At 42.9% G+C, this 144,179-nt stretch overlaps 5 protein-coding genes across 7 annotated transcripts in view; 4 read left to right on the plus strand and 1 right to left on the minus strand.

Annotated features, from left to right (window-relative positions):
- Positions 1-28,838: 28,838 nt before the first annotated feature.
- On the plus strand, positions 28,839-44,634 carry LOC134459988 (uncharacterized). 2 transcript variants are annotated; one of them, XM_063212484.1, is made up of 6 exons: positions 28,839-28,970; positions 29,692-29,739; positions 30,251-30,382; positions 30,549-30,632; positions 30,948-31,046; positions 44,011-44,634. In XM_063212484.1, the coding sequence occupies exons 1-6, from the start codon at positions 28,911-28,913 to the stop codon at positions 44,257-44,259; spliced, it is 672 nt and encodes a 223-aa protein (XP_063068554.1). In that variant the 5' UTR covers positions 28,839-28,910; the 3' UTR covers positions 44,260-44,634. The 2 variants fall into 2 exon arrangements, with proteins under 2 accessions (XP_063068554.1, XP_063068555.1); XM_063212485.1 differs by lacking the exon at positions 30,549-30,632.
- A 2,137-nt stretch (positions 44,635-46,771) lies between these two features.
- On the plus strand, positions 46,772-60,772 carry LOC134459216 (uncharacterized). 2 transcript variants are annotated; one of them, XM_063211516.1, is made up of 6 exons: positions 46,772-46,855; positions 52,109-52,155; positions 52,457-52,583; positions 53,084-53,158; positions 56,676-56,804; positions 59,459-60,772. In XM_063211516.1, exons 1-6 carry the CDS (start codon positions 46,796-46,798, stop codon positions 59,792-59,794), a joined length of 774 nt encoding a protein of 257 aa, XP_063067586.1. In that variant the 5' UTR covers positions 46,772-46,795; the 3' UTR covers positions 59,795-60,772. The 2 variants fall into 2 exon arrangements, with proteins under 2 accessions (XP_063067586.1, XP_063067587.1); XM_063211517.1 differs by lacking the exon at positions 56,676-56,804.
- A 16,116-nt stretch (positions 60,773-76,888) lies between these two features.
- On the plus strand, positions 76,889-104,798 carry LOC134459989 (aggrecan core protein-like). The gene is made up of 5 exons (XM_063212486.1): positions 76,889-76,902; positions 81,137-81,532; positions 103,178-103,501; positions 103,889-103,977; positions 104,579-104,798. Exons 2-5 carry the CDS (start codon positions 81,454-81,456, stop codon positions 104,657-104,659), a joined length of 573 nt encoding a protein of 190 aa, XP_063068556.1. The 5' UTR covers positions 76,889-76,902; positions 81,137-81,453; the 3' UTR covers positions 104,660-104,798.
- A 14,813-nt stretch (positions 104,799-119,611) lies between these two features.
- senp2 (SUMO specific peptidase 2) lies at positions 119,612-135,221 on the plus strand. Its single transcript, XM_063211518.1, has 17 exons — positions 119,612-119,931; positions 120,609-120,664; positions 120,864-120,976; positions 122,100-122,184; positions 122,647-122,734; positions 125,143-125,305; positions 127,124-127,230; positions 127,906-127,991; positions 128,352-128,400; positions 128,550-128,631; positions 128,786-128,935; positions 129,393-129,524; positions 130,216-130,458; positions 130,753-130,832; positions 131,251-131,335; positions 132,238-132,333; positions 132,909-135,221. Exons 1-17 carry the CDS (start codon positions 119,765-119,767, stop codon positions 132,969-132,971), a joined length of 1,845 nt encoding a protein of 614 aa, XP_063067588.1. The 5' UTR covers positions 119,612-119,764; the 3' UTR covers positions 132,972-135,221.
- Positions 135,222-140,744: 5,523 nt separating this feature from the next.
- pjvk (pejvakin) overlaps positions 140,745-144,179 on the minus strand; it is a 12,510-nt gene continuing 9,075 nt past the window's right edge. Inside the window, exons 3-6 of the mRNA XM_063212487.1 lie at positions 143,724-143,865; positions 143,165-143,282; positions 141,667-141,810; positions 140,745-141,058 (exon numbers count right to left, since the gene is read on the minus strand). Coding sequence (XP_063068557.1) covers positions 140,745-141,058; positions 141,667-141,810; positions 143,165-143,282; positions 143,724-143,865 — 718 coding nt within the window. The remainder of the gene's footprint in view (positions 141,059-141,666; positions 141,811-143,164; positions 143,283-143,723; positions 143,866-144,179) is intronic.

The following is a 144,179-nucleotide window of genomic DNA, read 5'->3' on the forward strand; positions in this document are numbered from 1 at the left end:
AGCACCGACTGTCTCCAAGTCGCAGGGCAAGAGGACGCGCAACACCCGGCTCCTGTAACGCTGCAATAACAGCAATAATGAGCGCGCATGCAATATAATAGGCTTAAGGTTGCGATGTAGGAAACAGAGAGAGATAGGCTACATACCCAAATATGAAGTGAACTAAATGTGGTCGCGCTTACAGCAAAGTCGCACCCCCGTCATAGACCAAACTCCACGAAATTGACCAGCTCTCGTGAAGTGAGGCTCTACACGGGCCCGACTCCCCAGCTGCACCACCAACGAAGGCAAAACCTGCCCCAGGCACACAAACAATCTGCCACTTCCCTCAGTGAAGATTGTGCCAACCTTTTAAAGGCGTGCCAATTTGTGCCTACTGATCACATGGCGCACTAACGCGCGACAGACTTAATGATGCGGCTTAAAGGCACACATCCCATCATGTTACATTTAAAATACAAAAAATGGCTTGATAGATCTCCAAACTTCGCTTGTGATGTCATCAAAATCCTTACATATGAACAGTCACAAACGTTAACAACTTCGTTCGTATTCACGAGTTTCCTTTAAAGAGGATTTTGTCAGCACATTACTCGCATTGCCTTCCGTGTTATTGTTGTCTAGGTAAGGGCCAACGTCAAAATCGGTATTTAAGTAATTTACAAAACCAATATTCACAACAATGGTCAAGTAAGTTAATGTACAGGGACCTTGGTGATACTTGCAGCAAAGTTTCATGTTGTGTCGAGATTTGGTAGTTTAAAATTAGCGGCTTTGATGTGCTCAGCAGTGCATTCAAAACATCATTGACAGTAGAATTAGGATTACACTGGATGAGAGTTTATGTAAATCGCAGGGGAAAATGATCATAACATTAGCGCGCCAGCAATAATAACTTTATAATACCCAGGGCAAAGATTTCACATGATTTGACTAGTTTAAGTTATGGCAGTATCTTCAAACTAAATTAATTTCTAAAGCTGCGTCTGGATAGAGTTTACAAGCATGGTATAATGCATCATGACTATTTCTTAAAAAGTAATAGTTAACAAAAGTCAAAGGGAAAAAATGGCATTTACCTCACACAACACGGACAAATCTGTCGCTTTCCAGTTCTTCTATCTGACCTTTATTCCAGAAAGCGGATTTTTGTATCCATTAACATCCCAAATCTTCCGCTTTTGTCACGGGTCAAACGATGTATTTTTTTCTCCTGACCCGGTCCTGCATTACAGCCATACACACAACCAGTGTTGCCAAAAGAAAATCAGCCAAAGTCGCTAGAAGACGTCATGACGTTGCGTATGACGTCACAATGTCACGCACGGTGCGCTGATCTACAGAAAACGTGCCCACATGCCTTTGTCCACAGTACAAATGGGCGGTGCTAGCTACTTTTTGGAGATCATAGCTAATCTGCAGCCCTGTTTAACCGTGGGAAACGCTTCTGACGGCGGCGCAGAGTCAGCATTATTTGGAAAAACTGAATTTGTCACTGAAAATGCACGTTTTTAAAAAGTCGCCAGATGCATCAAAAGTCGCTAAATGAGTTTTTTGTCGCCATGTGCCCGAGATTCAGTGCGGCCAGCCTGCTAGTGCTCATTTAAATTTGTCATATGCATGTCCCAAGGAGCCGTTGTGGTAGCTTTTGTGATACGCACCGGATTCTCATGCCCCCTGTATCTGCTTGTAGGGTAGACCGAGTAAAGTTAAGTACAGGGTACAGTTTAGGTAAATCAAATATACCTGTGTAACAACAATACTCTGATCTAATTCCAAAGTGTAGGCATAACTTAAATGACAGTCCCAAAACATTTGGTAACCGTATCGAAGATTGTGTAATCTGGTTTGTTGACATTTGGTTCCTGCCATATCTTTGTCCCATCTCGCTTGCCGTAGCCTCATACAAGCAGATGTACATGTGCATGAGAATTCCTGTGCGTATCACAAAAGCTGCCACACCGTAGTGCATCATGTGTCACGTCTGTCTCTACCCGCCACTGAAAATGCATTGTGTGGTGTCGTGGGGAGGGAGACTGATTTGCCTCTCACTAGACAACCGAAATAGTCGCTAGATTTGGCCAGATTGAGCCTGAAAAGTCGCTAGATGATTTGGGCCTGAGGTGGCCAAAAGTCGCTAAATTGGTAACACTGCGCACAACAGTTTGACATAATAATAATGTAATAATAATATAGTGAAGTGTTAAAGAAACACTATGCAACTTTTTCATTGTCATGAAATGGCTTGGAACTCAAGGTTTTGCTTGACTGACCCTTTACGGCGAAAATGGCAATATTTCCATCTCCGTCTAGTGGTTCTGCTTCAAAACAGAACTTGTAGTTTTTGTTAAAATGTAAGCCTTTTTATCGTAATGTCCCCAGGTTACACGATCTGTAAATAGTATTGCTGTGTTCTTTTAGCAACACAAGAGGGCACAAGAGAACGCAAGATGATTTAACACGTGAATGTTCATCCTATGTATTTTGTCACAATGGACTACCCGTAGATGGACATTTGTGTGATTGTGAAATTCCATTCAGTGTGTGTTCGCGCTCAACCCAACAGGCAGTTAGTCATGTTTTATTGTTCAGTTAAATAAATGTCATAACGAAAGACGTCGTCAGCCTCCTTCATCCGCATCGCTCAGCAGCACCACTCAGGTTATGGGACCAGGAGACGTTTGGAGGAGAAGATAGTCGACGAAAGCCAAGACAGTTGCAACGGATCGCGTGCTGAGGAAACTGCTAACCTAAACTGCCAACCAAGGGCAAGTAGCAGAGGGCTACATCATCGACTGCTATTCGACAGTGACGAGGCAAAGTATGAAGTTTGGGAAACTAAATTGTTGGGACATTTTCATTTATTGGGGTTGAAGGACACCAGGTTGAACAAGCCAGTAACCGAAGCTGAAAAAGCAGCAGATCCCAAGAAAAACGCCGATGCGTATGCCGAGTTCATCCTACTGCTAGATGACAAAAGTCTGTGTCTGGTAATGAGAGATGGGAAAGATGATGGCAGAAAAGCGTTGAAAATCTTGAAAGACTATTATGCAGGGAAGGGGAAGCTTCGCATAATTATTTTGTACACCACGCTGACACCACTTCAGAAGTCCAACGACAAAAGTGTAATGGACTATATCCTTAGGGCAGAGACCGCCATAACTGCCCTCAGAAGCGCGGGAAAAACGTGGGCCGACGGTCTGCTAATGGCTATGGCGCTGAAGGGATTGCCATTCGCGATTCATGCGGCGCACACCTACGACAACATCACGTTTGCTGACTCCAAGACCAAATTGCGGAGTTTCGAGGAAACCGAAAACATCAGAGCAACCGGGTCGAACGACGACAGCGTGATGAAGACCCAGGGGCGAACCGGATGGCGACCTCCCAAGGCTAGCAGTGTGCATGGACTGACGAAAGACGACAGCGAGATGGTGTGCTTCAAGTGCGGGACCAAAGGGCATCTGAGGGCACAGTAAAAGTCAGCCTCCCATGGTTGCAGAGCAAGAAAGAAGTGCCTGACAGTGGTGGGCATCCCATCACGGGGTGATCAGAGCATTACGCTCTGTATGATCGCTTCCATGAGCGGAATACAAAAGACCCCCGTGACTCGCTCAGGAAAGTGGAGCTGGTGCCAGTGTTCTGTCGAAATGGGCTGCTTCGTCGAGATGAGCTACCAGTAGCTCAATTCGACAGATGCATCTATCGATTTATGCTGCCTCGTCGAAATGACATACCTTATTTTCCGTGGACGTTTCAAGGAGGATTCATATCGTGCCTTATTTTAGCCTATTTATTGATCGGGGTGTGTAACCCAAGGAGGTCTATATAGGCTAATATCAGTGTAACTTATCTCCTTCGTGCCTTTTGATGTTTTGTGCCATTTGACATGGGGACGTCTTTAAAATAGCCAATGAATAACTTTTGTTTTCTTTTTTTCCAATAAGAACGATGAAATAGCTAGTGAATTGAGACTGAGTTGAGGCCGCCAGGACTCGGACAAAACCCAAAAAACAGATGGCTAGTTAAATAACAGATAGCGTACCTTTTCGTGATTTCCCCCCGTTATGGAGAAGTTTTTAAGCAATGTAGCCTAATGCATTCCTGATGGTTTGAGAGTGATGTGGGCCTGTGTCGCAAGGCAATAATAGGTAGCCTACACTTGCCATGTGAAATTGACAAGCGGAAGTTGGTTGCTTGTTTATAAGGGGTCGGTTTGAAACACAAAACACACACACCACCATTGTTCTATTCAGCTCGCTCACCCCCTTGTGGCAAGCCGCGCACCTGGCACCACTTGGGAAAACCTGTTTTGATGTTCTAATATAGCCTACTAGTTACCGTCACTGTAACTTTAATAGTAATCTTCCAATATCTGGGCTACTTGGCTTACAATGGACATGCTACTAATAAAACGAGATAGGAGCAGTATCCTAAGATAGGGTGAATAGCTGCATACCGGTATTAACATCCCCAACAGTAAAGTTGTACCAAACGAACATGAAATAAAAGGCCCTCTTACTTGACCCATGTCTATGCAATTTCCTTGATGAATTAAGCCATATTGCTACAAGTGCCAATGCATGGAAGACACAAACTCTGAAAAGTTATTTTTATTCAGAAATAAATACATAAATAAATAAATATCAGTAAAGTTGTACCAAACGAACATAAAATAACAGGCCCTCTTACTTTACCCATGTCTATGCAATTTCCTTGATGATTTAAGCCATATTGCTGCAAGTGCCAATGCACAACAGGAAGACACTTACTCAACAAAAAGCTACATTTATTCCGAATGACTGAATGAATGAATAGGCCTAAATAAATACATTTATAAAAGTTAGTACTACAGTACTATAAGACCCCACCCACAATAACTTCTCACACAACAAAAGAATCACACAAAAAAATGAAAGTGAATGATGAACGATAAAACAAATTAAAACACTTCACCAATAAAAAACAACAATTAAAAGGGCCGCCAAAGGGTATAGTTGAAAAGCGGGAGTTCCTCAAGAGGGCGAAAACAATGAGTCCCTGCCTGTCACGGCATTCTTGTAGGAAGGACTCCATGTCTTCTTGTTTGTCAAAGACAAATGAGAGAAGGTCCCTTGCCTCTTGGTCCTCTTCCTCCAGGCCATTCAAGACTTCTTTTTGCTGCTCTGCGTCCAGGGTTGGAAAGGCTGGTTCGGCCACCTTTGCCTTGAAAATGGTGGGGGTTGCTGCGGACCCACTGAACAGTCAGGCGAAGGTCTGTTGCAATTGGAGGCTCCTCCTACAACAAGAATTTACCGCGAGTTACCACTTATGTAGGGGTCGCCAATTGAGTTTGGATCCCATGTAGCAAGCACAGATTTTGGCTGAATGTCGGCACTGTCGTCTGAGTGTCAGCTCGGCTGGAACACTGGATACCGTGACTCAGCCAACACTTCATGGAATACTGAAAACAACTGTCACTTCATGCAGTAACTGAGCCAACATTCAGCCGACACTGAAAATAACTGTCAGTCTCAAGCAGTAACTGAGCCAACACTGAAAATAACTGTCGGCATACAGTAATAGGGCCATTATTGGGCCGCGGACAAAGCCAGAATTGGGCCAACTGTCAGCACTCGTGAAAAAGAACTGGGCCAACAGTGGGCCAGATAAAATTTGCTACCTGGGGAGGCGGGCCATATTTTTTCTGACAATGGCATCACGGGCACCCTGGTAGCAAAGTTTGTCTGGCCCACTGTCAGCCCTATTGATTTTTACCGGAGTAAAACAGTCGGCCCGATTCTGGCCAATAATGGTGTATCCCCGACAGTTATTTTAAGTGTAGGCCCAATGACTGCAGTCTGACAGTTATTTATAGTGTTGGCCCAGTGACTGCAATCTGACAGTTATCTTTAGTGTTGGTCCAGTGTTGGCCCAATGACTGCAATCTGACTGTTATTTTTAGTGTTGGCCCAATGACTGCAATCCAGGGTGGAAAATAACTAATTACATTTACTCAAGTATTATACTTGAGTAGCTTTTATGAGTACTTTGTACTGTTTAAGTAGTTATTAAAATGAATGCTTTTATTTGTACTTCAGTACATTTTGACCCTAGTACTTTACTCAATTACACGGGAACCTGGCCTGAGTACTGACCGCAATCTGACAATTATTTGAAAATGTTGGCCCAGATGCCTGAATATGATAGATGAGTGTTGACCCAGTGCCATAGTAGGCCGGAAGGTGACCCTCGAAAAGTGCTTCAGAAACCTAACTTCGCTCCACAGCCTCCGAACAAACAGACATTCAGTTCATAAAAAAGAAAGACTTATATAGAGGATTTAAAACCTCCGTTCTGATTAGTCCGCACTGGAAGGCTATTCAAATTCGCAACGTGTAATGAAGAAGTACTGTCTCCGAGGCGTATGTAGATATTCGGCCGGCGTAATAATACTTTTCCCCTCGAGAGGTGCCACGGTTGAGGCGTCATCAGAAGGAACGAATCAGCTAACTGCTATGTCAGCTGAGATGAGGAGTAAACAGAAGTAGCATGGCTACCGAAGGAGCTGGTCGATCATCTAGTAGTACCGAGGAAGACGAAATCTCGACCGAAAATGTACAAAAAAGACATCTTCGAAACGCAAGTTGTGTTACATGCATATATCTTCGGTCAAGCATGAAGAAACACAGAATTTCACCAACATACGGTGGAATACATATCGAAATTGTCTTCGGCAGTGGCTAGAATTGAAGGGTGAGTGCAGAGACGTAGCAGAACATTTTAAACAATGTATTGAGTTGGAATTTGACGAAATTACCGAGGATGCGGCTTTCCATCCCACATGCTACCGGAGGTTTATTGACAAGCGGGAAATTGAACGAGTCACACGGCGTGTCTTGCGAGAGGCAGAGAGGGGAGATGGCCAATAAGACCCCCAAACTAGCCAGGCTACCTCCGCTTCATCGGCTGTCACCACCACTCCGACCAGGAAACTGCGATCCAGATCAAGCTTGGCCATCACGAGCTCTGGCCCCGTTCTTCCTGCCGTCTGCATGATTTGCAAGAAAGACAGCAAATTTATCGTCGCGAGTGGCAGACGTCAAAAATAACCTTTGACGAAAACACAGACTTTAACAGCAGGTAAGACTACTCTCACCCCCACCACACAGTCTATGCGAATGCATCCCATCCCCCAAACCACACACACACACACACACACACACACACACACAGATGTTAGTAGAAGTTGACTGACTATCTAGCCCACACTGCTGCACGATCATTGTTTTTTTTGTCTAATTCTAATATGAATGCACATGTGAATTGGCATAATTAGAGATGGGATTTATGGCTCTTTTTCGGGATCCGGATCTTAGTGGCTCGTTCCTTTCAAAGAGCCGTTAAAAAAACTGGCTCTTTTGGCTCTTTTTTAAATTATTTATTCAGTGTTAAAATTGTAATATTTTGACTCCTCCTCAAGGTAATGTTGTCCAAACAACAACTGATTATTCTCCTGCTTCTAAAGACCGTTTTTGCCTCTATTTGAGGCAAACAATTGTGTTTTTTCCCAAATGTAATTACTCTGGTCGAGGTCACGTGCTTAAAATGAACGAAATAACGGTCGAGTGGCTCCCCCAGCTGTGACCCGGTTCCCATCGTTCACTTCAGAGAGCCGTTCAAAAGAACCGGCTCGTTCATTAACGACACACCTCTAGGCATAATGTGCTAATCAATGTGTTTGAATTTTACTGTATAGGAATTTGGCAGGGCAGGGTGATAATGTGTAGGGTAGCCTAAACTGCATGTTACCAAGAGGTCTGCATAAATGATGGCATGTCTACACTAGGCTACATCACAAAGCATGGCAGTATAACAAAGCTACACATTTATGCTGTCTATTATTTGTGCATGATTCCAGACAAATTTCAATTCTGCACTGGAGGTAGTAGTGCTGCATTTGTGTTGTAACTGGGGAGGGACAGAGAGTTGGGAGAAATGCTGTGCTGAAGAGCTTTTGAATTTAATAACATGCATATGCTCTGGTCTGTAAAGTAATACTTCATCACTTGGCATGAAAACATATCCATGTAAATAAAAAATAGTTTTATAATGTATTGCTTATGATTCTGTTAGATGACAGCCATTTTTGACTGGAAACAGTACCCAGATAGCAAGCTTACATTGAATCGATGTAGAATCAGCATTCCATTGCCGACGCTAAACCATTGAAACAACATCAGATGTCGATGTTGATTTAGCATCAGTTTGCACCCTCGACTAACATTGAAACTATGTTGATTTTGTAACTATGGATCCACGCAACTTCAACTGTATTTCGATACGTGCCTATATTGAAACAACATTGAAATTTCGACGTAACTAAAAATCAACGAGCTTTCAATGTTATTTCAATAGAAAGGCTACCAGAATTATCTGGCTCATATATCCTGCTTTATCTACAGCCAGGATCCACATTTTAATAATATAAAATAATAAATATGAAACACAAGATGTTTATTAAGAAAGATGTTTATTATTTGAATTATTTTAATTACTGTCACCGCGACTGGCACCTCCAGTTCTGTCCGGCGCATAGCCATTTCTGCACAGCTTGTGTAAAAACAAGATCATCCATCCGATTCCCACCAGGCTGTTGAGCGAGGGCATCTGAAACACACAAAATATAGGCCTAGTTTTAATTAAAATGAATCCTAACAACACACATCGGTCCATAAAACTTTTCAAAATATATTGAAAATCCCATGCTATTTCTGAAATATTGTAATGGGTGTTATCACAACAGGTGTAGGCTACTCGTGTTGCGATATAGAGTAGGCCTACATCTGTTGTGATAACATCCATTACAATACTTACACATCTGAAGGAATACAGCAGGAAATATGGTATTGTGGGATGAATGTAGCCTACCGTATCCTTACAGTTAGCAGGGGGTTCTGTGTGTGAGTCTTCCTAATCAAGGTCCCCGACCTCTGCTGCGTCTGTCTCCCTCCTCCTCCATCTCTGGCCATCGGTCCTACTGGGCTTTTAGGTCGTTATGATTGTGATGGGCCAGGAAAGTCAGAGCTGGAGCTCTCGTCATGGTCGTGGAAGGTCTAAAGCACATACACACAAGTTAAGTTTATTACGTTGTAAGTGTGTGTTCCAGCAACTGACACCAGTACACGTACTGCTAGCTGCAGTTCACAGAATGGCTGCAGTAAAGCTCGCTAGCCGGCTAGCCTGTTTCATTCAGCTTGTGTTGCCGATCGTAGGTGATCGGAGGAAATCGGCCGTGACCGCTCCAGGCGCTCTCGGAAAACTGGCCGTTTATGGATCGCGGACCGGGGACACTTAAGCCGGGCAGACACTGTGCGATATTTTCGCTCGTGGGTATTAAGCTCCTGCTCACACTGCACGATGGCATTTCACTATTTAAAAGTTCACATCTCACGACTCACGCCCTCACACTATACGAGCCGACAGTCGGATGCGAGCCAAATGCTTCCACTGCGCGACGGGACAGGCATGTTTCCCCGGTATGCAGAGGAGGGAACATGCGCACCTGAGGTGGAGATGAGGTCGCGCTCAACAGCAAATCGCACAGCCCTATTCATTTGTGCATGTGAAGTGTCAAATCGGGTCGTAGCACTGCTTTAACTGTGCGATTTACGCATGAGCCACGACCTGGATATCAAACAGTTTTGTGACCCCGAGATTGCACTATCGTGAGGCGAAATCGCTTGTCGTTACCCCATGTACACTGCACGATGCGAGACTCACGATTGACCTGCGATTGAGCAAGAAATCGGCCCGACTCCCAAAAAGTCGCGCGAGTGCCAAATCGGTGCAAAATCGGGGCAAAAGTCGCACAGTGTAAGCCCAGCTTTACTGTGTAAAAGTATGAAAGTCTGCTTACCTTTTGTTCCTGGATCCGAGCGTGCGCCACTCTTTGTCTTGTCCCGTTCAGCAACGACCGATAACTTCAATCTTTCCCGGTAAACTATATATCGATGGCCTTTCGATCATACGTGATTACCAAATATCAATGATACATCAATCATAATAAGGACGACCATGAATCAATGTTGTTTCAATATCATTGCTGTCAACTTTATTTTAGGTCGGGTTACATCGTTTTAACAATGGTGATTCAACATCTATTTTGCATCAATATTTCAATGTCGACCATTCTGATGATTCAGATGGAAAATCAATATCTATTCAATGTCAGCTTGCTATCTGGGTACATGGAAACTAGGGCAGCTGCAAATTGCATGTGTTGAATTTCACACGTTGTAATTTAACTCACTGCACCAGTCTAACTTAACAGTACTTGTCCACCTAAGCAGTTATGCCATCTGTATGCAGGTGGGTGTTTGAGTAGTGAGTAACAGCCACTAATAGTTGTAGAGAACAACATTGCTTAGCCTAGTTCGCTAACTAGCATGCTAACTAGCGATTTCTCAGACCAGAGACAAAGCTATTTATCTTCCTAACTATTTGGCTTTCCATAATCACAGACGGTTGCTAAGTAAAGCACATAGTTTCAAAACGCCCTCAGCACCATGCAATGGCTGGTTTAGTGGTTGAATTCCTCATGTAAATCCACCATTTGGATAACAGCAACTCTCCTCCAGTGCCCTGTGCTGTCTGTGCACGAGTGACACGGAAATTTCTCTCTCCTGTCTGGCAAAACGCTGCAGCCCGCCCCCCTCAGCGCTGTCTGCTCATTGGTTCACAGACTTTTTTCTCCAGTTCACAACTACATTACTATTGGCTGAAAGGCTTGGCTGTCGTCACTGTCTGAATGAGTCCTGTCATAGCGCTTTTGTTGATTTCAGCGTCTTGATAAAGCTGGGCTTACACTGTGCGACTTTTGCCCCGATTTGTCACTCGCACGACTTTTTGAGAGTCGGGCCGATTTCTTGCTCAATCGCAGGTCAATCGTGAGTCTCGCATCGTGCAGTGTACATGGGGTAACGACAAGCGATTTCGCCTCACGATTGTGCAATCGCAGGGTCGTAAGAAAATCAAAACGGTTTGAAATTCTGGTCGTGGCTCGTGCGTAAATCGCACAGTTAAAGCAGTGCTACGACCCGATTTGACACTTCACACGCACAAATGAATAGGGCCGTGCGATTCGCTGTTGAGCGCGACCTCATCTCCACCTCAGGTGCGCATGTTCCCTCCTCTGCAGCCCGGGGAAACATGCCTGTCGCGTCGTACGGTGGAAGCATTTCGCTCGCATCCGACTGCAGTGTGAGGACGTGAGTCCTGAGTTGTGAACTTTTAAACAGTGAAATTCCATCGTGCAGTGTGAGCAGAAGCTTAAGACCCACGAGTGAAAATATCGCACAGTGTATGCCCGGCTTAAAAATATCTCGATATTGCAAAATTACTCATCGTCAAAACAACATATACGATAACTTCGCAGACGGTATATATCGCCCACCCTTAGTCCAGGGTAGTGTGAGCATTACAACTGCATGTTGAAATTGACTGAAATTATTCTCTAACACTCTGCTTGTCATCTGCACATACTGTACTTGTAATATTTTGAAATAAGGAGGATGGCAGTATTCTTGATAGTGTGATGTGTGTTACAGTATGTGCTTCCCTTTGGAATACTTGGTATTATATCTGTTGCATAGCAAGTAAACTCCACCAATATTATTTATTCACTCTCTGAGTTAATTTGTGAGGGTGGCTATTGCATATCAGCGACAACATGAAGCCCCACTATGCTTGTACTGATATGCCTCTTTTTTTTTGTTGATTTGTGTTACAGACAGGATATATTGAAGAAGAGGCTCAGTCGTGATTTTCCTCAGCTAGTGTTCCACACCCCCGCCAAACGCAACACATCTGAACTGGTTTTTGCTGAGAACTTGTCGACGAATGCAGTCTTGGACTTGTTACCATCAGGTGCGGAGACGACTCAGTCCAGCGAAATGAGCCAGACAGACAGCGACACGGAAAGGAGGAAGTCAAAGCAACCAACCACAACAGAGGAGACACGGACACTTTACACAACAGCTTCGTTTTTAAAGAGGCTGCTTAGTCACAGTCCTGGCATGTCATGGCCCCCAACTGCAGTAAACTTCAATCTCACTGAAGTCATTTGCTATGGCATGCGCAAAAGATGTGTACCTGGATGCTTTCACAGATCTGGGAAGTGACTTTAACCTGGCTCAATCTACATTTGCCCTACTATGCAAATATGTCTGTCATCTCTATGATCAGTCCACCACAGAAAACATCAACGAGGCAAGGTACAAAGCTTTCTGCATGGCATCTTCAGCCTTGCCAGAACTGTCCATCCCCCCGACAAGCAATGCCCTCCACCAGCACTGCAAAAGGGCAAATTATCAGGCTAAGATAATGAGGTCATGTGTGAAGCACTGAGCATGGCTGGCATCTGGAAGATGGACAACTTCACGTGACATGGATGACAACAAATCCAGCCCCTGACTCTGTTTTACATGTCATACACTGTGGTTGCAGAGGGAGTGCCTGTGAGACAAACAGATGCTCCTGTTTCTCTGCAGGACTCTGTTGTACAGACCTGTGCAGGTGTTCCAACTGCTCAAACTCAAAGGAAAAGGAGGATAAAGAAGATGAAACCTGCCCTGACACTGACAGTGAGGAGTAGTGTGTGTGTGTGTGTGTGCGCGCACGCGCGCGTCCGCCATTCTATTCCATTTGTATCATTATTATTCCTTTTATTATGGTTATGTATATATGTATATATGTACATAAGTTAATGCCAGTTCATGAAAATGCCGGTTCATGTGTATGCCACTTGTTTTGATTTTTTTGTTAGTTGTATAGTTATTAGTGAATAAATGAATACATGAATACCTGAATGGTCCTTATCATTGATCATTAGATTATTTCCATTTATTAATGTGAATATGAAAAGGTAACCTTATCATCCACTTGCATAATAGTTGTTGGTGCTATAAACAAAGCACTGTTACAATCACTTAGAGGGTTATCAATAGCCTGGGTTATCTATAGCCTACTTATTGTAATTGTTTCCATTAATTGCTCAAAACCACAGTATGAAATGTCAATTGCAAAATTGTGCCTTGTGCTGTAAATAAAGCACTGTTTATAATTTATTTAGAACTTATCCCAATCCAGAGATATATGCATGAGTATTATTTTTGATAATTGTTATTATATGTGAACATGAGAAGGTAACCTTATCATCCACTTGCACAATGGTTGTTGGTGCTATAAACAAAGCACTGTTTGGAGTTACAATCACTTAGAGCAGGGGTGGCCAACCAGTCGGAGACCAAGAGCCACATTTTGTAATGTGTCACAGCAAAGAGCCACATCGGCACACAAACATCACGCGGGCAAACAAGCGCACACCCACCAACATGGGCATCACCCATCCTTCTCGCACCACAGATCAGCAACAACATACACACAGCAAAAAGACAAACAACAACACGGGCATGAACATCAACCATCTCTTCCTTACACACACACACACACACACACACACACACACACACACACACACACACACTGTCAGATTGATGTTACACTCCAACTTAATGGCCTGACTAAAAGACAATCCTGAATATAAGATGACCACCACCCCTTTTTTTGCTGCTTCAATTTTTTGGGGGAAAAGGTTTTTTCAAGATAAAAAAAATGTTGTTTGACATAAGAAGACACCACTGGTCAAAATTCTGTTCATAAATTCTTTCACATTTTAATAAAACACGTTTCACAGCATAATTTCCATAAGCACTCGTTATAACAGCACAAATATAGTTAAGCGGCATAAAGATTCCCCGCCTCTCTTCATTCGGGGGTTAGACGCACACAGGCACATCTTTCTTGCGCACAGATGACCATTGGATGTCTGGCGACGACACCATCCAAAACTTAACAAGGTGGTTCGTCAAATCGCCGTTCATTTTCCATAATGTTTCAGCGGGTGCTGACAATGGGCCGGGGGAAAAAACAAAGTTTTCCTTTTGAAACTAAACTGAGCGGGGAGAAGCGACAAGTCGAGTCGATCGGTTTCCCACCTTCACGCTGTCTGCCCGCACGGCTTTGACAATGACTGAGACTATAACGGCCGACATTCATAGCGAAAACCAGGATAAAACATTACTTTTGGCGCTATTTTGTCTATAGCCCGCGAAAATTAGACGATTTTAAACCTAAAACATCCTTTCACATTCGGGTCAATAGCCATGTGCACTCCTTCTAACAGAGTGCAGAGATGGCTACGCAGCACAGATATTCTCGGCATCTCTGCTCCAGACAGACGCCTCTCTCTTGAGCAGATAATCATTTGCACATTTATTACCGCCATATTCGAGCGATAGAATTAAAGAATATGGACAGTACATTTTCTTGACCTTATTGAGAGTTGTATTGCCTTGAGGAGTGATGGCCAAATCTTTCAGGTTAAAATGTTGCCGCTATTTTGTCTAGTAAGCGAAAGACGCGGTCACTTTTTAAAGCGCTATTTTTAGAACGCTTAAATCACGTCTTGTATTTGGGCCAATGCAGTAACAAATTTCACACACCAACGTGATCATTCAGGGCACTTTAGGCAAGGCCTACTACACCTACCAAGACCACAGGGCACTTATTTGTCACAGTTCTAATCAACTTTGTGTGCGCAATTCCAATGCATATTGCCTATGGGACATTAACACAAACTTGGACATGAACGCAAGAGCCGCAAGACACCAGGCAAAGAGCCGCATGCGGCTCGAGAGCCGCGGGTTAGCCACCTATGACTTAGAGGGTTATCAATAGCCTGGGTTATCTATAGCCTACTTATTGCAATTGTTTCCATTAATTGCTCAAAACCACAGTATGAAATGTCAATTGCATAATTATTATTTATTTAGAATGTATCCCAATCCAGAAATGTAGTACGAGTAGCACGAGTATTATTTTTGATAATTGTTATTATATACCCTCTTTAAAAGGGTATTTTGGGAGATTCTTATAGGTAGGTCAGACTTAACAACAACAGACGGCTTGTCATTATTTTCAGTTTTTCAGACGGCTTGCCACTTTTCCCCCGTAAATCGGCTACGTGATTGGTTTAAAACGGTCACATGGTGTCCAGTGACGTAAAAATTGCCATTCCCTACAGAGGATAAGATTTCTTACTAAAATGTCACCGTAAGTTGAACATAGCTTTGGTCGTTTCATCATCTCATGGACCTGCTGTTCGGAAGCTGTGGAACGAGGCTGAACGAAAAGGGCTGTCACCCTACGACCTATAGGCTACATTTCATATCTTTGTGCTGGCTGGTCCTCTGGCCTGTACTGGCCCAAGGCTCATTTTTCAGTTTGCCTAATGCAGTGGTTCTCAAACTTTTTCCATCATTCCCCCCTTCAGAGGCTCTGAATGCTTCCGAGTTACTGGGGAACCTCTTTGTGTGTGTGTGTGTGTGTGATTGTCTAATACACATACCTGTACTTTACTGTGACATTGTGAGAAATTTCCACCCCTATCATACTCTGTACACTGCCTACTTCTACACTATACTATATCTTAGATGTATCTGTCAACACTTGTTCCAGGTCATGTTAAGACCGTCTACCTTAACTGATAGAGCATGTTTTTCTGCACATGGTCTATCCTAAGTCACAGAATGTCTTTTTGCACAATTACCTTTTTACATTTTTTACATATTACATTTTCACATTCTTTATCTTACTATTTCTATTTTCATTTTCCCCTCCCTGACTATTCCAGAGTTATTTGTGTCTTGAAATGTCCATGTGGGCATTTGTTTATTTGTGTATTTATGTAAGCTACTGGACACCTGAATGTCCCCCTGGGGATTAATAAAGTTACTCTACTCTACTCTATAATGTTGGTGAGGGCTTTAAACGTATTGACTTATTGGCGAGACAGGAAATCATTTCCTTGGGGGGAAAAAGTCAAAAATCAGATGTCACACGCCCCCCTTGAGATGCCTCCGCGCCCCACTTTGAGAAACACTGGCCTAATGCTAGTCCAGAATCATTAACTACAGCAATGGCAGAGATTTGAACTTTATTTATAAAAAGAATAACAAAATACACACACACAATAACATTCAGTTACATTTTAAAATTAACATTCAATTTCATTTTTTTTACATACACACACAGACACATGACCAGCACCACAAACCACACATATGCTCACAGACACATGCACACACGACCAGCAACACAAACCACAAACCACGCACACTACTGCCTCTCCGACCTGGCAAATCTCCTCCTCCTCCCCCCCTCTCGGTCTGACGCCAGCTGCAACCACCGCTTCACCACCGTCTCTATCTCCTACCAGCTTTAGTAGAAAAGGAGGGATGGAAAGAAACATGGACAATGAATAAATTCATACTCTAATGTCATAATTTCTCCATAATATAATAATCAAAAATGACATTTTTGTATCCCATCAAGAAAAACACTTACAAGTGATCACACGGCGGAGCCTGAACTTGCCGAGGGGCAACTTGCCGTTCGCCCCCCGCCAGTTCAGGCTCTGGGCAAGGTCATTTGTCATGGCCCTCTGTAGGACGCGCCACACACAGTCTTTTATGGTGAGTCCCCCCACCAGACGTAAATATGAAACCTAAAGAAGTAGAGAAGTAATTAGTTACAATAATCCCACTATTTAGAGACTAGATGATCGCTTGCACTCTCTTGCTTTATTCAACAATTGTAGTCTCTATTTACTAATGCCTATAGGCAGAAACACGTCCTTTCTGACCTGGCCATGGTGCATTACACTTTTCAGGAAAGAGAACAAGCAACTTTTTCTATTCCATCTGAAGACTTTTATTGACAATATCAATAACAATCCCAGAATTTGAGGGATATAGATTTAAAAATGTAAACTTCAATTTATTTATTTTAGAGCTAATAATATTGATGTATTTAGTGTAATGTTTTGTGTATCGTAACATATTTTATTCCTAAAAAAGTTAACTGAGGAAATGGCCAGTGGCTGTGGCAGCTAGTGTCTTTTCCTCCTGTTGTGTATGCCTTAGGGACCGCTGCCTTGGTAACCACTGCCTTAAAGGGATACTGTCCCATTTTTGGAAATAAGTTTATTTCACACCTCCCCTTGAGTTACATAATAGTGTTTTACCGTTCTCCTGTACTTTCAATCGTTCTTTGGGCATGGCAGTGCAGATTTTACCTCCATGCAGTTTTGAGTCCTATGAGATCATCTGGCGGCTAACTGGTCTCATAGGACTCAATATTAACTGCTAGCTTGGCGGTAAAATTTGCAGTGCCATACCCAGAGAATGGTTGAAAGTACAGGAGAAGGGTAAAACCCAATTATTTAACTCAAGGGTAGGTGTAAAATAAGTGTATTTCCAAAAATTAGAAAGTATCACTTTAAGGTTATATGTTAACCTTGGTCACATGCACAAACGGTATAGTAACGTTTATGGAGATAGTTTGTATAATTATGAGCAGTATAACGAACCAGTTATGTGGTAATGTTTGTCCGAGCTGGGTTTGTGTGTTTTGGGGGTGGAGTGGGGCATCTTCCCCATGATGACTGCATGATAAGTTGTTTTTTTTATGATATGTATGTTAGATATCTGCTATTGGATTTATACATTTGTAAATACCTTCCATGTCTATGGAGAGGTTAGTTCACTATCACTGACTTGGCATTGCTAGCATTACGTTGATTGGTCAGTTAAAGATTTTAGGGTGTAGCTACGGAAAGGTCCATTAAAAGTACTCACCACTCTCTCCTCCTCTTGAGGGTCCAGGAGCCTCGCCTCCAGGAGCATGAGGTCGTCTTTGGAGGTTAGGGGGAGCCCCTCCACTGCTGCCGGTGGTGCTGCGCCTGCAGTATAGAAATTTGCTGCAGCACCATCTCCTTCATATAGGCTACAAGAAGACAGAGATAAAGTGACAAAGTGGCCAAAGTATTTTCTTTACTTAAGGGAAGGTACAGATACTCCTTGTCAAATATTGCTCCACAAGTGGAGGCATTAGAAAAAAAATACTTGAGTTTAAGTTTGAAATACTTCAGGATTATGAAGCGTATTAAGCAATTCATATCCTTCAAATCAAGTATGAATAAATTATTTAAAATGTTGAAAGTACACATTTTTGTGTTGATGTTGCTTTTCGGGTTATTGTTGTTCCTGGAACGACATCGCAAAGATGACCCTGGATCAACATCTGGTTTATCTTACGTATGTAGGCCTATTATATGCCTGATTCCAAAAATTAACGGGCATGCTAAATGCCGTCACTGTGGTTATGGTATACGGCTCTGGTTATGGCTACAGTGGCTACTACGATGTGGAACTGTGCCAAAACGAATTCCTAAACATAACCTGTCAGTAAAAATGTCTGTACACCAACCCAAAAACATGCCAAACCAAAACATATTCCTAAACTAAACCTGTCAGTGAATAATGTATTTTGTAACAGCATGCCACTTCTGCATGTAACTGATCTTATTCCATACTGCAGAAGACTTACTAGCGCAAAATCTGACATTGATGACCACTCAAACCAGATGTTGATCCAGGGCCAGGAACAACAGTAAACCGAGGAAACTGTGGTCACCTGTACATTGCGGTCATGGCGCTGGTAGGGAGGGTTGTGGAGACGAATTGTAAATATTGTCATCTATTTGTATCAGTTTCCAGAACAGCAATGGCTCGTCTCCACGGGCCAGAGGGACCTCAGCAAGGTACGCCTCCAGTTCGGCAGTGCAGGATACGGTGCCTGGGGAGGTTGCTCCTGCCCGCTCGCCGGCTATTTCGTTGTAAATCTCATCTAGACAACTGCTGCCCTGGGCCGTCCGTGCAGCTTTTGCGGGGGTGGCTCATCATCCTCATCAACATCATTTTCGGAGGCGTTAATGTCCAGGGCTCTTTTTTGCTCGACCAATGAATTAATCATATACAGCGTACTGTTCCACCGCGTTGAAACGTCTGGTTGTAAGCGTTTGGTTGGCTGGTTGATGGTCAGCTGAACGTCTTCCAGCTTGGAGTAGGCCAGTGGTGATTTTTTTGTAATGGCCAACAATTTTGCGCCCCACAGCAACTGCATCATTGATACTGCGCTGTGACAGCAGACCCTCGTTTATCACCAGCTGTAGGGTATTGGCCGCGCAACAGAGGCTCGGGAGTTCGGCATCGCTCATCCCTCTCACCATATTCCTCGCATTGTTGTGAACGACGACGTGCACTCTTATCTTTAGGGATCCCCCAGACCAGCAGCATGTCATTGAAAACATCGGTAATGGCCAAACTGGTGTGATGACCTCTGAATGGCCGTGTGTGCAACATCACCTGATGAGGCGTGAACTCTTCGTCGATTCACTGAGCTGTCAAACTCAACAGTGACATCGGGCACACGCTGCTGCTCCAGATCTCTGTTGTGAAACTGACGAATTCAATGTCAGCGACCAACTCCTACACATGGCTTTTAACGCGGTCAAACAACTTCGGCAGCATTGCCTCTGTGATATGGCGGCGGCTGGGTAGTTCATACTTTGGCTCAAGGACCTCCATCAGTCGGGAGAACCCGATATCCTCCACCACCGAGAATGGCTGATCATCAAGAGCAATGAACTCCATTAGATTTTTTTTGCCCTTTGCTGTCTTTGGGCATCTTTTCTTTCCTCCTTAACACTTCACTCAGAGTAGGTTGCTAATTGCGGCTAGCATTGATGAACTCGCCATGCTGCACAGGATGGCGTATTCTCACGTGTTTTATCAAATTGCTGGTGTTGAATGAAGTGCTCTTTTTCCCACCTCGTGATATTTCCTTATTGCACAATTTGCATTTGGCTTGACATCTGTCCTTCTCTACAATGTCAAAGTAGCGCCACACGGCCGAACCGGACAACATGATCGACGTTGTTTTAACACCGTGCTGGCGGTGTCTTCTTCTCTGACTCACTCTTGTTTCTAACCCGTTGTCTCCCTCTGCTGGCTGCAGTGTTAATTCAACACTGTTCTGTGCATAGGGTCCCACTCGATTTTTAAACTGTTTGGGTGTTGATGACGGAGCATTTCCAATAAATAATCTTCAACACAGTAAATATTGTGGTGTTAATCCAGACTAGTGTTGGATTAACACTACTGCATTTACTGCATCGAAGATTTATGCAGGCTTCATTATGTAAGATCTAAGATGATAGTTAACAGGGTGGATACAAGACACATTTGAGCTGCAGGTGCAGCGCTCTCTAATGAGCAGCTGTTTGTTCATCTTTTATTACGCTATAGAACAGGGCACTGTCGTGTTTTGTTTGGAACTTGTAGATTTTTTTGTCGCCTTCCTTGACTTAGAACGTTGAACATTCTAATCCAATTAATTTTTTGCAACAATGTTGCAGAAGGCACGCACTGTCAGAGAAACTGGGCCTACTGACCATCTCTGGTGCTGTGAAATGAGGGGCAGCTACCGTAAATCCTCTAATTGTGGCCTGTATTCCATTACTGGCCGGGATTCTAATATTGGCCGGTCTCGCGGTCGGCGGAGGTAAATTGGGGCCGGTCTCTTGTACAGGCCGGGTCTAAAAATAGAATCAATGATTTTTCCCTTTACTGGATAGGCATATCTCACGTTGTTCTCAAAATCCACAACTGTAATCATTTAGCTGGTTAACATTAGACATTGTTCCTCACTCCGAAAAAGGACTCATTTGCTACTATAAAACAAACGGTGCACACGCCAAAGACTAGTTATTACATGTGAGCAGTGTGTTAATATCAGCTGAGCGACCGCTTCGCAGCTTCTCTCTCTCTAGCTTTCCTGCAGACGCGTGGGTAACCTATAGCAACAACACGAGCCCAGAATACAGCCAGAGGCAGAGGGAGCGCGACCATTCAGAAAGAGATTTTGCCTTGGTTGCAAAGTTGTGAGAGCCCTCGTCATAAATGCATTTGGCGGTTAAACTTTTACTATGCGTTGCCAGTGGAGGAAAAATAGGCACGCTACAGTATTAGACAATAATATGGCTACTTCGCTTAACCTTCATATTTCAGTAACGTGCGCTTCACACATAGAGATTGCTTCAGGCCACGGACCGGAGACAGACATTGTGGGCTATATTTCCCCGACATTTGGCTGCAGCAAGAAACAGTTTGCCTTGCGAAGTCTGGGGGTAAAATAGGGAGTGAAACAGCCGCAGATATTGGAATACGACCGTCAATGTCAATGTTGTTGCCGCATCTCGTGTCCATAAACTCAAGGCGAGAATGGGATTAAGGACAAACAGGAGGAAGGGAGGAAGGGACACGCCTCGTGAGTAAAAAAATGGACCGACGATGGTCTCCTAGTCATTCGCAAAATACCGTAACTGGTATGGTAACTGTAGCCTACTTTTTCAATAAATGAACCAAGTATTTTACTGGTTCAAAATACGGTAGACACATGGTTTTATTCATTCCACTGGTAGTCTGTTTTGCTTAAATAGGAATATTGGCCTGTCTCTAATTCTGGCCTCCTTCCAATTATGGCCTGGTCCAAGATGCACTTGAGTAAATACAGGCCCCGGCCAATAATAGAGGATTTACGGTACACACTGGCAACGTAGGTCCTAAAGGTCTAGCGCTTCTAACGCTAATAAGTACAAAATAAGCAACACAGCTGCTGTCCAAATCTTCATTTTCAACAGGGTTGTACTAATTGGTTTGTCTCCTCTTCCTACCCCACTCTCAGTCAGTTGCCAAGTACAGCCACCTCTTTATCAGCTTTTCTACCTCCTGGTTGGTGGCCTGGCAGCACCTTGAATTCCTACGAACTGCGTCTTTAAAAAAATAAAGATACAAAAAAAGATAACAGTTAAAAACATGCCAATGGCTTGACCCCAAATATATTTGTTCAAGATATAACATTGAATCAACACATTTAAAGGATCATTTCACCTGTGACGACATTCTTTAATTCAAGCCCCTGGAACAGCACCTTGCCATTGAGGCCTGTCCAATTGACGCTACACGATAGGTCATTACTTAGGAGTGTCCTCATAACCCTCCACACAGTGTCTGGGGCTGTCAAGATTACAAATTTTGCTGGATGATAAATTGGACAAGAAATTATTATGGTGATCAATGCTAATATTTTTGTAGGAGTTTGAAAGACTTTTTTTCCGTTGCGGGATAGGGTGAATTTTGACATTACAGTTTCTAACCCCTCAAAAAGGAAACAAAGTTATTGTAGGTAATTAATTAATGAACTGTTCTTGACAGATTGTTGAAACCAGTTGTTGTACATCAGATTGACTTACCACGCAGCAACTGGTGGTGAGCCTGGGGTGAGCCTACAACATAGTATACAGTCAGTCAGTTGATCAAAATGCATCTACATAATGATGTTGGTTTTTTTTTTTTTTTAGCTTAAAAAGGATATGTATAGTTACCTTGTTCAATCAACGGCTGGCTGTTGAGCATGCCTGGCTGGGTTGCTAAAAAAGATTTGGGGGGGAAAAGTGAATGTATTGTCATGCGAGACAACTTCTAGGTCTTTCAATAGAACAAATGAGGAAATTGTACAGATATTCACCTTGACTGAGGGAAGGGAATTGCCACTCACTTTCCAGCTGGGTGGCATCGAAATCTATTGCTGGTGGCCTCTACTTCCTCCCGTTGCTGGGTCCACCTCCATTGGTTGCCTCACATATGAGCCTTTTCGTAGGCCTTTGAATTAAACAGAGAGACCTCACTGAAGCAGCTCAAATGAACGTTATTTGTTTAAGTAGTGATTAAAAAAAAAAAAAAAAAACAATTACCGTATCCTCCTTCGGCTGCTGGCCTCCTCCTCCGACTCCTGATCCGCCGTAAGGCATCCAGCTTCCACGGACCGGTCAAGGACCACCTTGGCCTTTGCATAGGTGGCTGAAAAGGAAGGCAGTCTCTATGAAATCTGCAGTATTGAAGTATTGTCATTGGTTTAATGTAGCAGATATGCAGCTTTACTTGCCATGTGTTGTCAGGACCCTCACCCCTCGATGTAAGTGCCGGCCTGGTGGCATTTGTCGCACCCTGAATACCCATTGTGACATTTTATGTGCTTAACATATGCCCGTGCTGGGGCATCACAAATGAATGATGATATGGTTACTTTCCAGATTCTACCGCTGTATTCTACCCCTCGGTTAAGCAGGTCTGAAATTTCACTGACAAACTGTTGTAGATATTCGTTAATGTTGGGTGGTTTCCCAGGGCCACAAAATATGCCCACAACAAATGGCGTTTTGGTGTAGTCAAATTCCATCAGTGATAAAATGGGCCAAAACTGAACTTTTGAGCTTTTAAAAATTGGGAGACCATCAATATTAAATTGAAGTCTTATTGTATCAATGAACTCTGGTAGGCGGATGGTGGTTAATTTGGACAGTATGCCTTTTTCCGATCCAAAATGGTAGTATTCTCCATTGCCTAGTTTCTGAAGTCGCACTGTAGGCTTGGTGCACAACAAGGTTCTGACGTCCTTAAGCGGCGTACACACACAAAGCTAGCTTTTCGCTTGCTCGCCTACTCGCCACTCTTTCATGGAACGTTCGCTGAAAGTTCCCGCGGCTTTAACTGCCAATGGACAGCCGAGAAGTACCGAACTCTGCATTCCAATTGGTTACTCGCTTACTCGCCTCGCTCGAAGATAAAATATTTTCAACTCGGAATCCGCCCACATCGCATCGCTTGTACAGTACTCGCCTACTCTCCTGCGAGTCTCGCTGGGACACATTGACATTCTATTGAGTTCATTCGCTGAGCGAGTAACTAGCAGCGACGTGTGTGTACGGCCCTTTAGGCAGTTCTGGGTGACAGGGCCTTAGAATGGCCAACAGAGCAGTTAATGCTATCAAAGACACAGAGAAAGTTGCAGCTCAGTGTCTCAATTTTTGTTGCAGCCTTGTCTCGGCAAAGGAGTCACTGTCAGTATTACTGTCACACTCTGAAGACGTGCTGCCGTTGTTAGACTCTGCATCACTGAACCCTCCCCAAGCAACAGAATCTCTGCCATCCTCATCTACGAGTACACCCATTACAGGTGTAGGTGATCCAATAGAAAGAGGGACTTGAGCAGCAGGAGTACCCAGAGAGGACTCAAAATCAGACACAATCTGCCTTTCTGACATTCCAGTAGCTCTAACAACACGTCTCCTTTTTGACCAATAAGACCCCATATTTCAACAGTACCTTCTTAGGGGGTGACGAGGTAGTGGTCTTCAGGTTCCAGTGAAGTAAACATGAAGGGGAAGAAAAAAGTGTCAGTATTGCAATTGAAAAAAACACTGTTCTAACTGTTCTATACCAAATGTCGGTTCTAACCAAAGAGGCTTGAGACAAGAGGGCTTACTCACGTCATAACAGCGTAGTACGAAATGATGGCGAGGGGAGTACGGAAATGTTATTCACTGTGGAACAGGTCATAGGACAGCGTGAATGTCTGTCAGCTGTCCTTAATTACCCCCAACAATTACTGCTGACCAACAGCTTCCGTTAATTGGCCACAAATTATCCATCATGGTGTCGCCCCCACTGACCATGTGCAAGGGAATACGAAAATTGTATCCATCGCACCCACTGACCAATGACCATGCGCAAGGGAGTACATTTTCCATCCACTCGTGTCCTCAGGCAAAGCCCCCGTATTACACCGTGGCCAATGCATTTCCCCCCGAGAGATTGTTCTTCTGTTGAGTTTCTTTGGTTCTAACTATTCTGTTTTTATGCATTGTAGTTCAAGGTGAGCAGGTTAGCACACTCATTTTTCTCAGAGTAAAGCAGACATCAGGTTTCTGCCATCATCAGCAGTGTTGCCAATTTAGCGACTTTTTGTCGCTAGATTCAGCGATTTTTGCCCACCTCTGGCGACAAAAAAAATCATCTAGCGACTTAGCGACTTCTCAGGCTCAATCTGGCCGAATCTGCGACTATTTCGCTTGTCTTGTGAGAGGCAAATCAGTCCCTCCCCACGACACCACACAATGCATTTTCTGTGGTGGGTAGAGACAGATGTGACACATGATGCACTACGGTGTGGCAGGTTTTGTGATACGCACTGGAATTCTTATACACATGTGCATCTGCTTGTATGAGGCTACGGCAAGCGATATGGGACAAAGGTATGACAGGAACCAAATGTCAACATAAACCGAGATTACACAATCTTCGATATGGTCACCAAATGTTTTGGGACTGTCATTTATGTTATGCCTACACTTTGGAATTAGATCAGTCTTGTTGTTACACAGGTATATTTGATTTACCTCAACTGTACCCTGCACTTAACTTTACTGCGTATCACAAAAGCTACCACAACGGCTCCTTGGGATATGCATACCGGTATGACAAATTTAAATGAGCACTAGCAGGCTGGCCGCACCGACCGCAGTGAATCCCGGGCACTGGCGACAAAAAACTCATCTAGCGCCTTTAGCGACTTTTTGGTGCATCTGGCGACTTGCATTTTTGGGGACAAATTCATTGTTTTCCCACATAATTCTGACTCTGCGCCGCCGTCAGAAGCGTTTCCCACGGCTAAGCAGGGCTGCAGATTAGCTCTGATCTCCAAAAAGTAGCACCGCCCATTTGTACTGTGGACGAAGGCATGTGGGCACGTTTTCTGTAGATCAGCGCGCCGTGCGTGACATTGTGACGTCATACGTAACGTTATGACATCATCTAGCGACTTCTAGCGACTTTTCAGCAAGCCCATAGCGACTTTGGCTGATTTGGCAACACTGATCATCAGTGCTCTGTGCTCACAGTGGGCCCAACTACAGCAGATGGGCTCACTGTGAGCACAGAGCACTGTTGATGGTAGAAACCTGAAACTGCCATTGATCTGTACTATGAATAAAAAAAATAACTTGTCACCCATCTTGACTTTAACACTTGCCAGAGCACAAATAAAGACATCTTTTATTCAAATGTATGATGCACAAAATGTATGTTATTTTTTTATATCACAGTTCAAAAGGTTAACCTGGAATTCTTTTGACAATAATTGATAACTTTTTTTGATCCATGCAAACTAGAAAGGGGAATGCCGTGTAATGCAGCAATTAAAAATGTATTTGATTTGACTGGTTAACATGCCAACACCTGAAGTCTTTTGTCAACTGTGTGGTGATTGGTCTAAACAGAGTTATTACTGTCTCTGGTCCAAGGCCTGTGACTTATCTTCCAGCCCAAAAGTTGTTAATAACATGGATCACTACTACTACTACTACTAGACCAACTAGTGATGGGCAGTACACAGACCTGTATTAACCTAGACTGGCAATGCCCCTCGAAATTTTCGGATTTTTCAGAGTCTCAGAATCGTACCCTGGTAGCAAAGTTTGTCTTGCCCACTGTCGGCCCTATTGATTTTTGTCGGAGTAAAACAGGCGGCCCGATTCTGGCTTTGTCCGCGGCCCAATAATGGTCCGCTTACTGTATACCGACAGTTATTTTAAGTGTCGGCCCAATGACTGCAGTCTGACAGTTATTTATAGTGTTGGCCCAGTGTTGGCCCAATGACTGCAATCTGACTGTTATTTTCAGTGTTGGTCCAGTGTTGGCCCAATGACTGCAATCTGACTGTTATTTTCAGTGTTGGCCCAGTGTTGGCCCAATGACTGCAATCTGACAGTTATTTTTAGTGTTGGCCCAATGACTGCAATCCAGGGTGGAAAATAACTAATTACATTTACTCAAGTATCACTTGAGTAGCTTTTATGAGTACTTTGTACTGTTTAAGTAATTATTAAAAATAATGCTTTTATTTGTACTTCAGTACATTTTGACCCTAGTACTTTACTCAATTACACGGGAACCTGGACTGAGTACTGACCGCAATCTGACAATTATTTTCAATGACAATTATTTTCAGTGCTAGTCCAGAATCATTAACTACAGCAATGGCAGAGATTTGAACTTAATTAAAATGTATATATAAAAAGATTTATAAAAAGAATAACAAAATACACACACACACACACACACACACACACAATAACATTCAATTACATTTTAAAATTAACATTCAATTTCATTTTTTTTTTTAACATACACACACAGACACATGACCAGCACCATAAACCACACATATGCTCACACACACATGAACACACGACCAGCAACACAAACCACAAACCACACAGACATGCACACGCACACACACACGCACACACACACACACACTACTGCCTCTCGGCCCTTTCAAATCTCCTCCTCCTCCCCCCCTCTCGATCTGACGCCAGCTGCAACCACCGTCTCTATCTCTTTATCCGTCGCAGATGCCGTGAGGGGGTTCTTACGTACTGCAGCTTTAGTAAAAAAGGAGGGATGGAAAGAAACATGGACAATGAATAAATACATACTCTAATGTCATAATTTCTCCATCTGTCCTCCAATAGTTGAAAATATGATAATCAAAAATATATAATATAATAATCAAAAATGACATTTTTGTATCCCATCAAGAAAAACACTTACAAGTTATCACACGGCGGAGCCTGAACTTGCTGAGGTGCAACTTGCCGTTCGCCCCCCGCCAGGCTCTGGGCAAGGTCGTTAGTCATGGCCCTCTGGAGGATGCGCCACACGCAATCCTTTACGGTGAGTCCCCCCACCAGACCTAAATATGAAATCTAAAGAAGTAGAGAAGTAATTAGTTACAATAATCCCACTATTTAGAGACTAGATGATCGCTTGCATTCTCTTGCTTTATTCAACAATTGTAGTCTCTAATGGCTATAGGCAGAAACACGTCCTTTGTGACCTGGCCATGGTGCATTACACTTTTCAGGAAAGAGAACAAGCAACTGTTTCTATTCTATTCTATTCCATCTGAAGGCTTTTATTGACAATATCAATAACAATCCCAGAATTTGAGGGATATAGATTTAAACATTTAAACTTCAATTTATCTATTTTAGAGCTAATAATATTGATGTATTTAGTGTAAACAGAAGGACCTCAGCCTTCTGATGAAATAGAGCCTGCTTTGGCTCTTCCTGTAGACTGCATCTGAGTTTGTGGACCAGTCCAATTTATTGTCAAGGTGCACTCCTAAGTACTTTGAAGTGCTGACAGTCTCCATATTCTCTCCCCCAATAGAGACAGGCACCAAGGGCCGTGTGGATTTCCTGAAGTCAACCACCATTTCCTTGGTTTTGGTGATGTTTAGGTGCAGCTGATTGGTTTGGCACCATCCATCAAAGTCGTCTCAAAACTAGCCTGTCTGTATTTAACCACTGACTGAACCACTGGACTGTCCAACGGTGGATTTATGGCTTTTTAAAAAATGAATATATCCAACATCATTGGCCTCTGAATACTGTCAGCCCACCGGAAAAATGCCCTGTATGCCAAATTATCAGTTCAGGTCTGCGTAAAATATACAACCTCCAACCTAGTCCTGACACACCCCTACAATCCCCTTCCTGTTACATAACAAAAGAGTACTCTGGATTCCTGGGGGAAAAAATCCAAGCAATCAGTTGAGGGACTAAGAGCAGTGTTTCCAGATTGGTCAGTTTCCCGTCCAATTCGGGCAGTTTAGCAAGACGGGTTTAAAAAAGGTATTGGGTGGGTTTTTCCTGTAGCTTTATGGCCATAGAAATCAACAGATGTTCAAATTGGGCATGATCTGCATCCATGTGGTTGCTGGGCAATTTTTTGGGATGGAAATCATCAGTCATATCTGGCGACCCTGCATGACAGGGGAATAAGGTCAGAAAGAAGGCCAAAAATAACAAAACAATAGAAAAGGAAGCAGCAGTTATATAACCAGGTTGTCTGATTTCTCTGGGTACCACCCCATTGACTATATCTACAGATGCCGGTACATCTGGTCATTACATCCACAAGATCAGGCAGGGTGCTTGCTTGGTCTGCTTCTAATTATTTCTTATTTAGTTGGATGTTGCCAGGTCAGACAGGTCTAACATGGCTGGGCTAAACAGAAATCTGAGAGCTGCTTTCATCACAGTGAATGTCCTACTTATCGTAAGTTGCGCATAGGTGTTCAACACCTGTATATGGTGTATTGATATTGCTTTTCTATGCTACTGCAATGTAAAGTTGCGAAGCAGTTCACACCACATGTGTCGCAGCATGCAGCAGATGTATCGCATGAATCTGTGTGTGTTCGTGTGAGACTCATTGCGTTTATTCTCAAAATGAATAAATTAATTAACAATTTTCTGTGAAAAAGGTATTAGACTAAGAGCACTTTTCGAAAATGCAAATGTCAGATAAGATTAAGCTGAGGCCTGATTTTATTTATGAAAGCTTTATGACAATTGCTCTTGATTAGATCAATATTTAGTTGTCTTCATTGCATTGTGTTGCAGTGAAGGAAAGACAATGAAGCAAAATTATTATCAATATTAGCAATTGTTATCCATTTGTTTTTTAAACATAGTCTGTATTCTGATTACTACCTATTGAAATGATACCTATGCTGTATGGTTTCTCATAATTTTTACTCCGAATGCTGCAACCATGTACAGAAGGCATCCTGTGTGTGTGGGTGTGTGCATGCATGCCTGTGTGTGTGTGTGTGTGTGTGTGTGTGTGTGTGTGTGTGTGTGTGTGTGTGTGTGTGTGTGTGTGTGTGTGTGTGTGTGTGTTTACAATATCTGTTGTATTGTATGTGCAGAGTATCACTTGTAAGCTATCAGGAAATGGCATCACTGTTATTACCTGTTTTCTTATTCCTTTTCAGATTGTGTTTGTCATGTTAGTGACCTCTGTGCATGTGCTGACCAACAGGGTGAGTACTTCCACTCATATTTTCTACACAAGTTCATACAGATCAAAATAACCCAAGTGGTATACTACTACTACTACTACTACTAATAATAATAATAATAATAATAATAATAATTTATTATAACTTATTGTGATTATTTGTTTTGTGATTTATTATTATCCCGTTAAGACACGCCGTTATAAATGTGCTCTTACCAGAATGGCAATGACCAAGTCATAGTGCATTACTAAAGGCCCTGTGTTATGTCATAGTAGTGTAGTACATTACGAGTTAACTTTTCAATAGCTACAGCGTGCCACAGGAGGTTCGTCGTGCATTATGGGGCTACTATTACTGGTGTTATTATTATTGTTATTATTATTATCATCCCTATTATTATCATTATTGTTATGATTATTACTATTATTAGGCCTATTAATGGCTACTGTTATTATTATTATTATTAGTGTTACTACTATTATTACTATTATTATTATTACTATTATAATTATTATGATTATAATTATTTCAGGAAGACGTAAGGATTGATGGCGAAAAATATGATATCCATAAAACACTCTGGGGTGTAGTTGGAGGAATCCTGATGGTATCTCTGCTTGGCTTATTGGGTGTTCTAAAGGAGAAGAGGTGGGCCCTCATATTGGTAAGGCAACATTGACATGTACTATTGTAATGTAGGCCTTTCATAGTAAGCTATATAGTGTAGGCCTATATAGCCTAGGTACAATATGTAGGCTATATTATTATGATTATTATGATTATTTTGTTCATTATTCTATAATTAATAATTGTTCTGTTCTTCCGCACAGTACATTATAGTAAGCGTAATCGGTGTGCTGATATTCCTATTTTTTGGTGTACCAGCGGCTTTAAATGCTGTGGACGCGTCAAAGGTGTGTGTGTGTTCTACTACTTTACTTTATTTCATGCGGTTTACTCAATATTGAGTGGAATCAACTCAAATGTTAATGTTCAAATGTTACACTGACAAAATAGTAAAATTAACCTTTTTGGAGGGGGACCAACTGTTGAACAGAATGTATGAAACAGAGTTCATTTTAACTCTTTAAGAGCTATATTAGCACTGGTTGTGTTACTGTGTACTGTCTTTATTGTTAGGGTATTTCTTGCAATTTCTCGGGCACATGTCCACATCTGACGTACCAACTGATGTGCTGAAGTGTCTGACCTAACAACTACATTCACAGATTGTAAGCTTGATACACGTGTTGGGCATGCCTACTCCTGGAGTTGTGAGGCTTATGAATGTGTTGGTGGCCACCTACCTTGTGCCTGCTGTATTTGGGGTAAGTGCAGCAAACTGGAGTGTTAATTCAACACTTTGAGAATCAATTTAACATCTTTTATGTTGCATTTTGTCCCAGAGTACACTCTAAGTGGGTGACTAGTGTCAAAATAAGTTCTGTCTATAAGTTACTGCTCTTCACAGTTTTTTCCCCCCAGAAGAGCACTTATCACAAATCTTCTTAACAAAGAAGCATTGGTCCAGGGCACGCAGTATAGTGCTAAGACTGATCTCACTGTATGGCACCATTGTTCCATACTGACAAGAAAACTGTATCGAGGCAACTTCAGACACACAGTCAATTTTTCTTTCATCCACTAGGTGTCACTGTAGAATGCAGATATTCAGTGCCGTATATAGAGAGAGTCTGGCCAACTATGGATTCGAACGTTCGAGCCATCCCGCTATTTTGATTGGTTCTGGGCTGGTCACATGTTTTATGGACGCCATTTTCGTTCCCCACGCTCCCATTAATGAGCATGATCAGATATAAAAAATAACGCTTCACTATAATATTATAACATTATTATTATGACAAACTGTTGTGCATATGGCTATAGTGCAGGGCCGGGTCAGGAGAAACAAACAGCATCATTTAACTCGTGACATAAACGGAGGATTTGGGACATGCATGGATATAAACTTCCTTTTATGGAATATAAAGGTCAGAATTAATAACCGGAAAGCAGCAGATTTCTCTGTGTTGTGAGTGAGGTAGGCTAAATGTATCCCCCCCCTTTCGACTTTTGTTAACAATTACTTTTGAAGTTAAGTTTCTGTCTTGAAATTAGCTTGTCAAATCTTAATTGCCACCTGTAACTATGTTATAGGCCTACTGTGAAAACTTTGCCCACCAAGTTATTATTTCTGTCGCGCTAATAAGGTCCTTTCCCCCTGCGATTCACGTCCAGTTTCATACTATGAATAGGCTATCCGACACAACCTACGAGCATCCAGACTCATCCTACAGTTCTACTGTCTGCAATCGCGATTATGCGGCTCAGAGCCGTATATAGAGAGAGTCTGGCCATCGTTATTTTTAAACTACTAAATCTCGACACAACGTGAAACTTTGGCGCAAGTATCACCAGGGTCCCTGTACATGAACTTGACCATTGTCAAGTTGTTTCTGGTTTTGTTTGGTTTGGTTTTAACTGGTGCAATTTTCCCCAACTTGAATAAAGGAATGTGACATCTGGTGGAGGTTTGAGGTACTGGAATTCACTCAAGGAGTTGACACGACAACAGTTTCCTTTCTTGCTTTTCCTCTTTTTTTTTTCTTTTTATTAAAGTTCAAGGCACAAGTCCATAAGTTTTCAATGATGGGTGGTTCAAACAATCAAGGAAAGTTTTTGCAGTTGCAGTCTTATTCCCCTAAGGTAAAAAACCTAAGGTGAAAGTAGAAAATACAAAAAGACACAGCAGTTAATTAACAGTTAATACTTGTGAAAAAATGCAATTGCGGATCCTGTGCAAATAAGCAATGTAAATGTACAAACACGCTTGCAATAAATATTCATCAAAAATAAACTCTGCAATATTGAGTTACTACACTAAAACCCCAAATGTAAACAGCCATCTTAAATTAAGACATTGTAAAAAAGAATGGGAGTATGCACATTTAAATTACCTGAAACTTAATTTTACCATAACCTACTGCACTATAAACCATTAAAGCTCATGCCCAGTCTGCAGACGTGAATTTAAAATAACCCACAGCCATCGCGCTGCAACCACAGACAGATTGCACGCTATGGAACAATTCAATGAGACTAGACCATTTGAATTTACACTAACAGTTTCAATTCACAAGCATGAACTACAACAAGATATTCAAGTAGCGCAAACACTGAAAATTCCAATGGCAAACAACTGAGTTGAACGCAATTAGGTGCTATAAATCTGCTCGCTACACATTTCAAGTCAGATCACACAAGCGCTTACCGGCTGCCGCTCCAGTTTTCAGATGTCACCTTTGCACAGTATTAAATCATTCTTAAGAGTAGCACAGCATTTTAAACTTGCGTGCAACTCTGACCAGAGATTCCCTCGACTGAGCTGGGAAGCCTAATTAAACACCTGGGCTTGAGTTTGCTGCTCAACCCGAATCAGCTAAACTACGGACAGCTGATGCTGATCAGCTGACTTGCGCTTCTCACCAATTACCTTCCAATTCACACAGTTCAAACATCACCCTTTTTCCCCCTATTTTTCCCCCGTGCATTTTCTTGTTGTTGAGTGAACTAAAACCCAAAAAGATGTAAACCCCAAGTTTGACTTCACACCTCCCACTCGACCCTAACAGTAGATCTACTGATAGGGTTGCTACTTAAAAGTCAAACACAAACCAGGTCCAATTAGTGACCCTCATTTTCTTCAACAGGTACCAGGATGACCTGCTGCCTGACACCTCTGAAGGGCGCCAGCTTGGATGAGTGCTAGAGGACTTGGCGCCCTCTTGTGCCGCAAGGGAAAAGTTCACCAGCACTGGAAGGGTGCCACTTGATGGAGCCTCCTCCCACTTTGCTCTGTTGAGGGTTCGACTTGGTCCACAGAACCCCTCTGCTGCCCTTCAGACACAGGCACTGATTGTTGAGTTTTGGACGGCTTTGTAGTTGTGGCTTTGAATTGTAGTCATTCTTGACTGATGTCCAGCTGGTCTTTGGACTTTTGTCTGGTGCTTGCTTTGCTTTCCGAGGTGGTGTGGGCTGAACTGTTTGTTCTCCCAGGCCAGAGAGTGCGGTGTGCCATACATCTTTCATGGGAGGACCGTTGCCTTTTGCTTCTTGGTCCGCTTTGCACACCGGAATGGTTTGCTCTGGCTTTACAGGAACAGAGTTAGCAACAATTGCAGGTTTGGATCTTGCTCTGCTCTCCAGTCCTTCCTGAGATACCTGCCTCCCACTTTGCTCAGAGAGGACCTGGGGTTTGGGCCTGACCTTGGGCATGCGCTTGGTGGCGGGGGTCTTCAGGGGCCTGCTGTAATTCTCAGAGGTAAGGTTGTACTGCATTACAAAGTGTTCTGGTTCAAGGTTCATGATCTGGGGATGATTTGAGGGCTCTTGGATGTCACGGTGAGACGGGATGGTTTTGGGCAACGGCTCTGAAATCTTAACTGGGAGCTCCGCAGGCTTCATGGTGGCGATGCTCATCGACCTGGCAAAGTGCGTGCCCGATGCGTGGGTTGACATGGCAACGTCTTCGAACAGGTCTGGATGGGTGCCTCCAATGGTCTTTCCCAATGGCCCGTCCCAGAGGACCAGGTCTTCGACCACTCTGACCCGCTGTGGTGCCAGTTTGCCCTCTCTGTGACTTATCAGCAGGTCGATGCTTTTGGGTCTTGTGAGCTCTTTCAAGGGTATGTCAGGGAAGAATTTCTGCAGTTCTCCCGCTGTTACCTCCTGATGGATGTCTGCTATATTCTCAAGTCCATAGCAGACCAGTTGGTGGGATTGCTGGCCACCATTTGCGGTCTTCACTTGAATTTTCAACAGGTATCTCCTAGTCTTAAGATGGACCTTCATTCCTCCAACACCGTGAACGATGAGGGTCATCTCCTCGCTGCGGAGGTTTAGTCGTCTTGCTGCCTCGTGTGTGATGTAATTTGTGTCAGACGCTAGGTCAATCAGAGTGCCAATCTGTTGCCCAGCGTTTACAGTCACATGAAGCAGCATCATTAAGACTGGAAGCTCCTCCAGACCATGTTGCATAAGGAGGCTCGAAGGTCCACTTGCTGTGTTGAGCGTCCTTGAGGCAGTATTGGAAAACACATCTCGGCATTGTCTTGCCAGTTCTGCAGGGAGCTTGCTGATGAATTCCTCCTGGTCGCAAGTGTACCCTCTCCCCTCGGCCTTGGGATGATCACTCCTGATGGCAGCAGTTGTTCTTTCAGGAGCGTTGAAGCAAAGGTAGTAGTGATGATCAGGCTGACGTCCATCCATGCAGTCAGGGTGCTTGCAGAGGAAATTTGGCTTGCAGAACTCTTGGCCATCATGAAGTTCAAGACATCTCACACATGCCCCCAACTTCTTGACAGCAGCCCTCTTCTCCGCTGGACTGAGACCCCGGAGCTGCCTGCAGAAGTAAAGCTTGCGCCGATGCTTTCCATCACCACAGACAACGCACCCATCAAGTGCATCATCAGACTTAGTGGTTCTGGTTCTTGCATGCTTCCACTCAGACCTCACTTCCTTCTGTGGCGCCTCCTCCCTCAGGTGCTCAAGTTGCTCGTAGATTGCTTCTTGCTTCTTGAGGAAGGCCAGCAGGCTGTCAAATCTGTTTGTAGGAGACACTGCATTCTTATGATCTGCTGCATGCATAAGCCACTCCTTCTGCAGTGTTTCAGGAAGCTTGCCTTCAATGGCCTTGGTGACCAAAGGGTTCTTAATTGCGCCGGTGTCTCCCAGGTCAGTTAGGTCCTGCAGTGCCTTCTCGACGGTTTGGATAAGTTCCACTATTCTGCGTGGTTGATGGCTCCTGACAGCTGGCATTCTCTGCACTTCCTCCACGATCTCAATGGCAATGGCAGTTTTGTTGCCAAAACGATTCTCCAGGACACGGAAGATGTCATCCGCCTCTCGGTAACTTGAGAGTCTCAGGTCCCAAGTGATCCTCTCCTCCAAGCTATCCAGTAGCTGAAACTTCTTTACCTCTTTAGAGCCTGAGGGCTCGCCTTGCTTTTGCAGAGCTTCCCAGTCCTTCCTCCATCGGTAAAAATCACGTTTGTTGCCGGAGAATTTCGGAAGTGCGGTTGGCCTCAGGCGGATAGCAGGCACGAGTGGGACTTGGGAGACAGTGGTGACTTGTCGCTGCTCGTGTTTCAGCTTCTGGCACATGAAGTCTGCTTTTCTTGACACAAGGACAGGAATTTTCTGACTGAGGTCTCTCAACCGCCCCTGGATCTCTTGCCTCTGTTCAGCGGGGGCCCATTTCTTCCAGCGCTCAAAGGACTCTTTTGCTGTTGATGTGAGCTGCTGGAGATGTGAGAGCAGGAATTCATAAGCCTGCTATCCACGTCTACTGCAGTTGTGCGCTTGGCCTCGGCTTCTGCAACTTGGAGTGCAGCGAACACTTCAGCATCTGCAACATTTGACCACAGCACATCTTGGAGCAGATCTCTGATTTCGTCCATCTTCTCTTTGCACTCACCAGCAGTCTTTTCCAAGTCAGCTTTTTGAGCCTCAGATAACACTTCTTCATTTTCAGTGCCTTGTTCCTCCAGGTCATCATTTGCTTCCCAGACTCTTTCTGCTGCTTTGGTTAGGGCGTTGAACGAATCCTCTAGGTCAGCTGCCGACTTTTCTTTGTAGGTCCTCTGCAACGAGTTAGCTATGCGGGTGAATGCCCTCTTCGCCACGGTCCGGGCCTTCTTCAGCTCGTCCATGGTCTTTGACATCTCTTCCCTTCGCAGGTTCCACGTGGATGGTAAGGTAAGAGTTTTCTCTGTGCTTCTTTTTCCTGTCTTATGTTTTCCTTTTTTTCCCGGCATCCACAGTCAGGCTCCTGAATTCCCCTCCAGCACCTGGTTCGGCGTCCTTGGTTGCTGGGTCTTTGGTGGTCAGGGCTCTGCGCTGCGCCGTCTGGATGATTTCTTCTCCGGTTCCAGTTCCTGGACTCGCGGTTTTTTACTGTCAAGTTGTTTCTGGTTTGGTTTGGTTTGGTTTTAACTGGTGCAATTTTCCCCAACTTGAATAAAGGAATGTGACATCTGGTGGAGGTTTGAGGTACTGGAATTCACTCAAGGAGTTGACATGACAACAGTTTCCTTTCTTGCTTTTCCTCTTTTTTTTTTCTTTTTATTAAAGTTCAAGGCACAAGTCCATAAGTTTTCAATGATGGGTGGTTCAAACAATCAAGGAAAGTTTTTGCAGTTGCAGTCTTATTCCCCTAAGGTAAAAAACCTAAGGTGAAAGTAGAAAATACAAAAAGACACAGCAGTTAATTAACAGTTAATACTTGTGAAAAAATGCAATTGCGGATCCTGTGCAAATAAGCAATGTAATGTACAAACACGCTTGCAATAAATATTCATCAAAAATAAACTCTGCAATATTGAGTTACTACACTAAAACCCAAAATATAAACAGCCATCTTAAATTAAGACATTGTACAAAAGAATGGGAGTATGCACATTTAAATTACCTGAAACTTAATTTTACCATAACCTACTGCACTATAAACCATTAAAGCTCATGCCCAGTCTGCAGACGTGAATTTAAAATAACCCACAGCCATCGCGCTGCAACCACAGACAGATTGCACGCTATGGAACAATTCAATGAGACTAGACCAGGGGTGCCCAACCTTTTTTTAACCGAGATCTACTTTTGAAGTTGATGGTCTGCCGTGATCTACCAAGTCAAATTTAAGGATGTCAGTATGAAAATTTAAGACCACCATTTATTAATCACCATTATTATGAACAAAATGTTTTTAGTAGGCTACTATGGCCGTATCTTTTCAGTGTGTTTTTAAAGTGTGTTGAATAGCCTATCTTTACAAAGCAATGCAGCACTATAGTATGCAGAGATAATTTCAGTCATACACAAGTCATAAACAACTGAAACAATTTCAAAATGATAAACATTTGGTATATGAAAGGCATATGTAGGCACATAGGCCCTATTTCTAAAATATGATGAAGCATTATCATGCCTTCAATGGTAGGCTACAAATTAAAAAGGGCTCAGAAATTCACCATTTGTTATGGGTAATAGTAGGCTAGTTAAGTTCACTTTACTATGAGAGAGAGAGAGAGAGAGAGAGAGAGAGAGAGAGAGAGAGCTCATTGGATTGGTAAACACATCTGTTAAGAGTGACTTCTTCTATGAAGGTTTTTTTCAGCTCTCTGGGACAGTAGCACAGCAAAGGCTTTCTATTGTGAGTTTGGCCAATCGTTTTGTCCACAACTGAAGTAAGAAACAGCACAAATTGAAGTGAATTCCATACATGTCAATAACTAGGCCTAACATTTCCCTTACACGCGGCACGCGATGTAAACGCAGTTAGTGATGATGCATGCGACTAGCGATTTGAAAGAAGATCCTCGCATATCGCCGCGTCATAACGCATCGTTGCGCACATGTTCTGTTACTCACCCGATGTTACATGTGTGCACACATGAATCAACTGTAATACCCTTACGGTCACTTCCTAATGCTTTCCCCTCATTCTGTGTTACAGTGGGACTAATTATCTAACCAATACAGTACCAGCAACTTGCTACATAGCCTACTTTTGAAAGACAGTATTTTCCCCGTCACACGTCTCGCGATCGACTGCCACTCCCCTCGAGATCGACTGGTAGCTCGCGATCGACTGGTTGGGCACCCCTGGACTAGACCATTTGAATTTACACTAACAGTTTCAATTCACAAGCATGAACTACAACAAGATATTCAAGTAGTGCAAACACTGAAAATTCCAATGGCAAACAACTGAGTTGAACTAGGTGCTATAAATCTGCTCGCTACACATTTCAAGTCAGATCACACAAGCGCTTACCGGCTGCCGCTCCAGTTTTCAGATGTCACCTTTGCACAGTATTAAATCATTCTTAAGAGTAGCACAGCATTTTAAACTTGCGTGCAACTCTGACCAGAGATTCCCTCGACTGAGCTGGGAAGCCTAATTAAACACCTGGGCTTGAGTTTGCTGCTCAACCCGAATCAGCTAAACTACGGACAGCTGATCAGCCGACTTGCGCTTCTCACCAATTACCTTCCAATTCACACAGTTCAAACATCACCCTTTCTCCCCTATTTTTCCCCCCGTGCATTTTCTTGTTGTTGAGTGAACTAAAACCCAAAAAGATGTAAACCCCAAGTTTGACTTCACAACCATCGTTGTGAATATTATTTCTGCAGATTACTTAAATATCGACTTTGACGTTGGCTGTACCTAGGCAACAACAACTCGGAAGTAAGGCTTGAATGCACTGCTGAGCACATCAAAACTCTGCCGACAAAACCCTCTTTTACGCAAACCCCTTCTATACGAACAAACTTGTTAACGTTTGTTTTCATATGTTGGGATCTTGATAATACTACAACCCAAGTTTGATGGTCTATGAAGCCTTATTTGTATTTTAGATCCAGCGATTTTGACGGTATGCTTCCCATAGGGTTACACTGTAGAATCCTCGCCGTGGGGAACGAAAATGGCGTCCATGATTCGAGTTGGCCAGACTCTCTCTATAAACGGCTCTGCAGATATTATCAATCTGCTCTAAGATTATTCCAGACCAAACATACGTAGGTACAGTTAAGGATAATTTATGCTGAAAAGCCAAATTTCTTGCTAAATGTCGCAGACATTTTGCTCTCAAGGAGTAAACTTGCAATCTACAACATTTAAGTTTGTACTTTACTTGTGATAGTTGGAACAGTGTCTCCAAACATTCCACTTTGTGTGAATTGGTCCTCTCGACAATGAGCATCTTCCTTGTTGAATGTAAACCACTAGGGTGGGTGCTTGTGAGAGGGGAGAAGCACGTCAATATTTGTTAAATTACCATTGCATTGCCTTCGAGTCTGATTAAATAAATGAAGTGAATGAAGTAATGACTTCACTATCAAGCTACTACGCCAAAGTTCTACGCTCGTGGCACACTAAGATTCATCTTAAACTGTGTGGCACAGTTTTACTATACTGTAGTGACAAGCAAACTGTCACAAGCCAACTTCAAGCACACATAGACCAGTATCTCCAAGTTCAGATCAATCTGCTCTAAGATTATTCCAGACAATGTGTAGAGGTAGCCCATTCATACTAATGGGATCGCCGGCATTTCCATTCGCTAAAAGCGCAACAACATCACATAACATGATTGCTATGATATTACAGAGTCTAAAATAACAGACCAGTGGCCTTAACCATTTTGGTGATAATGAGGCTACAGTAACTGACGGTCAGCAAGAGAGGGTTGAAAGGGATCTCACCTAAAGGCATTGCCAGTCGTGAAAAGCATTCTAGGGTTACATTTTGGATGTTTGGGAGTAAAAATTATCAGTTGACATCAAAATCACATCAATACATTTAAGTGTGTTTTTCTGCACCTTTATGTCATACATCCTGTAGGGTATTTTCGTAATTCTAAACTAAAATCTTCGAAGGTTGGAGCTTTGTGGCTGACGCGTGTTCCAGGATCCAAAAGAAATGAAGTCTTTCACCAAAGTCACGTTAATTATTTTTATTTTAAAACAAAAAAGACAACACAAACGAATACGAAAGTAAATATGCCTCCTAAACTTTCCAAAGTCTAAATTAAAACTTATGAGGCTCCACATGCCACGAGCACAACGGCACGGTCAGAAAACTGTGAGGCACCAACCTTCCTCCAGCCGTGTCAATCTAAGAATGCCTACTGTGCTGGGCACCTCGCGCACAATTCCACAGTCATTAAAGCCCAACTAAGTGACGTCCTGAAATTATTAATATTTAATCAGTATCAAATATCTTCTCAAGATGAAATTATAATATGAAATACGAATATGAAATATACAAAATATGGGGCAAATTCAAAATAAGCATAAAATAACCATCTGGCGCCTACACATCCTATATAGCATATGTACTATGTACTCCCAATCATGCAAAAGTTAATCTACATTTTACGCTGGATAATCCATTTAAGTGATTTTAGGGACTTCAGAGCTAAAGATTGTTGTTTTGTTGGAGTAAGTGATTCACAAATAAGTAGGGTTAATAATGTTATTGTGCAGGGATTAAAGTTTTTCCGTCGCTACGACGGATTTCCGTCAAATGGATTTTCGTTTGGACGGATTTCCGTCCGTATAATTTATGTCAATTAATTTACTACAATTTTTACTTTCCAACTGAACACAAATCGAGAGCACTCCTGGTCATGAGAAGGTGACGAGAGGTGTGTTTGGTGTACGGATTTAGTTATACACTCCACCACTGGTGTGATAGGCCTACAACAGATTCACTCATCAATAGTTTTGAGCCATCCCCGTTCTTCCAAAAAAAAAGAAAAAAAGAAGTACAGCATGAGCAGTCAACAATTCGGTGGCGGTGCAGCGCGAGAGACTAAAACAATAAATAAATAGCCAACATTGTTGCTGATGGCAGAAAAGCAAATAAGTGTAATACTATGTCTTTAAAGTGCAATAACAATCGTTAAACGAGTTGGACTGAGATTCCAATATGGGCTAATAATGCATATGCATGGAATGCATAGCTGGAAGAAGGTAGGACACGTTTCCATTATCGTTGCACCTGCCGGGGCAGATTGTTAGAAAAAAAGAATAGTTTACTTCGACTGCGCATGATGTCTTTTTCATGAAGGGTTTGCCTTTTAAGCATTGTGGCTTTGCCTAACATTATTCATAGCCCCAATGGGACGGCTATCATTGGCAGCTAGCTAGGATACCACGCGTTTCATCCTCAAAGTTTAGCGCGTTTGACTGGCTGCGTAAAAGGGCTATGATAGAACTAGCTCTAGTTGTCTTTCTGACAACGGATACTTTACTGTCTCATCTGTAATCATAGCAGATTAACTTTGTTGTTGCCGATATATATTCAAGAAATAAGTTAAAAATGGGTTGCATTTTACAGGAGTCACTGTTGCTATTCCAGGCAGAGCCAATATTGTATGCCACGTCTTGTTCTGGGAATCAGTGTTCTGATGGGTGCTCATATGGTCGATAAATGCCGTTTCGATGTTTGTTTCACTTTCAAGGCTTGGTGTAGGCTATTGTGTGATGCTATTTTTGCTAACTGGAATAGTGTGCAGCAACAGTTGTGTGTGTGTGTGCTTGTTTTTGAGTGGCTCAACGTCTGTGCCCATCTTCTCGGACTATGCGTTTCGTTTGAGTTCAGTTATTTGCGCACTGCGCACTCAGGGCTGATGGGTGGGCGATTTGCCTTGATTCGAGTGGAAAGTTGCGCGACAAGCTTGGGAAAGTGTGTTACTTTTGTTAAACGATAGACGTCTGATGTGACAGTGTCGTGTCTGCGTGCGTCGTGTCAGCTTGTATGAGAGAACACGTGTGCGTGCAGGAATCGGGGACGTTTTTTTATATGGTAAGCGTGTGCCTGGCACCGCACATCGAGAGGCAAAAGTAGCCATAGGTTTTCAAAACGGTAGAACACAGAGGCAGACTACCGCACCCTGTTTGTAAACGTCAACAAGTTGTTTGTAACAGGATGAATAGTGAAAAAGGGTGAAAAACATACAAATAACCAACAACTAGTTTTCTCCCTCTGATTGCTATGACCAGACAGTGCATTGTTTTTAAATGTCAGAAATACAACTGCAAGCAATGCGCACCAGTGCTTTCACCAGAACACTGTTTGCCCTTTCTGATGTGAAAGACAATATACCGGTAGCCTGCTACTACTACAACAACAAAAACCATAATGGGATCACTAACGCATTGCAATTCCAAGTCAATCATTCTGTGAGATCAGCTACCATTTTAAAGCAACACTCATTGTGAATCCATTCTGCATAATGTTGTGAACAATTCATAAATAATGGGTAGAAATAAGAGGAAATAACCAAAACATGCCCCAAATTGCAGTTCAGTGTTTGCAGTCTGATATAGTATCCATCATTCCTCCATTCTCGGCCAGTTCTAGTCAATCTGGTGGCCTAGGCCTGCCCCCTTTCCCTCTTTCCCTTTTTTTGTATTTAGAAATTGGCATCTGTAAACATAGCATTGTAGGCCTGCATCTGATTGAGCACATCTGATCTAGTACCTACAGGTACATTCATATTGAGTGTATACAGACCTACTTAGTGTATAATGAATATTCATTGTTAATGTTAATGTGAAGTGTAAAGTTTTATGTTGGTTGAAGTTCTGATTTTGTGGCAGTTTTTGGTATTACTGGCACCCTCAAGACATAGGCCTATTCTGCTCTAGGCGACTGCCCTGTCTGCCTATGTCTAGCGCTGGCTCTGACACTGCGTAAAACCAGTGTATGTTTTGTTACGAGGGCAGAGCCTGGCTACATTGGTTTTCGTAGGGTTACGGACTGATACTCGATCGGGTACCTAACCGGTAAAAAAGTTCAGTCAGATGACTTTTTTTTGCTTTAATCCCTGTATTGTGTCTACTGTATAGTCATATATTGAATTGGAATATACGTATTGTATTCAGCATTGATTGCTGTTTATGTGTGATTCCCAGGTAATTGGTGTTTACTGTAGTAGGATGCGGGGCCGGATTAATGTACAAGCTAGATATGGCTGCAGCCTAGGGGCCCCCACCTGCCAGGGGGGGCCGATTGGCCAAAAGTGAAAAACTGCAAAATTGTGAAGAGATGCAATATTGAAAATGGCATGTCGTGTTGAGTAGAGTTGGTAGACATGTTATTCCTAGCTCGTAATTATGACACTTAAAGGGACAGTTTGGTCAATTTCAACATGCAGTTGTAATGCTCACACTACCCTGGACTTGTCAGTGCCTGAGTTTTTTTTTCTTCTTCTTCTTCAGCCGTTTCCGAGATCCTGGTCATTGTAATGGGGGCAGCTCTTTGTTTACATTTCAAAAAAACATTTTTATTTATTCCCAAAAACATCCAAAAGGTTATAAAACATCAGCAGACAACTAGCAAACAGCAGTACCTTTTGGGAAAATATTTGGAGTTGGCCTATGTTTCACTTTTTAAAAATGTAAACAAATGCTGCCCCCATTAGAATTGCTCATATCTCGGAAAGGGCTGAGCCGAAAAATGTGGCATCACCAGATACTGACAAGTCAAGGGTAGCGTGAGCAATACAACTGCATGTTGAAATTGACCAAACTGTCCCTTTAAATGTGTCGTGACGTTTGCCTTCCACAGAGGCCCATAGTCCATCTTAATCCGGCCCTGATAGTATGCTATGTATTGCTCATATTTTGTGCGTGTGTCTTGATTCCCAGGCCACTTGGGTTTCGCTGTAGTACTGTATTTATTACTCATATATTGCTTATTTCATTGTGGTTGATTTCCAGTTCATTGAGGTGGTCCTGGCATCCGTGCTGTCATGTCAGCTGCGCAAACTTCAGGCGACCAGGCAACAAGGGCAGGAGCTCAGATCAATCGACCAGACCAATGCACACCACCCCTCCGCCTCTCCTCAATACTACCCTGTCAGCCAGACCAATTCAACCTCCCCCTCCATCTATCCCCAACTCAACCCAAGCAGCCAGGATATGACCGCCCCAGTCTACTATCCTCCTAGCCAGGCCGTGCCCTCTTAGTAACGCAACAGCTTCAGCGTTGCTACCAGTCAGGTCAAGAGCAATGCAAGTACTTTCTGAGTTCCTGGGAACTCCTCCCACTTTGTTGGGAAGCAAACAAGTGAGGCCATTTGGGAAATGTTAATTGTTATGCTCTTGGTCAGACAAAGTCTCGAAGATATTTGAAAGTCAATGATAATCAGGCTACTATCCTCCATCTCCTGTAGCTCCTACACAGTAAACAAAAATATATGCTAATGTTGCTAATCTTCTAATGGTGCTAATGTTCTGAAGTGTGACTTGAGTCACAGGCCCATAGGGGGGCCACATACAGTCCAATTTATGAAGATATACTGTATGGCTGGGAGGGTCCATTGGAGCTGATTTACATAGGGCCCAAAGAGAAGGGGCCAATAGAAGTCAGTGTAAAGTGTTGCAGATGGCGAGAGTAATTCAGCTCTACAGCATGACAATTACCAGCCCACTCTGCTCCACAGTGGGGTTTTTTTTCTGTGTTTTTTTACATTCTAGTGTTGATACGTATGTACAAAATATTCAGTAGAATTAACTTTGAAAATGTTACACTGAACAAATAATACAATTAACACTATTTTTGAAAGGGAGAAAATGTTATCTTCTACCAGTAGCCATACAAAGCAGGGTCATCTCAAGTTCAAGTTCAAGTTTTATTTTAGCCATATCAACAGTATAAAATACAGTTAGGAATGTTAGTTGGTGTGCTCACACATACAGCAATACAACTAAAGACAAAAAACCTGTGTGTGTGGGGGGGGGGGGGGTGAGCAGAGAGCATGTCAGTCCTGTGTATGTCTATATCTATGTCTTTGCATGGGATAGAGAGAAACATAAACTTCCTTGTATGACCTGTGCATATGCAGAAACTGACTATAACTGACTTGACTTGGCTTAAATGGACATTTTTTAAACTTTCAAAATGTATTATTATTATTTCTTAATCCACATACCTTGTAAATGGGAACAATATATGTATGTAGATGGATGAAAACCAGTTTTAAAAAGTCTCTGCATGTGTGTACAAGGCCTTCAAGCATTAATAAACATTGACTTGAAATTCAGAACAAAGTTTACTGAAGTGCCATCCTTGACCTGACAATCGAACACCAACTAGTGCAAGTGTATTGAATGGAAAAGCTGTTGCTGTTGGCTGAGTATCCCAAACAGCTGTAAGTCATTGAACTAGACCAATGATACTGCTCTGGAAATTAGGTATTAAGAGAAAGCTACTGTGTATGCATGCGTGCATGTGCGTGTGTGTGTTGAATTAAAGTTGCTCATACCTGCTGTTGGTAATTTTATAGTGTACATTGAGAACAGCACTGGTTTAGCCTGTATGTCTGTGTAGATTGTCATTGATTCCCACTGATTTACAACACACACACACACACACACACACACAAAGTGCACACACACACCTCTGTCTGGGAGACGGTCATACATGATTAAGTGTGAATGGCATCCGTCTTCTAACCTGGTTCTCACGCAGATGGTTGTTACCATGAAGTTGAAGTGAAAGTGAAAAGTGAAGTGAAAGCCCACTGGGAAACTCCAACTCCCATTGTCATTGAGACACAGCACTCCACAGCATACTGCACACAACACAATTGCATTTATGCCTCACCCATGCAGGGCCTCAAGGGAGGAGTGCGGCGGGACATACCATGTTCAGGGTACCTCCGTTTTAAGAGATATTTTTCAAATGCACTATTGGTCAAAAGTTTTAGAACACGTTTCTTCCTACCTTACATGTATTGACAATTTATCTTATTCTGTTTCAGTTTAAGTTCAAGTATAAAATCAGTTTACTGCATTGCTCGAACACATACTGCAAACGAACACATACAACAAGTAAGAATTAACTGCTGGAAAACGCAGCCATGCAATGAATTTATTGGCCATACATGACAATAAATTACATTTAGCATTATTCAGAGCTATGGACAGCATAGACCAGGGGTTTTCACCTTTTCTGACTGGGGCCCTCTTTAAATTTTTACAAATTTTTCAGGGCCTTACTCTGACCAAATTAACAATAAAACTTAACAGCAACAGACGCACAAATACTATTTTGATTTTTACAAAATGATGTCAAGGCCTACTTGGAATACCTTCAAGGCCCAAAGGGCAGGCCTCGGCCTGCAGTAAGAGAATCACTGGCACAGACCAAAACGTATTGCAGGGCTCAGATTTCTCTGAAGGCACCACCCCCTTAACTGACTGCAGCCAGGGTTGCCAGACTGGTTACTTTCCCTCCCAATTGTGCTGCTAAGGACGACCATCTGCGGGTAAACCGAAATGTATTGGGTGAGTTTTTCTTCAGATATATGGAATTGGGTGGTCATTTAGGTCCTCCAGGTGGGATTGGAGCATTTATTGGGCTGGATACTATCGGCCACATCTGTCAACCCTGTTTTGGTGACGCCAGTCTTCCTTATTTTCTGCACACCATCAGACAGGTATAGCGCTCTACATGTATCTGCTTCTTTTTTCATAAGTTGTGATGTAGCAGATATCTAACATGGCTGAGGTGAGCAAAGGTCTGAAGACTGCATTCTACAGAGTGAACCACAAACTTCAAGTAAGTTGAATAATGTGTTCTACAACAGATGCATTGTTTGTATGTGAGTTTAATTAGAGCTGGTGTGTGAATGTGGGGATTTGTATGTGTGTATGTTTATGTATATTTTGAAAGCGCTTTGAGTCAACTTCCTAGTTGTGGTACTGTGCTATCTCAAGATATATTCTTATTCCTGTGAAATAGGTTTATTCTATTTTATTGGTATGTCACTGTCAGGATTTTGTATACAATTACCAATAAACAGACACATGCAAGAGAAGTATGATTTTCCCCTTTGGCCAAAGGGAGAGGAAGAGCGGGGTGCTTTTCAGAGAATGTGCTCTGTCTCATAACAAACCAATCTTGACCCTCACTTCGCCCAGCAAAATTAAGTGTTTTTATTCTATAATTGACATCAAAGTTGAGAGTTACTAAACACAACACTTCCTATTTCTGACATTTGCCGTCTGGTTTCAAGATCCTCAAATCATTTATTTTTCAGTTCAGCATTCTGAAAGGTTTTCCTCTGAACTATTGAACATTATACAGAACTGCACAAGAGATATTTTTTACTGATGATATAAAAGCATGGATTTATAATTATTGTCCCTGGGTCAATTGTAAGCTGTTTAATCACCCAAATGTTTTTTTTTTTTTTTAAATCATTCACAAATTCTGTTTGTATCCCATTGCTCAGATTGTATGACATTCAGTCGATATTTGTGCTCTCTGTGATTTATTTGCAGTTTTGTTGAATTTTTAACTAGTTGCTTTTGTCAATTCTTCAGAGACATTTGCAAAATTCTGAACACAATACAGTCATCCAGTTGACACATTTCATGCTGTTTCCACACAATTAGCAGTCAATGAATGCTTTACGGACAGGTTAACCAGGGTTACAAAATCATGTATCTTTTATGGGTTATTTTCAAAGTCTTACACACGGTATTACATGGGAATACAACATCCAAAACCTTACAGTAAAGATGCCTTCGTATGACATTAGCAGGAGTAAACAGATTGATAAAAATAGAAAAAATACTGATACTGATACTGTTGTTACGGAAAAATGTGAAAAATTTAAATTGTGTTGAAATTGATAACACATTGAAATGTACATGATTCTGTAACATCTGGAAAGAACTGTTCACTTACCAGAAGAATGTCTTGGTCTAACAAAACAATCACTGGTATACTTTAAATTACTGTGTCAACAAAGGATATGGTGTATCAATAAATTGCAGTAAATACAGAACGGAGTCAATGTTGTCCATGAAGTAACTTAATGTATATGGAAATACATGAAAATGAATGCAGTTTCATCAATGCCTGTGACTTAAGGTATTACAGTATTCAAAATTAAGTAATTTTGTGCTTTCATTAGTTTCATGATATTTTGTGCTTTTATTAGTTTCATAATATTTTGGTCACTGTACGTAATATTGCTAAACTTTTCATTTCCTAGTATTTTCAACAGTATAAAAATATTCGCTTCCTACTTCTATCCTCTTGAATGTCAGCAACAGGAGGACGCTGTCCCTACAAAGACGCATGATTGGCATGCAAATAAGGCTACCTGGAAAACTGACACATAAAAGTCAATGCCTTGTAATGTTGACACTATCCGGTATTTTGAAACCTGGTGCATTTTGTTTTGACTCCATGTACCTTGTTGAGTGAAAACAAGTGTGATTCTTTTACAAAAGTATTTCATTTTGAGCCAGATGTTTTTTTCTGGTAAAGTTAGTGTGTGGCCTGCAGAAAAAGATGCATTGTATATTGAAGGGTCATGGTCAGGGTCGGGGGCATCTTGAACAACTGATAAAAAATCAAGTTGAAAGAATTATGGTTCAAGTCATGAGACATCCTTTATGTAAACAGTGGATTTGCCTGTCTGTGAATATTCACAGCATAAACATCTTAAAAATGTGCCGTTCCAGATGGACAGATGGTTTCCTTCGCTCTCCTCTCACTGCCTCTTCAGAGTCTAAATGAGTGTGCTTAGGCTTTACAGTAAGATTATTTAAACTGCTGAGTCCTGTCCTGATCATATCGATCATATTGTTCTTGTGTGTTGCCATAGTCAGTGGTTGTTCACCATGCTCATTGTTCGCACCAGTCTGTGTCTGAACAAGTTGGCTGGTTGGCTGGAATGCTGTTTTTGGATCTTAGTTTCTGAGATAAGCCGGACAAATAGGGGACCAGCATGTGCTTTTATTGCTCCCAGTTCAAGTTTTTTTCTGACTTGTTTTTCTTGAAGAGGTGCCAAAATTGGCCTGGAGCCAGTGCTCAGCTTCAATGCATTTGTGTCAGCTGAACAAAACGTACAGAAATATGCATGGGCGTAATTTCGGCATGGATATAAGGGACGCGTCCCCACCAATATCCAGCGATTATCGTTTTGTCCGCACCAATTTGATCACTAGGCTGGGGGGGGGGAACGGTCTCCCGTCTCATTCGCATTGCGGCGAAGAAAGGGTTAACCTAAAGTCCTTTAAAGTCCTTTGCCAAAGGCTGACGACCAATCTGATTGGCTGTGCCTTCCCCTTCTTTCACGTGAGACTCTAGGTTGTGTATGGTTGCTAGGAGGCAGGAGCGCCAAAAAAAAAAAGAAGAAGCTGAGGTCTTTTCGGTAGGTTCTATCACTGCGCTTATCAGTGGTGTTACCACACGGTGCGTTATTAAATTACTCTGGCAGTCTAACGTTCCAGAATCTTTGGTGCAACGTGGGTGACACGGGCACATGACTGCCAAGTGAGATGGCAGGCAAAAGAAAAAAAGTGGACATACGGAGCTACTTTTCAAAGAAATCTGTAAGTCACACTATCACTCGCTAATGAAATGACGTTTGGAACACAGCCCGTTAGCAGGGCAAACTCGTTATCTATGAATCAAGTTGTCTACGATGACACAACTAACTGCAGAGACTGTTGTGCAGTTGAATATCTAATGGCTGTCAATATGTTAATGTTGCATTATGTCCTGCAAATGATAGAATGTTTGTGACAGTGACACAATAACTCCTCGTCAACATAACACGAGACAGATTTATCACGAGGGCGCCTTTGTAAAACGTCGGCGGGCACCTTAGCATAATGACAAACAAAAAAAAGGCAGAATTCAGAAGGGGATAGGTCTGGAGGTCTGAGTACCCGCGCCTCCCATTTTGCCTCTCGTCCCTCCCTGTCTTTTCTTTCAATTTCGGTTGCGCGTGCATCACTGCATCCAAAGGGTTGGTGCTGCCCACCCTCTCTCTCTCTTTCTCTCGCTCCACATGAATTTCACCAACCTCTAACCTATTCAGTGTCTCGTTCTCCGTTTCCCCAATAATCAACGTCTTTGAAAGCGTGACATGAAATCGGCATTGCGCGTCATACATTTTTGAAACAAATAGGCTATGGAGACAGCACCGCTCGTGCTTATAAATCGACGTGGATCAATGACCATATTCATAGACCATGCTCTCCACATTAATTTCACCTAGGCCTACCTCTAACCTATTCCGTGTCTCGTTCTCCATTCTCAATAATCAACGTCTTTGAAAGCGTGACATTAAATCGGCATAGCGCGTCATACACGTTTGAAACAAATAGGCTATGGGGACAGCACCGCTCGTGCTTATAAATCGACGTGGATCAATGACCATATTCATAGACCGTGCCCTACATCTGCATGACATGAACCTATGATTGATAATGCAAAAAAGCTTCTGGAATCTTTGTCTTGGAGCACTTTTGTGTCCCCACCAATGTCAAAATCAAAGTTTCGCCCTTGGAAATATGACACAGAAGAGAATGATCACCTTTTTATCAAATCATAATAAATTACTCTTTCCATTTACAGTTTTTCTTGATTGCTTTGACCCATTTTTTTACCCAAGTATTTTTGGGGACTTTTCAAGCCTTTATTTGTTTTGTTTATACAAGATAGGACAGTGAAGGTAGTTGGAAGGGAGTTGGGAGAGAGAGACGGAGAAGGGGCAAAGTGCCCAGGTAGGGATCAAACCCAGGTTGGCCGCGTAGTAGATGAGTGCCCTACCGTTTGACCACTTTTTTAAGTGAGACTTAAAATAAATAAAATAAAATAATAATAATAATAAAAAAATAATTCTTTTTATCACAATTTCTATTGCTTGTGGTGTTCACCAAACGCCCAAAATTTTAAAAACCGCACAAGTTTTGCAGTATCGTTTGTGTGACCATAACCTGCACGTCCCTAGGGGCGTGGCCATTTTCACTTTGTCCTAACCAGTTTCAGGTGCGCAGATTGTTGGCATCTGTACCTGTGCTCCTGTCGCCCCTGAGTGAGAATGCAGTGCAGGTGGACTGGAGCCGTATAAAAGCCAGCCTGCGCCTACACTGAGGGGAGAGCCGTGAGCACGGAGGCCATTGTCCTTTCTGTGTCATTCACTCAGCTGCGTGCCTCGGTTGAGGACTTCAAAGTTGGCAGGCTCCCGCGACCTTCTTTCGTTCATTTGTGTTTTTGCTATTTCTGTTGTATCCTGCTGGAATTGAACTGTGAGTCACTTTTGCTCAAAGCGCCAGCTGTAATGTAAAAAGGGGGCAAATCAGGAACAAGCAAATCCACTGAAGAGTTAGGGGGAAATTTTAGAGCAAATTGGTGCCCTTAATCCTGTTACAAACTACTGATTTTGGACACATTAGTGTTAGCGAGAGGCTTTACATTACATTAAAGGGACACTGTGCAGGAAATGGTCAAAAAAGGTACTGCAACTATGCTGCTCATTGAAACTGTGCTGCCTATTGCCAAATTTGATCGTTACATGAAAGTTTACTAAGTAATATACAAATATTTTCTAGTACGGTCCAAGTACAATTATTTGTGCAGCTAAAAATGGCTATTTTTGGAAATTCAAAATGGCGGACCATGGAGAAGATCCCCCTTTCCCCGTATGAAAAGTGCAATTTTTCCAGTCATAATGAATACTTAGAATTTGATGCTGGTGGTAAGTATTCATGAAAAAGGTCACATTAGTGAATGGGCAGCATGAATTCTGGAAATAAACTACTAAAAATCTCACACAGTGTCCCTTTAAGCTTAGCTGCCGCTTTTATCCAAAGTGACTTACAGTTGCCATGTGGGGTTAGGTGCCTTGCTATCACCTGGTCTCTCTAATTTTGTGAATGCCTTATCACCTGATCTCTTCTGTCTTAATTGTAAATAATGAATGCATTGTATAACCCGGTCTCTCTTAAGTCTTAGATAGGTACTGTAATGCCTTGTATAACCCGGTCTCTCTTCTGTCTGTTGTAGAATATGACCAACGTGGTATTTCTCATATTGTGTGTGGTGATATTCATGGATATTTAGTAAAAGTAATAATACATTTTATTTGTGCACCTTTCAGAATACCCAAGGCTACCTTAGCAACAAAAAAAACCCTAAAAAAAATAAAAAAAATACGGCTGTCAATATCAATGTGTTAATTAAGATTAGATTATTCTTTTTAAATCACTATTCATATTGTTTAAATTAGCCTTAGAGGGCATATACTAATCTGAAATACAAACAAGAGGACTGAAATCAAAGTGCTTTCCTGTACTTATATAATCACCCATGTGAATATTTTGTAACAAATGTGTAATGTAATTGAATGTTTCAGGCTGGGCTTGAGCTGGTCGGTCTGAATCATCGATCTCTCTTACTCAAGTCAGCAGGAATCTTCATTGTTTCTACATTTAGCAAATATGATCAAGCTAAGGAACTGAAGACTCGGCCTCTCGTGGGGGTAAGGCTGTTGTCATGAAGGTTCTCATTCATCCAGGTCATGTGATCGGAAAAGTTTAGCTGTACGTGAGCAACTGGACTACTTTGAGCTTGAAGATGCTTTGCTTCTCATTCCAAGGATCATCATCCTTTCTGGTTGATGTAAGGGAATGCCGAAACTGCTGTACTTCTCCACACCCTTCTAACCACTACTTGGTAAAGGAGTCAAATGTCAAGATGTGGAGTCATTAATGTCCCATCTCCTCAAAAACTGCCAAGATGTGTGAAGAATCATTCAAAGTCCAAAAGCTGTGCGAAATATTTTCATGCTCAAAGGAAAAGTCCAGTTGCTTACAAACTTACTTTGGCCCATTAGACCCAGTGTGTGTTTGACTGGTAGGATCAACATCTAACCATTTTGCCTGTTTTTTTGTTTTTTTTGTTTTTTTTTAATTTAGAGCCCTGATATAATATGACCCACACATTGGTGAATATATAACAATACTCCATTTTTCCTTACAGTACATCACAGCAACTGTAATTGGTGTGGCGTTGTTTCTAACAGATGGGATACTGGTGACAATGGCCTTTGCAAAGGTACAATATATTCTGTATGTCTCCTGCTACTTAAAGGTGTGCTGCATGCAACTTCATTTCTCAACCTTTACTCAGCTGGTTCCAGTGGGAACGTTAAAGGGGCATTCCACCGGTGGAGACATGAATATGTATTGAAAGTGGGTCATATATGTAGTAGAATAGTAGCATACATTTCTAATTTGGTGCCTTCTTGGCTGAGAAAAGGCAGAAAATGACTTTTTAGTGCTTCTGGGTTTGTGACAACAATCCCCATAATGCATTGCAATGCTCAAGTTCCACAGGCCACACCCAGGCAGCTCTGCCAGTGACTTACTAGGTGAATTCGACATGTGTCAACGCATGCATGCGCATTTAGACAGCAATGCACCCTGGATGGAAAATGCTGCATGACGGTTAGATTTCCTGTCAAACTTCGAAATTTCGTCGACGTTGCGTTGACGAGGTGATATGTCACATGGTGTAAAACTATCGCGGGATGAATGCGGCTGCAGTCAGATCTTGCAACCTCTGCAGTTGCTTATCCCCTTCAACGCTCGTCGGCGGACTGCCTCCGAGGTCACGCGCCCATGAACTGGTTGGTCAACAACTCACTCACGTGTGTATATGGGTCTTGTCTCACACCTCTACACAAGTTTGCGCAGGTCCCCACTTCAGCTCCTCCTCTGCCTGTCCCCCCACTCCTCACACGTGGTGTGTTAGTAGAGCAAACCGGTGCGAGCTCATCGTCTCGTTCATATTTGTGGCCGACTTTAAATGCGCTGTATTTAATAACACCCACATCGTGACAACAAGTTCTCGCTCACGTGCTTCCGTCAACGTTGGTCGACAGCAACAAAGTCGTATGGGCTTACTAAGTGCATTCTAGTAGTCGTCAACGCATGCATGCGCATTTAGACAGCAATGCACTTCGGCGGACCGCCTCCGAGGTCACGCACCTATGAACTGGTTGGTCAACAACTCACTCACGTGTGTATATGAGTCTTCTCTCACACCTCTACACAAGTTTGCGCAGGTCCCCACTTCAGCTACTCTTCGCTGCCTGTTCCCCAACTCCTCACACGTGGTGTGTTCAGAGCCGGCGCGCCCAATACGCTCACTACGCTCTCAGCGTAAGGCCTCGCGCGACCCGTTACGTTACTCATGTTGACAGTTAAAAAAAAAAAAAAGCCGCGAACTTATTTCATTGTTTATTATTGATTCCGTCACACAAAACGTGAAACGTCCAACATGAAACGACATTTTCCCTGCGGAAACGACAAAAAGAAAAAGAAAATTCATGACAATGAGCGACGAGAGCAGTCAGGTAGGCAACGTAACTCGGGGTAGGGTAGGGTAGGCAACCATCAATGTAGGCAACGTAACTCCCTCAGGTAGACAGCGTATGCTTCCACTCATTGTGATCCTTCTTCTGTGGCTAATTTCGTATGGAGCAGAAGTGTCAATGGGCCTTTGTATTGCACAACAATGCCGTGTTCAAAAGTGCCCAGGTCTTCGATACAGTCACATGTTGTAAAAATGGGCATTCACGTTTTAGTTGTTTTAAAAGGTAGAAGTTGTTGAGAACCACAAGCTGAGTAGCGTTTCGTTCAGCCTTTGCAATTAGTTCAACTGAATCAACACAGGTAGCCTAGGCTAGAGAGAATGTGAGAGGAAAGGGTGGTGTTGTCAACGTTTTACTGTTGTTTCGAAAGGTGTACTAGTTGAATCATAATCTGACGAGCCGTTCGTTTAGCCCATGAAACGTCAGTGCAGTCGAAGCAACGAAGGAGGGAGTGTGAGAGAAGCGGTGCCCTTTCTGTGTGTGTGTGGTGTGTGTGTGAGTTTGAGCGCGCGCTGTTGTATGCGTGGCTGCCTCTTGATTGTTTAGAAACAAATATCTACATACACAGACATTGATTTTGGTTATGACAGGCGCTTAAGATTTTTGACAAGACGTCCGTGCAGTCTAAGCAATGGAGGAGGAGGGAGTGAGGGAGAGGGAGAAGGAGTGCCGTGCGTGACTGTGTGTGTGTGTGTGTGTGTGCGTGTGGGGGTGATAACTATAGCAAGGGGGCGCGGCTTGCTTGGATAGACCTTTGGCGAATGACTGAAACTTGTGACGAAGGTGAATCCCAATAAATAGTGAACACAACATTATTCACAATAATGTGTGATAACATTCATAATAACACATGTTATATAGCTAAATAATTTATTTTACATATGAGTTTCTTATCATAGGCCTATTCATTTATTTTTTAAAAACGTTTTAGACCAGATTACTAAAGGCAAGCTACTAGGGGGCAGGCTATAAAATATGGTAATTTTAAATTCAAACAATTTGATGGAGCTAAATTAATTGAAGCCTTAGTTATATTTTACAGGCGCTATGCTTAAGTTTCTGACCAGCTCAGACTCCAGTCAGTCAGCCAGTGGAGGGCCAGCACAATGTTCAGGTAGTAGGCCTACACAGATGAGCCAGGTACACCTGCAGCTGATGAGGTAGTCGCATGTTCAGTACAGTCACCGTTGTCTACATGTTCACAATCTGTTATGACATTATTGATGTTTTTGTCTCAAGAGCGCAGAAAGGGAGACTTTTTAATTAAGCTTGATTTGAGTAAAATTTTGTGTCTGTGGTTCGCGTTTTGCGGTGGGGGGGGGGGGGGGTTGCGCACTTTATGAGGGCCTCTTGGCATATTTTTGCCTAGGGCCCCATGGAGGTCAGAACCGGCTCTGGGTGTGTTAGTAGAGCAAACTGGTGCGAGCTCATCGTCTCGTTCATATTTGTGATCAACTTTAAATGCGCTGTTTTAATAACACCCACATCGTGACAACAAGTTCTCGCTCACGTGTTTTCTGTCCATCGATCGACAAAATTCGAAATCGATCGCACCTACTGGAACCTCAATGCCAGTGTTTTCAAAAGCACTGGCCCACTGATCTGTGATAGGTCTGATAGTGCATTAGGTCCAACCCCCTATGGGCGGGGTTGAAAGGGTGGGAAAAAGGCTTGTGGTCTCAACAGAAATCCACCTCTCTTACACTTCCTCCTATACAATGATGCAAAATGACGAATTTTACATCATTGTATGAGTAAGTGTTAAGATGTGAATACGGATTTCTCCTGTTTCACAGGGAATTGAGAAGAGTGTTGCACAGCCATTCAAAAGTATGACTGGATGTCTAGCAATGGAAATCCTATGCAAAACCTCTTGTAGTGTCTCACAAAGACACACAGACAGCATGCTGTTGATATAGTGTCATATACTCACTTACAAATGACTCTCCAACATACTTGTAAAAATGATTAAATAACTATAAAGTTGAAGTTGTGTCGTGCTCCTTTAACTTCATGGGTTTGTTCATTGCGTCAACTTCTGAGTCAGATGAATATGGGACTTGAAATGATGATTGGTCTGTACATTTAATGTGAGAGTATTGTAATGGAATTTGTTCTTTCCCATACGTCTTCCATGATAATTTCATGTAATTTCTCTGGCAAGCACACACAACCCATCTCTTTCCAATTCAACAGGCACTTTCTAAGCTTTCCAGCCTTACCACTGATGTGGGAACAAGCACCATTCTGACATTTTCAATGGTTTTGAGTGGAATCATGGCGGTTGTCTTGTGGTTCATCCACTTTGCACCTGCTATATTTGGGGTAAGTACCAATGCAGTCTCATACTCCTGGCGTAATTTTTCGACTCCATTTGACCAGGCAGCAATATAGGACATGGCACATCGGCCTATGCTGTACTTCGACTCACATGTCATGTTGATTCGGTGGTCACCTAGACCTAGATTCTTCCCTAAAGCTAAAATCAGTCAAGACATATTGAGTGGTTTCCAGAATGTGGTTTGAGTTTAGCTTAAGACAGTTTTAGACGCAAAAAAAATATTGTCTCCTGGTCAATGAGTCAAAAAGTGACACATCAGAATAATATTATTTACAAATACAGAAAACTAGGCACACATTGACAAATTTGCACCAATAGTTATGTCTATTGTTAGGAGAGGGCCAGTTAGTACACTGCATGGAGGTAGCATAAGACCTGGAGACAGTGAAGAAATCCCACCTCCATTCATTTCAATAGGAAATGCTAGGCTAGTGAATTCAGCCATAATTGAACAAATTTTTCAGCTTCCAAAATGTTTCATGGAGCTCATTTCCGATACAAGCTTACCCAGCCAATTACATTCCACGTTACTGACTAACATAAGGTTGACCAGAAAGCTATATGGAAGACGGGCATTATATACATGGAGGTATTATAAGGTGCCCAACTAAAGACCTATATAGGTCTGTGTGCCTAACACTAACCTGTCAACTTAGAGCTCCCAAAATTTGGGAAAATTCCCATATTTTAAGCAAATTCGGGCCAAATTCTGACAGTCAACGAAATGACAGAGACGGATCGGACGGTGCGTTCTACTCTGCTTTTCACAACAGTGCGCGTGTAAAGACGGTCCTGTCTAAAATCCCTCAGCACACGTTTTACAGTGTGGAAAAACAATGAAATGAAAACAAAACAATGAAATGAGCGCAATGAGTTTCTTCATTTTTGTTTTGTCATATAAGTTCTCTGTTCGTGCAAAACTTTGTGCTGGTACAGGTTGTGATTAATCGCATGATTCGCTGTTCCGAGGCTGTTTTATGCGTTGCATGAACTCACGGTTTCTGAGGAAAAGACAGAGAGGCGACTCAAAGTTCTTCCTGTATAAGTTACGTCACTAGGCCGCCATGTTGTTGACGCCTTCGGGGTGCTATCTCGCAATTAGTGAGACCAGATCTGAGAGTCAATGGGAAAAATGAATGGGGAAACTGAATACAGGATGGGAGGGAACCCAGCGGTTGTGAAAAGCATATGGTTGAAACCACCGTGAAATATTGATCAATGTAGACTGATTGGTTGTGTCATATGAATCAAAATAAAGCTTTTAAAGCCACTTTTCTCACATTTTTTTTGACAGAGCGCAGGCGCAGTAGTTCCATAACGGCACGAGAGCAATGTCTTTTCACAACTGAGCATGCGCAACATTTCGGGTGCGCCGATGCAGCCAAATGATTAGATCAATGGTAACGCAGCTCAGCAGGCAGTTGGCTCTTGTTACCAGAAAGGCGAGAGATGTGCGGGTAGACGCCATATTTGCGTTACGAATCTTCATCATTAATTTCTATAGACGTTTACAGGACTGACTATTCTCCTCTTCCTTAAAAATTCTCTGGCCGACTCTTGCGTGCTGAGCTGTCTGGGCTAGCATTGGAGCGAGCTTGCTGAGGAGGTTAAAAAGACTGAACAGAGGCTGGTGAACTGTCCCACGCCGTGTGCAGTCTATTGACTGTTTGGGATTTTGTGTACTTTCTGTGGGTTTTTTTCCCCCACGAACCCTGAACGCTGGAGAGGAGCAAGCTGAAGAGAGCTCGGGCAGAGCTGACTGTCTCTGGGAGAACCTGTCGCCCGAGCTGGCCCTAGTCCAGGGTTAAGCATTTCTTCTGACATTTCATGCCAACATTAGTTTTGTTCGTTCCTACGGACACATGTGCACACATAGCATTAGCAAGTAGACAGGGTTATGATACTTCCTAATACTGCTGCTCTTAGGTTCACTAGAGTTTACAAGCAGAAATATTTCACACTCTATAAAACTAATTAAAATTGTGCATAATTTAGAATATTTCGAATTAGAATGACTGTATTGACAATTCCCTCAGATGTTATAGAGGCTATAGGCGACGGTATAAAGTTTCAAGTAGAGGGTCATATATGTAGAGCAGTCATGGGTAAGTGGTTAGGGCATCAAACTTGTATCCCAAAGGTTGCTGGTTTGACACCCGATCAGCCATTTTGAAGGAATTTGTTGGCAGCAAGGACGGACGAATTGCATGAAGCCATGGCTTTTGAAAACAAATCCGATGCGCCCTCTCCCAGACCTAGTGGAGCTTGCGAGACTGTGCAGAACCGTGGAGAGTCACACTAGTTGATTCCCAAATCATTGGGCCATATTATTGGATTAATTCATTACTCATGTGAGCCTACAATATTTGTTGTTGGGGTTGATGATTCTCAGATCATTGGGTTTTTATAACTGTTTTGTTACTTGTACATTATTTTTGTCGTGGGTGATTCTGGGTGGCCATTGGGTGTTTATAGCTGTTTTGTATCTATTACTCACATTGCTTATGCAATTATTTATTAAAAATGTGTTATTTAAATTTTTCATTGTGGGTGATTTCCAGATCCTTTTTCAGTCAAACATATTGTAAGCTTATTTATTACGCATTTATTGTTTGTTGTCGTTGTGGGTAATTCCCAGATCATTGGGGTGATCCAGGCAGCTCGGCTGATACACCAGCTACACAGACGTGAGGTTACCAGGCAAGAAGGGGAGCAGCAGCCGCCTGATCACCCAGAAGTGGGCAGAGGAGCTCTACACGCCATCTCCCCGCCTCTCCTGAATACTCCGAGCTCAAACCAATCACCCAGAATTGAGCAGAGCTCTAGGAGTGACACACACGTTCTCTCCTCCTCTCCTAAAGACTGCGAGCTTCATCCAATCAGCCAGACCAATACATACAATCTCTCCACCTCTCCTGAATACAAACCCATCCTCCAGACCAATACACACCACCTCTCTTCCCCTGCTGAATAGCCCTAGCTCAGTTGATTTAACATCTTCTAGTGTATCTGGTTACTCTGTAAGTGTTGAATTATGGCTGCATGTTTTTTTTACTAAGTGTGAATAGCTCCATCCCTGTATCCACCCATATTTCCATATCTCCACCCCTATCCCTCCAATTCTACACTCTCCTCTATCTCTCTCTAGCCCTCCAATTCCATACCTCCATATCGCCACCCTAATAGCCAATGAACCAGAAGAGAACAGAGCTCCATTTCTCAATTTCTCTCTCTCTTTCTCTCTACCTCCATCTCTCTACCATTTGACAATACCGCCCCAGACGTCAACAGAGCTGAACAGAAGATGCTACCAAATACCTGTCTAGACAACCAGGCACACAGAATGCTACTAAATAGCCAGGGCTCTCAAGTTTTTAAGTTTGGTCGGAGTGAGGGTGGTTTTTTTTTTGACTGGGGATGGGGGGTGTAGACCCATCGACCGACCAACCCTCTAGCTTTCCCTTCAACCCAGTTAGGATTAAAAATGATTTCATTAGATGAAATTCACTATTTGTTCAATAGCTAGGTCTAACCGTTAATTAATAACTATCATTAACTACTACTTTCTGTTCTGTATTGTGCATACGTTTCTTCAGAAGCATGAACAACCCCTAACCCTAACCTATCAGTAGGCCTACAGAAATGCTTTTGAGAAATACCTTTTCCACTAGGTTGATAGGCTACCAAATTCTTGTGCTAAACGGGGGCGTTAGGGAGCCATATGTGGCCGTTGAGAAGGATATGTTTGACCGTGTGTGTGTGTGTGTGTTTGTACCACTGACTGTAAAATGCCTTTTCTTGAAAACTGTATTTCTCACACTATACTGTATATCCTATGTATGTACAGAAAAAAATGCAATTTAATCCCTTTAATGCTTCTGAAATGTATATGCCAAATAAAGTGATAAAAAAACATTGTTCACATACATTATTTTCCGTAAATTAAAGACATGACAGGCAAAACCTAAGCATATTTTGGCTGCTAAAGGTCAATCATTTAGGTCGTGTATTTTGCTTATGATCAATAACTCAGTTTGTGTCTTTTTTTTTTCAACTTATCAACTTTTGGAATATAGGTTTCTGCTGAGTGTCTGGTACCAGTCATCTATTAGGAGCTTAGGGTTGCCATCATGTGGTCAGAGGAGGAATTGCCAGGCCACTTGTGCTGAGGCCTGTTGACACATCACATGTCAATCAAATCATGAACACACATGCACACACACACACACACACACACACACACACACACACAGTTTATGGAAAATTAAAGTGTCCTGTTTCCCTCTTGCAATTTTTCAATACATAAAAACATAACCATTTCCTAGTAGTAAAGCATGGCTGGATGCTTTTGAAAGAAAAAAAACTTGGCTCGGGTCTTAACTAATTGTCGACGCCCTGGCCAAATGGTAAAGGAAGTGGTCTTACAAAAGAGCAGAGGATTACTGTGAGTGCATCTTAATATGCGACCTTGCCTCCTCCACTTGCTTCTCGTCATGATGACATCACTGACAACAGCATTATATTTCAATATCTTGCAAAAGCTCAATTGTAGAGTCTTTTTCTCATTTGCAATTGGGATGGTAAATGAAAAACAGTCCCTCAAAAGTTGTTGTGGCTAGGCTGACAGCTGGGAAACTATCGTTTTCTCCACGGAGGAGGGGTCAGACCAGTGGTTTTCAAAGTGGGGGCCGGGGCCTCCTGGGGGGCTGCAACAAGTTGGAAGGAAAACTATAGCAAAACAAAAAAACTAATAATTTAATAAATTAATAACTATTGTACATCAAAACAGACCAAAATAAGCTTAAACGTCATATCTCTAAACATCATATTATCATCGTAATGTGGGGACACTTACTAGCAAACCTAGATTATTTTGTGAAAAGGGGTACAGTGCACAGAAAAAGATAGTGTGAAATGATCCATGTAATTAGGGGGGCATGGTTGGAATCTACCGGTATAAGGGTGAGGCCTTGTTGTGGTAAAGTTTGGGAACCCCTGGCCTAGGCCTACACGTACATTCACTGTAAGTATCTTAAATCATTCTGCACACATCAATTTTAACAACGGGTATCACTATCAACCAAGAAGGGCTAATAGAACATGGCAGAATCAAAATAAAATGGATGAACAAATCAAAAATAAATGAAATTAAATATGAGACTGTGTCAGCGTAAGGACTCCCCCTTTTCAAGAATTTAAAGACACAGTGTAAACAAACACAGAGAAACTTTCAAATTCAAATGGTCGCCTTGAGATGAACAAAGGAAAATGAACAGCTTAGTCTGCCACTGGAGGTCTGAAAAGGTGATCTCCTGATATTCCTGGCTGACGTGGCTTAGGGTTCCCTGACAGGGAGTGGTGGGGGACCAGGGACAGTGACGTTCATCGTTCGTTTGACAAGGTGCCTTGTCGGTGGGATTGGTTGGCACTGATGTAGTGGTGGACATATTTTGTCAGTGGAGCTGGGTGGCACCGCGGCAGATTCGTTCATCAAGGGGCCTCAAAGCAGATGTCTGCACAGTAATTAAGAGCAGGGGTATTATCAGGGTCAAGCAGGACTTGGTTACCATTTCATTCAGCTCAGGTCATTGCAGCGACTGGCTAATCAGAGCTGCAACAATTGCAAAAGAAACACAGAAATCAGTCGCACTTAGGGTTCTAGGTTATATCACAGATTGAAGTCACAGCTCTTCAAGGTCACTCCAATTCAGTCTTTATATACAATAAATCAGAGTACACATATAAATAATATTATAATGCATCACTTCAATGTCATCTGTGGCTATGTCGCAGTGCCTTACACCTGCAAATGTAAACAAGTGCAGTTGCAAAGAGGGGTTAGTTAGTTTAAAAAATAATAACAATAAAGAGTACACACACAACACACACACACAAACATATACACACACACAAACTGAACTAAACTAAACTAAACTAAACATCATGTCAAGAGTCTGCCCTGGGGCTAGGCCAGCTCAAGCATTACTTTAGTAGATACTCTCGAAAAAGGAAGGTCTTTACTTGTTTCTTAAAGGTTGCCAGAGATGTGCTTATTCTTGCTGCCTCTGGGAGACCGTTCCACCACTTGGGTACAACAACGGAGAACAGTCTTGACTGGGAGTACCTAGAGCGACTGGATGGCAGAGCCAGACGGCTTGTGCTGGATGAGCGCAGTTCTCGTCCAGCAACATAAGGCGTTAGTAGGTCTGGGGCCGTTACTGCGATAGTTTTGTAGGCAAGGGTCAATGCCTTGTGCTTGATCTGGGCAGCAATCGGTAGCCAGTGCAACTCAATAAAATAAAATGTAAAATGGGTCCTTTTGGGTTGATTGAATATCAAGCTTGCCGCCGCATTCTGGATCATCTGCAGAAGAAACACTAACCTAAACAGTGCCCACCACACATACAGTAGCTAAGTAACAGTGCACTACACACACACACACACACACACACACACACACACACACACACAGGTTACGTAGCACAACTGTTGGTCCCACACAAGTCAACAAACAACATGTAGAGTCACTATAGAGTTCTTCAGCGTTGACGTCAACTTGTATGCGGCGTTTGGACTTCCGGTTCTATGGCGATTTTTTACATTGCAATTCGCCATAGAGATTCAGGTTTGGCAAAAATATAAGTTGCACGCCAACAACGAACATTAGCGTGTCCCCGCATCCCTTTCTCATTAGTGGAACGGATCGTATCATCATGTTGGTGTATTCACATGTTAAATCATGACGATTATAATTCAATATTGCTAACCCCTTTCTGATCATTAAAACTTCCGAACTACATGCTTTCCTTTGGTTGCCATGGGTACAACCCTCCGCACGTACATGACGTTAGATACAGGCGCCGCTTCTGTAGTCGCCAAAAGTTTCCGGGTTTAGCATATGGACGCAACATCGTATTTATGTCGAAGTTTGACACAAAATGATCAACCATGTCATACCTACAGCCTATTTTTAACACCCTCGACAGTTTGCGGGGGTTCGCTAAGCGCGTGCTTACACTCGGAGCTTATTTGAAACTGGCCCCTATTCATTCCCAATGGAGGCCGGAAGCAGATACGAACCAGGAAGTCCTTAAATGCTAACATGAAAGACTACAATCTACTACATGCTTCCGCGTTACTGAAGAACTCTATTAACCAAGGAGAGATATATACTGTAGATAGGAGTGCTTACTCACGTCATAACAGCGTAGTACGAAATGATGGCAAGGGGAGTACGGAAATTGTATTCTTCTTCTACGGTCAGTATTGGAAGCATCAGGGAAGCATGCAATGCCACTTCCGTGAGGGTCGGAGTGTGGAACAGGTCATAGGACAGCGCTAATGTTTGTCAGCTGTCCTTAATTACCCCCACCAATTACTGCTGACCAACAGCTGCAGTTAATTTGGCCACAAATTATCCATCATGGTGTCGCCCCCACTGACCATGCGCAAGAGAGTACGGAAATTGTATCCATCGCACCCACTGACCAATGACCATGCACAAGGGAGTTAATTTTCCATCCACTCGTGTCCTTAGGCAATGCCCCCGTACTACACCATGGCCAATGTATTTCCCCCCTACAGATTGTGCTTCTCTGTCAAATTTCTTTGCTATTAACCCAACACACTCTTTGCACTGTTTCCTATTGACAGTTGTTCTTGCCACTATTGTGCCCCTGGGGAGATGGAATCACTATCTAACGCCCAGTACCGACTGGGGAAACTGCCAGGCGGGATCCGCGACGCGCAATATCGCGCTGGGGGTGTGGTCACGGATACTCCCATTAGATTCTCCCCGGGGCTAACTACGCTGCTCACCCGACTTTCGAGCCTCGCGGCGCGGGCTGTGTCTCGCAGCTGGCACCGGGTAGACCGAGCGAGATAACAAACGGCGAACGGTCGTTTGCACACATTACTCACTCAATATCACAACACAGTGTGTACATGGCTTAAATACGATTGTGTTTTGGTCCTAGATAACATCTAAGCCCCGTTATATCATTATAGAAGTACAGAAGTAGTCTAATATAAGCTTGTAGCTGCCTGGTTCTGGTAAAATGCTAACGTTAGCTTACCCAGTTAGCTCAAAACATCGAGTGATCAAATGGCAATGTGGAGTAACCTTTTTGTGTTACATAAGTTCGTGGTGCATTTTTACATCAATCCGTGGTAGTCGTGACATTTATAAGCATTTAGGGTCTTTATATTAAGCAAAAACGTGGTGTTGGAAATCACAGAAATCGCCGCCATGTTTTTCAAATTTTTTTGGTAACTCCTGCCCTTGCTACCCATACGCCCATCTGATTTGTTATTGGACCATCAAATTTGCATGATATAGAGAACTTGTCTATATCAAATCGCGTCCCGCTGCGATATCGCTTCACCTCCGCGCTGTCAAGCGCGATATCGCCCCCATTCAAAGTCAATGAGAGCGGAGCGGAATTACTCTGTGTGGGTACGGGCCGTAAAGTGTGGCTGTCTAAGGATTGTGCACAGGTGCATGACCAAAATGGGTTTTCACCTGCCACATCCTTGTTCCTTGACAGAAGCTACTTGACCATGACCAATAGCTGGCTTGCCACAACCCTGGTAAGAACTGAACTTAATAATAATAATATAATAATAATGGAACTCAGCCCACCTGGATAATTTAACTGTAAATAAACAAAATATAACAGAACAGGTGTGACATTGCAATTTACAAGTAAAGACAATATGCAGACTATTTTTATATTTAGGTAAATAGTGTAGGTTTTAGAATTTGAACAATAAATACTTAACCTCATCACGCCATTCGGCGCATAGGGCAGCAACAAAGTCTCTCCACTTCGATTTGTTGGTAGCCAACTTCTCGATGGTCCCCCAGCTTTGATGGTACTGCTGGAGCTCCTTCTCGATGGTCCGTCGCCATGTCATTTTTGGCCTCCCTTTCTTCCTTTTGCCTTCTGGGGTCCAGTGTAGTGCGACTCTTGAATTGCGTTGGGTTCCATTCTGATTACATGGCCGATCCAGGTCCATCTGCGCTTCTTGAAGATGTATTGCATATTTTCTTGTTGGGTGATGTTGAGGAGGTTATTGTTGGAGATGGCTTTGGGCCAGTAGATGCGTAGGATTTTCCGCAGGGATGATGTATGAAAGGTGGAGAGTTTGTGCAGGTCGCCTTCAGTTGTTTTCCAGCATTCTCCCTTTGGATTTTTATCACAGCTAGAGCAAGGTCCAGCTGTATTTTTACTTTTCTATTTATTATTCAACTGGTCAGTTGGTTTTCCAGTTGAACAATAAATAGACAAGTAACTTAAAAATCAAACTGGACCTTGCTCTAGCTGTGATAAAAATCCAGATGGCACAATGATTGGTAATAATAATTTTGGTGTGCATCTGTTGAACTTTTATTAATTTTTGTACGGCACCAGAGCAACATTCTTCATCATGTGGAGCTACTTGAAATGCCCCAATTTATTGTTTTGGTTTCATGGGTTTGTTTTGTTTAACTGTACCATTACCAAACTAAGAAGAAAGAAAAGAAATGTGGAAACTGGCATTTAAAATATACTTGTTTGCCTTATTTATTTTTCCCTTTGTACCATAATCGATTGCTGATCATTATATCAGATATGGTGCATTCTGAGCCATTATAATGATTTTGGCTTTACCCAGCATGGACCGATCATCTTTCACATTACAGTAGCCTAGTGTTTAAAGATATCTGAACCCTTTGTTAAGGCAGGAATGCCCCGGGTCGACGTCCCCTCTCATATGATGGAATGAAGGAAGTAGCATTAAGGGCGTTCATGACAGCGTCTTTCCTGCGAGGTTGAAAATTTGCTAGGCAGCGAGCATGCTCAGTGTGTCCGCGTGAAGCATCCTGGTTAGAATTTGCCGTTCACGATGCAGTTGAAGGGAGTGACCTCTGCGCGGCAGTCGTGTCACATGGCGTTGAACCATCGCGGGAACAAAAGTTTTGTCAAGCAGCTACGCAGTAGCAGAAACCAACTGCCGGGCAAGAAGACCTCCTCCATGATGTGAGGAATCTGCCGTGATTGGTGTTCATAGCTCATGTGATTCATGTGTGTGTAGTTGAACGTGCTTCATTTTCTACATGCTCAAATGCATTTCATGCTCAAATGCAGCATACTCAGAGTGGTATCATCCATATGTATGGTCGCACAACCCACTTACAACAGTAAAAAAGAGAAACAAACCACCCTGTCGTCAGATGCTCCATCTTCGCCACGTTAGATGTGTATGCCCTTGGTTACAAATTGAGTACTATTGCGCGGGCTGCCTGCCCGACGGTTAGAGTAGTGGTTGCGCGCCTGACTTCCAATCGTGAGGTCCCCGGTTCGAAACTGCATCGAAACACAGGAAGTCTTTACTTGCTGATGGTTAATGTGGAAACAGACCCGTTGCGAGAGACTTATCTTGTCTTTGATGTATGAAAGTGCACGAAACAGAGTGGCCTTTGTGGTTGGCGCGCCATGGTAAAGCTACATATTGAACACCTGGGTTCATTCCTCGCAGGATGGGTTGGCGCTGTTAAGTAATTTTAAAACGGTCCTATCCTATCTGAATGACGACTTTGGTCCCAAAACACAAAATGAATAGCCTAAAGTGAGTACTAATTAACTGAATTATTACATGGAAGTGAAGCCAAATCATCACAAATTTAACTAAGACTTGTACTATGATTCACTGAGTGGTAACCTGTATCTCTACCACAAGACCACCCGATTTCTCTCTGATACGCAGCGAGAGTCTCGCATTTCACAAGCATGTGCCGACGATGGTATGCGAGTCATGGAATTAGCGCCATGATTATTTAATTCCACGAGAGGGCGCCCTGGTACACCCGCTGTCAAAATAGGTAGATCCACCCACAGACCTATAGATCCACCTTCTTTGCCGCTGTTGAAATCTCGTCGTCCTGATGTGTCCAGCTTGGTTGCGACGCAGTTATCCCCTCCTTTTTATGACCAAGCAAATCACGTTTTGATCAAATCTTTTGCTGCGTGGTTGCAAACGAGCCTATTATAATGACATGGTGTCTCCACATAACAATGGGGCACCCAAGTCACGCCCTTCTACTTCCGATCTATGGGGCTGGAGCTCTCAAAATTTTGAATTGGAGTTAACGGAGCGAGTCAAGCTAAATCCTCATCCCGTTTGGCATGTGCTCCGGATTTCACATATGATGACAGTGAATTTGAAAGGTTTGGATTTGCATCGTAAGACCACTCATTTTCGACACGCAAGAAACGTTATTTTAGCTTTTGTGCAAAACTGTGTTAGAGACTACACGTGCGCCTCGCATATCTGACGTGAACCGAGGCACAGCCAACCCTACCGCTGCACTGCGGCTTAAGTGGCTGCACGTCGGACATGTGACGTCTGTTGTGTAGTCCAAATAATTGTATATTTTTGCACGCACACAACTCAAAAATCGCTTGCCAAGTGAAGTCAACAGGCACACCATTGGTTGTTATTAATTCTGAGGCACAGCATATGTGTGATCGACGGGGAAATGCGAGGTGGATCGGAAAATAGCTTTGATCAGTCCATTACAGCCCAGTCAAAAGTTTTTACGTTGCCAGCCCCATAAGCCGCCCGGAAGGGGTGGAGACTTAGGTGCCCCATACACGGTTGTCATTTCAGCTCTTTTTCTGCTGCATCCACAGATATAATCTCTACGGAATCATGTTCCTCATTCTTCTTCTCTCAGGTTAGTGTCACGCATGATGTCTTAACTTTCTAGATGTAGTTCCCGTGTCCTTGATTGCACTGATAGAAAAAAAAAAAAATTAAACTTTAACAATGAATTTCAAATTATACAGATTATTACAGATTTTAGTGCACAGAAATGACACTGATATGGATCGACATGAATTGACATGCTGACATACTGAGATTTCTATATAAACATGGCTTAAAACATTTACACACAAAAATCTGCAAGTGGGTGAGCTGCAATTATCTGGCCTTGCCAATCATGTTCCTCGTTCTTCTCTCAGGTTAGTGACGCATGATGTCTTAACTTTAGATGTAGTTCCCGTTTCCTTGATTGCACTGATAGAAACATTTAAAAAACCCAAATTTTTTAAAACTTTAATAATGAATTTCAAATTATACAGATTATTACAGATTTTAGTGTACACAAATGACACTGATATGGATCGACATGAATTGACATGCTGACATACTGACATGCTATCCTGGTGAACCAGTAGCCGGGCGTCAACACATAGCTTCTGGTTCACCAGGAAACTGACATGCTGAGATTTCTATATAAACATGGCTTAAAATGTTTACACACAAAAATCTGCAAGTGGGTGTGCTGCCATTATCTGGCCTTGCCATGTAAGCTCCAGTCAATATGTTTCCTTCCACATTACACCTGAGCGGATGTTCCAGGAGGGCTTTCGTCTTGTTACCACCAATCAGCGAATGAGTAATTGTTTTTTTTTCTCAATGTCATGACCAAATGTTAGTGATTGGGTAAAATAAGTGGTAGTGGATTGGGTAAAATAAGACTAGTTCTTCTCTCCCTCCAGTAAATGCTTCTCATTTCAGCCATTCTACACCAAACCTGTCTCTTGCCAGATGAACATGGTTCCACCTTGCTTGCGAAGCTGAGCGGAAGCATGTAGATCTGACGAGAGCCAGGTTATTCCAGACCCTTTGAGGCCCCTTAACCCATTGATGCTGGATGCGGCATACAGAGGTGGACTTTCCATTTGGCCAACCTAGGCAATTGCCTTGGGCCTCGATCAAACCTGTCCTGCTTAGGGGCCCCAACTATCACACTGTCACCACAACAGTTGTGGTAAACACTGAAAAAGTAGGCAAAGTAATCAAAGATACATATGAGACGACACTAGGGTGACCACCTGCTAATAAGTCCAAGGTGGGACAAGGGGTATGCTTCGGAGGGACAATGTGGGACAGACCCTGACGTGCGCGCGCACTTACCCCCCCTCCTCCCACACACACACACACACACACATTTGCCTTTCATACCACCTTATATATATTTTTATTATTATTATTATTATTATTTATTTTATTTTTTCATAGTGATGTATCTCCCTAAATCTTGGGCCTTATATGCCACAAGGCCTATTAACCTAAACATTGCGGATATGGTCATTATGATATCATGCAACCAATGTTCAGTTTTTCCTTTCTAAATAGGCCTACTGCAAATATAAAGTAGACTATAGATCAATTTCAGTGTCAATGTCAGTGCTTAACCCCCATAGCCCTAATAAATATTTGAATCAATAAATAAATGGGCAACATTTACACAATTTAGACATTGTCAGCAGACGTCTCCTTTGAAACAATAAGTGAACATAATTTCAATCTTTTGAAAATAGGCTACCGGCTACACCTTGTGCATCTGTGCAGTTTTGCCAAATTGGTAGCTCATGAGGACCCATAGGGTACTTTGTAGGCCTACACCTTTTACAATAATAGCCTCATTTAGCAAGCTACATCATCACAGCATTTGGGGAAACACTTCAACATTTGGATAGAGTAGAGAGTAGTAGAGTAGAGTGCTTTATTGTCACTATATAAATACAGTGAGATTACTTAGCTGGCAATTTCTGCTCTTATCTACTGTATATTAGGCTACTTTACAAATGTCAGGAGGGTTCATAATGGATGCAGGGTGGCACCTAGTTGAAATATCTAGTCCTTTACCTTCGCCAAGGAGGTTATGTTTTCGGTCGCGTTGTCTGTCTGTTTGTTTGTGTGACAACATGGTGCGACGTACCATGTAATAGTCAGGTGGACAAGTTTGTGTGCTATGGTTAGTATTCAATCAAATCGACCAAAAAATAAAGTAGAACAGAATAAAATGGCAGAAAAGTGGGCGAAAATTATTGAACATACATTAGACTGCTCAGGTGATCTTCAAACACAGTCACCACAGAAAATGGCAACAGTAAAATAAACAGTAAAGGAGGGGATGGTAGCCTGGCGATGCCATCCTCCGTACTTCCACCCAAAAAAATTGGCTCCGTAGTCTGGCCCAACCCTCCTAGTTCGGTTCTCTCATGGTTCTGCCAATCAGCAAACAGTTGAAAGTGGCGACGCAGAACTCACCTGCAGAGTCTGTTACTGATTGGTTAAGGTAACACTATTCACACTTTTGTCTTGTTATTTGTATGCTTTGGCAACCCTGTGTCATAACAGTCATGCTTGTAGGGGTGGGGTGGGGGGGGGGGGATTTCAAAGGGGTTAGGCCCATGGAGCTAGGGAGGGGTGGAGGTAGAGTTATGTCCTTATTACATTAAAGACTCGTGTATTGGTGGGGGGTGGAGGAGGGTGGGGGGGTGGGTGAATATGCCTTTCAGATGATTTTGTCCTGGGCCCGGCAAAAGCTGTCAGCGGGCCTGGGGACATAGTAAATTAACGCATCCAACCAATCAAGAGACAGTTTTTGAAAATTGAAGGTAAAAAACTAACAGAATGTTCTCTGCTTCATGTCACAGGACCAGGTGACACCTACAGTACATGCTGGTCAACACAGCAAAGACCTGGACTGAGGCCCAAGCCTTCTGCAGGGCCACTTACGCAGACCTGGCAACGGCACAGAGCGCCGCCCCAAAACTAAAAAGTGTTCATGGCGGTGAATGGAGAGGTCGTGCACATCTACAGGGCCAGGACATGGTCGGACGGAAGTGATTCCTCTTTCAGACACAGGATCTCAGGCCAGCCAGATGGGATCGAGCACTGCGCTGCTCTGCCCTTCAGCGACTCTGCCCAGTAGATAGACAACTCGTGATCAAACACCAAGCTCTAATTCTGCTATGCAGGTAAGCACCATTCCATGTTAATCTCTCTACGTGGGCCTGAATGTCTGATTTCACCTATTGATGCCTTGTGTTTTGTGCTGCATGCATGTCCATTCACAAATTTGAGCTTTTGATGAACATTTACTAAGTTAAAGGGACAGTTTGGTCAATTTCAACATGCAGTTGTATTGCTCACGCTACCCTTGACTTGTCAGTACCTGGTGATGCCACATTTTTCGGCTCAGCCCTTTCCGAGATATGAGCAATTCTAATGGGGGCAGCGTTTGTTTACATTTTTAAGAAATGAAACATAGGCCAACTCCAAATATTTTCCCAAAAGGTACTGCTGTTTGCTAGTTGTCTGCTGATGTTTTATAACCTTTTGGATGTTTTTGGGAATAAATAAAAATGTTTTTTTGAAATGTAAACAAAGAGCTGCCCCCATTACAATGACCAGGATCTCGGAAACGGCTGAAGAAGAAGAAAAAAAATCTCAGGCACTGACAAGTCCAGGGTAGTGTGAGCATTACAACTGCATGTTGAAATTGACCAAACTGTCCCTTTAATACCTTATTTACTGGTGTGACGTAAGTACGGTACATTTTGGAGCCAAAACTATCTGTGTCTGTAAAATCTACCTATTTATAAATGGACATTATCCAAGTCATGATGGGTACTTAGAAACTGATGGTGGAATGGTGTGAATGTCAATGAAAAATATAGCACTTTTCAACACCCATTTTTCAACTGTGTTAGATTCACACAAATTTCACACAAATGTCACATTGTCATTTACCAAGCTCAGTATACGTATACAAATACAACACAGTTCATGTGTACATTGTGCACAATTTGTCAAATAATCTAGGGAAAACATCTATAAACTCTTCACACATTCAAATGCAGTGGTGGACGAAGTACACCAGTTATGTACTTGAGTAAAAGTACAGTTACCTTGCATTGAAAACTACTCAAGTAAAAGTGAAAGTATTCACCTCACTTTTTTACTTGAGTAGAAGTACAAAAGTATCTGCCGTCAAAAATACTTAAGTACTAAAAGTAAAAAGTAAAAACTAAAAAAATGAAGTCTTTGGTGCAATTTTAATATTTAAGTGTTGTAGGCCTAGTTTGGTCATATCTAATTAAATATCCTCTGATTTGCATAGCCTATACCAACATGTTAGAACTAGGCCATAACAGAAACACTGTGGAGAAAGTCCATGGATGTTATAGCATCAGAAGTTCATTTTCACCTCTCTAACCATTTACTACTGACCCTAACATGCCCAAAATAACACATGAAAGGGTCTTTAATATTAAGAATGATTAGGCTGAAATTGATTATATGCCTATTAGAACAACTACTACAATACCCCCACCCCAGCCGTAGGCCTACAGTCCAGTATAGGCCTACTTATTTGTGACAGCAAGGAGTTAGAGTAGTAGCCAATAAAGTGCTTTATGTTTAATTTTTGTTATAATTATGGTTTTGGTAGACCTCTTCTTCTTCTTCTTCTTCTTCTTCTTATTATTATTATTATTATTATTATTATTATTATTATTATTATTATGTAGTGTTTGGTTATGTTAAGGTTGGCTTAGGCCTATGTATGGACAAACAGACTTCTTGCGATTCTAAGCTACCTTTAAAGATAGGAACATCTTCATATACTTGTAATGGTCTCTATTTGCTAGATGCCAATGATTTGCAATAGCCTACTTGATACAACTTAGTTGGAACACTTATCTGTCTGATCATGAAAAAGCCTTTTGTGCTTATGCACATCACTAGGCCAATATTTAGCCAAAGTCCACTTTTTTTTCTCTTTTTTTAAAAAACTTTCTTACTCTTGTTTTTTACAACCTCACTTTGGTGGTATTGCCAGTGCTTTTCATATCCACTGTAGCCTACTGACCTGACTTAAGGGAAAGGATACATGTTGCAAGGACACATGTTGCATGTAGCCTCACTTTGCAACATATGGTGGGCCTGGCAATCCTCATGTAAAGATACAAACCCTTTACACAAGCCTCTTTTCCATAAAGTTGAAGCAAATCATTTTTTTGGTGACAGGGGAGTCTATTAGACAAGTAATTGATATCCCAAACTACTTCAGAAAATACTGCAATGTATTGAGGGGAAAGAATGCTATCACGGAGTTGTGCGCCTGGACCTGCATGGTTTGGAATAAGCAGCATGTTTAGGCATCCTGTGTAGCCTACTTGACTCAAGAAATCAACACGGCAACGCGGCAATTATGTGACTCTATTGTAAGACATAACACAGATATAGCACAGTAAGTCAAATAAGCAGTAGGGCCAACATTAAGTATCAATTCGCTGATTATTCAGTTCAAACGCGAAACCTATCTGACACATTTCGTCTTTGTCGGGCGAGTGCAGCCTACGAGCTAAACCTCTCCCCCCTCACACAACGAATACGACGCTACACTCTAACAACGTTATTGTCGCCTGCTTTATTGTTTTGCTGTGCTTTCCGCGTGTTACTACAAAGTAGGCCTACCGTTTCTTCTTATTTCAATTCGTCTCGCAAGGCGCAACAGTGGACACATCAGTGGTCTTGCTCTGCTCGCTTTCCTTCTGAAACTAATTCTGTAGGCCTACAGTAGAGCTTGTTGTCACGTGACACATTACAACCAATCACAATGGTGAATCTCTGAGTCTGCCAATCGGATTCAGTTTCACTTTCTTCACACAAGCGTGAAATCTCAGATTTCATTTGACCAGGGCATTAAAAATGAATTAATTCACCTGCCGTGTATCGCCTTTAAAAAAAAAAAGGAACGAGTAAGGAACGAGTGTTTCTGTAAATGTAACGGAGTGAAAGTACTAAATTTCGCTTTGAAATGTAGTGAAGTAAAAGTATAAAGTCTTACCAAATAAAAATACTTGAGTAAAGTATGAAAGTATGGAAATGTTACTTAAGTACAGTAACGAATTACATTTACTTCGTTACTGTCCACCACGGTTCAAATGTAGAACAATTTCTCCATTCTGAGCCCCTGAATTCAAAAACTTGCCATCCACAGCTACTGGGGAGCCCTAGGGGGGGCATTCAGAAGGACACAACTGAGTGTGGGCGGGGCTTAGTCACCATAGGGGGGCATTAGTCTATTTTATTTTTCAATACTAAGGGGGCATTGGCAGGCTTAAGCCGGGCATACACTGTGCGATATTTTCACTCGTGGGTCTTACGCCTAGTACCGACTAGGAAACTGCCAGGCGGGATCCGCGACGCGCAATATCGCGCTGGGGGTGTGGTCACGGATACTCCCATTAGATTCTCCCCGGGGCTAACTACGCTGCTCACCCGACTTTCGAGCCTCGCGGCGCGGGGTGTGTCTCGCAGCTGACACCGGGTAGACCGAGCGAGAAAACAAACGGCAAACGGTCGTTTGCACACATTACTCACTCAATATCACAACACAGTGTGTACATGGCTTAAATATGATTGTGTTTTGGTCCTAGGTAACATTTAAGCCCCGTTATATCATTCTAGAAGTACAGAAGTAGTCTAATATAAGCTTGTAGCTGCCTGGTTCTGGTGAAATGCTAACGTTAGCTTACCCGGTTAGCTCAAAACATTGAGTGATCAAATGGCAATGTGGAGTAACCTATTTGTGTTACATAAGTTCGTGGTGCATTTTTACATCAATCCGTGGTAGTCGTGACATTTATAAGCATTTAGGGTCTTTATATTAAGCCAAAACGTGATGTTGGAAATCACAGAAATCGCTGCCATGTTTTTCAATTTTTTTGTAACTCCCTCCCTTGCTACCCATACGCCTATCTGATTGGTTATTGGACCATCAAACATGCGCACCTGAGGAGGAGATGAGGTCGCGCTCAACAGCGAGTCGCACGGCCCTATTCATTTGTGCATGTGAAGTGTAAAATCAGGTTGTAGCACTGCTTTAACTGTGCGATTTACGCACGAGCCATGACCAGAATGGGGCACCTAAGTCACGCCCTTCTACTTCCGATACATGGGGCAGGAGCTCGCAAAATTTTGAATGCGAGTCAATGGAGCGAGTCAAGCTAAATCCTCATCCCGTTTGGCATGTGCTCCGGATTTCACATATGATGACAGTGAATTTGAAAGGTTTGGATTTGTGTCGTAAGACCACTCATTTTCGGCACGCAAGAAACGTTATTTTAGCTTTTGTGCAAAACTGTGTTGGAGACTACACTTGCGCCTCGCATATCTGACGTGAACCGAGGCACAGCCAACCCTACCGCTGCAGCGTGGCTTAAGTGGCTGCACGTCGGACATGCGACGTCTGTTGTGTAGTCCAAATAATTACATATTTTTGCACACTCACAACTCAAAAATCGCTTGCCAAGTGAAGTCAACAAGCACACCATTGGTTGTTATTAATTCTGAGGCACAGCATATGTGTGATCGACGGGGAAATGCGAGGTGGGTCGGAAAATAGCTTTGATCAGTCCATTACAGCCCAGTCAAAAGTTTTTCCGTTGCCAGCCCCAGAAGCCGCCCGGAAGGGGTGGAGACTTAGGTGCCCCATTTCAAACCGTTTTGATTTTCTTGCGACCCTGCGATTGCACGATCGTGAGGCGAAATCGCTTGTCGTTACCCCATGTACACTGCACAATGCGAGACTCACGATTGAGCAAGAAATCGGCCAGACTCTGAAAAAGTCGTGCGAGTGCCAAATCGGTGCAAAAGTCGCACAGTGTAAGCCCAGCTTTATGATGAGGCCAGGGGGCGTTGGGAGGCTTATGAGGAGGTCAAGGTGGCGTTTGTTCAAAAAAGGTTGAGAACCATTAGCATTAGCGCTTGTACTAAGCTATTCGGGATCACTCTGTAACTCGGCCAATGTTTGTCCAAGGTAGAAAAAACTTCGGCTGGGCTACTTGATTTTTGGCACGGTTCAAATGGCCCTAGGGTGAATCTACTCCGAACCATCACTTTAAGCATCTCCAAGAAAAGAATGTTCAAATAGACCTATCTACACCTGTCATCACTTGCATAGCTCTTTGCTTGATAGTGATATGCCTTAGTTTATCTGTTGACACAGGTATGTTCCATGAGGGTCAGGTTCATAGGGAAGCGACTTGTCATCTTCCTTGTCCTCTGGTTACACCAGTGATGAGGCCTTTGGTGTCCTCATTTCAATAAAGCAGCAAAGCAGGTAGGTTCTGAGTTTTCTTTTAAAGACACCAAGTCAGTGTTTCACATCTGCTTAATCTCTAAACATACTTTTTTTCTGGAATTAGTACCACAGGCCTGGCGACAAGTTTGGTGAGAAAAATACTGTATTTGTAATGTCCACTGTATTTTCTTTTTGTTATCGAATCAGTGGGTATGATTTGTTGTGTTGTATCATTTGGTGCTGATCTTTGGGTCATTGGCTAATATGACACAAAAATATGTTAGGGGTACTACCTGTTTCATGTTAACTATTTAGAATAGGGTAATTTCACGTGAAATCAGACACTTTGGGACCCGACCGACACAGATTTCAATCATACTTGCTGTGCCTGTTTAGTAACAAGGTAGCACACCTAGAATTTTAGTGAATCTGACACAAATGTTAAGGGAGAAACAGACTAGCAAAGGTTTACATGTGAGGGTAGGACACTATAGCCTGGTTCCAGCCAGACCTCTGTGTGTGCTCTGGAGCCCCCTGGTGGCACTCCAAACACACACATCGGTCTGGGAGAATGTGACAATTCAATTTCTGGACGCAAAAAATAATGCAGAGCATTTATTGCATCAATATCAATGGCTGCTCGCATTGAGGAGTCACAGGACATATCATAGACTATATTAATGCTTTAGAGATCAACAGAAAACGTTTTTGAAGGAATTTGCTGATATTGAAGCAATAAATGCTGCGATTATTTTTTTGACTGGAGAAATGGAATCCTGCTACACGCTCCCAGACCTAGTAGTGGAGCTCACGAAGCTGTGCGGAACTACAGGTCGGGCAAGAGCCAGGCAAAGGACACTATGCAACCAGCCTTGATTATATCAGTCAGTGTAAGTCACAAAAGGATGTCTGAGGTATTGTTTGAAAGCTCTTTTCTGCCTCTACAAATTGCTCAACAGAATGGAATACAACAACCTTCAGAATATAAATTATGATACATTGAAAAATTAAAAATTGAATATAAAAAACTGTATATTTTAAAATGGCTGGTTTCTTTTCTAAACATAGCCTGTAAGGTCATAATTAACAACACCTGAAAATGGGGTGTTTGGTTCTTTAGTCATTTCAGAGATAATGGGACATAAAGGTTGAAATGAGTTGTAATGAAGTAGTAATAGAGTAGTGTCAGGGACAGGGCTGGACTGGCCATCTGGCATAACAGGCATTTTCCCGGTGGGCCCTGCACCCATGTCGGTCCGTATTCCAGGTACTCAAAAACTACACGGCTTCTGCCCATTGTCAATGGACACAGTGGAAGCTAGACCATTTTAAGCATTCAGAAAAGGCAGGGTTGAAAGAATAAGCTCAGTAAATGATTTTTTTAAATCTTAAAGCAACCGAGCGGGGTCATTTATGACCCAGTGCACATATTTTCATACACCATTTCTGCAATTGTCATCAGAAAAAAATGTATTTCTAGGAGTTTGTCAATACTTGTGCATGTTGTGAATGATTTTTGTGAGGATTGGCCCACTATATGGGAATTATAATCAAAAGACCTGTGGGGTAATTTATGACCCCGAGAGGATGCATGAGATACTCAACATTATAATTTCCATTTCTGTTGTAATTTTCAAACTCTAGTTTTTATATTTTGTGTCTTGGTGTAGGCCATAGCCAGCAGACCTAAACTGTTTATAATATAAACATTTATAGTATTAAAATATAATATATTATATAAATAAATAGGGCACCCCTGCGATAGCCAATCAAGCATATTGTGAGGGCACCCAGGTAGAATTTCCTCTATTATTGCTTCATATATTGTTGATATCATGGCACAGTGGTCCTAGACACATGATAATAAATGGAAGTCATCCTGATGATCAAAAAGGGAGGAAACAAGTTCTCAGTGTAGAAATCAATGCCGTTTTTAGAATTTTCCTTATTATATGGCTGTACAAAGGCTCAAGCATCAGTTGAATCATCTCTTTGCTCTAATATTTATGGAAGACACCTTTCCACAGCCACAATGTCCAGAAAAAGTTTCAGAGAAATTTTGAGTGTGCATAATATGTTTGAGACATGGTTTTGTCTTTGTAAATTACCATATTCTCTGATCTCGTGATTTCATGAACCCAGAAATGTTGAGTACCCCAAAGTTTTATTGCAGAAATGTCATCTATGGGCCTAATGGATAGAATTTTATTTAGCTTGGATTCCCAAAGTTTCACTTTGAGCAATTTCGCATAAATATTCTGTATTACTAAGGTAAGACTACTACAGGTGAATAGGCAAAAAAAAGAGATTGATATCACCATTCAACTTTCCCAGTTGATTACTAATGATGAGAGAAGAAAAAAATGCATTTTGTATTTTGATGTTTACATATGCAAATGAGGGCATACATCATATTTAGCAATATACGTAAGTTTGACTAAACTGTTCAAATTCTCATGTTTTTGCTCTGATGAGCAAGTATGTGCAAGATGTAAATAAATTTGAATGAACCCCCAAAGATAATTTATATAGTGGTATTTCCATATAAACTCCTTGTGGTCATAAATGACCCCGCTCGGTCAGATTAGTCGCAAAAACAGGCCGGTCGTTTGAGGGTTAAATGTTCAAGCATCAAAGGGTATGTTTCAGCTGTATATGATGGCAACTAGTGGCCAGCATGTGTTGAGGAATGTATGCCGAGCACTGGAGAGGTGAAACTGAACTTCCTGCATCCTCATGGACCATCTCCATCCTTCACATATTCCGATAGACATGCTGTCATGTGATATTACTATGGTATCACCATATTATTACTAGGTGATTTGTATGATGCCATATTTTTGAGTTCCATTGTCTCTGAAATGAATGAAGAACCAAACACCAGCATTTCGGGTGTTGTTCATGACATTGCAGGCTATGTTTAGACAAGCAACTGGCAATTTTAAAATATAAGTTCTTTTGATATTCAATTTTTAATTTTTCAATTTATGATAATTCATATTCTGAGGGTTGTTGTGTTCCATGCTGTTTGTGTAATTTGTAGAGCCAGAAAAGAGCTTTCAAATAACACCACGGACATATTTTTGTGACTTACACTGACTGATATAATCAAGGCTGAATGCATAGTGCCCTACCCTCATATCTTGTAAAACTTGGAGAACTGTCCAAAGTGTTGTTCCATATCAATATTACAGACTACTGCAATAATAAATGCTAAAAGCAAGACATGGCCAAGTAGCAAAAAAGTAAAATACTAAATGTGCATTCCAATAGACAAGGCCATGGTGGTCTATGTATAAAAGACCTGCATAGTGCAGACTATAGATGCCCCACCTTCTTTGAATGTAAAAGAGGTAGACAATGCTTGAATGAATGAAGATAATATAAGGTTGGCCAGGAGTACAGTAGGACACTACATTTAGGGATCACATACTGTATAATGTATTGCCCGTATCAATGACTAAGTTGTGTTGCTCATACTAAGCTGCTCAGTCTTGAGGCTATGTGAGCATCCATATTCATATCATTCTTTGATCAATTGTTTAAGACCTTTGGGTCAAAGTAATAGGAGATTGAGTTGAACTAATCATTTGAGCAATACTTGAGAAGAAGGGTAAAAAGAGATCTCCTGTATCCTTCTCTAGCCTGCCTCAACTGATGATCTCAACTCAATCTTCTTGGGTTTAGTCATGTCTTGTATCTTTTTAGCTGATTTCACACTAAGTGGATAAGAAAAGGAGGGAGTGGGTGATATGATACGATACTAACGTAAATCATGAAATTGAGTACGAGATCGTCTTGAATCTGCCAAAGTGGAGAAATCGTATTGGCTACATCGTCTTGCAGTGAGGATGTTTACTATCAGAAGCCTATCAGAGTGATGTGTACTTAGTGTTGTTGTCTTCCCTTTTATTCTTTACATTATTGTATTTCTATTGTGCACTTTGAGAGTGTCATCAGTGTGTTTGCATTTAACTAATTGCTAATTACAAATTGCAAGTAGGCCTATATAAAATGTCTGTAATTTTGTTGTTGTTTTTATTTTTTCGATGGAAGATCGTGCTAAAAAAATTGAAACGATATTATGTTGAAAACATTGTGATATGATATTTTTGCCATTTTCCCCACCCCCATATAATGGATAATTTTTTTTAAAAGCTGAACTGAAAATTTGATCTTGTACGGAACCACAAAAATACACTATTGGGGCTGGACCGGGGAGAAATAGACCCCCTCAGCCAATCTGTCTATGGATGTACTAACTTCATAAGCGAGTCCAACAGGAAAAGCACTGTAATACACTGAACCCTGTAGAGATACGTTAACACATATCATTTATCATGTTATCATACCTCCATCATCCACCATCATTTTTGGAATCAGGTTTCCTGATAGCTGCTGCAGCTGTCTCTCATGAGTATCACTTTGTGAACGAAGCAAAGAGCTGGACTGAAGCCCAGAGTTACTGCAGGACCCATTACACAGACCTGGCAACCCTCTACAACACTGATGATGTGAATGCGCTGACTCAACTAGGCAGCCCAACCGGCTCTGCTTGGATTGGACTCTATGATGACTCGATCGACGGCTTTAGGTGGTCCATCACAGACAGCAACTTCTATGGCCCGGGAGAGAAAAATTATAGAGCATGGTATTACGAACAACCCGGTAATGGTGTGGGAGAACATGTTTGCACATTAATGCTTGGAGGAAAATTCGCTGGACTTTGGAATGACATCAACTGTGAGGAGGAACATTACAGATATTTTGTCTGTTTTGGTGGGTATACAGTAGAACTATGTAGAATCCTAATACAGTATGCCTTTATAATTATTCATAAAATATTATGAACTATTCCAAAAAAAAAAATGATTTTTAGTATTTTTATTTAATTGTCAGTTTTTGGTGTGATGAACTAATGTAGTGGGCCTATATAGTGAAAAGATGTATCACAATATGTCATGTCAATTATTACGCGGCTCGACCTATCATCACCCTACCTGCATAATGAAGCCTTAAACTGCGCGTGTGGTATAACTCGGCAGTGTATATGTGAATACTGTGTATTGTGAATACTGTATACTGTGTATACTGTTGTTTGATATGTAATGTGACCCCAAGGAAATGAAGTATCATCAGCTTACCCATGCAAAGTGGCTAGCCTAACCATGGCTTCCTTTGCCAGTCACTGCAAGCCACACATTTTCCGTAGTTCATTCAGACAAAGATGAGCAGGTCCAATTCTCTTCTTGCAACCTCCAGCAATACAAATCTTTCACAGAGTTAGTACATAGAAGTCACATACTCACAGGCTCTCACACTGCTTTCCGGCGTGACCATCAACGACTAGTGTTCTCCTCCACCTATGCTTACATATGGGCAGTCTCAGACTGGGCTGTCGACCTGACGAAGATTTTAGTAAAATCACTCCTGAAAGGTGGAATTCGCGCTGAGGGCGGGACCGCCGGAGGCTATATAACGCGTCACTGAAGACGCGAACACTAACTTAAGAGTCACGCTTTCTTCAGCTGTTGCGAATCGGGTATAGAGATGGCTCACTCATCTCACTCTAAGAACCGGGGACATATTCATGTCCTAATGTTCTTATTCGTAAGACTCGTTCACCATCTCTGTGGGAGGATGCAATCACTATGTAATCGCCCTGACCTGAGCGGGAGAGGAGCGCCCCTGGACTCAAAGGCCAGCATGATAGCCTGAACCAAGCCATGCTTTCTTCAGCTGTGGCGAATCGGGTTAAGTAGAGAGATGGCTCACTCATCTCACTTTAAGAACTAGGGACATATTCATGTCCTAATGTTCTTATACGTGAGACTTCGTTCGCCATCTCTGTGAGAGGATGCAATCACTATGCAATCGCCCTGACCTGAGAAGGGGAGGAATGCCCCTGGACTCATAGGCCAACAGGATGGCCTCAACCAGCCATTTGGACAGCCTCTTTGAGGGGTTAGCCAAGCACACGAACACCTGAAAGAGTGAGTCCTGTCCATGTACATTTTTAAAGATGGCCTCTCAACGTCATTTCATTAATATTGCTGTGTTACCCATTGTTATTGAATGTGTTACGCGTTGGTCCTGTTTTAAAAAACGTTCTGGTTGCTTTGTTTCAAGCCGTTTTTGCAAGCCAGCAAGGTGGCTTGTGGAGAAACGAGAGGGTGTTCCGCGTTTCTCGTGGAAATGCGTCTCTGATTGGCTCACTCTTCCAGCTCTCGTGGAAATGCGTCTCTGATTGGCTCAGTCCTCCTGTTCTTGGAGAGAATGTAATGGGAAACAGAGTTGCCACTTCCCCGGGTGGTACTGCACTATAGGGGCGCCAACGGAGGCGTGCATGCTCCATTCAGGGCTGTGCTCTTTCGACAGCGACCCCCAGGCGAGCTGCAGGCACGGAGCAACCAGAGTGGGCTTGCTCTATGGATGAGGCTTTGTGCTGTGTGTGTACCTGAGAGTAGCAACCAGCTGATAGCTAAGCTAAGCTAGATTTCGGGCCACCAGACGTTGCTTGTATTGAAAACAAGCAGAAAAAAATTACTCGACATGTTTTTAGAAAAATGGGTCGACATAAACCTTTGTGGCCAATGCCTTCTTTCGACGTGACGAAACACAGAAAGGCTTTCGTGATTCGCTCGTTTCTCTGCATTATTTATGTCAATTGGGAAACACCGGGAAACACAGCCAGGCAAGGTGATGCACCGCTATGAGAGCCTTGCAAGTGAGTTTAACTTGGGGTGACCGTCCGATCTTCAAAAGGAGTGAGTAAAACTGTGTTTTATCGGAAGTTGGCCTGTAATGCGCGCACAGTAGGGTTGCCACATCAGAGTTGTAGAAAACCGGGACACATCGGTTGGCATCCGCGGCCACGCGCGCACGGTGGTTGAAAGCTGCTGCAGACATGCACATATGATGCCCATTTATATAGACAACTATTTTGGAACAAGCACCCATGACCCAATCTATGGAAACACCTTTTTTCAGGACATTTATAGGCTACTCTTAAATTATCTGAAGTGACAGGTTGACGTAGCCTACAGTAAGCCACATTCCCACCAGGCTGGTAATTTGTGGTAATTAAACTCAAAGATAGCCACAAAGCTACGTGACCACAGTTGTGCACTGGCACTACGACAATATCAAACCCAAGTGTTTGATTATCACATCTGCATGACTCACCTCCATTGATAGAGGTTGCAAAGATGACGAATAACTGTCCTCCTGGCAAACCATTTCATTTAATCCTTTCGATGGATAATGGTTGGCTTGGCATTGCTGTATGTTCTTTCGCGCTAATGTTTGAACTTTGAAGTTCAGTCTGTCAATTAAAAAAAATAGCAGAGCTTTTTCTCCCCCATAAACTTTCATCTGTGCCTTCCAGCGGCACTCTGCATGGAACACTGAAGCAGGGTTCTCTGGTCGAAGTCAGCGAAAGCAAAGGCGACCAGACCCTTACCTGGCTTTCAGAATGCCGGGCAAAAGTTGCACGTGCCCACGGCAGCCTGGCTTGCTTTGCGTCTGTCTGCTACGCTTAGCGAAATAATTAACACGTGGGTTTTGTGGACGGTTTGAGAGACCACTTGACTTACATAACGGGAGATAATTTGAGGAAGTAAAAAAATGGGACAAAACGTGTCCCGGGTAGGTTATTCCATTTTCAAACAGGTACAATCCCGGAAAAACCTGGACGTGTGGCAACACTAGCGCACAGGGCACAAGTTATGCTGGCACCACTGTTCCGCAGACTGAAAAGGAGGAGCACAAAAGGATTGAAACTCTTTGGGCTGGGTTCATTTTCATAACAACACGATTGTTGCCATCTCCAAACTGCATGCAGGCAGAATTGACTGATACACCATGTAATTCATTGATGCACTTCATTGTCACCATCACGAGAAGAAGTGCCGTTTTAATGGACAGGATGCGCAAATCCACCTCTCTGAGGGGTTCCCGCGTTTTCGCCACTTTTGTCGCCATCCCCTCGGAGAGGGGGAGCACGTCTCTGGGTGTGCTGGGGCGCGGGGGACGCCATCCCTTGAACCACGACCTTAGCCGTGGCGGGGGAGGTGTCTGGCATGGCACATCCAACCGTTGCGTAGCCCTCCTCGAGACGCTGAAGAAGCCGTCTGTGTCTGGGCATTGTCCCTCGTGGGCAGCGGGTGCGGCCGCCCACTGAGTCTCGAGATCTGACTGCGGGAACGTCGATGGGTTCCTCTGTCGCCACTTCCTCCATCCCCTCCTCTGATGTGACCGACTCCGGCGGGACAACAGAGGACTGAGCCTCCTGTCGCGGATTAACAAACAAACCAAAGCCGAACGGAAAGGACGCGAGACGGACGCGGTCTTTCTGCTTAGTTTCGGCCAGGGCTTTGAACCATTTTTTTTTTTTCAAACGTTCTGTTCCGAACAGAAACAGAATTATAACGTTTCCGGTTATGAGTTCCACCAATAAATTGACGTTCCTGAACCGGTTAGAACAAAAAAATATCGTTCCCGGAATGGTTAATTTCGTTCCTGTCAGCTGATTACTCCCAGACCCGGCGGCAGCAAAGAAATATGAAGGGGGCGATTAATTTATGAAAGGGGGCGGGACACTGGGCTCGTGTATTAGGCCACACCGTTGTCAGACCCTGTCAATAATGATGGGAGTCATTTTTACTATTATTGGAATGATCTGAGCAGCGAGACACTCACAGAAGCATGCACACCCACCATACAGAACCTCAAATGTAGCCTACTTCTACACTAGGCTACACATCATGAAAACACCTACACACCTAAACACACACTTTCACTGTTTCACCTCGATCATAGTGTAAAACAGAAGCAAAAGCACAGACGGAAAAAAGTGTCAAAACTCACTTAATCTCTCTACTACTCGATCATAGTGCAAAACAGAAGCAAAACGGAAAAAAAGTGTCTCCAAAGTGTGTGTGTGTTTGGGTGTCACTTCATTACACAATGGCGTCGATTCCCTTCCAAAGCATTCAGTTGCACGTTGCGTCTCAAATGTGAAACATGGGAGTCACGTGATGTCTTCTGAGTGAGCGGTCGCCTTTAATCGACCTCCCGTCTAACAGTTAAATATCTTTCTTTTTGACTGATCAAACCACTACTTTTGAAAATACTTCGATATAACATTATGAAAAACGCAGTCGTCAAGAACAAGATCAAGATCAAGATCAAGATCAAGATCAAGAGCTTTTTATTGTCATTGACAAATAAATTTGACAACGAAATTGCGTTTTAGAATACACTGTACATGTACCCCAGGGCCGCTGCTCATACGAGCATACGAGCGTAGAGACAACAATCACGTTATTGGTCTGAAAGAGGGCACTGAGGGGAACCAGGCGGTGGAGTTTTTTGAAAACTGGCTTCCGACTACGCTGTGGATAAAGACCAAACGCGGGGTTATCAAGATCGACAGGGCACACAGGTCTCTTGGGGAACGCCAGCCAAATTACAACAGACCAGTAGGCCTAATCATCAAACTCCACAACTCCAGGGACAAACGAAGAATTCTCGCAGCGGCAAAAGAGAAGGGCGAGATCATCTGCGACAACAACAAGATTCTGATTCGGCAGGACTTTTCTCAGTCGGTGAGGGGAGCAAGACGCAAGTTTAATGACATCTGCGAGGGGCTGCTTGAGAAGAAGATACGGTTTCGGATGCAATACCCCGCCACGCTCTTCATCACAGTCCAAGGGAAAGAACACTCATTTAAATTACCTCCGGAGGCTGGAAAGTTCTTAAGCAGGTGTGAGTTCCCGACGTCCACGAGAGAAGACATTGAAGAAACGGCGTGATGGTGGTGAGGTATAATTATTATGGGAGTGCCTTCTTACTGACATTTGATTTTCAGTCCTGAATGGCCAAATATATCTACATTCGTTCTAAGTAGACTCTTAATGGTTTGATTATGTGCAGTACACTGACTGTTTGGACGGGAGGGATGTGGAGGATTTTTCTTTTTTCTTTTTCCTTCTCCTTCATAGACAGGACACTTGGGAAATGCTTCCTAATCTTGGACTGATCTTTCTCTAAGATTTACTCTAAGATTGTCTTTTGTGTTGGGTGGGGCTTGTACTTGGGGCATGGCTCAGCATTTGGGGCTGGTGTCATATTGACAGCTTTAAATATTGTGTTTTTTGTTTTTTTCTGTTAGGCGCTGTATTTCCCCCCCTCTGTTTTACTTTCTTTATGTTTGGGTCTCGCATCAATTACCTAATAATATTTTACATATTCTTTTATCATGTTAGTGCATTTACAATTGTTATTTGGTTATGAGTGATGTTAAAATAATCACACTCAATGTCAAAGGCATTAACAATGTTGTTAAACGTCAGAAGATACTCTCCTTTTTAAAAAAAAAGAAAAATGCCAAATAGCCTTCATCCAGGAAACCCACCTCTCTGAATTAGAGCATTTAAAATTAAGAAGGAGCTGGGTAGGTCAGGTATTAGAATTAGAATAGGCTTTAAGAGATATCGAAACTCAATTGAAGCGCACACCAAACAGACACTTAGCAAAAAAAGTAGAGGCAGCTCGCTCAGCACTTAATCAAATATTAACCCAAAAAGTAGAATCCCAAATATTTTATGCTAAGCATAGACTGTTTGAGTCATGCAACAAGCCAGGCCATTTGCTTGCCCGTCTGGCCCGTGGAAGGGTGAAATATTATCTCCTCTCTTCTAGATAAACATGGAACTAGACATTTTAAGTCAACAGAATTGAACAAACTCATGAAGTCGTTTTATAAGGAGCTTTATAGCTCAGATTGTGTTGCCTCATTGGAAAATAGACGACAGTTCCTTGATAAGATACATTTCCCATCCCTATCGGAAGATAATAATGATACATTATGTAGGCCTATTACTGAGGAGGAGGTATCAGACACTATCAAAACACTCCAAAGAGGGAAGGCACCTGGCCCAGACGGCTTTGGCCCAGACTCTTATCAAACTTTTAGGAAAATAGTGGGCCCCCTTACAGACATGTATGTTGACAGTCTTAAGAAAGGTTGTCTTCCTCCGACTCTAAACTTAGCACACATCTCTGTTCTTCTGAAGAAGGGCAAACCAAATGATATGTGTGGTTCTTACAGACCCTTAGCCATTAGCCTTATATCTGTAGACAGTAAACTACTTTCAAAGCTCTTGGCAAAAAGGCTTGAGAATTTGCTTCCAATTCTTATAAACCCAGATCAAACAGGTTTCATACATGGTCGTTACTCTTCAAGCAATTGTGACCTTTTGTTACCATAAAAACTCAAAGAAAAGCACGCAGGAAACCGATTATGCTGACACAGTACAAATATTCTTTTTATTGAATATGAGAATAGTTTCTGAAAATTTGGTTATAAAATGATTTTCTTTAATATTTTCTCTTTCCTTTTTCTTATGTAAAAATCAAGTGCAAGTTGGACAAGGCTTGAACGGGCACACACAATTGGCACAGGCTGGAGAGCATAAACAACCAAAGAAAAAGGGGGGTTCCCACTCACTGGTTACACACTAGTATTAAGGAGGGTTACACGAACTCCTCAGTTCACACCAAAACGTTTCACCACTGCAAACCGGGTAATTCAGTAGTTCACACCAAGCTGACTCAGGTCAGATAAATGTATACACTCAGGGGATTCAACCCACTACACTCTATGTATTTAATAATGTTGACACTCGCCAGTGAGGAGTTCCCCCAAAAGAAACACAACAAACCCGGCTGTTATGCTCCCCACTCACACACAGTATTGCACAGACCCGTGGCACTCAATGAAAATGGTTTACAAAATAAAACGTAACAAACATAAACACACGAAACGGTAATAAAACACTAAGCAAAACAGTGGCTATTGACACGGCTCTCTGTTGGTGCCGGTCCTAAAACACAACAAAAATACAATTAATGGAATGCACAATGTGCAGCATGTAAACCAACAGAGTGAGGGAGACACATTCAAGTTTTACAGGCTTGTAGCCTACCTGCTGTACGATGCACGAGGCAAACGCTAGCTTCTGTTCAAGGCCCCTCTTCCCCGTTGGTGCGGCTCGCACCTACAATGCCACACAGCATAGGCAACGTTTACAATTTAGTACAACGCAAGTCAGAGGTAGCGGAGGTAATATGGAGCGATAATGTGTGTGTGTGTGTGTGTGTGTGTATGCCGTGTGCTAACAGGTGCAAATGCTCATACCTGGCCACGCTTCTCTCAAGGCACACGGCGGGCGTCTGTCTGGCTTCCCTCGGATGCCCACTACTGCTAAAACAATTACTGGCGTCAGTATCATACACACACCTAGCAACATAAACCTCCCAATTAAGACACGCAGCCTACTCACCAAGATGCCGGCAGGCTTAGAACTGATACTTCGGATTGCGACTGAACCAAACTTCAGTATTTTACGAACAGAATTCAAGGCAGCGTTTTACTTGGCGTGCCAACAACCGTGTGCCCTGGTACCAACTGCGACTCAGGTGCTAACGAGATCAAACGATAGTTTGCCACTGGTGCGAGACTTCATAACTTCGCTCAGCCGGACATCAAAGTAAAAGTCCACCCCTCCTCCCACTTAAGGCTACAACAACCCGCGGGTTACATCCACCCCCCCTTTAACGCGTCACCGTCCCGGTGACGTGCAGTGGGAAGGCTGCCATGGTCTAAAGTAGCACCCTACAGAACTACTGGACCCCGGGTGAACTGCAGCCCCTCCAGGCCCCGGCAGTTGGGCCACTGGGCGAGGGAGATTGTGGGGATTAGGATGGACGCCTGCGGTTGTTCTCGACGACCGTCTGACAGTTACTGGCGACGTCTGGGATACTTGGGTCTCTGGTACCTGGTCCGGTTCCGTGGCTCCATTCTGTCTACCGTCCTGCTCTCACCAATGCGAGGTGAGACAGCTGCCGAACTTCTCCCTGAGGGTTCTCTTCTCCCAGGCGAGGCACTGTTAGAGGCAGCAGAGGTTATGGTTTGGCTTGGCAGTGGGGGTTCTGGCAATCGTGATGGTGACTCACCACGCTGCATTGCCCACCGGCCCTCGTCTTCGTCCTGGTCACTATCGTCTTCTGAGCTGGAGCGCGGTTCAACTTCAGCGACGTCCGGTTCTGGAGGTACAGCAAGGTCACTGGGGAGGGCTTGTCCTGGAATTACCCGCAGTTCACTCCGGTGAATGTTCTTCGCTGGGCCTTGGTCATCAATTGGGCTGATCGTGTAGACACGCCCCACGTCGTCCAGGCACTTGGTGACTTTGTACTGGGTGCTGTCCCAGACGTCCTGGATTTTGTTCCGTCCAGGGGCATGCCGTTTCCGGTAGACCAAGGTGCCTGCAGGGAGTATGGGGGTCACCCCATTTGGTTGTTGGTGGGCCCGCTGCGCCGCTGCATGCTTCAGCTGTTTCTCAGCGCTGGCAAACACGAACTGAAGGAACTCTTGTTGGTCTTGCACCCATTCACCGACGGTCCCCTCTCCACAGCTTTCCTCTGCTGTTCCCAAGAGTGCATCTATGGGCAGCCGGGGTTTTCGTCCGAACATGAGCTCATAGGGTGAGTGTCCTGTTGACTGGTGTACGGTGGTATTGTACGCAAACAGTAGTGACGGGAGGTGTTGAGGCCACCTTTTCTTCTTGTCCGGCGGCAAAGTGCGCAGAAGGTCATGCATGGTCCGGTTAAACCTCTCGCATTGCCCGTTGCCTTCAGGGTGATACGGGGTGGTTCGACTCTTTTCCACTCCGTACACTTGGCAGAGGGCCTTCAGCAGCTCTCCCTCGAAGTTGCGGCCTTGATCTGAATGCAGACGCTGGGGGACACCATAGACATGGAACCACCTCTCCGTAAGCACTCGCACTACGGTCTTCGCTGTCTGATCGGGTGTTGGGAAGGCTTGTGTGAATTTAGAGAAGACATCTGTGATAACTAGAACGTTTTCTCGTCCATCCGACGCTCGATCCAGTACGGTGAAGTCGATGGCCACGATTTCCAGTGGCTTCGAAGCCAGTAGTGACCCTGGGAAGGTTCTCACCTTGGGATGAACTGCTTTAGCGATCACACAACGAGAGCAATTCTGACACCACTCTTCTATCTCTTTTCCCATGTGTGGCCAGTAGCACCTCTGTCGGACCAGACGGTTAGTCCGCTCACACCCTTGATGACCGTGGTGGTCATGGAGGGCCGTTAGCACTTCAGTCTTCAGCACCTCAGGGAGCAATAGCTGTAGTACTTCCGTCCGCTCTCCTGGCATATGGGTTCGCCGGTACAGAATTCCATTTCTGTTCCTGACTTTCTTCCATTGCCTCAGTAGTTGCAGGACTGACTTGGTCTCGGTGGCCCGTTCTTCTGCTGATGGGGGGAACCCCCGCTGCCAGTAGACTGAGAAGGCACGGATGGTGGGATCTGCCGCTTGCAATGCCAATAGGTCCACTTGTTGGCGCACCGGGAAGGCATCAATGGCAGAAACCAGGCTTGGGCATTGAAGCTTTGCTGCCCGCTCCCCTCGCGGCAGGGGGACCGCAACTCCTGCAGTCACTTCTTCAATGGTTACTGCGCCCGGTTGGTCATTCTGTCGGGAGAGGCCATCCGCATTCTGGTTCGAAGCCCCGGGGCGGTACTTGATCTCGAAGTCAAACAGGGCGAGTTGTGAGGCCCAGCGCTGCTCTACCGCTCCGAGTTTGGCCGTTCGGAGATAGCTCAAGGGGTTATTATCCGTGAAGACGATGAACTTGGTGCCGAGCAGGTATTCTCTGAATTTTTCTGAGACGGCCCATTTGAGTCCCAAGAGCTCCAACTTCATCGAGCTATAGTTGGACATATTTCGTTCTGTTGCATGGAGCCCTCTACTGGCATAGGCCACTGGTCTTTTCTTCCCGTCCTGTTCTTGTGAGAGTACCGCCCCGAGCCCAGAGTGGCTTGCGTCGACCTCTAGGATAAACGGTTTAGTGAAGTCGGCATATGCCAACACTGGTGCAGTCACCAACTTCTCCTTCAGCGTGTTGAATGCTTCTTCACACTCCTTGTCCCATTTTCCTTCCAAGCTGATTGGGCCTGACCTCTTCTTACCATCTTGCAGGGTGGCCACCAGTCGGTGCAGGGGTGCCGCATGTTTGGCAAACTCTACCACAAACCTGCGGTAGTACGAGGCGAAGCCTAGGAAAGAGCGCAGTTCTCGCACCGTTCTCGGCTGTTTCCACTCAGCCACTGCCCGGATCTTCTCTGGATCTGTTGCAACCCCCAGGGGAGAGATCACATGGCCTAGGTAGCGGACCTCGGTCTGAAAGAAGTGGCATTTTTCGAGTTTCAGCTTTAAGTTGTACTTCTCTAATCTTCTCAGCACCATTTGCAGGCGTTGCAAGTGTGTTTCGAAGGATGACGAGAAGATCACGATGTCGTCTAAGTACAATAAGAGGGAATTAAAGCGTTCGTCTCCAAAGATCCGTTCCATCAGACGTTGAAACGTACTTGGTGAGTTACAAAGTCCGAAGGGCATACGGTTGAATTCAAATAAGCCGAAAGGCGTGCAGAACGCTGTCTTCTGTTTATCCTTTTCGGCCATGGGAATCTGGTTATACCCAGCTGTCAGGTCAAGTGTGGAGAACAACGTCGCCCCCGCCAATGCATCCAAGGATTCTTCTATCCGTGGTAACGGGTACGCGTCTTTCCTGGTTTTTGCATTTAGTTGGCGGTAATCCACACATAACCTAATGGATCCATCCTTCTTCTGGACCACAACTATTGGAGTAGGGGCTGCAGCTCACCCGGACAATATCTCTGTCTAAGAGGTCTTGGATGTGGGCCTTAACTTGATCATATTGGGATGGGGGTAGCCTACGGTAGCGTTGCCTTACTGGTGCATCATCCACTACGGGGATTTCGTGCTGTATTAGACTAGTGCAACCCACATCTCCCTCCCCCTGGCTGAATACAGTGCTATACTGCTGGAGTAGGGTTTTCCCTTCCTGTTGCTGGTCGGGGGATAGGGCAGGCCAGGACAAGTGAGATAGGTCAAGGGTATTTTGTTCTGCTCTCACTGACTGTATGACTGCAACACTACCATCTTTGTCTGTCTGTTCTTCAAATATCACTACCTGGTTGTTAATCTGCTGGGTGACACAGAAGAGCTGACCTAGAGCGGTGTGTGGTGGAAGCCAAACATCTCTAGTTTCAACATTGACGACGGGTATCGAGACATCTCCCTGATCAAACGACAGCAAGGCCTTAGACATTAGGATACCAGGAGGAAGGTCAGTCTGGGTAGGTTCAAACAAAACCGAATTAATTGAGGCCCCAATTTGCTGATTGCCTCTGGCGGGAACTAGCTTAACCGATCCTGCTGGTATACACACCGAAGCGCGCCCTGCTACCTTAACTCCCCCCAAACATCCGGTAGGCGGCAAACAGTCCAACTGATGGCACTCTGTAAATGCTTGTTTCCAGGCGTCCCCTGCCACCTGGACAGTGGGCGCCTGGAACAAACCAGAGCCATGTTGCTGAAACAACGCGTCGTAACACTGGTTAATTACGTTCATTCCCAGTAGACCAGGTACTTTAGACTTTTGTGTTTTTGTGTAGGGGTCGGTTGAATCTTGGACAACGAGTACGCCCATCTTTGGAAGTGTTCTACCAAGAATATGGAGGTCTACCTCCAAATACCCGAGGTACGGAATTTGTAATCCGTTGGCAGCTCTAAGTTGGAGCCAGCGACACTCTTGAAGCTGCCCTGACAATGACTGGAAGTGTTTGTAAAAGAACTCAGCAGTAAGTGTTGTTACCATCGAACCGGTGTCTAATAAGCATGGAACCACAGTCCCTTGCATTACGACTTCCACCACCGGACACTCCCCCATTAGCTTCACGAAAGGACCAAATGGTACAGTTGAGCCGGTATTACCCGTGTCTGGTGTGTGGCTCGCTACACCAGTGGGAATTAGTTTCCCTGCGTCTCTGCTGTATTGGCTCCCACACTCCCCTGTGGTGCATGAGTTCCCGCTACGCTTGCAGTGGATCCTGACCCACGCCCATTACGACAAAACCTTGCAATGTGACCAACTTGGTTACATTTCGAACAGATGGGTTTTCCACTTGGGTCATAACGGTAAGTTCTAGCAGGTTGACTTGTAGCTGCAGGTGTAGGCTGGGGTTGTGTGTTAGTCAATGAGAAATGTTTAAGCAAGAGATCAAGTTGCGCTTGTTGTTTACTAAGTGTCTCTTTCACCTCTAACCAGTCTGTAGGGGGCTTAGTCACAACAGTTTGACTGTCCACATTACACTCGCCCCTCGCCTCTGCTTGAGTATTACAGGAGTATGCGCGGGCCCGAGGGGCGCCAACATGTTCACCTTCCTCCACCCACCTGATGGCCTCGCTACGGATTTCAAGGAAGGAAGCGTTAGGAGTAATACGCAGCGAACGTTTTAATTCTCTTCGAAGCATGCTGTCTCTAACATTGTCGACGAACTGATCCCGCACTAGCTGATCGCTATTGGAAATGGCTGTAGGGCTTCTACGGTTAACAACCTCCATTAAAGACAGCAGTGAGTGTGAGAATTCTCTCAACGATTCACCCTCTAACTGTCTCCTTTGAAAGAACTGCTTTTGTAGTCCAATATATGAATGCGAGCAGCCGTATATTTCTAACAAGATCTTAAGAATTCTGTCATGGTCTTTTCTGTCTGCTTCTGGTCGGAATTTCATTTCAGTTTTCGCCTCGCCATCTAGGTGATCATAAATGAACAACGCTTTTTCTGCGGTGGACATGTGGCGGCTTTCCAAGGACCTGCGCATCTCCTCAACCCAGTCTTCCACAGTTAATGTATCGGAGGATTTACCAGAGAATCTAGGGCATTTCCTCTCCCTTGGTAAAAAAACATATCGGTCTGTACCAGAGTTACGAGTGTCCGTTGAAGTACTAGCCTGTTGTGATGACTCATTAGTACCTGCTGACCCAGAGGTAGCATTAGCTTCAGATGCTCTTAGCCGTTCATTGTCAGCCTGCAGTTTTTGTACCTGTTCAGTCAAAAGTCTGAGTTGTTCTTCCACACTAACAGGCTCCGACATGATTACGCGCCAGATATTCAAACACAAGTCTTGCAGGTAGTTTTTGGTCCGGTCTTCCTTTCCACCGCCGCTCTTCAGTCAATAACCACTGTTTTGCTCAATACTAACTGAACGATCAACAGAAAACAAAAACACTGAGTGCCACCAATTCGTTAATGCTATAAGCCACTGTGGGTGCCCGTTGTCCTGTATCAGCACAAAACGAAAAAATTAATAAATGTATAAGTAGCCGACTACGCCATTTGTGACCTTTTGTTACCATAAAAACTCAAAGAAAAGCACGCAGGAAACCGATTGTGCTGACACAGTACAAATATTCTTTTTATTGAATATGAGAATAGTTTCTGAAAATTTGGTTATAAAATGATTTTCTTTAATATTTTCTCTTTCCTTTTTCTTATGTAAAAATCAAGTGCAAGTTGGACAAGGCTTGAACGGGCACACACAATTGGCACAGGCTGGAGAGCATAAACAACCAAAGAAAAAGGGGGGTTCCCACTCACTGGTTACACACTAGTATTAAGGAGGGTTACACGAACTCCTCAGTTCACACCAAAACGTTTCACCACTGCAAACCGGGTAATTCAGTAGTTCACACCAAGCTGACTCAGGTCAGATAAATGTATACACTCAGGGGATTCAACCCACTGCACTCTATGTATTTAATAATGTTGACACTCGCCAGTGAGGAGTTCCCCCAAAAGAAACACAACAAACCCGGCTGTTATGCTCCCCACTCACACACAGTATTGCACAGACCCGTGGCACTCAATGAAAATGGTTTACAAAATAAAACGTGACAAACATAAACGCACAAAACGGTAATAAAACACTAAGCAAAACAGTGGCTATTGACGCGGCTCTGTTGGTGCCGGTCCTAAAACACAACAAAAATACAATGAATGGAATGCACAATGTGCAGCGTGTAAACCAACAGAGTGAGGCAGACACATTCAAGTTTTACAGGCTTGTAGCCTACCTGCTGTACGATGCACGAGGCAAACGCTAGCTTCTGTTCAAGGCCCCTCTTCCCCGTTGGTGCGGCTCGCACCTACAATGCCACACAGCATAGGCAACGTTTATAATTCAGTACAACGCAAGGCAGAGGTAGCGGAGGTAATATGGAGCAAGTGTGTGTGTGTGTGTGTGTGTGTGTGTGTGTGTGTGTGTGTGTGTGTGTGTGTGTGTGTGTGTGTGTGTGCCGTGTGCTAACAGGTGCAAATGCTCATACCTGGCCACGCTTCTCTCAAGGCACACGGCGGGCGTCTGTCTGGCTTCCCTCGGATGCCCACTACTGCTAAAACAATTACTAGCGTCAGTATCATACACAAACCCAGCAACATAACCCTCCCAATTAAGACACGCAGCCTACTCACCAAGATGCCAACAGGCTTAGTACTGATACTTCGGGTTGCGACTGGAACAAACTTCAGTGCTTTCACGAACAGAATTCGAGGCAATGTTTTACTTACCGTGCCAACAACCGTGTGCCCTGGTACCAATTGTGACTCAGGTGCTAACGAGATCAAACGATAGTTTGCCACTGGTGCGAGACTTCATAACTTCGCTCAGCCGGACATCAAAGTAAAAGTCCACCCCTCCTCCCACTTAAGGCTACAACAACCCGCGGGTTACACAATGTTAGGAGACTTTTAAATATTGTTCATTCTTCATTCCAAAATAAACATAAAACACTAGCTATATCATTGGATGCCGATAAGGCGTATGACCGAGTCGAATGGCCTTATGGTTTGGCCTTGGTGGGAATTTTTAAAAATTAACAAGTCTGAGGCTATGCCATTAGGTTGCATGACTAAATCTGATTAGTGGGGTCGTAGGTATGTGCAATTTTTCTCAGTCATTTCAAATTGGTGTTAAAGTTTGGTTTTCACTTCCAAGTTGAAGTTTAGGGTCTATAGAACAATTTGAGTTCGAGTGTCAAACACACAGATAACAAAATGGCCTGCTGGGGGCGCTCTAAAATGTATAAACTGCTATAAGTTTTGATTAGTTTAACCAAATGTAACATATGAGGTATGTATGGATTCATCATTAAGAGGAGAAACTGGTGAGCTAAGTATTTGGTCACCAGATTAAAGACACACTATGTAATAAACACACTTTGAGCCCATGGACAGCAAAATTCAGGGTTTTTTTTTTTAAGATAAAGGGTGGAAATGCCCCCAAAGTTGCAATGAAACATAATTTATTGTTACAAGCTATTGTAAATAAAGCCTGGGATATCATTCAACTTGATTTGTTCAGAATATCCCTGAAGCACAAAGATACCTAGTATACCTATACGCAAATATGGCTGCATAAAGCCTATGTGATATTTACGACCCAGCTTGCAACTTTGAGTTTATGAATTTAGGATCATGAGTACCAGCTTTTTTCAATCAAGCCATACTCTAGTAACTCTATTTAAAAAATTATATCTGGAAGAAAATAAATCAATAGTATTATTATTATTATTATTATTATTATTAGTAATAAGACTGCATTTCCGGAGAGACAATGCTATTAGTATGCTTGCGGCTTCTGCACACACACACACACACACAAACACACACACACATACAGAGCTGTCGTATACACACACAGAAACACAAGGGAAAGAGATAGAGCTCTCTGTGTGTGTGTGTGTGTGTGTGTGTGCTGGCGCGTGCATGTATGGAGATGCTTCAGGTGCCTTTCAGCAATGGGTGGGTAGGGAGAGGTAAGGGTGGGATTCAAACCTGCAACCCTCTGACAGGCCACTGCCACTTACTGTATAGAGTGACCACAGCAGCATATTACAGTAGGCCATGGTTGTCCAGGTTCTACAAGGCTGCATGTGTGTGTGTGTATGAATGAAGATTCTAAAGATGACAGTTTGGCAGTCAATAGCTGAGTAAGATCTGCAAAAGTTTTACAAGTTGTCAAATGATATTGACACACAAATGGCATAACCCTGTTCTTCATGTCAAAGCTGAGATCACTTTTCTAGGCCAAATGGTTCAGTCAAAAAGTGGACATATTCAGGCCTATGCGCTGAGCTGTTCACACATTTTTTTCTAAGTGAATGGGGTCACATGATAGAGATTTTAAAACTTCTCTCTCACAAACATTTTTAAGAGTTGGCTAATGATCTTAACACATCTTACCAAGACCTCTCTGACAATGCCTTTACCTAGTCGAAAGGTGAAGTGGTTTATTTTATTCTATTAAAAACCCCAGGACAGGTCACCTCTCACTACAACTGCCACAGTTTGTGACATCATCATCTTGACCATTCTACCATTCATTTCAATGAGGGGGAAAACAGAGAGAAAATGAGGAAAACTAATCTGGTGAACGAATGAAAGGGGGTAGGCCAGCGAAAAATACACCACCTTGAGCCCTTTTCGAGCTGTTCGTTTTGGCACTCAAACCGTGTCTCTATCTCTAACGCTGCAACGATTCAAAGCCACCATACTAATGAATGGAGGTGAATGGAAAAACGTAGAATAATAATAAACTGTCGATGAACAATTTAGTATGCTTTCCCGCAAGCATACTAAATAATAAACTGTTGGACAACAATTAGTATGCTTGCTGGGGGCAACTGGAACTGTCCATTTGTTACCAGCACAGTTGACAGGAATAAAAAAATGTTACTATCTGCATTTGCCAGAAATGCCTGCCAATCTGGTAACAAATGGACAGTTCCCAGATTCTGACTACACTACCAAAGATGTATTCCAACTAGAGGTGAAGTGCAGCTGTACTAGTACTTGTACAAATAGACCTGCCAGATCTTGGTGCAAGCACATGAAGGCAGAGTTTAAGTGCACACGTCTGTGCAGATGCACATGCAATTTCTAAGACTGACCACTGACTGTTATTGTATCTGTTCTCTGTCATAGTTATTGTAGAGTGGAGTATTGGGATAAATGTTAGCCATATGTCTTCTGTTTGTTTTTGAATGCCGGAAAAACTGTTGTTCCTCATAGTATCATAGTACACACGTGACCTGAAGAAGGCCGACAGGCTGAAACGTTGTCACATTAAAAACTGTTTATTTAACTTGTGAGTGTGCGGCACCTCTCTCCTTCTACAATTGTATTTTCTGGTTGCCAGCACCTCTGTTTCTGGTGTGCGTTTTTGCACCTCCACTCATCAAGTTTCTCATAGTATCCTCATCATTATCCTTATCATTATTATTATTATTATTATTATTATTATTATTAATTTACTTTCTTTTAGATATTAAGTTTTTTTGTGAATAAAATGATGGCTTGATTGAGAAAAAAAAGGTTACTCATGATCCTAAATTCATAAACTCAAAGTTGCAAGTTGGGTGCTAAGTATGACATAGGCTTTATGCAGCCATATTTGTGTATAGGTATCCTAAGTATCTGTGTGCTTCAGGGATATTCTGAACAAATCAAGTTAAGTGATAACCCAGGCTTTATTTACAATAGCTTGTAACAATAAATGATGTTTCATTGCAACTTTGAGGGCATTTCCACCCTTTATCTTTAAAATGCCAGGATTTTGCTGTCCATTGGCTAAAAGTGTGTTTATTACATAGTGTGTCTTTAATCTGGTAACCGAATACTTCGCTCACCGGTTTCACCTCTTCATGCTGAATCCATACATACCATATGTTAAATTTGGTTTAAATAATCAAAAGTTATAGCAGTTTATATATTTTAGAGCGCCCCCCACAGGCCATTTTGTTATCTGTGTGTTTGACACTCGAACTCAAATTGTTCTATAGACCCTAAACTTCAACTTGGAAGTGAAAACCAAACTTTAACACCAATTTGAAATGACTGAGCCTAATACGATCCCACTAAATGTCCCAAACAACTTTCCTTTTAAATGGTCAAATTAGGGTTTCACATATCTTGGAATTAGAATCTCACCAACTCTTTTGGATCTCTGGAAGCTTAATTTTGCACCTATACTTAGTGCAGTAAAAAAGACCTGGAACGTTGGCATAACCTCCCTTTACCTCTGTTTGGACGAATTAGTCTTATCAAAATTAATGTACTCCCCCAGTTACTTTATCCTTTGCAGATGCTCCCTCTGTACCTAACAAAAAGACTAATAAGGATTTAGAGAGGTCAGTGTCCAAGTTTATTTGGCATGGGAAAAACCTAGATTACGTCTTAAGGTATTTCAGCTTTCTACAGACATGGGTGGGCGTGCATTACCCAATTTCATTTTTTATAACTGCGCCTGTCATGCTCGCCACCTTTGGTCCTGGTTACATGCCTTTAAAGATGGTGAGTCGTGTTGATTCTTGGGCTTGCTATATCCATTTTCGCCTTGGAGTCTGGTTATGTGTAATCCAAATAATATTAACCCTTTAATTTATAATAGCATTACCGTTTGGCGTGATATTGCAAAACACTCTGGGATACATGGAAAATATTTACTGGCCCCCATGACTCAGAATCTTGATTTTCCACCAGGTAACAGCTCCTCTGTTTTCATGTCATCGCAAGATAAGCATATACTTTTGCTTGGTGATTTGTTTAAAGAGAATATTCTTAGGTCATTTCAGGAGCTGCAGGATACCTTTGATATTGCTAGGTCTAATTTCTTTGGCTATTTGCAAATAAGAAATGTCCTTCTTTCCTTGCCAAACTTTCCTCCAACCATTTCTCTCTCCCATAATCCAGAAAATGTCCTTCTTAACCGTAAAGACTTCAAAGGGTTCATTTCAGGTTTTTATTACCTACTGTTTTCCTGTAGCACATATGAGCTACCCAATATCTCTAAAAGATGGGAGGGTGATTTAGGGACTGAATTTATTGAAGATGACTGGCAGGAGGCTATTGCTGCCATCAGGTCAGCGGCTACCAGTAATAGACTAAAGCTGGGCTTACACTGTGCGACTTTTGCCCCGATTTGGCACTCGCACGACTTTTTGAGAGTGGGGCCGATTTCTTGCTCAATCGCAGGTCAATCGTGAGTCTCGCATCGTGCAGTGTACAAATAGCCAGTGACTTCCCAGGCTGCGTGTGTAGCCTCAATAGCCTACATCATCGTCATAACTCCGAAATCATGCTGATGAAAACTGCTATCCAATTCGTTGTCAATAAAGTCAAATACTTCCACATAGCCTACGGTAAGGTCCCCGTAGCAGTCAATTGAACGTCTCATCTGTAGACTGTAATCCGCGGATTTCATGGCTAAGCTTAGCCTCAGCAAAGTTCGGTTGAATAGCCTTCCTTTCACTAGGTAGAAAATATTCCACCACCACCACGTTCGAAGAGGTTGGCATCTGTAACATCATCAGACGGTTCTTCAGCTTTATTCGGCTTGCATGTAAAATATTAAACAACTTAACTAGAGGTGCACAAGTTCAGCTCGCTCTCTCTGCGCGCGCTGGCTGTGTCTGTGACTGTGTGTGTGTGACGTCTGTGTAACCTAGGAGACTACTAGACTCTACTACTACATTTTGCAACATTTCACACGGCGCTGCATATTATGCACCTTGTCAAAAACTCAGCTTTGGGCAGCAATCAAATGTTCGATTGCATTACAGAATAATTTGGATTTACTCAACACTTATCAAATTAAATGTCAAGTAGGCCAACCTGGACCCGGCTCCTGCACCGCTGACGCCCGACTACCGCCGTTTGGTGTGTAAGGACAGATATTTTTCCATCTATTTTCACCGACGCCGGTAAAAATTGTGTCCGTCACGCAACGCTTTACCGCCCTGGTGTGTAGGACCCCTTAAGGGCTCTGCATACTTCACATGCGCACTTTGGCGCATTTGGCGCGAGAGCCATTAAAATGTGGCAGGCCATTCATAGTCAAAAGCGCCATTAACAGGCTTTCGCTTGCATTTTCGGAAGTGCCCTCTGCTGTTCATGAGAGAAACGGCAGTATCTTTCGCAACTCGCAGCGTGAGTTCTACAGATGTATAAAATAGAAAGCCAAACACGGCTGCTGTAGGGCTACTGAACGTCTGACTTGTGACTTACCACATTGAAACATAGATTTTTGTTGTAGCCTACATTGCCAGATCATTCCAAGACCATGTGAGAGCATTGTTCTGGCGGCAGAATTTATAAATAGATCGCCGAACACAACGTGCTTCTGAACAAAGTAGGCCTAAACAATCGTTTCACTGAACAACATTTAAGGGAGAAGATAAAATAACTCTCTAGGACATTTTATTATCCTCAAAATGATGCAGAATCCATTCTGTAGTAGCCTACAGTAGCTGTAGCCTCTCTTCGCAACTCCTGCTTTGTCTGCCTACCTGCATGGTCGCTGGTGGCGCGCGCCAAGTTACAAAAAATGTGGGGTGCACGGACTCGCGCCGCGACAGGGTCGTGTGACGTCATTTTGGGTCATGTGACGGCGCAAGGTTTGAAGGAGGTTAGCGCCAGTCACGACAAGTATGAATCCGCCTTTAGGGTCCAGAGGGGCTGGATCAGAGGTAAGCGACTCATCGTCTTCCTTGTCCTCCGGTTCCACCATTGTCTCCTCTTTGAAGCCGGAACCCGCCTCGTCACTAGCAATTAGCATACACCTAAACGCAGCTAGGCGCCGCTCCAAGTTGTCTGAGCTAATGCGACGGCACCTCTTGCATTTCGTCCCGGTATGCGCCTTGCGGGCGTGAGGGATGCCGAGGCACACCACACAGAGGAGATGAAGGTCGTCCAACGAGATGGGCTAACCACAGCGGGAGATGCATTATTTTGTCTACTCTTCACCCGTCTTCCCGTCGTCAGACGCTGTAGCCATGTCAGCTGCACGGCGTGGCCGGTTGTAGCACGGTAGTCAGACCTTGCAGGGTACCTAGTCAGAATGACGCATGCATGGTCCAAGTCCCTCAACGAATTTCCATGGAAAAACGTTAAGCAGGTCTGGAAATAATCGTAGAGTAATTTCTAGGGCTGTAACAATGCACTCAATTCACGATTTGTTTTTTATCGCGATTCATGACCTACGGTTTGATACACCCCATGATTTCACATTTGCCAACATTATAAACTGTCTGAATAAAAACTACCATAGTTTATAGGTAGAATAGGTTGCTGAATGGGACTGAATAGGACTGAGCGCCCAGTGACTCCTTTCAGGAGTGATTTTACTAAAATCTTCGTCAGGTCAACAGCCAATTAGCTTTACTCCACAGAGATGGCGAACGAAGTTTTACGGATTAGAACCTCACCTGCCTTTAAATGAATGTAGTCATGATGAGGATGAATACTCACTTTATAAAGGTAGCCTTTGGGGAGTATGGAATGAAGTTATACACCAAATAACGTTTTTTATTTCCTGTTATTGATAACATTTGTAATTAATTTCTTTCCATAGTGTTGTAATGCTTTGTCTCTTGTCCTGTCACATCATTATTATTTTTTCTGTATGTGTTGTAGGAGGTGATGACCAGTATGTTCTCATAACACAATATAAGAAATGGAGGGATGCCCAAAGCTACTGTAGAGCCAACTATATTGATCTACCAAGCATAAGGAATGCAACAGAGAATGAAAAGGTCCGTGTCACGGCCAACGATTACTCCGTATTCATTGGTCTGCACCAAGTCAGACCTTGGTCAGATGGCAGTGACTCTTCTTTCAGATACTGGAAATCGGGCCAACCTGATCAAGTACAAACATGCACTGCAATGTCATTCAGTGATGCCGGCCAGTGGACAGATGAGAACTGTGCTACCACTCTTCCTTTCTTCTGCTACGGAGGTAAATTACATTTTTAAGGGGAAAGCAGCAAAGGCACTTACTTTTTAGCTACTCTTGCTCTGCAAGTGCAATTTCTTTAAAGTAGAATTCTGGATAATTTCACAATGTAGTTTATTGATCACACTGCTTCTGATATCCTGGACCTTGTAATGGGGGCATGGTTTGTTTACATGAAAACCAGCTTAGCACACTCCAAATATCACTCTAAACATTGTTGATGTGCTGTGTTGTGTTGGCTGCGGATGTTGCATAAATGCAAATCTAAACAGTGTCAGTATTGTCTTTTGTCGATATAGGCCATATGTCTATAAGATCGGTGATGCCTTTGCCATGTGATGTCATGTTACCTGATTTGTTCCTAACGGACTGTACCAACGGTGTCCACAGATAGACGTACTGTTGCCACTCTCAGGGCTGTGGTTAAGACTACAGTTGAGCTAACTGAGGCTGATATCGAAGACAGAGTCATAAAACTTGTAAGTGAATGTGATTATTAGGACTTGTCGTTTTGTCTGGACCTGGAATCTTACCAGAGAGGAAAGAATTCGTTCCTTTTTTTCAAAGATTTTTTTCCCTCTCTGATCCTCCTGAGGGGGATGTTCATTAGTCCTGATGCATCAGCCGATTTCTTTCACTTAGTTGTCAAATCAAAATTGAACAGAGGAACTAGGTGGCAGCTAGCCTGGTTCTCACTGACGGTGCGTGTGTGTAGCCTTAGAGCCCCCTGGTGGAGAGCTACACACACTTCCGTCTGGTAGCTCTGCCATTAACATGCTCCTGCTTAAATATCAACAGCAGCTTGCATTCACAGGACAGATTATATACTATATTAACTCTTTGGAGTTGAACAGAAAATGTTTTTGGAGGAATTTGTTGGTGGTGAGTAGCAATAAATGTACCATTTATTTTCTGACTCGAGAACAGCATGCTAACTGCAGTGCTACCAGACGGAGTTTGTGTAGCCTACACTAACGCACCGTCTGTGACAACCAGGCTAGGTGGCAGCTGCCTGGCTAGATATTCACACAAGTGTCTCCATGTTCTCCTAATTTATCTTCTGGTGTTTTTGATCCTCAGCTTCGTGAGGAGCTCATCAGAAATGGGCTTCCAAACAGCACCAGTTTGAGTCTGAGAAGAATTAACCGTGCCAACCCATGAAGACATCTGTCTGATTCAACATACATTATAGTTAATCATTACAAGCATGATTGCTGTAACCTTGCCGGACAACCCAATGATTTGTCTGATTCTTCTATAATAAACTGTTACATTTAATACAATAAAATCTCAAATTGTCCTCTTGGTACAATGTCTTGGTCTGTGTAAGAGTTTTAGTTGTTTATTTCCAGAATTTATGTATTCTCTAATGTTACCTTTTTCATGAATACCACTACCATCAGTATACATTATGACTGGAAAATTTGCACTTCATACATGAAAAGGGGGATCTTCTCCATAGTCCGCATTTAATAGCTGCAAAAATGACTGTACCTGGGCCATACTAGAAAATATTAGTTGATTACTTAGTAAACTTTCATGAAAAGATCAAATTCGGCAATAGGCAGCCCAGTTTCAATGAGCAGCATAGTTGCAGTACCTTTTTGACTATTTCCTCCACAGTGTACCTTTAAAGGCACTATACTGGTGCCATTTTGAATGGTCCATGTGGAGAAGACAATAAATGCTGGTATTTTGCAAACGAATGGTAATAATAATAATAATTGTATTTGTATAGCACTGTATCATACAAGGGATGCAACTCAAAGTGCTTAACAAATGAGAGAAAAAAGAACATAATTGTTAGAGGTGGATTTAAAAGGAGAAGAAGAGAGGAGAGGCAAACATAGCAGGAAGGCAGAGGAAGAAGAGATAGAAAGAGATCGTAGAGTCATAGGGTCAACGTAGGTTAGGACCGGGATTCTTAGATGCGTAAGGTCCATAGTGGCTGGGTCTAGCATAATTCATAGATAGTCACACAGAGATTGGGCGCTCAGATGCGGCCCCTGGTGGCATCAGGGGTGAGGAAAAACTCCCTTTTGCTTGAATCATAGTTTGTAGGGGGAAAAAAAGCTCAATGAGGTCTGAGAAAAAAAACCTATAGTCAGGAAGAAACCTCAGGCAGAGACCAACGGTCACCTAGGGGAGCCCCCTGCCAGGGCTGGTTGTGAGCAGGAAGGACGTCGCGGCAGCTGGGACACTATGACGCCTTGGCAGCTAGGAGTTGGCAAGGATGAAGAGGTGGGTCTTCAGCTGCTTCTTGAAGGAGTCGACGGAGCTGGCTGATCGGATCTCGATGGGGAGGGGGATGCAAAGTTGCGAGTTCCTGGACAGCAAGGGAAAACTGGGCGGTGATAAGTTAGACAGTCTGGCTAATTGAGGCAGTCGGTTCATAAGCAAAACTAGAATGGGCACTCGGTAGAGCGCAAACCTTCGCCTACGCCACTTATTTTTTTCTGGCCATCTTCAAAGTGTGGGGCATAACATTCTCCAAATTTTGGTGTTAGTTTCATTTAAATCGGACCGGAATATCGTAATATTACATTTTTGGCCCAGTCTTGACCTCTTATTCAATTCAGCATGCACACGTTCTTCTGGCATATAGTGCTTGGCAAAGAAAAACATTTTTGACCTTTTTGTGACCTTGATCTTGACCTTTGACCCAATCACTCCCAAAAAGTAGTCGGTTGTTCCTTGGGTCATGACCAATCATCCCACTAAATGTCATAAAAATCGGCTGAATTTACGTTTTGACCTTTTCGTGACTTTGACCTTTGACCCAATCACTCCCAAAAAGTAATTGATTGTTCCTTGGGTCATGACCAATCATCCCACTAAATTTCATAAAAATCGGCTCAATTTACGTTTTTGACCTTTTTGTGACCTTGACCTGGACCTTTGACCCAATCACTCCCAAAAAGTAATTGATTGTTCCTTGGGTCATGACCAATCATCCCACTAAATTTCATAAAAATCGGCTCAATTTACGTTTTTGACCTTTTCGTGACCTTGACCTTTGACCTTTGACCCAATCACTCCCAAAAAGTAATCGATTGTTCCTTGGGTCATGACCAATCATCCCAGTGAATTTCATAAAAATCGGCTCAATGTACGTTTTTGACCTTTTCGTGACCTTGACCTTTGACCTTTGACCCAGTCACTCCCAAAAAGTAATCAATTGTTCCTTGGTTTATGACCAATCATCCCACTAAATTTCATAAAAATCGGCTCAGTTCTGTCTGAGTTATACGAAGTACAAACAAACATTTTGACCTTGACCTTTGACCCAATCACTCCCAAAAACTAATCGATTCTTCCTTCGGTCATGACCAATCATCCCACAAAATTTCATAAAAATCGGCTCAGTTTTGACTGAGTTAGACGAAGTACAAACAGACATATTCACAAATAAATACACGGCGGGCAAAACATAACCTTCTGGCGAAGGTAATAATAAGGAGGCGGAGCACTCGGAGGGTCACAGGCAGCCTCAAAATGAATGGCAGTGAACGGAAAGCCAGCATATTGAAGGATAACACTTGCTGTTTTGAACTTGTAATCGTCCGGGGAAACTTCCTTCAAAGTTCACAGCCTGTCTCGTGAATTCAGGGAAATGACAAAAAAGTGGGACAAACATACGTACATCCAGATAGTCTAGGCAATGGGTGAAAAAATCGCTCGCAAGGTGATAAAAGCATGAAACTTGGCACAAGTGTTCATTAGGACATGCTTATCAATTTCAGGGGTGGAGCCACCCAGAATTCAATGTTGCATAGCAACGGTTGCTAGGCAAAGCATTTTCTTAAGCAACCAGCATCACGGATAGTTTCTTAGCACTTTTGTGGTGTCATGATGTCTGTCCTTGTTCATTAGAACATTCTTATCAGTTTCAGGGGTGGAGCCACCCAGAATTCAATGTTGCATAGCAACGGTTGCTAGGCAAAGCATTTTCCTTAGCAGCCAGCATCACGGATAGAGTTTCTTAGCACTTTTGTGGTGTCATGATGTCTGTCCTTCTTCATTAGGATATGCTTATCAGTTTCAAGGGTGGAGCCACCCAGAATTCAATGTTGCATAGCAACGGTTGCTAGGCAAAGCATTTTCCTTAGCAACCAGCATCACGGATAGAGTTTCTTATCACTTTTGTTTTGTCATTATGTCTGCCCTTGTTCATTAGGACATGCCTATCAGTTTCAGGGGTGGAGCCACTCAGAATTCAATGTTGCATAGCAATGGTTGCTATGCAAACCATTTTCCTTGGCAACCAGCATCACTGATAGTTTCTTAGCACTTTTGTGGTGTCATGATGTCTGAATCTAGAGTATGTGTCCTAATATCACTGCAATAATGCTTAAAGAGTTGATATACCTTCAATATCGGAGATCATTTCCTGTTTGTTATTCTTGCCATTCTAACTCGTTCTTGTATTGTACTCATCTAAATTAAAGAGAGTTTAAACAGTCATACAATTTTACAGTTGCTATTCCTGTATCCAAAGAAAAAGGCAATTGCCTGACAACACGCAACATTTAGGAATTACAATTTCAAATTCTTGACAGTAAAACACATACAATTCAGATAATAGCCATAGACAATGCTTGCTGGATTCATACCAGACCATACCACAAGTTAGATAGGGTCTGTAGACTGCCTACTGATTTCTCATAGACAGGAGTGGTTTGTGATTGCTAACGGCCATTTATTTGCTGTTATCATTAAGTGTTATCATTTGGTCTATATGTAGCCCATAGCCAATTTTTGTCAGTTACTGTATATTGAAACAAACTGAAAGCTTCCGTTTGTCAAGTACTGTAATACACGTCATCATCTTTCCACCCCTCCCCACTTGCTGATTGGCCCCCAAAATCTAGTTGCCTCGCTGAGGGATAGAATCCATGCAAGCTTTTCAGACTTTCCAGAATGTGCAAAGCAACATAGGCTAAGACAACACAACTGATACTGTGTAGGCAGCAGTGGCTTAAACACTCATTCAAACTCAGATTGTCTGTTTTTGTCTAGATTCAGCACATTAAGGTTAAGGTTAAGTTCCACACCTTCATATATGGCTGAAGAGAGTTTGAGCCCCAGGAACTGTCATTAACTGGCACAGAAAGATGGCTGTAACAATACGCATCGCATAAGCTAAGCACTTGGCAGTGAAATTGTATATTTTGTACACATTGCAATAATCAGGTTAATGATAGAATGGTACGTCAGTAGGTTTTTGGATAGAGAAACAGTACAGCGCTTCTATTCCATTTGATAAAGGTTCAGTGTAAATACTGTAAGAATTAGGTTAAGACAAGGATGTGAAACTCAGGCCAGGGGACCAAATTTAGTCCACGGAACCACTTCGGCCATTAGGCCCGCAAGATCTTTGCAAATTTGTATTACAGTTGGCCCATATAAACCACCAATACATAGACAATGTGACTTGAAGGCAAAATTCAGTCAGTCCGAGTTAGAGTACTTTTATAAATCCACAAAGCAAAATTTTGTTCATCACAAGAATTATGTGTGTGTCCAGACTAGTGTAACAGAACATACATAGTTTGTTAGTTTTAAATTTGGATATTTGGAATATACAAAAAGTAATTATATATTAATACAGTAATAGGCAAACAGTACCCATGATTGTAACCAACTGCTAACCTGACAACTATTGGTTAAGACTTATAAGAGAAAAAACTTTCTTTGCATTTCATGACTATAATCTGCTGCTATTAAACCATATAATTTTAGACAGACTCCATTCATTTTGAAAACATGTAACAGTTGTCTAAATGATTTGTAACACATAATCCATTTAGGATTTTATAATTATTTCCTGGGTATGCATGTCAATAATCACTTTGTCATTTGACACAACACAGGCAAATGATGTTGTTCATGCAGGCATCTTTCTTTCCAAAGTTGTAATTTTGTGCTCTGAATTATCAGTATGCAGTAGGCACATGTAAAATGCAGTGAAATAAAGAGAGGCCTGACTGGAAGTGACACTTAAAGCCCCTCATTACTACAAATGTGTTCAAGAAGAACTTAAGTGAGAATAATATTCACATAATTGCAATGCTTTCTAGAATGACACCAAAGCAGTCACAATGCCCCATTTGCTATATAACCTTTTTCATGTATTAATACAGTGATATAGCAAAGTCAAGATACACATATCACACCACAGAACTGATTAAAACTGTGTTGTTGATGTTTGTTGCTCAGGGAAGTTCATTGATTATGAAAGGCCATAATATTGCAGTAGTTAAAGCTTTATGATGCATTATTTCAGTGATATTAGGGCAAGGAGTCAATATTTAGACATAACAACAAAATTGCTGGGAAATGTATTACTGATGCTAGTTGCTAATGAAGATGCTTTACCTAGCAACTGTTGCTAGGCAACATTGGATTTTGAGTGGCTCCACCCCTGATATTTAGTGATATTTGGGCAAGGAGTTAATATTTACACATCATAACACGACAGAATTGCTGGGAACTGTATTACTGATGCGGGTTGCTGAAGAAGATGCTTTACCTAGCAACGGTTGCTAGGCAACATTAAATTCTGAGTGGCTTCACCCCTGATATTAAGTAATATTAGGGCAAGGAGTCCATATTTAGACATCATAAAATCACAAAATTGCTGGGAACTGCACTACTGATGCTGGTTGCTAAGAAAGATGCTTTACCTAGCAACGGTTGCTAGGCAGAATTAAATTCTGAGTGGCTCCATCCCTGATATTAAGTAATATTAGGGCAAGGAGTCAATATCTAGACATCATAACACCACAACATTGCTGGGAACTGTATTTCTGATGCTGGTTGTTAAGGAAGATGCTTCACCTAGCAACCGTTGCTAGGCAACGCTGAATTCTGAGTGGCTCCACCCCTGAAATTAATAAGCATGTCCTGATGAACATTTGTGCCAAGTTTCACGCTTTTATCACCTTCCGAGCGATTCTCCCATTATATTGCACCCATTGCCTAGACTAAGATGACCACGAGCACTTGTAGAATCCACAGTCATCAGCTCATCATCATCAGCTCAGTTTGACAGCTTTCAGAACGCACCCAGCGGGTGGAGCATTCGGAGGGTACACTATTTGTAAGCCTTCTCACTATTTAACTCATGCACGGTTAAGACGAGAGCGCAGCCCATTCATTCTAAATGCAGTCTGCAGTCCTCCGTTGGCGACCCTACAGTGCAGTAGGCTACCCAGAAGAGTGGCGAGTGGAACCTCACGTAATAGAACTTCTCCGGGAACGTTTTGACAGCTGTCAAACTGAGCTGATGTGTGTGTGGGGGGGGCGAAGACTGTGGATTCTACAAGTGCTCGTGGTCATCTGGATGTACGTATAGTGCAAGCCCAGAATATACTTCATGTTAGCCGACACTGTTGGGAAAGTTACTCAAAAACTGTAATGCACTACTTATTACATGTTACACTACTTTTGCATTACTTTTAGTTACTTTAGCCAAAATGACTGGAAATAAGGATTTGACAATCTACAGTGCAAATCTATGAGGTGGCATGACTTTCACCTGCCATCCACAAGTCGTTTTGGAAGCCTGCAGACTGAAAACCAACATTTTCAGGAATTGCGTCTTACCCACATACAATAAGGCCTAAGAAAAATAAAAGTTTGGTTCCGGTTGGTTGTCAGGTTTGGTCATCGTCCGGTCGTATTTTTTTTTATTTCCAATTTTTTTTTTCAATTTCTTTTTTTTTTATGTCCGACCCCCCAACCCCCCACATGTGCCAGATTTTGTCATAAACGTTGTTGAACAATGCCAAGGACGATAGTGGAGTTGAGGCTTGATAAGTACAGCTGAAGCTACAATGAAATATAATAAGCATTAATGAGCCAAGAGGCCTATAATATTTTATTTCAAATTGATTTATTTCAATTTTAGTGATGTTTAGTTGAACAAAAGTGAGGGGGGTGCAACATACTCATCCCCCTCGTCGGATAGCCTACCCTGCCGTGTCCCTGTCTCGTGCGAATGGGATGCATCCCCTCCTTTCCTGACTAATTTGGTGGTGCTATGGCACCTCTTCAAATCGTCAAATTGTTTGTAGGCTACTGTTTTTCGACGTGGAAAGCGGTTTGGGTTTCAAGTACAGTGTGCATTTAACTTAAATGTTCTTGGCGTCCTTATTTTCAATGGAGTCAAAGTAGTGGGCATATACCCAACTTGAAAACGAGCAAGCTGGATCTTCTGGATCGGTCATCCTTTGTCAGCCTGCCATTTCGAGAGATGAAGCGTGAAAGAGGAAGCAATGTTCTGCGTGAAACTTTAAAATCTCTGCGCGGACGTAGGCTATCGTAGGCAATAGCTGATCTCGCGGTGATCCGCGAACATTGTATAAAGAAAACAAAATACCCACACAAAATTTAGGTGAAAAAATGTGTTGTAATGTGCAAGTTACTTGCATTGTAACGAGGACATATTACCGATTTTTTCCCCTGTAATCAGTTACATTACTGCGTTACTCAAAAAGGTAATGCATTACAGTAATTAGTTACTTTTGTAACGAGTTACTCCCAACACTGTTAGCCGACCATTTTTTTGTTCTATGAACTTTGTACTACCAATGTCGGCATACTGTGAGTTCACAATATAGCCTACATGGGACTCACTTCTTCATTTTGCAGACTTTCCCAAGTACAGTTCGCTGCAACATGAATCCAGTTGGACGTTCCTAGGGACGTCCATCAAACAAGCTGATTAGGTCACACCACACGTCCAAGTAACTCGCCTCATCCATATTAATTAGGCTACGCACGATACGTAAACCGTAGGCCTAAACGAAAGGTTTAAACTGTAAAGGTTTGAGGAATTCAGCAAGCTACCGGAAGATAAATAATGTATTTATTATTTCTAAACTTTATTAGCAGTTCAACGAACTGCATGCAAGACTGATTTTCGTTCCTTTTCATGTTCATATTCAAATTGTGTGGTAAAAGCAGAGGCCTTTGAACTTTGCTAGCGGCGTGTTTTCACATTCCGTTAATTTTCATATTCGAATTGTTTAATATACTTTCACGTTGCACAATGCATTAAAAGCTGAATACTGACATGGTGTTTATGCAATAAAACTTTAGGATAGGCCTACTCGACATGACTGTTGTGATATGTGATTAATATTAATTGCACTAATAGTAGCCTACCCTAAGCGGAGTATAATAGAATGTTGGTCGCGTTGTAATACTATTACTGAATCAGAGACTGTATTCTGTAGGACCTGTGATTTGGACGTCCGAATATGGCCGCTTGGAACGTCCCTAGGGACGTCCAACTTGCTACAGTCCGCAGCCGACTGCTACTCGACTTTCCAGCTTTCCTGACAAGTTGTACCCATAAGCTGTAAAAACAAAATCATTCCAGAGATAAGCAAGTAGTAATTGTCTACGGTCCGTGTGGAGTTGTGTACAAACCGGACTGAGGGTTTTATCCATGATGTCCATGTTCCTCATCAACAGTAACTCTCTGCAGAGACACAGGTGGACATCAAGACTGCCTGACTAATATCTGAAACGCACGTCTCTGCTTTTCAGGACAATTTGTCAACGAGCCAGTGAGTGTTGTTTTTCCGGCTTAAGAATATAAACTGAAAACTATTTGCTGCCTCTGCCTAGACGGCACAAACATAGCCTATTTGATTGTACAGTGATGTGTGTTAAAGAGCACATTGTCTTGCCTTGAAAGGACTATACTATGTCTGCACATTCAAGCTACTGTTTACTTGAATTTGTATTCATACATGTCCATGTGTCTCTCTCGTTTGTATTTTTGAAATTATTACAATCATTATTAGTAATAATACAATGAACACACTTCGTTTTTGACATTGCCAGATTAATAAAGCAAAATGGCCTGGCCTTGTATACAAAATAACTGCCTTGATCAACTTGGTTTGTAAATTCATACGGGTTATTCTACGTGTCCAGTGCGTTTTTGGCAAACGCAAAATGTCAGTTATAAATAACAAATAAATGACCTAGATGTTTACATAGTGTATATATTTAAGTTTCCAAACAAACAAATTGCCAAGCTTAATCTTACATATATACTCCTGGAGACTGATCAGTAGTGCTGATTTATATTTTGTAATGAATGAAGAACGAATATAAAAAACTAAAAATAATAGTGGAGATAAGTGGTTTTCTTTGGACAGCGACGATATATGAATGTGTGATGTATTTTATTTAATTTTTTTATTTGGTCTGTGTACTGTATTGTCTCCTGCGCCCCTTGACCCTGTAATAAAGTTTATATATATGCTGCTCATTGAAACTGTGTTGCCTATTTAGCCTAGCAAACCAGCGCCACCCGCTGGATGCCTAAATATTTCTGCTGCGAGTGCTGGGTCTGGCCTCAGATCTGTCGAACCTTTTGAACACAGAGTCTGGCAGATCAATCACAACGCAGATATTTGTTTTGAATTTGTTTTGAATCAAAGCGGGCCAAGGCCCTTCCGCTACACCTATTAAAATTCTTCCACTGTTGAAATGTTTCTCTTTTCCTACAATTTAGCATATGTTAAAATGAAGTTGCTTCTTTAAAAGCTCAACGAGAAATTAACCAATGTAATATTTTCCAAAAGGGTGCCCAAACTTTCTCAAGGCACTGTAATTATCTTTCCAATTATTTGAGTTCATGAGTTGCTTATGTGCTTAAGTGTCTGTAGGCCTACCTACTGTTTGGTGAATTCTGCATTCAGAATTACGCTTTTGGGCTTTCAGTCATGACTGATGGATAGTAATCTCTACATACTGTAGCATCACATGCGTGGCCATATTACATTCATTTTGTCATCTCAACATCTCAAATCACAAATGATAGATGAATATTCATTTGAGTTCTACTTTAAGAAAGCTTTTTCGTTACAATGTATGGTCCATGTTGACAGTATCATACAAATGTTTGACATGTGACAATATAGCCTATAATAGTGAGCCAGCTGGAAGTTCCACATACCCCCCATCCGTCCTCAAGCACCTGCCCCCCAAAATGTCTGTGCACGCCCCTGTGTGTGTGTGTGTGTGTGTGTGTGTGTGTGTGTGTGTGTGTGTGTGTGTGTGTGTGTGTGGTGCGTCCGTGCGTGCGTGTGTGTGTGAGTGAGAGAGAGAGATAGCGCGCGCGCGCACACACACCACACACACACGCACACACACACACACAGACACACGCACTTCATTAGTCATAAACCTCACCTGCCTAAATGCAGTCATGATCAGTATGAATATATCTGCATTGAACCAGCTGTCATGAATCAGTAGTCGCCATGTGTCTGCTCTGAAATACAATAGTAATATAAGAAATGTCAATGTTGTCTATCAGAAATAAAATCCATGGTTAACATTTTGAATATCTGAAGATTCCTTTTGAACATAGGCTATGTGGTGGACAAAAGTAATCTGTTTATAAAAACCCTAGTCCCACTCTACACCAACCTCTTCTATGGATTTGAAATCTATTTATTCATTAGGGTACCACAATTATATCACAAACACAAATGCCCATATAAGCCTATGCAGAGATGCCCCTCTCAGACCAGGCTCACCTTCCCATGGCCCCAAGTAGTTGGAAGTTGGAAACAGTTTTTTCTTGAACACTACAGTATTTCTCACACAATACTGAATACCCTATATAGAGAAAAAAGATAAATGGAATCACTTCCATGCTTCTGAAATATATAGCCAAATAAAGTGATAATACAAGACATTTCTAAAGTTGCATTTAAAGCATTATTCACCCTATTCCGTAAATTAAAGGCATGGCAGGCAAAAACTATTTCAGGCTGTTAAAGGGACAGTTTGGTCAATTTCAACATGCAGTTGTAATGCTCACACTACCCTGGACTTGTCAGTGCCTGAGATTTTTTTTTCTTCTTCTTCAGCCGTTTCCGAGATCCTGGTCATTGTAATGGGGGCAGCTCTTTGTTTACATTTCAAAAAAACATTTTTATTTATTCCCAAAAACATCCAAAAGGATATAAAACATCAGCAGACAACTAGCAAACAGCAGTACCTTTTGGGAAAATATTTGGAGTTGGCCTATGTTTCATTTTTTAAAAATGTAAACAAACGCTGCCCCCATTAGAATTGCTCATATCTCGGAAAGGGCTGAGCCGAAAAATGTGGCATCACCAGGTACTGACAAGTCAAGGGTAGCGTGAGCAATACAACTGCATGTTGAAATTGACCAAACTGTCCCTTTAAGGGTCAATAATTAAGGTGTATTTTACTAACAGTCAATAACTCAGGTTGTGTAGCCTATTTCTTTCTTCTAAACAACTTTTAGATTAAAGTTCCTTCGACTGAGTGTCTCTGGCACCAGTCATCTATTAGGAGCTCATGGTTGCCATCATGTGGTCAAAAGAGAAATTGCCAGGCCTTTGTGTGCTGAGGCCTGTTGACACATCACATGCAGATGAACACACACACACACACACACACACACACACACACACACACACACACACACACACACACACACACACACACACACACACACACCAACAGAAAAGCACTCGAGAGAGGAGTTGTGCGTACAACAGATCATATGCGACTGTGACCTACTAGTTATTTGAGGGAGGAAGCATTAGGAAGACAAACAAATCTTGAATGTTCCCACTATTTGAGCTATTTCCATCTGGCAAACTGTAAAGAAGCTTTATAGCTCGCACCACCAGACTCTGAAGTAGTTTCTTTCACCAAGCAATGATTGACCTCAGGCTGGAGACAACAGGGCTCTCTCCCCTCCTCTTTTTCACACACACACACACACACACACACACACACACACACACACACACACACACACACACACACACACACACACACACACACACACACACACACACCTTTCAGAATTGTATTCTGTTGTAAGGCTATTTTAAACCTATGATACCTAGGGTATTTTATAGGTGTGTATATATTATTCACCTATATAATGGGCCTAAAATATATCTTGAATGTTGAATCTTGAAGTGCGCGAACTGCAGTAGCCGAGCTATTCATCACAAGAGCTATTCAGGTTGTAAAGAGCTATTGCCTTAAAGGGGTATGCCACTATTTTGGGGCTTAATACAGTTAAAATCGTTGGCCAGGGTTTATAAAGGTGGTAAAGTGTCTTGTTTTTCATGTAAGCCGTTGTATGGCTGTAAGACAAGTTAAAAGAGGGAGAATGTCGCTAAGCTAGTGAAAGTCAATGTATCCGTGTATGCTACACGGATCCATTGATTTTCACTAGCTTAGCGACATATTCCCTCTTTTAACTTGTCTTAAAGCAAGACAACGCTTAACATGAAAAATAAGACACTTTACCACCTTTATAAACCCCAGCCAACGATTTTAACTGTATTAAGCCCCAAAATAGTGGCATACCCCTTTAAACACCACTGAACAACTAATTGATTATTTATCCCAATTTGAGACACCATAAATTCATTTTGATGGTGAAAAAAGTTAAAAAAAAAAAAAAAAAAAAAAAAATTCTAAATATTTATCTTTCTTTCTTTCTTTCTTTCTTTCTTTCTTTCTTTCTTTCTTTCTTTCTTTCTTTCACAAAAATGCAGTGCAGCAACCAAATAAGGCCTGTCTATGTTCGGGGTTGTCCAGTGACGTGCAGTGAAGGGTATGGTAGGGTAGGCAGTAAATATAGAATATATATCTATTTATATATATATATATATATATATATATATATATATATATATATTAACGGTGGGTTCGGTCCTCCCCAGAAAAAAATGTATTTCTTAGATGCAATTTCCTGCATTTTAACCAAATCTGGAGAGTCACTATCAGCTAAAAACTTTTACAAAAGACTAAAAACTTTGAACAAATAGTCCCCTTTCATGCAGATCTGAAATGTAACGTGTGTGTGTGTGTGTGTGTGTGTGTGTGTGTGTGTGTGTGTGTGTGTGTGTGTGTGTGTGTGTGTGTGTGTGTGAGAGAGAGAGAGAGAGGGGGGCCTTATGCCACAAGGTATGGTTTGAATAGGCAAATAGGCCTATTCACATAAATATGCTGATATGGTCTTTAATGTGCAACAAATTAGTAGGCCTATGTTTCTCTAAATACTGTAAATATAAAGTAGGCTATAAGATGCCATCAGTGCTTAACCACCACAGCTCTAATAACTAAATAAGTAAATAGGCTACACTATTTAGACATTTGGACATTGTCAGTAGACCTAAATCTGAAACAATAAGTGAAAACATAATTTCAATTTCTTGAAAAGGCCAGCTACACTTATTTGTTTTGCCAAATTGCCAAATTAGCTCCAGGACCCATACTTTGTACACCTTTAAGGACCTGTAGGCCTACATTTTACAATAATAATTTAGAAAGCTACAACATTTTGGGGGGAAAGCTTTAACTTTTGGCTTTAGCAGTTGATTTTGTTGCTCTTCTGTTTATTCTGTTGCAAATGCCAGGGCGTTTCACATGGATGGAGGGTGGCACAGTGTAGCCTACTTTTGAAGATAAAATGTCTAGTTCACCAACTGTGAATCACACCATAGCATATGAGGGGGAAACGATTTACATTTAGCAATAAACCAACCTAGGTAACAGCTCCTGCCTCACTGCCGCGTTTTGTGCTGATAATCAAACACACACAGACAAGAAGGAAAGTAGGCAAGGGGGCGGGTTGCTTGCAAACATGACCCGTGCATTCAGACAGTATCGAGTAAACCAACGAAACCACTTCTGAGACTCATTCTTGTGCGTGATAGTATTCTCAAACACTTCAGCTACGGTTGTGCAAGGTGTTTCAAATAAAGTCAATTTGTGAGTGCGGAAGCACTCCGAGAAACCATCCCCAGTCAATCGTCCTGTTCCACGTTGATCTCGACTCGCACACCGCGCACTTCAAAAGAACGCAGCTGCACTTGCTAACAGGCTCCACACAACTCACGCATTGCGTAGTCATCATCATAATAAATTAGGGAAATGGAGTCATGTCGTACGCTCAAAAAACAATCTCGCGTCCATAATAACACACATGGTCTATTCATGTCCACCACCGCACAACCAATCTTCAATGTCAACACCCTGACAAACGGTGACAACAAAAGGCACCACGAAAAAACTTGAGCATGTTCATGTTAAAAGGCTACCCGCAGCATAATAATTAGATGAATCTTACCTTAAAGCAGAATCACAAGTAGGCTGTGTTTTTCATGCAAGCTAGTTCCATTAAAAGCCCGGGGTGGTTGACATGATGAAGACATTTTGTCCCAGTGCAAACTACTTGAAGCTGCTACCCATCTGATGTTGAATATTTCCACAATGCAGCGATTGCAAACGGCTCAGCTGTCTGTCACTTGAACCGTCTTTCTTGCTACTTCTCGGCATTTTTTAAAATAATAAAGACAAAAAGCCAAAGACTGCCATGTTTTCTTTCCGATACGGCTAGAGATTTGAACAAGCCTTGCCTTGCTAGTTGTTGCTATCATAGCTGCCTGTAGGGCAGAAATTGGCTACTACCTGAATTGTAACAATTTTTCATTTTGGGCGCTGTGATTGGCTCACATACTCCCGCCACAGAGTAAAGGCTCTGCTTTTGGTCCCATTGACAAGCTATGTGACAACTTAATACGCATGCGCAAACTTCTACATTGACAGCATTGAAGGCAGGGTAGGCAGAGGAAAAGCGAGCCTTACCGGGCTGCCTGGCTGGCATTCGAAAGCTCTGCTTTCAGCCTGTCTCTGCTACCAGCCGGGACTGCGCGTTGCCACGGCAACCTGCCCAAGCCTGAGCGCTTTGCTTCGTGCGATTACTTAGGTTTTTGATCGTTGTCCTGTGTATACTGTACTTTAAACAGCTCATAATTTATGCTGAATCAATGTTATTGTTGTGTAGGCGGCCTATGTGAACTCTGAAGAATATTTTTTTAAACACGTGTTAGTTTTTATTTTTAAGACATTTATCCCAGGGTAGGCACTGCCTACCCTGCCTACCCTGACCGCACGTCTCTGGGGTTGTCTGAGGGCATGTCCTCACCAACCAATCGGGGTGCGCATAGTTGTACCGCAAACGACAGGGGATATTTTACACACGGAACTAGCACGCGCGCGCCTTCAGCTAGCCTCTGACGTAACACAGTAGAATTAGGCTAGCAGTTAGCCCACTGAAGCTCACGTTGGCGTGTCGTAGTTCATTTTTTGTGCTAGGTTAAGCGGTGTCTCTGGCCACGCATAGACCTGGCACTGACAAACGACAGGGAGTTCATTCATCTCTGGTTGTCTGGGATGTATGAATGGATAGTTGACGGAATCTCATCGCTCTTCGTGCCATTTTCTGGGGGTAAATCAAAGAACTGGCCTTGGAACGGCGGTGAATCAGAAACCGCGGGGACTGCGGACCACCAGAGACAGGAGAACTGCAACAACAGGCCAGCGAAACGCAATTATGAAAGGTTTGTGTTGTGGGTCCGGGTTGAGTGACTGGTTGGGATCCTTTCATTTTGTGGATAGACTTCATTCCAAAGCTTGGTTAGCAGTGGTCCATTGTGCGTCAGGTGTGCTAGCTGGTAGCATGTCGGCAAGTCCATTGGAACGTCAGTTCTACTAGCCCGCTTGCTAACTAGCGAGCCAGTTGGGCCAATTAGTTTCCAAGGTAAAACTTGACAAGCCGTTGGAAGCTAGATGCCTAAAATAACATCTGCCCTATAACCCATGTTTGAACGGTTTAAGTGGTCGTGTTTGATCCTGTTGTAAGCTCATTGGTTGTGTTTTACAGTTGAGGACATCAAGCTAGTTTCGCAAGAGGGTCTTTGTTTACTGTGACTATGTGACATTTCTATCTGATCAGTTGCGTAGCATACCTAGTGAACGACAACCTTTCGAAGTATGTCGTTAGCATACATATCATCTTGCCTTTTATGAATGGGGAAGAGTAAACCTACCACCCTGTTGCTCAAAATAACTCTAAACCTAACTGGTTATGTGTAGTCTAATTTTAACCAACTCGTGTCAACTAACGTAAGCTTTTCAACACTTAGAAATGTATAAACAGCGCGCACGGTGAACTGCAAATAAACATTCATTGTATCTGTCATGGTCTGTGATGATGGTTGTCATGATATTGTTGCAGTGTCCACTCTCCCGAGGCCACAGTGGAACCAGTGGAAATCAAGAGACCCAAGAGAGGTGAGCTACCTTCTGAATGGGTTTTTGATTTTGCCTTCTTCACTGTCAATGTATGTTCTTTTAGTTCGGTGCTTGAATCAGTTAACCTGGTCACGTTATGGTAACACAAGTTTGGCTTAGCTTTCACGCAAAGTGTTTCTTCATGACTTTAAACGTAAGGCCGACCTGACTTGTTTGTTGTTACCCTTGTCTGTGTCAGATGTGATATTGAGCACTGTGAAGAAGACTCTCGCAGGAGTTGCTGGCTTTCTCCGACTGCAGAACCGCAAACCCAACCTGCAACATGACAAGCCGCTCCACAAGAGAGCCCCGGTAGGACACCATGCATTACATTATTTAGCTGATGCTTTTAGCCAGTGTAGCTTAGTTATTTAGCTACAGGGTATTGGTTATAGGCCCTGGAGCAATGTGGGTTAGGTGTCTTCCTCAAGGGCATTTCAGCCATGGATGAAGGGCCTAAGAGTGGGATTTGAACCTGCATTCTTCTGATCTAAAGACCAGCGCTCTGACCATCGAGCCATGGCTGGCCATGACGCCCATTGACAACTGAGGGCATCCCTGTAGCGAGAGAGAAAGCTTGTAGAATAGTAGTATAGATGGTAGACTAGATTCTCAATCTGGTAACTAACTAAGATAAAGTGTTCTACAGTTCACCAATGCCACAGAGTGGGATGATTCTGGTCACCTAAATGTGCATGACTCTTGAAAATGTTCCCAATTAAACTCCAATTCATTGCGAACCTCTGCTAGTGTCTAAAAGTGCCTTGGCAGCTCATAGACAGACAGCTTAGAGATGCTTAGTTGAACCTGGCTATGTTAACCTAGAGGATGTGGTAAACCTGGTAATTGATGGCCCACAGGTGTCAATTAGTTAAGAAAATGAGGACTCCATGCTCTTGTATTAGATGATTTACCATAACCTCAATTTTAAAGGGACAGTTTGGTCAATTTCAACATGCAGTTGTAATGCTCACACTACCCTGGACTTGTCAGTGCCTGAGATTTTTTTTTTCTTCTTCTTCAGCCGTTTCCGAGATCCTGGTCATTGTAATGGGGGCAGCTCTTTGTTTACATTTCAAAAAAACATTTTTATTTATTCCCAAAAACATCCAAAACGTTATAAAACATCAGCAGACAACTAGCAAACAGCAGTACCTTTTGGGAAAATATTTGGAGTTGGCCTATGTTTCACTTTTTAAAAATGTAAACAAACGCTGCCCCCATTAGAATTGCGGAAGGGGCTGAGCCGAAAAATGTGGCATCACCAGGTACTGACAAGTCAAGGGTAGCGTGAGCAATACAACTGCATGTTGAAATTGACTGAACTGTCCCTTTAACTTAACCTGGTTTCCTACTGAGCCAATTTCGTGGAATTCCCCCAGGAGAATGTAGCATCATTAGCTTGTTTTCTCTACATTTTATGTCTGTGTTTTAGCTGCGGCCGGTGGTGCTAGCGGGGATAGACGAGATTCCCAGCACCAACTTTAGCATGCGGATCCTGAATGGGAATGTAAAAATGGGTAAGTTTGTCAAAACTATTACTGTAAGAACAGACTGCATGCGGCAAACAGTGTAGAAGAAATCGACCTTGTAAAGTGGAGCAAACATGATGAGCATCAACAAAGCACTCCGAACTGAATGTAGAAATCCTTTGTTATTGTGTCTGCGACATATCAAACTATCACATTTTGGTTGCATGTAACCTTCAGATCAGAGCATGGTTAGTTGGAAGGTGGATGGGTTCGATCTTTCACCACTTTTGCTGTGTTTGGACTGTAAAGTCTGAATGGGATTCTTTGTTTTATCACTTTTACTGTGGGAAGGTTGTACTTAGTGTTGACATAAATTACTCTTTTGTTCTCCCTTTTTTGACAAGTTGTGTTTGTAATCTCTTAGCCCAGACATGTTACTTGCCTAATGTTTGTCATTGCCAGAGTCCTGCCCATGTGTTGCAATGCTGACTTGGGTGTTGTTGTTTTCAGATAAAGTGAGAGAGGGAGGGAGTGGCGGGCAAGAGAAGAGCTCGTCTGCACTAGGCCTGGGACCCCTGACTCTCACCAGGAAGCCAGAGTAAGGAAGCACTGCTGACTGTGTACCATGGGCTCTTTCCATTCTCCTAACTCCCCTCCTCCCTTGTGCTTGAAGTCTCCTGATGACGTCTCAATTTGTCATTGACGACAGATGTTTAATTCAGTAGTTAACAAAACCTCAATTCAAAGGCTAATCGCCAGTGAATTGTCAGTGTCAGTGAAGCGCTAGGCCACAAGCATATGATAAGTTAGGAAAATGGAATATACCCCATGTCATCAAATCATCTTTGATTTTGAACAGATATGAGGTGGAGCTTGGTATTAGGTTGGATATTGTAGTTACTGCAGATTTGACATAGCAATATCTTTAAAACTGGACAAATTTGGATCACAAGGCTTTGTTAAGCCTGTCACGATATACGATAAGTCAATAAATCGGACGATAACTTTTTACAAGAACGATCACTTTTCTGGCCCCGATAAGTAACGATAAGTTATTTGCGTGATGTTTTGTTTTCCCTCTCTCCCTTTCTCTACCGTAGCCGTAGCCTAAGACTATGGCGCGTTATAGGCGCAATGACGCTTAAATGTTGGTGTAATTTTAAGTTTCAGTGCAGTTCTGGTTGGAAAAAAGTGCATTGATCTGGCTACTTGCGTCTTTGAAATAGAACGCTGGTGTTCCCGCGCGTCGCTTATAAGCCTCGACAAAGAATCAGCGCTAGAGACTAGGAGCGCAATATTCTCCCAGTCTCAGTCAGCGCATCTGCAACGTCCCTCAGAGAGGGGAATGAACAGCTCCAACACGGAGGCAAATGTTCATTTTGAAACATGCGCAGCAACCCAATATCCACGACGAAGACGTGTTTGTGCAAACATGAAATAGTGGTGCCGTCGCGACAAACTTGCTCTGAGGCTGTTATTTTAAACCTCGCCGAGTTTCCACTATTATTTCAATGCGCTCCTACCCCGACGTTCGTTGTCTGTTCTTTTTGTGATTTTCGCTATATTTCTTGTTTATTTCGACCTAACAATATGAGTAGGCAATCCGCAAGCAAATCATGGTGATAAGATGTGTGGATTTAAATCTGTCACACCAGGAGAATGTGAACGGTTGAGCGCGCTACAGGGGAAACAGAGGCATGGCGACTCATAACTCTTAACAATCAATGTATGGGCGTTCATAAAGGACTTTAAAGTGCGCAGAATTGCAACTTGTTCCAGTCGAGGGTGGTATCGGAGAGAGAGAGAGAGAGAGAGAGAGAGAGAGAGAGAGAGAGAGAGAGAGAGAGAGCGCTGAAACTTGTGTTGAACTCTGTTCATGCTCTTTTGCTTTTTGCTGATGTTGAAATGCCTTTAACAGGGCTGATTTGGGCTTTGTCTGACAATTAGCTAGTAACAACGTGCATTTGTTTGAAATAAGCTGTCAAAGTAATAATTTGTGAATTAACAATACCCCACCAGTAGGTTATTTTACATGACACCATGGATAGGCCTATAAGCCATTCAGTGTGCTTGAGAAAGATAAATAACAGAAAATGTTAAAGAAAGACTATATAACTTTAATAATAAATACAAAAAAGCCTATTTAGAGCCTATTGTGCTCCATGAGGATGTATTTAAAAACATATAGGCTGTATATCCCCCGCCGTGATGCTTTAAAAATGTGAAGGGGTGTAGTCACATTTTTATTGCATTTTTACGTCATTATATTGTTTGACACATTTGTTCTTGGAGCAGGCGTCAATCTTAATTATTTAACCCTCTGAGTCTGCTGGCCCAAATGTTGCATTCAATGTTTCAAGAAGGAGGCCGCACCTTGCATAGCAGTGTTTTTTATTGCACATTATATTGTTTGAAAATGGCGAGAGAGACAATATTATCGATTATCGCAATAATTTCTTATTATCGTTATCGTCTGGCAAAAATTGTTATCGTGACAGGCCTAGGCTTTGTCACAAGATATGGGAGCTGTCAAGAAGACCATTTTCAGTCTAAACTCAATTTTTACAAAATATGTAGTTACTGCACTTTGCCTTGTACGGCAGGGTTGTGGCTTCTAATCCTTGTGTCGCTCTTGCTACACTGTCCAGCAATTCTGTGTCACTTATTCTTGTCGCCACCAGTGTGTTTGCCCGGTTATGGTTGATGAAAGCGTATGCACCTCTCTTGTGTTTCCCATCACATTAATCGACCCATGGTGTTTAATATGCAGTGGTTGCCTTTTATGTAGTCATGAGCACCTATTGTGTCTCCCATTGTAGCTGTTAGCTTTCAAGTACACGTTTCTCTTTTCTCCCATTACGGCAGTGGATGTTTCTGTAGTGGAAGGTTTTTCTCACAAGTGCCTCTACTATCTGCCATCATGTTAGTGACTCCGTGGTAGTCCTTATGGTAGTAGCTGTAGCCTTAATGTACTTCTAAGTGCATCTCTCCTCTCTCCCGTCACAGTAGTGGACCCATGGTGTTTCGGGGTGCCCCTCAGAACCCCAGCCGGAACCAGCGCCACTCACTGCCGCTTCTGCCCTCCCGTCCTGCCCTGGCCGCGGGGTCAGCGGCATCAGACCTGCCCCTGCCCACGCACCCACACAAGCCCTGCCTCACCGTGGAGGAGGTGAGGACAATGATGGAGGATTATATCTGCCTCAGAATTAGAGAAATAATAGGTCTAAAAGGAAAGAATGTTGTGTGTGTTTCCAGTTTGTTTAACTTTTGCATTGTGACATAAACTCATTACTCTTTTTTGTTTTGTTTCCATTAATCTGGATAAAGAAAGTGGTGGTTTTAGATTGTTTATTATTCCCTGTACTCACAAATACTTCTGCACTGTCAGACCATTCTCTCCTCTGGCTTGGGCCAAAGGGATGGATGGATGACAGAACCCAAATCCATTAGAAATGCTGTGAAGGGTAACTCCCTGGACTCACAAACTGGTGTTTGTGTTGTGTTTCAGTCTGTAAATAGTACCTGACTAGAGTGTAGTGATGGAGTAAAAGAAAATGGAGTCCTTGCTTATTTTCTTCAAGGCAATGTCCGGTATTTAAAGAGTGTCTGTGTTGTGTTTCTGATGGTGGAGGAGAGTGATCACAGGGAGTGGCTGAATGGAATATTTATATACTGTGTTAGCGTTTTGGTAGCATTTGTGATATTAAAGCAGCTGTGCTGGTTCGGGTCCCTAGCTCACTCCATGGCGGCAGTGCCCTTGAGCAAGGTAACAAACTGCTCCAGGGACCATAACCAATACCCTGGAAGTCGATTCGGATAAGTGTCAGCTAAGTGTAGTGTAATGTATACTGCCCTACAATTTCACGCAACTGTGTTGGAGGTAAAGTGGTGATGACACTTCCTTATAATACTTTTTTATGGTGGAAATTTATGCACACAAGAAAAAAAACAAAAAAAAACAACATTCTCATTACTTTTTAGCTGAAAAATCATTATACTGCTTTCTGTTGTGGTATTACTGTCTACACCAAAACCACGGTGTCAACTGCGTTCTTGGCTAGTACGACGTAACCTCCTAAAACCAAAAAGCGCAGTATAATCAGTTTTTATCGATATTTTTCGGAGAACGGGACCAAGTTCGACCAAAAAAATTTAACACAAGAAAAAGAAGGTATTTTAAAGCCAATTTCCGGTCTAAACCCATTTTCGACCGTTTTCAAGATACTGCGTTCTGATATTGTAGGGCAGTATAGGGAGTTGCATTCACAAGACTGTGTTGTGATTCAGGTGTTGACGGGGAAAGAGCAGTAGGCGCTACCTGAATAGAGTGATTTCCATCTGGTCTGGTTTATTACTTTGTATTAGAGCATGTTCTGTTCAGTGTGTTCTCAGTCCCTAAAGGACAGTGACTTTGAGCAGTACTTCAATAGAATAATTGGTGTGTGATTAGAGGTCTTTCATTTACCAGGCGGTGTTGGTCTCTCAGGCTCCAAAGGAAAGTGACCAAGATGGGCACCTGAGTAGAAGAATTGGTCTTGGCGTGTGGTGTGTGTTCTTAAATGAGATGTTCTGTATTGACGTTTGGAGGTTGGGGTGCACACATCCACAAAGCAGGAAGATGCCTGAGGAAGATCCCTCTGTTGGATTGAAACGTTGGCGTATGTAAAAATGAAATAAAGTTTATATTTTTGGAGCTAATACCCAGTGTGCGGACCACTTCATCACAATGCTCTGTATTGACGACACTATGTTGTGTTGGGATTCCGTTGTTGAAGGGTGGTGATCTTGAGCAGTAGGCTATCTCGAATAGGGGAGTTGGTCTGATTTCTTATTGGAGAAAATGCTCTTTAAATAAGTCTGTTTTCTGCTGTTTGAGGCCCTGAAGGAAAGTGATTGGGAGCAGTACCTGAATAGAATATTTGGTATTTCGCTTTGTGTGAGGAGGTTTGATATCCTGTACTCACAGTCTGTGTTTTTTTTTCCTCAGGCCCTGAAGGAAAGTGATCGAGAGCAGTACCTGAGGCTGGTCGAGATGGTGTCAGACAAGTACAGCAAGAGCAGACCGCTCCCCTTCGCCCAGATCAAGCCTCTCACGTAAGCATTACCTGACACTAAACGCCACCTTATGTTTTACAACCATGCAGCCGCAAGATGCCATTGAGCACTCATTCCAATTTGAAGAACAACATGGAAGTTCTGATCACTACCATCTTTTCTAAAGGGTCACTGTGCTTACACACACTTGTATTGCCCACAGGAAGATACATAATGCATCCTGTAGGCAGTGGTAAAACATCATCTTTGCTGAAAGTGTGAAAAACATAGACAGTGGCAGCCAAAAGGCTCAATGTGACATCTAGTGCTCTCTATATATGGTTTATATCCTATGTATGTCTATACTGGGATGCACTTCTCGAAAGCGTTGTTAGCCAGTTAGCAACTTGCGTAGTTGTCAGTGGGAAATTGCATCGCAAACGGCAAAGTAGCTAAAGTAGTTAGCAACTATGGTCTCAAGAAGTGCACCCCAGTTTTGTTTACTTTTTTTTTTTACTCCGGTACCAGCAGGTGGCACTGTTTAGATAGTGGAATAAATGGAGATGTGTTCCCTTTACTGCTCAAGTCAAAGGGTGAACGATATGTACTGGCTCTTTATTCTTTAATGTTCACTACATTCCTATATGGGTGAACACCACAATGTCCACTACTCTTTGTGGAATGAACAGTAGAAGAGCGTCATCTTTCTTGTTAACATGTATCCTGTCTCCGTAGGGCTCCCGTGACTGTGGATGGACAGGAGCAGACCGTGCTGGGGAGAACGCTGGACAAGAGCAGCTCCAAACTTGGCCCACTAAGAGGTAGGACAGGGCGCATGCACACACACTTTCACACACACAAACATTCCAGAGTCGAGACCTGGGGGGTATGCCAAGAAGCTGGTTCGGCAGCTTAAGTTAGCCTTGTGAACCTCGTTTTTATGCTAAATGATGATTGCCGGTACCTCTATTAGCAGGTTTACTTCTTCCTGTAGGTTAACTAAGCCTGGTTTATCACTTAACCATGTTCTTCCTATACCACCCAGGCCACCTCTGAGAGGAAATGAGAGGAGACCTTGGAAATTGTGGACACACTCGTTTTTCAGTTTTGTGTGCATGTTAAGTCTTCTTACCTTTCTCTCTCCATCTCTGTCTCTCTCTGCATCTCTTCTCCTGCCCCAGCTACCCCAAGGGAGTCTGTGTGGAGGGATACAAAGCAACCTAAAGACAGGTAAAGCCACTTACGTGTTTGTCTTGTCTGGTATGCATGTGTGTTCCCTGACTTAATTTTAGGTTTTTACTGTAAACAATTTTACTGGACTTGTTGCAGGAACATTTAGGCATTTCTCTGACTGTGCTGTTTGTCTTCTGATTGGTCAGGAGTGCTGAAGGAAGCCTGAGTAAGCCAATTGGAGACCTGAAAAGCAAGAGAGCGGAAGAGAAGTCGGCATGGAACCCTAAGGTGAGGGACAGGATCTTCTCTATCCAGTGCCATTGCTGGCTGCTTGCTTTAATCAACATGTCTCCTCAAGAAGGCCATTTGTGATCATGTCTAAGAAATGCATATTGAATGACAATTAAACATTCTGATTGTGTGTGTCTGTCTGCTTGTGCAGCCGCTGGATGTGGACCTGTCGGCAGAGGTGGCGGCGCGTCTCAACCTGAAGGACAGGGATCCATGTCTGCCCTCGTCCGCATCCACACCGGCTGTGGCCCAGAGCCGAGCCGTGTCTCAGCCAGAGGAGGAGCTACCCCGCCTCACCAAGGTCAGTCTGCTGACATCACTGCATTCATACGAATGTGGGTACATTCCATTAGCCTAGCTCCCACCCTCGAATTTGTGCTTGTGGCCTTGCGCTTCGCTAACTCACCACCCCCGTGGAGAAGACAATGACGTTTCCCCACTGTCAGCCTAGCCACAACAACTTCTGGGGAATTTTTCCCTATTCAACACCCAGATTGAGAATGAGCTTTTGATTGCGCCGTTGCAAGATATTGAATTAAAGTTCTGTCGTTGGTGACGTTTCGCGATGTCATCATGAGGCCATAAGCACAAGAGAGAACAGGAGAAATGGAAAATATTGTCTGGCCAAAGCACAAGGTATTGTGTGTGTGTGTGTTTGGGGGGGGGGGGTGGTATTTATGTCAGTGTGTGTGCTGCATATTTGATTGTGTGTTGTGCTGTGTTGTGTAATTGTTGTGTGTGCTGTGTTTGTTCATCAGGAGATGCATCAGGAAGTGTGTGCAGCTCTGGCCCAGCGGGACGCCAGTCTGGTCCTCAGCAGCGCCTTCAAGCTGCACATCACACAGAGAGACCTGGCCACCCTGCAGGAGGGCTCCTGGCTAAATGATGAGGTACTTCACTATTATCAGGGTTCCCACGGGTCATGGAATTTCTGGAATATCATGGAATTTCCTAAAAGTTTTTCCAGTCATGGAAAGTCATGGAATTTGACAATTTTGAATGCACAGTCATGGAATATCATGGAATTTTCTTAACAGGTGTTTAGAAGCAAAAACCTTTTTGTTTGGTGTATAACATTGTTTCTTACTGATTATACTACAACGCTTCGCTAGCCAGGCTGCGCCCTCCTAGTCACACAACACCTTCGGCAGCGTTACTTCAGATCGAATCTCGATTGCCAGTCTATGATAATAAGGCAAACGCTTCGCCACAGACGGTTTGGTTTCGCACTGTAATGTGCAACATTCTAGAAGGCAATGAGCCCACTGAACTCTGGCGGTGGCTCAGCGTCGTCTCGAGGGGTGAAGATAATCTTCAGTTTTTACACTTTTTAAAACGTTTGAACGTCTTTTTTTACGGAAGTGGTCATGGAAATTCTGTTTTTGGGGTCTGGAAAGTCATGGAAAATCATGGAATTTTATATCTGAATTAGAGTGGGAACCCTGTATTATATTTATATTTTATATTTTAACAGTGACCGTTTCGCTCAAACTTTAATTCACAATGTTTCTGTCTTAGACCTTCATCGGGTGAACTTTTACAGGCAAGATTGAAATGTTTTTCTCTCCATCCATCTCTCAGGTGATCAACTTCTACCTGAACCTGGTGATGAGTCGCAGCATGGGCCAACAGGGGGCGCCGGGGAGCTCAGGTGTGTCGAGCTCGTCTGGGCTGAGGAGGGTGTACTCCTTCAGCACCTTCTTCTTCCCCAAGCTGCGGGGCGGGGGGCACGCGGCCGTGCGCAGGTGGACCAAGGCCGTCGACCTCTTCACCTTTGACCTCATCCTGGTGCCCCTGCACCTGGGCGTGCACTGGTCACTCGCGGTGAGTAAATTATGCAGGCACGCATGCGCACGCGCGCACACACACACACACACACACACACACACACACACACACACACACACACACACACTGGGGCACACATTTGTCACTTCCAGTTATTTATACACCCACAAACACTACACCACTTTCAGGAAACCCCACTGAGGATGCCAACTGGTTGACATCACTTATCTCTAGCTTTCTTTTCGGTCACTTAACGTGTGGGTAATGTTGTGTGAATGGACGCAACTTGGCAGTGACTGTTATTTTGTGTGTGTTTTTGCCTCTCTGTAGGTTGTGGACTTCAAGATGAAGAGTGTGAAGTCATATGACTCCATGGGTCAGAGGCACGACGACATCTGCAACCTCGTACTGTAAGATCAGCTTTTCTTTTCTGTACATCATTTTTGTCATTTTTTCCCCCCATCCTCCCCTCTTCTTTCACGTCCTCCTGTTTTTCTTACCGTCATTCTGAGACATTCTGTTTTATCATCTCTTGTCATCTTTCCCTCCTCAGTACCCCCTCACTGTTCTTTCAGCCTGTGCTGGGTTCCCCTGCTCTCTGCACAAGTGAATCACTGTGTTGTATTTGTCTTAAAATCATGTCTAGTTGCAGGTCTAGACCCGGTCTCTCAAAAGCATCATCGCTAACTAGATAGCGACTTAGTGGGTTGCCAATGGGAAACTGCTGCTTAACTTGGTTAGCAACAACACTTTTGAGGAACGCACCCCTGATAGCCTTAGTGATGTGCTATCTGCTAATGCATGTGTATAATCTAATGTGTGTTGCAGGAGGTATCTGAAGGAGGAGATGAGTGCCAAGAAAGGAAAAGATCTGGACCTCAGCAAGTGGACCGTCTGTAGTCTAAAGGCCTCAGTAAGTACCGGCCACACACGGGTGAAGTACCATCAAATCTGTGATTGGATTTTTTTTGTGCAAATTTGTGATTTCTTACGATGTCACAAGTACCTGTGGGATTTCGCAGGAATTAAGGTCTATTAGGCGCTATATAATGTTTTAGTAAAATTGTAGAAGTACCGAGAATCCTTACCGGGCGAATACAATGGCCGCGACGAGGTCAAGTGACAGAATTGCTAGACTGTGTAGCAAGAGCGATGCGCGCGATAGAAGCGTCAGAGTATGTCCGTATAAATCAGACTGCAAGCATTCCAACATTCCCATTGGCGGCTGTCACCAAACCACATAATAGCTAATTTGCTTAACATTGCCTGGAGTTCAACTACAAACTGTCGCGCGAATCGCTTTTGTCACACAACTCAATACAAAGTCAATTACTTCCGTCGCTAGACTCGCTCATGTCATGCTTGGTCTATTCGTGCCTTTACTGTCCAGATAGAACTCCTAGTTTCAAGGAACAAAGCATCCTCAAAGCTTCAAAAAGAAACTCAGCTGCTTGCAGTACCCCTTGAATTTGAGTGTTGCACTGCCCTTTAACCTATTTTGTCCTAAGCCCTTTTTGGGAAAGGGTGCTCTCTGCCTATTAAATCCTAAATATCTCAGAAGCGCATATAAATATGAAATGAGTTGCATTTAAAAGCTAGGACCCTCGTTTTGAGTTAGAATGTGTTCATTCAGCTCTAACTTACCCACATTTTTAATAGAACAGCTCAAACCTCAAGAACCTGAATGCAGCGTATGTGTGTCTCCAGGACACAATGGGTTAAGCCCTCTTTCTGCAGGGACCCCATCCTAACCTCCTGAGCATTAAACCCAAATATACAGTATATGAACAACTATGTGTGTGTTTATGTGTGTAGGAGATTCCTCAACAGAAGAATGGGAGTGACTGTGGAGTCTTTGCCTGCAAATATGCGGACTACATCTCCCGTTCAAGACCCTTGACCTTCAGACAGGTATACCAGCGTATTGTATTACATTACATTACTGTGGGGTACATGTACAAACTGTAATGCAAAACCTCCAGCACGTGTTGGCCTTAAACCCGTTTATGCCAGATGCTGCATAGCGCAAAATTGGCCTTAGCACCAGATGTTGCACACCACATCTTTCAGGCCTATGAGACGGGGGATATATTATTAAAAATGTTGGAGCATTTACCAGGTTTTTTGCAGGTGTTTAAGGCATATATGGGTTAAACTGACTGATTTTCTATACACACATTGCAATTGTTTGTTGACTCAAATTTGGTGCTTCTCTTATGGATCAGTGTAAACACTGATTACATAATTTATGCCAGAAGTCAGTTTGGCCATCATAACTACTGTCCAAAGATTTCCAATATGGTAAACCAAGGTGAAACGACACCAATTCAACAAAATGGGATCAACCCATTCTCATAGTCTTGTAGTCTCCTGATGGGGCATGGCTTCCATAGGATTGCAGCTTAGAACCTTGCATCATATTGATTGCGGATTTACAAAGCATCTCCTCCTCATCCATTGTCTCTGGTCTTTCTGGTTTCCTCTAGTGCCACATGCCTCTCTTCAGAAAGTTGATGATCTGGGAAATCCTCAACCAGCGGCTGCTGTGAAAGACTAATTGAAGTCTCCTGGTTCCCTCCCCCAGAACACCATGGACCAACTTACTTAACCTCTTCCCATCCTCTTCCCGACCCCCACCCCTTCCTTTCTCTTTCTTTTTTATGAAACATTATGGCTGCAGACAATAGCTTCTGTGTTAACTACAAGTAGGCAGTATGTTTTTTGTTTTGTTTTGTTTGTTTTAAACCAAATGATAACTCATTTCATACAAGACAACACTAGAAGAAGAAGCACAGCTGGAAGAGTTATTGAGTTTATACCGAGTAGATTTTTTTTTTTAGTTACAGAGCTGGTCATTGTGGTCATCATTATTCCTAGGTGTGTGTGTGTGTGTGTGTGTGTGTGTGTGTGTGTGTGTGTGTGTGTGTGTGTGTGTGTGTGTGTGTGTGTGTGTGTGTGTGTGTGTGTGTGTGTGTGTGTGTGTGTGTGTGTGTGTGTGTGTGTGTGTGTGTGTTTATTGGTTAAGTGGGGCATGCATCTCTTTAGGGGTGTACGTGCACATGCTGATACTTCTTAAGAGGTATAAATCGTCTTTGTAGAGGTGTAAAATAGACTAAAAGAGGTGGTAACATACAGTAATTGGCCGTACTACTACTGTGGTAGTGCTACTACAATATATTAGAGGTGAAATGACCACGGGTTTAGCCTCCTACAGTAATATTACAGTGTATTGGCCACAGGGCTAGCACCCTAGATTGATATTACATCAAAGAAGCCACAAGTTTGGCCTATTTAACATTGGCAATATTACAGATTCAATCACCACCAGTGCCAGACATCGAGACTGAATGGCTGATTTTGATGTTGCCCTATTACAGTCAATCTCAATAGCTGCTTGCAGTACTACAGTCAATCTACACAGCTGCTTGAAGTCCTGAAATTTCCTCCATAATGTATTTTTTGAGAAGTGTGAAAAGAAAACCTCGACAGGGTCTGTGATATTTGATGAGCGAAATCAAACGTTGGCCAATAGGCACACAAATCACTTTTGTGTCTTCTTACTTATGTTTTCTTTTGAAACGTAGTTGAGAGTCTCATGTTGAGTCGACAAGTTCACCTTTTGTGTTCCAAATCTGTCCGTATCTTTGAGTGTGCGTGCTTGTGTTTGAGATGGGTGCCCATCAGTGCTGTTTGTGGTGTCAAGTGTTGCACGCACACACTTGAGTCTTGTTGACAAAGTGATTGTAATGCCATTCTGTAATGTGTTCCTTTAGAGTAGACTGAAGTGCCTTGATCATCTCCTCATCCCTCAGTCCACCACACACAGTACATATGTGTGGCATCCTGAACAGCGCCTGTCAGCTGTCTATGTTTTAAGTGTGTGCGTGCGTGCGTATGTCGGCCTGTAAGGCTGCTCCTGAAGTTCTCATTACCGACTGTATAAAGTAAACAAAAGGTCAGATGTAAGTGTATGGGTCAGTGGCGTGTTTTGTTTCGTTTTTATTTTGGCTCATACATCAGGTGGTACAACCACAGATAATGACCATAATTCAATTTGATCATTTATTGCAATGACTATGCTTCTTTGATAAACCATAAAGAAAACAGAATCCATGCAATGGTGGCATTAGCTGTCGTTTCCTCACCCTGACGCCTGCTACTACTAAAGCGTCATTGACCCATATACCGGTAACTCCATGTGTTGCTCCACAGCCAGTCGTGGTATCCCTTGCATCCCCTGAGTGCTAGAACCATACAGACATTATGTTGACATTTTTTTTTGCATTCCGAACCATGGACATGCAGACATCTAGACCCCAATTTGTCTATGGCCAGAACAGCAGATTGTTGATGACAAGAAATGCATGCAGTCCTACAGTCAAGCTACAGTAATCGATAGCCTAATGTGCCCCCTCTACCCTCTACCCTACCCTCAGATCTCTCCCCAAACGCCCTTAATTTAAAGACAAAAGAAAAAACGTTATATATTTATTTTGTTACGTTCCTTATTTCTATATTTTGTTTTTGCCTTGTGAATAATATAATCAGCTTCTTGTGTATGCTTGCTTGTTTGTTTTTGTGTGTGTGTGTGTGTTTGGTTTTTTTTTTCAGAGATGTGAGATTACATTGAATGTAAGATAGTAAGCAGCTAAATTCAAACAAGCGAATCTTAACACTATGGGCTGATCTGAAGTATTTATGTGGCAACTCGCACGGTAGAGCATGTCTCCTGTGTGGATAGATCTGTGAAGATGGTTGCTCCTTATTTTTGTATACAATAAAGAACTGGATAAAAATGGTTTCTGTTCTTACTCATGTGCCGGTAATTACACACAAGATGTGTCCTCACTGCTCGTGCTGGATAACTCTACACATCTTGTGCATAAAAAGTTAAAATGCACCCATGTGTAGTTTGGATTCAAATGTTTATGAAAATGTGTTCTTTCTATACTATGTACGCTTTTTAGAGTGGTTTCAACTTCACATAAAGACACTTTAGAATTTACTAACACTCAACTGACTCTCTCACACACACACACAACCTCCTTTCTTTTGAACCTATCTAGTACATCTTTCAATCCCCTGCGGCCTCCTTAAGCGCCCTGTTTACAACTCATTTAATTTCACTGAATTTTTGTAACGAAATTTGACCATTTAGCTACCCCTCATGCTTGATGTGGATACCATTTTCCACCAGTGGAGGGCAGCACTTGATCACCACAGCTGCAAGCGAGAGCCATCTCTAGTCTTCATTGGTGGTCTGACTGACGCCCTGGGCATTTTTATGTTTTTGATGGCTGGCCTCAGAAGTTCAGAAATAGACGCTGCTTAGGCCTACCGTAGCACTGGTTTAAAATGGATTTACAACTGTAGGTGACTGATATTAGCCTACTTATGTGTTTCTTAAATGTTCCAACTCCGTACCCAATTATTAGGCCTACTATGAGTAGCCTATTGACCTTTTTCAAAGACTGCATTTGACCTCCAAAAGACTTCCTTGCCCAAAACAATCCAAACATTTTAGACAAAAGATAGTAATGTTACAATTCTCAAATTTCAGGGTTCACTCCAGGACATGTAATGTGATGTAAATATACAGTAAAGTCAGCCTTATTAAACTTAAATTACAGGTTTTTTCTGTTCACTAAAACCTTTGTAACTTTGGCTGTTTTTGCCATAGGCTTACTCTCACAGATACAAACATCACCAAATCAAACAAACGAATAGAACCAAACTTCTTTGCACTCAGTTTGCAAGTTTATGACGCACACAAATGTACAGAACAATCCATTTACAACACTCCCATTTATAACACAGTTTTGCATAACTGTGAACACAACTCGCTCCTTTACACACAATTTCCAAATGATGAGGACACTCCTACAGCCCTAACCTCCTCAAATTGACTTGGGCCTAGGCTACTTTGTGTGCGCAGTGTGTGCTATCAGTGTGATGGGTATGTTAACGATTTGGTACAAAAACATTTCATTTTACAATTGTGTAGACTTAAGCAAATCGTGTTACATTTTGCAATGTATCTAGTTTTGCTAATCTGGTGTGAGGTTGAATTTGTGTGAAGAGTTCCGCAAAAGCAGACAAAGTTACAAAGAAATCAGCTTTAGGCCTAGTGATCAGAAAAAAACTAGCCTAATCAAGGTTATAGCAGACCTCATTTTAGTAATTGTCCCCACAAAATTCTGTCATTTGTAGGGGTATTTATCCAACCATGGTAATGTAAACTATTGTGCCTTATGGCCATTGTTGTACATTTTATTTAATATGGGTTTATGGTTGTGAAACGATCTTAAGGATTATTTTTATTGTGGATTGTTATGGATGATTATGGTTCCTGGTGAGTGTTCCCCCGCCGGACTGATTATGGGGGACACCCTGAGTTGGGGGACTCGCGCTGAGTCGCCTGTCAGTTGCTTGGCTGTTTGGGTCAATAGAAAGAAGCCAAAGTGGCCCTATGTCTATATTGCGTCGAAGGCCCCCAAATGTTGCCGGGTCATAGTACTGTAATTATTGATGTTTAGTTGCAGGAGAGTCTTTTTTCTGTCTGCAGGCATTTGTTACACCTGTCCTCTCAAAGGCTTTCCTCAGGTAGGCTGAGGAGACTGAGGCTGAGTGACTATAGGCTTAAGTAACCAGAGACTCGTACCTGCTAAACTAACATCCACCAGGTCACAGAAGACCCGAAGAAGTCTTTCTGAGAGGAGCTGAGCTCTCTCTTTGAGGAAATGATTTGAGGCCTATGATATCAAGGTCTTATTTTACTTTCAAGTGACATCCAAATCCTTTACCCGTCAATATATACAACTGCAGCCATCGCCACTCCAGTCAGCTTGATCTGTATCTCACAGCATTGTCTTGTCTTGTTCAAACTTTCGACAGACTGACCGACGGTGAACCAGTGCACAGAGGAACTGACAGATGAACTTTGACTGAGAGGTCTACAAACTGTCACTACAGGGCTGAAATGGCAGCCTAGGGAATTGTGGCTGCCTCCTTGGAATTTAGCAAGTATAATGACAAAAAAGTTTTTAAAAAATGAAAAAAAAACAGAGGTGTGCCTGATCTAGCCTGATGATCATCAATGTTCAAATCTCTTTGAGACTTGGTCTGGCCAAGAGCATAACAATTATCATTTCCCAAACGGCATGGTTTACCTGCCTCCCTTGGTTTGCTTATGGTTGTTTGCTTATCGACAAAGTGGGAGGAGTTCCCCTATTTACGGGAACTCAGAAAGTAGCCCTAACTGCTCTTGACCTGACTAGTTGCAACACTGAAAGTGTGCGTCACTAGGAGGGCACAGCCTGGCTATGCCTGATCCTGCGTTCAGTAACAACAGCATCTAGCCATCTCATTAGGTGGAATAACTGGTGTAACTGCTATGTAATATCATGTGCTAGTGTTGTATTACCATAAATATACTTCTACTTTTTCTTAGGACACCTCTGTTCATTAACAAAACTTTGCCCTCTCTCCAGAACTGAAATGGCAGTGTTGTGTCTGCTGGTGTTGTGTCTGCTCAACAGACATGGTAGGTCCGTCAGACAGTCATATGTTCCTGGCGCGAACAAAAGAGGAGCAGAGAGGAAGAGAGGAGCTTCCCACATCACCTGATCCACCTGTTCATTTTTAATAACCCTGAATTATTCATACAGGTGAGCGTGCTGGGAGGCAGCGCTGCACTGTGGCATGACAGCTGCGCTCCTGCCCAGGTGACACCGAGATGAGATGAGGAGTGGGCTGGCCTGGGATGGTGACATCGAGATCATGTCATGACAGAGATCATATGAGATACTGTTAACGAGACCTCTGAATTTTTGATAACTTTCTGATAGTTATCTTCCACACACCGCCCTCTTCCGTCTTGTTGGTGCATCTCTGAAGTAATCAAGTAGTTAGGAAATGGATCGCACTCAGTTTTTTCTTCTTTCTTGTTCTTTACTTTTTTATTTAACCCATTGACTCTAAGGCAACTGCAAAAAAGGGTGCTGAATGCCTGAGCCCTTTTTAAGAAAAGCTGCCATCAGCCTATAAAAACCTAAATATCTCAGCTTCTAAAGCGCATAAAAATATGCACTAAGTTGCATTTAAACCCAAAGACCCTCATCTTTCATTAGAATGTGTTCATTCATCTCAAACAAACAGAGATGTTTAATAAAGTTGTCTCAAATCTCATGAGCCTGAATGTTGCGTAATGCAGCTCCAGGCGTCAGGGCCAATGTTGCGCTACGCAACATCAGGCATCAATGGGTTAAACATTGCAGGGGCTGTCAGTCTACTACTTGATTACTTTCTTATAAGAATAAAACCTTTGTAGCATATCGATATCGTATTGTGTCGTCACAGATCAGGTGAGATGGAGAGGCAGCACTGCGCTGTGGCATGACAGCTGCACTCCTACCCAGGTGACACCGAGATGAGATGAGATGAGATGAAGAGTGGGCTGGGTAGGTGACATCGAGATCATGTAATGACTGAGATCATATGAGAAACGGTAAACGAGACCTCTGGGTTTTTGATTGCTGTCTTTGTAAACTTTGTATCATAGCATATCGTATCGTCGTAGATCAGGTGGGATGGGTTGGGTTGGTTTATGTTGGAAAGGATTAAGGGGCTTCAGTGTCTGTGGTCAACTAGTTCTCACACACATGCAGGAAACGTAATGTGACCGCTGTGTGCGTGTGTGCCTGCGTGCGTGTGTGTGTGTGTCAGTGCGTGTGTCTCTTATAGAAATGCATTGTCCTTTTGCTGGATGCATGTGTAAACAATACAGTTTCAGCAGCACCATTATACACAGTTGAGATGTGTATGGCTTTAAAATGAGAACACCATTTCCTGAAAGTTTCAGTCCAAAGTGTTGAATGCAGAAAATGGATGCTGTAGTCAAATAGCTTTGCACAAGTTTGTGTTCAACAAAAACGAGAAAAAAATGACTCAAGGCACAACCAACACTGCATTCATTGGGGCTATTCATTTGGCTTTGGCAAGACCATACACCGTCAGTACATCAACAAAAAGCACACATTTTCTCTCACACTCCCCACACTGCTTTTTCCTTTAATTTTCATTTCTCTCCCAGTGAACTGTAATAACTGACACTCTTTCCATCTAAGAGGCCAGAGGTATTCACTCCCACGGATGCTTAGTCTTACTCCTTCCTCTTTGTGCTGACAGAGCCATTGGGCCCAACCTAAGACTATGAAAAATGCACTCTGAACAACTCCATGTCTTCTGTGAATCTCTCTTTCCAGTGACCTCTTTTCTGTTCACTCACAAGTGACAGTAGTATCTACTTCCTTATTCCAGGTTTTCCCCTGAGGAGCCATGTACTGTATTCGTGCACAGTCTCAAACCTCCTAGTGTGTGACTGTCAGAATTAGACGTCTACTAAATCCTCCTCGTCGTGACTAAATTCTGCTTCCTCTGTTTACTGCCAGAGCGCCACCCACCCCAAACACTCCATCTCCCTAACAGCACAGACATTTCCTTTGACTTGCAAACACACTAACCCCTTTGAATTCCAACTGTCTTCTTACTCAACTTCTGTGTGCTCCCAGCCACTACCAGCACCTGCTTTGCTTAGACACCAGTGATCACATTATAAACCAACAGCAGAACAACTTGTGTGAGAGGTAGAGGCAGTCTAGGGCAGTGTATGAAAAGAAATAATAAAAAGTCTGCAACACTGATGATCTATGTGCCCAAAACTTGAATAGCACAATGTTTTGGACTCTCAGTCCCTCATCAAAGTGCAGCCGGTGATTCCCTACCCCCTAAACCTTTTTGTCCTACCATGAGTACCCTGTCTTGCATGATCTTCTGTACATCTCTTCCTCTGTCCAAAAACAGGGAGTCTAAAATAGAGTGTTGTGCCAGAGATCTAAGCAAGGCAAGTGCAGTCTGACGTAGTCCTTGCCCCCACCTCAGAATCCCAGACAGTCTCACTGCTCTGTTGCCCACAAATGGCCAACCCTATCCCACCCACACTCACTGAGCATTCCAACGCACCATCCCAACATCCCCACACCTTCCTTGTTCAGCGTACAGACTTGCGCCAGAGGTTGAAACACGGCACAGCGTGCAGCCTGACATTCTTATTCCCTCCACCTCCACCACAACACTCCAGACACCCGTAGACGGTCTCTCTCTGCTGTTGGTCCATGCCACCTCATCCACCTCTCCTACAGTGGAGTGTCTTATGCCAGATTAAAACCTGGCGTACTCATCATCCCAATCCCACTAGCCACCCCAACCCCATAATCCCACTGCACCCACAATGCCACTCCCAACACATTGCGTTTCATCCTCCGTCAGCGTAGAGTCTTGTGCCAGAGGTCGAAACAGGGCACGGCGTGCAGTCTGACGTACTTATTCCCGCCGCTTGAACACTCCAGACAGCCGTAGACGGTCTCCCTCCGCTGTTGGCCCATGCCGCACAGGGCGCAGGGCCCCTTGGGCAGGTTGTGGTTGAGCAGGTTGACGCGCGTGTGGTTGCTGTTCTCGCGCAGGTACGCCGTGGTGGTGGAGATGTCCGTCATGCTGGCCGACTTCTCGTAGTAGTCCGCCGTCGCCACGTCGTCCAGGAACGTGTCCGAGTGGGTCAGCTCCTCGAACGTGCGGTCGTCTAGCAGACGAGAGCAATATGGGATATAGTGTGTTAAGCGTCTTTAAAAAACCTATGTAATATTATTATTATTAATAATAATTGGAAGAAGAAGAAGAAGAAGTGTTATGAAGCATTATTACCTAGACCTTTTGATTTAAACAGTGCTATGAAGTGTTATGGAGTATTAGGAAGCCATTGTTGGATCACCCTAAACAAATGCGTAACCAGCACTCATTTTATATCAACTGACCACCATGCTATGAAAGGGACTGTTCTCTAAACTTCAACTTAAGAAGAGCATGGTCATCTAGGACTGTGCAAGATTAAATTAGAGGACCAAACAAAACCGAAATGAAAAAAGTTTCTGAAAGTGAAAGTGAAAGGGTTGGAGATGTTTCATGACGTTGAACAGTGAAGTGCAAGCAGCTTACCAGATGATCAACCTTGGGCCAGTAAAGTCATGTCAGCAGTTTTGTGTGTGTGTCCGTGTCCGTGTCCGTGTGTGTGTGTGTGTGTGTGTGTGTGTGTGTGTGTGTGTGTGTGTGTGTGTGTGTGTGTGTGTGTGTGTGTGTGTGTGTGTGTGTGTGTGTGTCTGTGTGTCTGTGTGTCTGTGTCTGTGTCTTCACCTGTCCTGAATGGGTTTCCGTATATGATGCCAGAGAAGAATCTGCGTAGTCGTCCCATGGAGAAGCGGCCGATGAAGCCACCCAGCTGCTCTCTAATCTGCTCTCGCTCAAAACCACCACTAGACTCCGGAGCCACGCAGATGTCTGACCACAACACACACACACACACATACAGTACATACACACACACACACACACACACACACACACACACACACACACACACACACACACACACACACACACACACACACACACACACACACACACACACACACACACACACACACACATATTTGACCACAGAAAACACACATAGATACACAAGGACACGCAAAACACAAGGACACACACACACACACACACACACACACACACACACACACACACACACACACACACACACACACACACACACACACACACACACACACACACACACACACTCACACACACACACACAGAGATGAAGACATACATATGATCACTCACACAGACATGATATTATGCTTTGAAGGGAATTTGGTGACTTGGTGTCTAACAACACTTTTTGTGTTCGGGCATAAAATGTACATGTTCATATTCACTGGTGTTGCTCTCTGTCAGACAGACAGACAGTGAACTGAAAAAAGAATGCATTACAAATAATGCAAATGAAAAACTAAAATGTATATGTGCAGGCTGCCAAATGCTACAAGAGTAGGTAAATTACCCTATTTACCTCTACTAACAGTTACGCCAATCTTCAGTTAGCCTGCGAAGATAGTTCCCGCTCATAAAAATAACCCTATTTTACCTGTACTAACAGTTACGCCTGTGTGTACTCTGTATTTTCCCCACACATTGTACTGTATGTTGCTCATTATGTCCACTTGAGATGAAATGTGAATGTACTGTAGATGTCTGTGAAGATTGTCATTCATGCCTAAGTTTAGACGTTGCCCACGTCCAAACGTCCAGTTGCTTCCAACTTAGTATAAAAACGGTAATAAACGGGGGCACATTGCCTCAGTGGGATAAGAATAGAATAGAAAGACCACCTGGAACACAGCACACAACTAAATTGCATTTATTCCTCACCCATGCTAGGGTGCAGCCCCAAGGGAGGAGTGCGGTGGGACAGTACCTATTCAGGGAACTTCAGTCATGGAGGAGGATGGGGGAGAGCACTGGTTAATTACTCCACCCACCAATATCGCAGGTCAGGAGTCGAAACCTTTGGGCTACATGTCTGGTACTGTAACCACTACCCATGACTTCCACAGGGTAAGATACCATATACCGCTATACTAGGGATTCCTGTTCGATTCCAACCCACTCTCTCTCTCTCTCTCTCTCTCTCTCTCTCTCTCTCTCTCTCTCTCTCTCTCTCTCTCTCTCTCTCTCTCTCTCTCTCTCTCTCTCTCTCTCTCTCTCTCTCTCTCTCTCTCCCAATACTTTCCTGTCTCCATCTCCATCAAATTGCTATTTAAATATAAAGAACCACCAATGAACTCACCTAGCCGCCCATCCAGTCGCACGTACAGGTCAAAGACGCTGAATGCGATGGTGGTGTGAGCTGGGATGACGATGGCTTTGTCCCGACCCTTAGGGTTGCGCCCGTCTTCTATCTGGAACTGGTGGGATTAGAAATGAGAGAAAAAGAAGGTTACTCTCTTCCATCTTTTTCATTTATCTCTGTGTACAGTGATGGGCAATCTGGATACATTAGTTATCATCCATTGCCACGCATTCCAAATGATCACAGTCTCTCTACCTCATTAGAAACAATGTACTAACAACTATGTATAATGTGCTAGTGTTGTACATATACCAGGAATTTACTTTTACTTTTGACGTGTGTGTGTGTGTGTGTGTGTGTGTGTGTGTGTGTGTGTGTGTGTGTGTGTGTGTGTGTGTGTGTGTGTGTGTGTGTGTGTGTGTGCGCGCACGCTTGTGACCTTGTGTGTGTGTTCTGCATGTGTGTGTGTGCGTGTGTGTGCTCATGCGCGTGTGTGCTCGTGTGCACGCTCCTGTGTGTGTGTGTGTGTGTGTGTGTGTGTGTGTGTGTCTGTTACCCTCATTGTAGTGCCCCTCATCCCGGCGTGTACAGTGAGAGAGCACTGTCGTGTGGTGCGTATGCTTTCCATGACAACACACAGCACTGTTCTACCACTCTCCTTAGACTGGCGGATCAGACAGTGGTCCAGGTCCACTTTCCTGTGGGGCAGACAGTGATATTTTTATGACTTTTTTATGATGAAGATACAGTGGCTAAATGTGAAGGCTTCTTCTTCCGTCCTACTGATCAGACAGAATGATGGGAAACATTTACAAATGTATGTCAATTACGTAATTAAATAAAACATTAAGTCCATACATGAATTAATACATTAAGTCACGGGGCCCACCTTACTACAAGTGTGATGGTGTGACAGGCATTTACAAATATCTGAATAAGAATGCCTGAGGAACGTCTGCAGAAAACTTGGGCATTAATAAATATCACCTTACTGCTAGTGTGGTGTGACATG

The sequence above is a fragment of the Engraulis encrasicolus genome, chromosome 12, assembly GCF_034702125.1.
Source record: "Engraulis encrasicolus isolate BLACKSEA-1 chromosome 12, IST_EnEncr_1.0, whole genome shotgun sequence".
In the NCBI taxonomy this organism is placed as follows: domain Eukaryota; kingdom Metazoa; phylum Chordata; class Actinopteri; order Clupeiformes; family Engraulidae; genus Engraulis; species Engraulis encrasicolus.

Excerpts from the sequence above, each read along its gene's own strand:
- LOC134459988 (XM_063212484.1), top strand. The coding sequence starts at position 28,911 with ATGGCTGGGCTAAACAGAAATCTGAGAGCTGCTTTCATCACAGTGAAT. Across the intron at positions 28,971-29,691 it reads CAGTGAATGTCCTACTTATC|ATTGTGTTTGTCATGTTAGT; the intron begins GTAAGTTGCGCA and ends ATTCCTTTTCAG. Across the intron at positions 30,633-30,947 it reads ATGCTGTGGACGCGTCAAAG|ATTGTAAGCTTGATACACGT; the intron begins GTGTGTGTGTGT and ends CTACATTCACAG.
- LOC134459216 (XM_063211516.1), top strand. The coding sequence starts at position 46,796 with ATGGCTGAGGTGAGCAAAGGTCTGAAGACTGCATTCTACAGAGTGAAC. Across the intron at positions 53,159-56,675 it reads TGACAATGGCCTTTGCAAAG|GCACTTTCTAAGCTTTCCAG; the intron begins GTACAATATATT and ends CCAATTCAACAG. Across the intron at positions 56,805-59,458 it reads TTGCACCTGCTATATTTGGG|ATCATTGGGGTGATCCAGGC; the intron begins GTAAGTACCAAT and ends GGTAATTCCCAG.
- LOC134459989 (XM_063212486.1), top strand. The coding sequence starts at position 81,454 with ATGCTTGGAGGAAAATTCGCTGGACTTTGGAATGACATCAACTGTGAG. Across the intron at positions 81,533-103,177 it reads CAGATATTTTGTCTGTTTTG|GAGGTGATGACCAGTATGTT; the intron begins GTGGGTATACAG and ends TATGTGTTGTAG. Across the intron at positions 103,978-104,578 it reads AAGACAGAGTCATAAAACTT|CTTCGTGAGGAGCTCATCAG; the intron begins GTAAGTGAATGT and ends TTTGATCCTCAG.
- senp2 (XM_063211518.1), top strand. The coding sequence starts at position 119,765 with ATGTATGAATGGATAGTTGACGGAATCTCATCGCTCTTCGTGCCATTT. Across the intron at positions 127,231-127,905 it reads GCCCAGATCAAGCCTCTCAC|GGCTCCCGTGACTGTGGATG; the intron begins GTAAGCATTACC and ends CTGTCTCCGTAG. Across the intron at positions 132,334-132,908 it reads GACCCTTGACCTTCAGACAG|TGCCACATGCCTCTCTTCAG; the intron begins GTATACCAGCGT and ends GGTTTCCTCTAG.